Source organism: Perissodus microlepis, chromosome 13 (assembly GCF_051167445.1).
Source record: "Perissodus microlepis isolate ML-2025 ecotype Zambia chromosome 13, ASM5116744v1, whole genome shotgun sequence".
Classification (NCBI taxonomy): domain Eukaryota; kingdom Metazoa; phylum Chordata; class Actinopteri; order Cichliformes; family Cichlidae; genus Perissodus; species Perissodus microlepis.
Genome location: NC_140473.1, coordinates 30238719 through 30382897, shown reverse-complemented (window position 1 = coordinate 30382897; position 144179 = coordinate 30238719). Strand labels below are relative to the sequence as shown.

The 144179-nt window shown below is 41.9% G+C and overlaps 2 protein-coding genes across 4 annotated transcripts; one reads left to right on the top strand and one right to left on the bottom strand.

The window, feature by feature from the left end:
• Positions 1–54156: 54156 nt before the first annotated feature.
• On the bottom strand, positions 54157–116215 carry LOC146375370 (kinesin-like protein KIF20B). Of its 3 annotated transcripts, none has more exons than XM_084948339.1 (35): positions 116088–116215; positions 115398–115503; positions 111425–111514; positions 111036–111158; positions 110719–110857; positions 109452–109636; positions 108134–108188; positions 107742–107942; positions 107508–107619; positions 105536–105607; positions 104966–105112; positions 104077–104239; positions 102578–102730; positions 102347–102463; positions 99789–99928; positions 99573–99690; positions 97001–97169; positions 96572–96726; positions 95891–96310; positions 94329–95434; positions 93118–93256; positions 92276–92398; positions 92036–92096; positions 91460–91585; positions 90976–91109; positions 89679–89834; positions 89184–89351; positions 85801–85926; positions 83650–83760; positions 80834–81043; positions 69162–69203; positions 58516–58590; positions 57605–57722; positions 55733–55878; positions 54157–55114 (listed from the first exon to the last, which is right to left on the bottom strand). In XM_084948339.1, exons 2-35 carry the CDS (start codon positions 115500–115502, stop codon positions 55034–55036), a joined length of 5586 nt encoding a protein of 1861 aa, XP_084804465.1. In that variant the 5' UTR covers position 115503; positions 116088–116215; the 3' UTR covers positions 54157–55033. The 3 variants fall into 3 exon arrangements, with proteins under 3 accessions (XP_084804465.1, XP_084804466.1, XP_084804468.1); XM_084948340.1 differs by having other exon boundaries at positions 83650–83757; XM_084948342.1 differs by lacking the exon at positions 69162–69203.
• Positions 116216–123328: 7113 nt separating this feature from the next.
• LOC146375369 (uncharacterized) lies at positions 123329–125601 on the top strand. Its single transcript, XM_084949332.1, has 4 exons — positions 123329–123406; positions 124238–124393; positions 124484–124677; positions 124800–125601. The coding sequence occupies exons 2-4, from the start codon at positions 124307–124309 to the stop codon at positions 125308–125310; spliced, it is 792 nt and encodes a 263-aa protein (XP_084805458.1). The 5' UTR covers positions 123329–123406; positions 124238–124306; the 3' UTR covers positions 125311–125601.
• Positions 125602–144179: the final 18578 nt, after the last annotated feature.

Sequence of the window (144179 nt, the reverse complement as noted above, 5' to 3'; positions counted from 1 at the left end):
CTACTGAGGCTAAATCTTCTTTACAAGGAATGCTAATGTGCCTGGTCGTCATCCATTAAGGTAAATTTAGATTTTATCTGTGAAAATCTAACTAGTGCTTCTGAGATACACCCAATATCACAAACACACAAAACTTCCATAGGTCATTGTTCCCTCCTTCTTTTTAAAAATACTTTAATATTTATTTCTTGACTCAGTCACAATTAACCGATTTTGCCATGTTACCATTTCTAAGTGGTTAGCCTTAACCGTTTCCATCTCGTGTCTGATGCATTGGCCCTCAACATCATTCAGGCTCTGTAGAAAAGTCTCTTCTCTCGCACTTAGGCATGCTCTATCTTCACTGTTGTAGTCTGCAGCTACCAGTGCTAGACCTTGTTTTATGAGCTCACAAGGGTTGCAAAGGATAACTAAGGACTATTAGTAGCAACTGCAGTCCACAACGGTGGAGCCTCCTTATGAATGTTCTTATAGTGGTCATTGTGACATCACACATTCATTTGTAGAGTCAGAACTTTACTGTCACTATTTTGTTTGTTTTGACCATACACTATCAGCTAAGTATAGCAAGGCTGGTTAGCAGAGTGTGGGAATGTAAAATGCTTTTTAGATGGTCTGTATGAATGGCAACATCACAGCTACATGATGTGTACGATATGCTGATGATGATGTTATTTTGCTAAACAACGAGTGCAGCGACACTCTGGGGCCACTTTTGGTCCCATATCTGTAAAAGTGTTCATCAAACAGTGATGCTTATAGTGACCAGTACACTCACTGATAACCTTGTCTTTTACAGTGATTACGTACAGTGAAACAGGAAAGGAACAATATGATAAATTAGCATGCCTGTGTTTTGGACAGGCATGGTAAATGAATGGAATGTAGTTAAACTCATCTCATTAAACAACATTGTATTCACAACAGAACATGGAAAACATCTCAAGTTTTTAAACTGAGCATTTGTAACATTTTAAGAAAAATTCTGAATTAGTTGGCGGCAGCAAAGTTGGGAGGGGACCAACAAAAGGCTGGAAAAGTAACAGTACTGAAAAGAAACAGCTGGAGGAACATTTTTGCAGGTAATTACATGTAGGTTAATTAGCAATAGGTCAGCAACATTATTAGCTATAAAAAAATTCAAAAACAATATTTTAAAAGGCAGTTTCTCAGAAGTAAAACCATACCGTGTGATGATGTTCCTCAACATAAAATTGCAAAGACTTTGAATATCTCATCATCTTTGGTACGTAATATCATCAAAAGAATCTGGGACAATTCAAAATATCAGTACTGAATGACCTTCGGGCACTCAAGCCCTGTCATGAAATCAATGCATGGCTTATAGCGGACTTCCAGAAATCCCTGCCTGCAAACACAGTTCTCTGTGCCGAACACAAATACAGGTTAAAGCTCTGTGACCTGTGTCTGCTTGACCCTCTGCCAACTTCTTTGAGTGTGCCGCTGTCGCCAAATTCCTGGCGTAATTTTATTTTTCTTAAAATTGTACATTTTCTGTTGCAACACGTTCATATTTTTTATGTTATGTTGTGAATAAGATATGAGTTTACAGAATGACTGAGTCTCAGTTTACAGTTTTATTTCATATAATGTTATCTCAAAATCAAATCAAATCACTTTTATTGTCACATCACATGTGCAGGTACACTGGTACAGTACATGCGAGTGAAATTCTTGTGTGCGAGCTTCACAAGCAACAGAGGTGTGCAAAAAATACAATAACATAAAACAAGCAAAATATAAGAATGGCTAAATCTGAGAGTAATAAATATATGTACAATATAAGAGTGTATGCATTACTGGATGTGTATACTAAATATGTTTTTGTGTGTGTGTGTGTGTGTGTGTGTGTGTGTGTGTGTGTGTGTACATATTTTACAAATTAAATAGAGTAAACAATAAAATAAAATATATAAAATATACAGAGGTTGGTAGCTGGATATTGTGCAAAACAAGTGGCATTTATATACAGTGTGGAGTGCATAATGTTGAAGTTCCAGTAGTGGAGGTGAGGTGTCTATGAAGTGTTCAGCAGTCTGATGGCCTGATGGAAAAAGCTGTCTCTCAGTCTGCTGGTTCGGGACCGGATGCTGCAGAACCTCCTGCCTGATGGAAGTAGTCTGAACAGTTTATGGCTGGGGTGACTGGAGTCCTTGATGATCCTCCCCGCTTTCCTCAGGCACCGCTTCCTGTAGATGTCTTGGAGGGAGGGAAGCTCACCTCCAATTATCCGTTCAGAACACCGCACTACTCTCTGGAGAGCTTTGCGGTTGTAAGCGGTGCTGTTGCCGTACCAGGTGGTGATGCATCCAGTGAGGATGCTCTCAATGGCACAGCGATAGAAGGTCCTGAGGATGCAGGGGCTCATGCCGAATCTTTCCAGTCTCCTGAGAAAGAAGAGGCGCTGCTGCGCCTTCTTCACTGTTCTGTTTATGTGTACTGACCACATAAGATCCTCCGCCAGATGTACACCAAGGAACCGGAAGCTGCTCACTCTCTCCACAGCAGCGCCGTTGATGGTGATGGGGGTGTGTACTTCTCTGCACCTCCGGAAGTCCACTATCAACTCCTTTGTCTTTGCGACGTTGAGGGTGAGATGGTTGTCTTGACACCAGTGGGTCAGGGCGCTGACACCATCTAATCTCTGTCCTATTTTTAGGCCTCCCTTGTTAAAGCACAATCTGTGCTCCTACTTGGGTTGATAATTACAACATAGCCCTGAAATAACTTCATTCTCGAGAAAGAAAATGGTCTGTATCTCACAGTAGTAGTTTTCCTTGCAGTGCACAACAAAGCCAAATGATTAATTAGTGGTAAGGTGATTAATTAGACGTTACATCAAGTAAACAGCAGGGAATGCAGTGTGAGTGCTTACCCACAGCTCCTTTAAATGTAGGACATTCTTCTTTCCATTATGTACAATGTAAGCACACCAGTCTTGTTCTTATCCACTGATGTGATGATGCATAATTCATGCTTTATGCTCTTGCGACTGTGCATGTAGCTGCATGTACACATATTTGGTTTGTATGAAGACATCTAACTGACTGTGTGTGAGTGAGTGACATATATCTGTGCGCTTCTTGTCCTTAGCGGGCAACCAGCGGCGGTGGTCTGCCGCGCAACCAGTACGCTGCTGTAGGTGCCGCAGGTTCTCTTGCTTGACCAACGATTATCTTCCACGCTTTTCGATCTAAGGCGATGGTTCTTGCCTGCTCGAGGTCAAGTCGAAGGGCCTTCAAATCATCCTGGATTTGTTTCATCCATGTCTTCTTTGGTGCATTTCGATGCACCCTCCAATCTGTGGGGCGGGTCAACCAGAGTAGGCCATGGGGGTAGCGGCTCGGTTCCATTCGACAAATGTGGCCAAACCAACGGAGTCGGCGGCGCTGGATTAGGTTGCCGATTGTCGGTTGGCTGCCGCAGCTGGTGAGGATGGTGTCATTCGAATGACGGTCGCGAAGGGAAACGCCGAGAATGCATCTAAGGCAACGCATTTGGAAAACTTCGAGCTTGCTCAGGTCGTGTTTGAGCATTGTCCACGTCTCTGCGCTGTAAAGTAGAATGGGCAGGATCAGGGTTCGGTAAAGGCGGATCTTTGTCGCCAATGAGATGTTGTTCTTCTTCCAGACGCACCAGCGCAGGGAGGCGAATGCTGCCGCCGCCTGCCCAATTCTGGAGCGTATCTCCGCTGATGATGCCACTTTCTTCTCCTCGACGAGGGACCCCAGATATTGAAATTGTTGGACTTGTTTGATCTGCACACCATCAAGGTGGACGATCATTGGTGAGCCGTCGGTGGTCAGGACTTTGGTCTTCTCGGCGTTAACCTTGAGGCCGTACAGTTTGGAGTGCCGGGCGATGTCATAGAGGATGTGAGTTGCCTCGGTGTCGTCTTCGGCAAAAATGGCGCTATCGTCAGCGAACATTAGATCGGTGATAAATCGATCGGTCGAGGCTTGGACTCCGCGGCGGCCCTCGAATGCTTTGCGCATTATCGCATCGATGACGATGTTGAACAACAGCAGTGACACCACATTGCCCTGCCGGACCCCTGTCATGATGGGGAATTCTTCGGACACTTCGTCATGAATACGTACCTGGCTGGTCGAGCCATCGTAGGCGGTTTGTAGTAGCTCGATGATCTTCACGGGTATGTGTTCGGCTGCCAAAGCCCTCCACAAGGCTGGCCGGTCGATGCAATCAAACGCAGACTTGAAATCAATGAAGATGATGACTGTTCGGCGTCCGCATCTGATCCGTTCCTCCATGAGTCGACGATATCTGTGCACTACTGATGAGCACTACTTAAGAGACTCTGTAGATACTAATTCAGCCGTTCCTTTTATATGTGTAGATTAATAAGTTGCTGGGTTAGTTAAGAGAGCTGAGGTTTACATACAGTATGATTGACTGATCACAGAGCACAAAAAGCTCTTCTGGGCCACAAAGCAACAAATTACACCCACTGACTCAGAGGCAGGACTACAAAGAGGTGGGGAAAAAGCAGTAATTACTCAGAGGGGTAAAATAGTGCTGATTTTTTGCCTTTAAGCCTCATCAAATTACTCATAAGGAAGTCTCTGTTCCCTGTGAAAGATTTTCTCAACATCAGCTCCTGATTTTTATCCTAATTCCTTATATGACATTAACCCATTCTGTTTCCAAATACATAATGATGGTGTTAGCACCAATTTGAATGTAGCGTGCTTCATACTTAATTCAATACTTTATTTGTTGCAGGAAGCACTGTGGGCATAGACTGTGGTCCAGTACAATAAACTGTTGGTGAAGTAAAACTTCTTCAACAACAACAAACATGTCAGAGACGGCTGCTCATCCTGACAGGAGGAACACAGGAAAAATTTAGACACTTAAAAAAGTGTCTTGGGGGTTTGGGGGATTACACAATGGAAAAAGCAACATTATTTAATTTTTTTTTTAAAGAAAATCATAATCCAACATGGCATTTACACAATCCTCTTTCCAAGACTTTAAAACAGTTTTGAGTTGTTTAAAGTCACTTGTTGTATTCTTTTCTGCAGCAAAGTTGTTGAAGAGAGAGCAGAAACACAGACACGTGAAGATCAAAGGCTGAATGAAAACCAGCCAAGAATACTGTGATGGACCGAGCAGTAAAGGAAAGTCCAGCACAGGTTAAACTCCAATTTTACATTTTTTAATTCAACCCAAAAAGCAAATTTGGTTAAATTATACAGAAAATCAAAATCTTGGGCTCATAAAAGGGGTCAAAGTAACAGAACTCAAAAGCTGGCAACAAACAAACTGACCTAAATGAAACACAGGGGAAACTTAAATAGTGGCTGATCCGCCCACAAAAGCACAAAAAGGGATAAAACACACAAAAACTTAACTGAAAGTAACATAATAAAATTCCCTCCGTGATCCAGAGCTGTGGTATGACCCAATTTGAGGTCTCCAAATAGACTTGCTCCGCCCCTTTTCCACCTCCAGTGTAAACTAAAATGTGCACACTTGTTTTATTATGTGATTGTATAAGTCAATAATTTGTAAACCAAAACCAATTCTGTATTACTCTGTAAATTAAATCCCGTATTTAAAGAAAGAAAAGTGTAAGTGTAGTGTTATGTGTAAGTCTATTGTAGCACTGTGATGTTTGGTAGATATTACCCAGTATGTGTGCCTGTAATTGCAGCCATCACGCATACAAAATAAGAGGCAAAAGGTGATGAAGGCGTACGCTAACCAAACCTAACTGGGAAAAACCACTAAGAACCTGGAACATGGAGGGAGATGAGCTGACGTTCCAGCAAGGGACAACGGGGAACTGACATGACACATATACACATGAGGTGATTAGGAAATGTGGAGATGCATGGGAACACAGGAGGGACAAATCAAGACAAGACAGGGGAAGCAAAACTGAACAGAATGCACATGAGACGAGAGACTGACAAAATAAAACAGGAAGTACACGACGAGACATGATTGGGGAAACGGGCAAATAAGCATGGAGACGAGACTTCACAGGGAGACCGAAATTAGACACAAGAGAACGGGCAACACAGGGAGGAATGATGAGAGAAACTTAAAGGCTACATAACAAACTTAGGCTATGTTCACACTGCAGGCGAAAGCGCATCAAATCCGACTTTTTTGACCCTATGCGACCCATATCCGATCATGGTGTGACAGTGTGAACGGCACAAATCCGATATTTTCAAATCCGATCTGGGTCACTTTCGTATGTGGTTCTGAATCCGAAACATATCTGATGTTTTAGAAAGCGACTGCTGTTTGATGGTCATGTCGCATTAAATCAGTCTTTTATGTTACTGACACAAGACAGACGCCAATTATCAGCGCCGGAGAAGACATCGCGAACGCTTCCTGGCCATCCAGTGAAACTGTTGGGACAACAACGTTGGAGAAACGTGAACATTTTATTTGTACTGTATAATCTGCAGATTCTGACAGAAATCTGCAGCTATCCTTTGAAGCACCGCTCCTCTAAAACAGCAATAAGGATCATTATTAGGCCAAATGTAAATAATAAAATAACTTTATAACTTAAAGTAAAATTGGGAAACGTAAAGTCTGAAACAAGTCTTTATATTAAGGCCATCAGTCAAACAATACTGTTTGGTCTGGGTCTAAACAGAGCGCGTTGTGCGTGACGTCTTCTTTTGAGCATGCGGCCGCTTTGAGGGTTCACAGAGCGCGTTTGCTGTCGCATTTTATTTGTAGTGTGAACAAGCAGACAAAAACATCGGATTTGATCAAAAAATCGGAATTGAGCATTAAGACCTGCAGAGTGAACGCAGCCTAAGACCTGAGGATGCAAACACCAGAGTGAGTACAAAGGATGAAACAATGAATAACTGGAACCTAAGTAACTTCATGACCCCTACTCAAAACTCGAAACACCGGCTCAAAACCCAGAACCATGACATAAACAGCCGGTAGAGGTTCAAAATCAGCCGTTATTTCCTTTCTCAATTCAGGACACCACATCAAATAAATCATTGTAGTCTGGCCTGCTCTAAAGCTCACTATGTGTTCTGGCAAGACTTGAGGATGAATGAAAAAGGAGCTCGAGCTAAGACTTGGTGGGGAAAACAAACAAACAAAGCCTGGGAGTAAATTCAAATTAAATGATATTACGTATAAAATATTTGATGTTAAAGAGCCAAACCTACTATTTTCCCCAAAGAGAAGATGATGATGTTCCCTTTTTCTCATCCTGTTGTTGTCACAAGGGCCAATTCTATGAACAATATTTACTTTAAAAGAATTCCTTCTGCACTGATGGATGTAATCCATCGCTGTAAGTGAGGAGACTGAGGAGACGGGCAATTCTTCCTTGTGTATGGTTAAATTTATAATCACTGCGGCTGCAGTAAAGTTGAAGCACTCTGTGTCAAGAAAGGTTCTTCATAGCAGAAAACAGCGCAGAGTAGTGGACTGATAATAAACAGTAAATATAAAACTATAAATATATAAAAGTTTTAAGAAATCAAGTTTGAAATCACAGCTGAGTGAAAATACACACCTTTCAATGTGTTAGACACACCGGTTAATGTTGCTAAGCTTCATTTTATTAAAGCTATTCAATAAACTGTAAAAATCCAAAAAAGTTACAAAGTACACATTTTGAACAAAATTATGACTTCCTGCTAAAAGCAGAAATGTAATTAGTAAATCAGTAAAAGTACGTGTACCCTTTCCCACTGATCGGTACCCAATCGAGAAAATGGTTTTAAGCTAGCCAAAAAAACTTTCACCAGACAGGCACCATCAAACTCCTGGGCCAAAGCTGCAAAGGCTGATGCCAGCGGCTGCAGTAGAGGTCAGAGCAAGACATGCACCAGTAAATTTTGTCTGCGACGTTTTAAAACGAATCGGTTCTCAAACCTGTCAAAATCTGGGCATGTGATCGAAAGGCACACGCAGCAGCTCCGCTGAAGTTTAACGTTTGGCCTCTTTGATATGAGAAACCACGACTAGTCAAGGTTACCTTTATTTTTTGATCACATGAAGTTACTGCACATGAAAGATTGCTGACAAAGCTGCACTCAAAGGAAATGCTTATATTGAACAAAAACAAACTTTGTGGCTTTTATTGGATAAATGCTGAGATTTTTTTTAAATATAATGAAAAAAATCAATGTAATTGTAATATTTGCATAAATAAGTCGTTTAGTTTCACACCTTGTTTCCTTTATGATTATAAAATTATTTACATCATTTATTTTCTGTTATTATGTTGTAGGTGTTTCACTCTAAGTGCACCCGAGTCGTTAAATACACCCGCCTTTGCCACCCTGCACATTTGTATTGAGGACGTTGCGCTCGTTCCTTGAACTCTGGGGCGAGAGGCCTAATTTCCAGTGATTTTAACCTTTAGGCCTCCCTGCATCCTTACAACTCGCACCAATCAGTGGATGTAACCTAATTTTCTCTCCTTTGATATATTATAACACTACACCAATTAAGTCAAAGTTGTTTATTAGAGGCCACTGAACTTACTCTTTGATGAAAAATGTACTTGGCATAAATAATTTCAGCTCTTGCTGAGTAGACACAATGGTTTCATTGACTTTGTACTTCCCTCGAAGCCTCATCCTCGTCCTGCTTCTGTTGGATCTTTTACAAACCCAGTTTTATTATTACAAGGTGTCAGAGAGAGTGGGGAAAGCAATTTCTTAACTTTTTTTTCTAAGGTGCCCTTTTGCTAAGTGTTTTTTAACTGTGATTTAGCTGAAGGGGTTCATAGGTTTGAAAAGTCATCTCAACATTTTTATGGCGGCAACGGCCTGAATTTACAGTCCAAAGTGGAATACAGCGAACATTAAGCTGGATATATGAGAAAGCTTTACACCTTTTCATTAGATTCAGTGTTCTGGCCAAAATAGACTTTATATATATTTAATCCAGGCAGGTTTAGAATTTATATACAAACACAGGCATGTACACGCAGCAAAGCAGCAGGAAGATGGCTCACTTTTTAAGATGTCGAGAACATGACTGTTTGTTTTGACTCATTGCTTTAATGGTTTACAAACCCCTAGTTTTTTAAAACAGTGAAGCAGCAGTGGTATTTGTCGCTTTGAGAAAAAGAGTCTGCAGGCAAGCAACGCAGCTACGAAGCATTCAGAGTATTTGCGATCCGACTTATCTGATTCAGTGATGTGTGGCAGCGCCTGTAAACCTCTAACGAATGTCTGTTTCATTAAGCTACACTAGTAAAAGCTACTGTTTCCATGTTAACACCCTTTAGTGCAACACACAGTTGCTTTGCAGTAGTGATTAACTGAATAAGCAGCTACAGCTGAGAGGCTGCACGTGCTCCATGAAACTACTGCATTTCGTTAGTGCTGCTGACGGTCAAAGCCAGAGACGGGGCAGCGGTATGTCACTGTCGGTCTGACGCAGGATATTTACTGTCTGTGTTTGTGTGTTGCACTTAAAAGACATAAATCTTACTTTGATTTTCCACATATGTCCCGTGCTTTAGCATCTCGGTTCCTTTAGTAATTTTGATCATTTGTGGTTATTGTCAGTTGACTGATCTTCCAGAGATAAAAGTTCCAGTTCAAGATCATTATTTTAAATAGCCAGAGCTAGTTGATAAAAAAAAAAGTTTTGTAAATGGTTCAGAAGTCATTCATTTCACTCATTTCATGCATTTATTTCATGTATCCATTTCCTCCTGAGCTACGTAGTTACAAGCATGAGGGAGATTTCAAGAAAGAGACACCAGTTATTTTTTCCCACTTTCAGAGCACTGACTCACAGCTGACCTCGCTTGCATTACGTACGGTAATGACTCATTTAGTCCACCTTAGCTGACTGATATTAGATGAACAGGTACAGTAAAATATGAAATCATAGAACTTTCCTCTATATTTATCCCTTTTTAAACTCCCTTTGTAGCTTTAAGCTGTCTTTGTAATCATGCATTAATTAAAACATCTGTTTCTTTTCTTCCACCTTTCCATTAGTATTAGCCTCATTTGGATTAACTAAGAAAGTGAGTATTTACTGGGACAAATCTGGGAAAAGTGAGTGAACCTCTGTGCTTGTCTGACTTCTTGTCTTGTGTTCCAGTTAAGATGAGATTGGAGACTCGGTCATAAAGAGACTTAACCCTACAGTCTTTACTGGGAAAGTCACGAGAAGGAAAGCTTAATGGGAACCATGCCTCAATCACAACAACATTTGAAACAAATATTTCTAATGTCCTGGATTTTTATGAGTCCACAAAAACCTTTCTAGGAATTTCAGCACTGTTGCTACTTTAAAATGGAGATCAAGCCAAACACTTAAAAAGCTTAGCAGAAGCTAGCTCACGCAATACTATAAAATGTATGCGTCTCGATGGCCCTGACCCAACCGCGATGCTGTGGCGTGACCTGAAGAGAGCTGTTGCCCTAGTTTTCTTTTGTCTGTTTGCTTGCAGTCAGTTGTCTGTCATGGTGCCAAATATGCTCAGAGCAGGAGACCAGAGCTCAGGCTTACAGAGTGATTATTTATCTGCAGTAAAACAGTGCGTTTAAGGTGGAAATGCTTTATTTCTGTCTCCTAACTAGAAGTGAAGTTACAAACCATATTTGTTCATAAAATGAAAGCAGGTCTTAGAACTTCTCCACCATGAAGGCACAAAAATTAGTCCTTTTTTGGGTCATATTTGGTCTTTATTCAGCAACGCCTCCTGCAGCCTCCTGTGCAGCAGTGACAAATACATGGTGGGCTGACATTTGGGATTTTTATTTGTTCAGCATTTATTTACACTTACACAGATGACTTTAAGGAGTCTTCATATGTCTGTGGATTTAATAAAGTGCTAAAATAACTGCCATGAAATTGTTTTAAGTGCAGTGGAGGAGAAAAATGTGCAGGACTGGATGCCATCGTGCAGCATGTGGTGATCAGGTGGGTTGTCCCTGCTGCTTTAGTAGGCATCGGTATGAGAGTGACTGTGACATCCCTGCTGCAGAGGCCACCTGCCCCACGAAAACACCCCGAGGCCCAGAGAGGACACGTTGTCACAAGTCTGGATGATGTGAGGGATGGCACGAGTCCTGCAGCTCTGCGATTCCCAGTGTTTCCCCCCCAACAAACAGTCTCATACTCTGAAACCCTGAAGAGTAATGGATGAGACATTCGGTGTCATTATGTTCCACTTTTCAAGCAGATGAACACAGAAGCAGCAGCGGCTGCCAACAGGAAAGCACTAAAAATAATTAGCTTTCACATTCTGTGCAATTCAGGATGAAATAAGCAGTTTCTTCCTCAGTAAATAAGATGGAAGGGGTGTAGCACTGCCTTCCTCTAATGAGTTTGCTGACTAATCAGATCTTAGTTGTTTTGTTTTGTTTCAATCACGGCCTGAAACTGACAGTTGCATCACAATAACCTTCATTAAATATGTAACTTTTCATGGTTTTTAAAAATGAAATCCTCTGTCATGATAGCATTCATCTGAAGAGGAAGGTAAAAAACTCCAGTGATTATCACTGAGAAAAATCCTGCCCTACAAGTACTTTAGTGAAAGAGTTGCTATGGTGACAGGAATACTTTCTCCTTCAGTTTGGCCTCTGAGCTGATAAACTTCACAAGGACACTCAATGACATGGTGTCATTGACGTGAAGCAGCGCTTACACTGAACATGATGGAGGTTTGGAGAACTGCTTCGTTTTCTTTTTTTTGGATCGACAAACACTTTTTAATGAGGTCAAAGTTTTAACAGTTCATAGAAATTACCTACATTTGAGTTTCATTTAAACGTCCTAAAGGAACATTTTGCATGGCTCTGCCTTCAGTCTCGGTCCTGTCTAACTCATTATTCCAGCCCAAATTACAATTATTATTGAGATTATACACAATGGTTCAAATAATTATACAACATTATAAATCCACAATGAAACAGAAACTCTTCTACTGAGAATAGAACCTTATGCAACTCACTGACTCACTGTGAGTCACCAGCCAAACTTATTTTACCAGAGCAGAACTTCTCGTTAGGATTTAACTAAAGTTTGTTGGTGTATTATGTTGGTCTGTGATTAACGGTGGGCGAAACAACGTCACGGATTGTGCATTGTGGGTGCAACTGATAATTGACAACTAAGCACATATATTATACTTATCGAAGGCATAATTTATGGTAGGGATGATGGGAATACATCATTGCCTCTTCTCTGAATACCTAAGACTCTTTCATTCTTTCTGCCATCTCTCCTCCAGTGTCCAGTCTTATAAAGAAGCTTTAGTTTTTTTCTAGCTTTGGACATTTATGAATATTATTATTAGAAATGAATAATCTCCACAGGTTCTTGTACACATATCATAAGTGGAACCAATCTGCAGCTCAGCCTTGTCTCCTTATGCACCTCTGAACCCCTGCAGATGTTTAATATTGCTTCGTTAGTGTCTCATCTTAAAGTCCACTTGCACCTCTGCGATGAACCAAAAGCACGTCTAAATAGCAAATGTCAGCTTCTATATCCAACTGACCTGATTTTCACTCCAAAGGTGATCACTGGGACTATAAGCAGGAAACCAAATAGCAGTTTTCAGTAGGAAAGTCCAAAGTGTTGAAGCCAGTGGTGCATTGGGAGCGTGCAACGCTGGCAGACACAGTACAGGGGTTATAAGGCAATCTTTGTCTCTCTAATCCAGACTAAGGCTTAACCCCAAGGCACTCTTTTTAAATGGCAGCTAAAACTAAACATTAAGCTAGAGGCATCAAACTTGGCCTAGATGTGCCACACTCATTTTGGTGACTCGATGGGTTAGGGTCTTGGTGTTTCGTGTGATTACTTTGTGGTTATCGTGGTTAAGACTATACTGTCTTGCATGTATCGTGCGCAGGGATACAGCACAATCACCAAAATACACTTTGCTTATCATCTGTCGTAATCACCAGATGTAGCTTCTTACAGCCTTGTCCTCTCTCCTCAAATGAAAATGAAGTTTTTTTGGAGACAGGGGGCTCATGTCACAGATTCAGGAGTCATTGTGCTCACAACTAAAACTTCATCCAAAACTAAAAATGGTACAAACAACCAGAAGAGGACAAGTTTGTATAGTTTAAGGTATAAAGGGGTATAAATGTTTGTTTTTGATGTTGGACAGAGTACAAGCAGCCCAGACAAAGGTCAGTGCCCACAGGTGAATGTGAGGATTTGAACCATCTGAGTGAAAAGTCAAAGCCAAGAAAATTAATTTACATAATGTACAGGAAGTAGAATTACAGGAGATGAATAGTTGTGGATGACAATGATCCCTGTGCTGCCTGCCAAAGCTGTGTGCATACCACTCCAAATCACATTTCGTCTCTTTTAGTTTATCTTATTATATTTGGACACCTTTTCCAGTCCTTATTAAAAGGATCAGCATATTCTCTGCCTCACAAATAGTTCACTAATCGCCCCCGTGGAAAGTTCTGTACCACTCACCTTCTTCCTCTCACAATTTTAACCTTTTCCAAGACTACCAATGTTGTACTGTGGCTATAAATTTATGTGAAATCTGCCATTTGGTGGCAGCTTTGATCCTAAGTGTCTCCATCAAATAGCATGAATGCAGTTTTAATATTCGTGCCACTGTTTAAGTGGAACTTAGTAACCGCGAAAGTGTGCAAAACTCTGAATATGATCCTGCACTTTTCAATCATGTCAGATGAAATGAATTCTGTTGGATCAGGTATGAACAATCGAAAGAAAGTTGAAATTGGAAGCTTTAAATTACTTCCTCACTTCACATTCCATCCATTATTTGCAACTGACCTTAAAAGGGGGACACTTTGTAGAAAAGTAACAGAAAAGTGGGTTTTAACTCAAAATCTGAAGGTCTATCGTCAGCTGTACGACACGCTGCCGCTGTGCCCCTCCTGCGTTATGTTTCCCTTGAGTTTCGAGCTGTAAATCTTGCAGCCGGAGCAGACAGAACCTGACCTGAGATGTACTGTATTTTTTTTCTCAAGAACACTGTCGCTGCTTCATTTCATGCTGGATGATATCTTGCTCAAGGACACTCTGGCAATTACACAATCTGTCTGTGTTTAAGTCTGCGAAGGTCTTTCTAACCAACTAATCATTTTTAATCCACGTTTCCCTGAAATTAACTCGCTGGGGACACAATAAAAACCCCTTATAGATCATAAAAGTCTCCACGGTATTGGCCTTTTTAGAAATCATCTCGATAATGGATCTCGAGCACAGCCTTTTCAGATTAGGATGTGCACACAAACGCACACACTCCATCTGTAAACGGTTACCTCGGGGACTGACAAAGTGAAAACTGCATAAGAAGCTGGAGTGAACTCAGAGCAGTTTGTTAGGATTATGTAAGATAAAGCTACTGGAAAATATCAATAGACCAGATTAGTTGATTAGTTGTCATCCCTGAGGGGAAAGTGGGCTGCAGCAGCATCTGTAGGTGGTAAAAGGATAAATCAGAGGCACGGGAATAGGTGAAGGGCAAATGAGGTTTTTGTAACATCAAAAGAAATTTTGCACTGAAATGTTAAGTAGATGTATGTAAATAAGCACGCGTGGTCAAACAGTCATATCAATCAAATCAAATCAGCAGAGCAGAACACAGAGGAAATGAGAGGTATCAGCATTATGAAACGAGGCTCTACGGGGGAGGAAGCTCGGGCACTAAAGAGGTTTCGAGCTGGGCAGATTGAGTTAGAAAACTGTAGCACTGATCTTTTCATAGCACGCAGCTGATTCATCCCACAAAGCAACAGGATGCAAACTTTTAATTTATTAAAACAACTCTTAAATGAATCTGTGCTTTCTGACAGCTCCCATTTTCAAGATTTAAATCTTTCAAGTAGGCAATGCTACATTCAGATTGTTCAGATTATGCTAGAACCCCTCTTTTATACAACTCATTAATCACTCTGCCCAAGTCTGATTGTTTCCAAGTAAAACCTATCAAGCTACAGAAGAGCGCTGGAGTTGCACACATGTTAAAGATGCAGCACCACAATCTTCTAATTTTCATTTTTTCTATGATGACGCAGCATTTTTTGTTCTAATATTTAACACACATTTTTTATTAACTGCAGATGTTTATTGGTTCTAAATATAAACTAAAGGTCTACTTGCTTTCCCCTGTTCTCAAACTCCAAAGCACCAGGAGATTTAAATAACATATACTGGCTGTTAACAAATCCAATCACAGTGACAAATATTCTGCATTTAACTCTGTTTCTCACGTCAGCCATGGTGAACGTCAGGTGGATGAGGTCGGACATCATTTCTCGTGAAGCACACAGCAGGAGGACGTTTGTCTCAGCTCTGTTCTCTCTGGTGTCACGACACCTCTGCACTGGCAATAACCGTGATACTAAACAAAATGAAAGATGATGACTTCCAGTTGTAGTTACAGACTGTCTTTGCAGTTTATTGTGGCTTTCTTCTGTCTCAGTTACAGCTTCACTGCGGCCACAGCTTATCTGCACATTTTATGGATCACTAAAGCAAGATGTCAGCCGCTAACAGTGTTCGTTGTTCTGTCCCTGCACCAACTGGAAGACTTGACGTTCCCACAACAAACCTGTTAAGTTAGACAGAGAAACTCATTCCTCAGTTAGCTGCCTTCTCTCTTGATCTCTTGCTGCTGCTCCTCTGCTGTCCGATCATTTGAACAATAGCTCTTGCTCCTTCGGGAGACAGCACAGCGTTCCGATAAAATAAGCAGAATAAAGATTTTTAACTGACAGCATTTTTTAAAAAAAATCTTTTATAGATATTCTGATATAAATTTTTATCATGAATACGTTTGGCCTGGAATATGGTGTGGTGATGGAAGCCCCTGGAAATAATAAAGACTGTTCGCAGGTGCGCCTTCTTCAGGTGCTCGTGAAGTTTAGTGTTGCAGTGTCTTTGTGAAACGTCCCCTCTCTCTGCTCGGCGCTGTGGCTGGATGAAAAGTCTTTGCCACGTCTGTCTCTAATTAAATCTATTCCTGCTGATCGGTCGAAATAAAAACTTAACAAGTGAATCATGTAATAAGCGTGCTTCCAGTTTATTGAATCTATAATTTTCTCTTTTGGAATTTTGCTTATTTTGGACGTGGGGAATTTTAGAGACTAAATGACTGATCAGCTAAAACATTACTGTGATTTGTAACACTGAAACAACAGGTTTCACAAGTAAATAAGGAAAAACAACAACAGATGCTGAGAGGTCAAAGGTCTTAAAAAAACTAGCATCATTAAATATTCATATCAGAACAGGCTGCTAATGCTCTCATTGACTTCTTCCTGCTAAAGATTTCAGATGCATTTTGAGACTTGGTAACTTGGTGCACTCAGATTCATGGGTCAGCAATTATTTTTTAATATATGCATATTAATGGTGTCCTTTCAAATGCTGCTGGTTGTTACGTGGTCCTCCATATGAATGGATGATAACAGACCAACCTTATGACCGACTGGGAGGTCTAGATGGTCCCTCCTGGCTCATGTCCATGGAGCTGATTACTGCTAAGCGGGTGGCACATGTATGCGTAGACAGGAGCATCCACTGAGAGTGATCCTCGAATATTCTGGGCTTCGACCTTCGGGGTGAACAGAGGAAGAATTGGCAGACTGGTAGTTTTATGATATTCCAGCTTCCTTTTCAGTAATTTTGAAGTTATTCCAGATGTTTCCTCATTTGAGCCTTCACAGCTCACTCCAGTTGTTTACTGGTGGATCTTTCTTTCTTCCAGGTTGGATTCAGGAGACAGACACTATCTCTACTTTTTAAGATTAGGCTTCAAACTTTCCTTTTTGGTAAAGCATATACAGTGGCTTGCAAAAGTATTCGGCCCCCTTGAACTTTTCCACATTTTGTCACATTACAGCCACAAACATGAATCAATTTTATTGGAATTCCACGTGAAAGACCAACACAAAGTGGTGCACACGTGAGAAGTGGAATGAAAATCATACATGATTCCAAACATTTTTTACAAATAAATAACTGAAAAGTGGGGTGTGTGTAATTATTCAGCCCCCTGAGTCAATACTTTGTAGAACCACCTTTTGCTGCAATTCCAGCTGCCAGTCTTTTAGGGTCTGTCTCTACCAGCTTTGCACATCTACAGACTGAAATCTTTGCCCATTCTTCTTTGCAAAACAGCTCCAGCTCAGTCAGATTAGATGAACAGCGTTTGTGAACAGCAGTTTTCAGATCTTGCCACAGATTCTGGATTGGATTTAGATCTGGACTTTGACTGGGCCATTCTAACACATGGATATGTTTTGTTTTTAAACCATTCCATTGTTGGCCTGGCTTTATGTTTAGGGTCGTTGTCCTGCTGGAAGGTGAACCTCCACCCCAGTCTCAAGTCTTTTGCAGACTCCAAGAGGTTTTCTTCCAAGACTGCCCTGTATTTGGCTCCATCCATCTTCCCATCAACTCTGACCAGCTTCCCTGTCCCTGCTGAAGAGAAGCACCCCCAGAGCATGATGCTGCCACCACCATATCTGACAGTGGGGATGGTGTGTTCAGAGTGATGTTCAGTGTTAGTTTTCCGCCACACATAGCGTTTTGCATTTTGGCCAAAAAGTTCCATGTTGGTCTCATCTGACCAGAGCAGCTTCTTCCACATGTTTGCTGTGTCCCCACATGGCTTGTGGCAAACTGCAAACGGGACTTCTTATGGTTTTCTGTTAACAATGGCTTTCTTCTTGCCACTCTGCCATAAAGTTTGTGCAGTGCACGACTAATAGTTGTCCTATGGACAGATTCCCCCACCTGAGCTGTAGATCTCTGCAGCTCGTCCAGAGTCACCATGGGCCTCTTGGCTGCATTTCTGATCAGCGCTCTCCTTGTTCGGCCTGTGAGTTTAGGTGGACGGCCTTGTCTTGGTAGGTTTACAGTTGTGCCATACTCCTTCCATTTCTGAATGATTGCTTGAACAGTGCTCCGTGGGATGTTCAAGGCTTGGGAAATCTTTTTGTAGCCTAAGCCTGCTTTAAATGTCTCAATAACTTTATCCCTGACCTGTCTGGTGTGTTCTTTGGACTTCATGGTGTTGTTGCTCCCAATATTCTCTTAGACAACCTCTGAGGCCGTCACAGAGCAGCTGTATTTGTACTGACATTAGATTACACACAGGTGCACTCTGTTTAGTCATTAGCACTCATCAGGCAACGTCTATGGGCAACTGACTGCACTCAGACCAAAGGGGGCTGAATAATTACGCACACCCCACTTTGCAGTTATTTATTTGTAAAAAATGTTTGGAATCATGTATGATTTTCGTTCCACTTCTCACGTGTGCACCACTTTGTGTTGGTGTTTCACGTGGAATTCCAATAAAATTTATTCTTGTTTGTGTCTGTAATGTGACAAAATGTGGGAAAGTTCAAGGGGGCCGAATACTTTTGCAAGCCACTGTAGTTAGGGCTGGATCAGGTGACCCTGAATCCTCCCTTAGTTATGCTGCAATACACGTAGGCTGCCGGGGGATTCCCATGATGCATTAAGTTTTGCCTTTTCAATCACCTTTCTCACTCAACATGTGTTAACAGACCTCTCTGCATTGAATCATATCTGTTATTAATCCCTGTCTCTCTTCCACAGCATGTCTTTATCCTGTTTTTCATCTCTCTTTTTCTCTCTTTTTCCTTCCCACTGTAGCCACAGTACTTGCTCATAGGGGGTCATATGATTGTTGGGGTTTTTTTCTGTTGTATTGAGGAGACAGTATTTGTGATTTGGTGCTATATAAATAAAATTGAATTGAATTGTTTTGTATTGAGTGAGTGAAATGTGGCCCGAATGAGATGAGATCAAATTGCCTGGGCAGAATATTTCACTGCTCTGCTTTCAAAACGTCTTGAGTCGCTTTCATATAATCCAGCCAACTTTGTTGCGTTTGACTGAATCTGAGTCTCCCAACTGTAGAATCAATTTAAGTTTTAAAGATAATGAGAGACCCACACTAAGCCATAAGTCTGTTTCATTTTAAATAACAAAAAAAAGAATAGACTGAAAGTCTATTGGTTGTAGACTTAATTTTGTTTTCCAAATTAAAATGGGGCTCTGCACCAATATTGAACCCTTTGCAGCAAATCCACCTCAGTTATCAGCTTCTTTCATTTTATAGATTAGCTCAAAAACTGATTTACAAAAATTGCAAACTATATTTCAACCTTTTATTTCTCCTTGACTTGTTAATTGTCATTCTCTCCTGGTAGGACTTGCTTAGTCAGCTTTATCTTGTCGGCAGCTTGATCAAAGTGTAGGAGTGAAGCTCAGTACAAAAAAGAGGCACCATATCTGTCCTGTCCTGGCTTATCTTCCTGGATTACCCAAGACACGTAGCTAAAACCTAAATGTTTTTGTTTTGCATCAGCACCAGGTTATATTTGTGAACTGCTCATTTGATAGCCCAAATAGAGACCTCTCAGATCTGCTGAGCAGTGACTGCTTCACTGTGCCCAGTTTAAATGCCACCAGACAGTTGCAGCCTGCAGCCCTGCTGTGCGTGTTTATCTGAGCATGTTGACCTATTTCCATCTCATGATTATGGTTTGTATCTGTGTGTCCTGCTGCCTCAGCTGCATGCTTCTAAATGTAATATGTGCTCTTCATCATTGAACAGATTGCTGTCCTGGTCTTTATGTAAGTAATAATATAGATTGGTTCCATGCATAGCTTGGACTGTCACAGTCTAATGCTATTGAACCTGCATTTAACACCTATTAATTCCCACCAGCCGCCTGGAGTGTTCAAAGTCAGTAAAAGGAAAGAAAGAACAGGTCAGGCCCAGAGATCAAATGAAAATTGCTGTGATTGAGTGCACTGAATTACATTAACATTTATTTTTTTCAGCTAAGGACTTTTGTTGAGCGTGTTCAGAACCTCACATTACTCAGAAGGACCTACTTGGAGTTCAGATGACAAAAAGAAGCAGTATTTTTTAGCTTTGTGGTTGGATGGAAACAGTCAACTTTCCTGGGGGAAAACAAGCTGGAGGCAGACGGGGATAAAGCTTGACCTAGTGTAAAGGGAAATCACGCATAAAGATGTTAGTTGCCTCATTAGATCATCAAGTGGAAAAGGGTGAAACTGTTCACACAGTAGGTCAACACATGTTCTCAACTCACTGAATTTGCTGATGAAATAAAATCTGAGCAGTTTCGTGGGACCCTGCAGTCACAGAGGGGCTCAGGGAGATGGACACTTTGAAATCTTGGTTTCGTTCTTTTCCAAATCGCACCACAAAATATAACTACACTGAAAGAGAAGTATTAGTGCCATGGTTGAAACAAAACTGTGTTGACTGTTGGTAGAACAGCATTCCTGGAGCAGCCATGCTCTCCTGGACGTCATTTCTAGCTGATATTATTTATTCATTTAAAATAAAATCAGCATTTCTAAAAATTCAGGTGTCAGTCTTCACTTTGAAAAGTAGTCATTACATAAATTAGAAACGTGCAGAATAGGTCCAAATTTAAATACTAAGGATTAAGATTTAGAACATGAAGAGCCTCTAAAATAATAACAGGGGCTCTTTGAGGTAATTTCCAAAAATAGCCATTAAGTGGCTGAGCTGAAATAAACTCTGATGCAAGAGCAAATTCTGTTTGGTGCCTTTTTTTTAAGATCAACCCAAACCTCAACGTGATTGAGGACCAAATGTTTCTTACCTTTATGTATCAGAAGTTGGAGCCTGGGAGAAACTGAAGGTGGAGAGACCATGTCCACCAGTATGACCATCCTGTCCACAATAATTATTGGTGCTGCCAAAAAGACTTGTTTTGTGGGAAGAACATTGTTGTTTCCATCCACGATGATTTATTTGGCAGTACAGCTTTGTTGTGCGGACAGGCACTGATGTCAGCTTTAATATCAGTTCAATGCAGTTTTTCTATACAACACCAAATCACAACAGCAGTTGCCTCAAGGTGCTTTATATTGTAAGGTAAAGACTACAGACTGAGCGGCTGCAGCTAGTCTTTTGTTGAGGTAACATAAACTTTGCATGCAAAGATTTGAACATTTCAGAGACCTGCATAGAGGATATCCTTCATGGCCTTGAAAGTTGCACAACACGTTTATTCCATCATTTAGGGCAACCTTTCAAGTGAACGTGGGGATTCACATTTGGAAATGATTTGATTGTGCGCTTGTCTTTCTGAAGTATACTGCAATTTGTGCAACAGCTGGCATCCGTCTGGCTCGGGTAAACAACCAGAGCTGTACGTTTTACCAAAAGCTAAACTTAGCTTGACCAGAGGCCTGAGGATGGCCTTTAGTTCCAAATGACGGCCATGTTGATATGTTTCCAAAAATATGTTTCGTGTTCTGACCACTGACATTTCATTTAAAGTTAAAGTTTAGAGTTTCAGTAATGGCTGCAAACTTGTATGAGTTTGTGACATGTGCAGACAGTTTTGTGTTGGTGTTTCTGTGTCCTTTAACATTTCCCCTGGTCATTGACCTTTCGCTTCACCATTATACTTTTGTTCTGCTTCCTGGAGTATTATGAAAACTTTTTATGGGTGAAAGCAGATGGGGAACAGAGGTCGTATGAAATGAAACAACAGTGACTGCCCTTAAGTATTGTGGTCATGATTACGCAAAGGTAGCTGAGGGCTTGCAGCCAGAAATGCGCAGGTAGCATTTTGGATGTAGATGATGGAAGTCATTTAAATCTGACGCAAATGTGACCTCGTCTTCAGAATATCTGCTAACGTTTCATAGTGATTTTTACACTGAGAAGAGCCCTGAGCAACTCTGACAACTTTTTCAGGTTTTTCACCTCCCTACAAGTCTGAGGACTAATTCATAAATCCTTGAAGAACACTCACTGTGTGGCATCGGCGGAGCGGGGAAGGGTGGTGGGGGTGTCTTACTGGGCTTAAGCCCGGGTTGTTGTTTCAGAAGCCCGGGGTCTTTTGTAGTGTAATTTGTTTCTGTCAATGGAAAATTGTATTTAGTAGTCAGTATAATCTTTTAATGATATAAGTTTGCATATGGTAGAATACTGCATGTAATCATTTGTGTTTAGAAGTATATAGTTGGTGGCATATTGAAAGAATGTCTCATCCTAGGAGGTCTGTAACAACGTTGTGTACATTCCAGGGTGTTCTGGCACTCACCCCCACATCCTAGGAGCATGGGAAAGGTCGTACCTTGTCTTATTGTTTTATGGTAGGATTAACATAGCTGTGTCAGTTTTAGTCTAAGTGCCTTTTTTACATATAGATGAACTGTTGGATTTTCCAGACCAGCAGGTTAAGGGAAGTCGTTTATGGGGTCACACTCTGACACACACAAACACACACACACACACACACACATACACACACACACACACACACACACACACACACACACACACACATACATATACACCTCCACATTCCAATGTAAGGAACAAACGCTCACTGAAGTATAAATAAAGACCAGGGCAGTCTCTCATTGCTAGTCTTTGAGGCTCACTCTTGTGTGTGAGCTCTGGTGACTGCCCTTGTATACAAGTAAAACTGTGTTTCTCCTCTCTGATTCTCAGCTGAAGAAGTGTCTTAGAATATATCTCTTAACAGTTTCATACTTAGATGCCTGACTGACAATTGTATAAAACAAAAACTACACACAATATTCAATGCACATATCGCACAATCGTAAATTCCCCCTAATGTTGGTATGATCCGAGCACTGGGCGACTGAGCACAGCACTTACACATGTGAGCGAGGGGGGAGAAGTTGCTGCCTGCGAGTTTGCTGCAGACAGAGGAGAGCTTAAGTTTGACCAGGTACCAAAGCAAATCATTCGTACTGTACAAATAATGTAAATATGACGGTGCATCACAAAAGATTGATATCAAACTGATCACTTGACCCATATTACGTTACTTGCTCTTCGAGTGAATCAACAAATGGTGAAATGAAAAGCCGAACAACAACAATGCTGTTTCTTTAGAGAGTCTTAGCTTACATGTGTGTTTATTTCATATTTTCAGTTGTTTCCCTCCATGGCTAAACAAAGCCCTCTAAACCGGTTTCAGTTATGTACTGATGAACACAACAATGGACATAAGGAGCTTCTTTCAAAGAAAAAACTCAGGTAGATGTTATTTTATATATTATGCTTTGTATGTTGTTCAATATATTTCTATGCAAAACAAGAGGGATTTCTACACAGCAGTATATTCACAGTTGAAACCAGATATTTACATACACTTTAGAATTGTGGAGCTCCATAAGTGTGGCTCAATTCTGAATACAATTCAGGTGCCATGTGCAATTAAGAAATACATACAATATAAAAGCAAACTAACCAAACTCCTGCTTTTAGAGAGGCGGTCACATTTGTTGATAATCAATTAATTGAGTGTATTTGAGGTGTAGCAGTAAGGGATGTGTTATTGTGCTATTTTTCATGGCTGTGTTGAGCAGTATCTTAGTGCTGTCTGGAGAAATATGTGAAGAGTTTCAGAATGAGTACTACTGTAAACCTGCGCAGCTTAATGTGTTTAACTTTTAATGGATTTGTTCTTTGTTGTTTTTGCTGCTCTTGTGATGACTCCTTCGGGGTCAAGCATCCTGGTGAAATATTGACATCTTTCAAACAGAATCTCTTGTTAGGTTGAAAACTTTGCTCTCTCACATCTGTCATTTCTCCAGTTACAAAGTTGCTGATCATTGTTTCAAGTTTAATTATTATTATGAGTAATATGTGTGTAGTAAATTTACAGCAGAGAGATGCTTTCAGACCGCTTCACTTGTATGCCATTAGTTGCCTCTACTTTGCATTTTTTTTCTAATTTCCTCTTTTCCGTCTCTAGTGAATTAAAAACTGCACCCACACTGAAAGCAGAGCGCTCGACTGTCAGTGTAATATATTTACATACATGAGTAGACGTATCCATATCTAAATTACAATCTTGCGATCAAACTGTTGAGGATGGAGAGAGACTTGGAAACATTCCTGATAGCAGTGAATAAGAATAAGTCTGATATACTTGGAGATCCTCATATTCAATACCAAAGATGTCGAGATAACACAAAAAGAGCCTGGAATCGAATTTCAAATGTGTTTCCTCTGCGAGCTTTGCAGGAAAGATTTATTTTCCATCAGAATGGCACAAACGCATGAACGAATCTTAATTTACTTCATTTACTTTCAATGTGAATTCAGATGGACTTTTAAGGCAATGTGAGCATTTTGGAGTATTTGACATGTGTAACTCGTTCTACCTCAGGTCTGTTCACTTTTTTTACCTGAACTTTTCTCATTATCATTTTCACTGCATTAATACGTTTTAATATTTTCTGTCTATTTGATTAATTTGACTGGAAAGTAGAAAAACTGAAATTATGCTCAGTTCGTTTTCCCTCTCATGTACGGTTGTACATTCACATAGTCCATTTCCAGACACAACATTTTCACAGCTCCACCGGATATTAACATCAGTGTTCAGCCTGACAGAGGGTCCTCACTGACCCGGAGGACCTCCGATCCCCGGAGATGTGAAAATATTTACTGACCTCGAGTCGCTGCGTTTAATGCAGGTACATGAGTAAAAGCCACAGTCTCACACTTTCCACCGAGCACTGGAGCACTTCTGATGAATGCTGAATGTAGTTACTGAGGAACCTTTTTGGAGAAGAGATCTGACTGAGGGGAGGAGGGAGGGAGAGTCGGATGAAGCCAGGGGGAAAATAGAAAGTGACAGGGACTCTCTCTCTCTCTTTATCTTCTGTCCTAAAGTGCTAAGGTAGATTAACCAGTCCAGATGGACTATCTACAGTTCAGATCAGGTTCAGACTGACAGAGCTTCATGTGGAGTCCACACTCTCCAGTGTTTCCTGATTAGCACTGATAGAAGTTTGGAGCAGTCAAAGAAAGAAAGTAATCTGAGGTGCCAACTACAGATTCTCAGTACCAGCAGGGTTTTGTTGGAATGAGAACAATTATTTAAGAAGGGGAATAGCTATTTACAGTGGCTTGCAAAAGTATTCGGCCCCCACATTTTCCACATTTTGTCCCATTACAGCCACAAACATGAATCAATTTTATTGGAATTCCACGTGAAAGACCAACACAAAGTGGTGTACACGTGAGAAGTGGAACGAAAATCATACATGATTCCAAACATTTTTTACAAATTAATAACTGCAAAGTGGGGTGTGCGTAATTATTCAGCCCCCTGAGTCAATACTTTGTAGAACCACCTTTTGCTGCAATTCCAGCTGCCAGTCTTTTAGGGTCTGTCTCTACCAGCTTTGCACATCTACAGACTGAAATCTTTGCCCATTCTTCTTTGCAAAACAGCTCCAGCTCAGTCAGATTAGATGGACAGCGTTTGTGAACAGCAGTTTTCAGATCTTGCCACAGATTTTCGATTGGATTCTAACACATGGATATGTTTTGTTTTAAACCATTCCAGTGTTGCCCTGGCTTTATGTTTAGGGTCGTTGTCCTGCTGGAGGGTGAAGCTCCGCCCCAGTCTCAAGTCTTTTGCAGACTCCAAGAGGTTGTTGTTGGGTCTGTTTTTCCACAAGCCCCGCTAGTTTAGAGACTTATTCTCGTTAACGACAAAGACGAACATCTTTTACTTGCTAGCAAGGGAGGCCCCGGCCAGTGTCTCAGAAAGCACTCTGAATCTGCAAAATGACCCCAACGATGGACTTTTATTGGGAAAACAGTTCACACAATACACATCACAGCAAAAGCACCTCCCACCGTAAAACCCCCAAATGGTTCTAAGACAAGGCACTATGTGTGTGTGTGTGTGTGTGTGTGTGTGTGTGTGTGTGTGTGTGTGTCTCTGTGTGCATGTGTCTCTGTATGCATGACTTCCTGCTCACCAAAAGGATCATAAAAGCAGGAAGCAACATCACAAGAAACAGATCTTCCAGATAGAATGTATCTGCAATAAAAGCCTCTCCAGCCAGTGGTCAGACACAAAGGAATGTCTTGATCCTATAAATTGAACTCAGACCTTACAAATTTAAGAAGCACAATGACAATATTCAACAATTAGACTTAACAGTTTTCTTCCAAGAGTGCCCTGTATTTGGCTCCATCCATCTTCCCATCAACTCTGACCAGCTTCCCTGTCCCTGCTGAAGAGAAGCACCCCCAGAGCATGATGCTGCCACCACCATATCTGACAGTGGGGATGGTGTGTTCAGAGTGATGTTCAGTGTTAGTTTTCCGCCACACATAGCGTTTTGCATTGTGGCCAAAAAGTTCCATTTTGGTCTCACCTGACCAGAGCAGCTTCTTCCACATGTTTGCTGTGTCCCCCACATGGCTTGTGGCAAACTGCAAACGGGACTTCTTATGGTTTTCTGTTAACAATGGCTTTCTTCTTGCCGCTCTTCCATAAAGGCCAACTTTGTGCAGTGCACAACTAATAGTTGTCCTATGGACAGATTCCCCCACCTGAGCTGTAGATCTCTGCAGCTCGTCCAGAGTCACCATGGGCCTCTTGGCTGCATTTCTGATCAGCGCTCTCCTTGTTCGGCCTGTGAGTTTAGGTGGACGGCCTTGTCTTGGTAGGTTTACAGTTGTGCCATACTCCTTCCATTTCTGAATGATGGCTTGAACAGTGCTCGGTGGGATGTTCAAGGCTCGGGAAATCTTTTTGTAGCCTAAGCCTGCTTTAAATTTCTCAATAACTTTATCCCTGACCTGTCTGGTGTCTAAATCCAATCAAGAATCTGTGGCAAGATCTGAAAACTGCTGTTCACAAATGCTGCCCATCTAATCTGACTGAGCTGGAGCTGTTTTGCAAAGAAGAATGGGCAAAGATTTCAGTCTGTAGATGTGCAAAGCTGGTAGGGACATACCCTAAAAGACTGGCAGCTGTAGGGGGGGGCTGAATAATTACGCACACCCCACTTTTCAGTTGTTTATTTGTAAAAAATGTTTGGAATCATGTATGATTTTCGTTCCACGTCTCACATGTACACCACTTTGTGTTGGTCTTTCACCTGGAATTCCAATAAAATTGATTCATGTTTGTGGCTGTAATGGGACAAATTTCCCGTCCCCACAAGTTTGAAGGAATTTTTGAGGCTCTGTGGTTTTAGTGTCAGGGTTACAGTTAGCTCATGGTCGAGGTTTTGGTGGAGGGTTAGGGTAAGCGGCTAGGGAAAGCATTATGTCAATTAGATGTCTTCATTCAGATCTGAAAACGTGTGTGTGTGTGCGTGTGTGTGTGTGTGTGTGTGTGTGTGTGTGTGTGTGTGTGTGTGTGTGTGTGTGTGTGTGTGTGTGTGAGAGAGAGAAAGAGAGAGAGAGAGAGAATAAAACAGGATGTATGAGGGTCTTGCTGCTACATGGGGAACATCTTCAGTTTTCTATGTATGCACAAGGAAGTAAGTCATCTTGTGACTGTAATGGTACTTAATGAAGTGCACTTGTTGGACAAAAAGAATGTGTAAAGCACAGTATTGGTTTGACGACAAAAGTCTGAGCTACTTTTTGATCTGTAAAGCTTTGCAATCTAAATTTAGATCAAAACAATTTTAAAGTTATATTAGCGTTTAGAGCTGCAGATCAGATTCTTGCAGTTCCACCTAAGAAGTGTTAACCTTGAGGAGCTCTTCCTTTATGATGATAGGGGCTCTTTGGGTTTAAACCTTAATCTTTAGTTCTTAAAGTTGGACCTGTTGAGCTGATTCCCAGCTCCATGTTTCTGTAGTCAGATTCTACCAGAGTGACTTTGCATGATCTACATTTCAAAATAACACTTATTCTTCTTACCTCAGATATATACTATTAATATCTGACTTTATGTGATGGCCAACAGCTCGACAGCTGCTACATAATGAGGAGAGTGAGCCCAAAGTTTTTAGAAAACCTGGTTTTATTTTTGCTTAATAATCTCAGCAAAAAATGACAGACAAGAGCTCATGACGACGTCGGGCAAGAAGTATGCATCTTCCTTACAAACTGACTTCAGGCATAACTTTATCCACACCTCTTCAGGTGGACAATCAGCAGTTAACAGACTCTGAACTTTACTGTAGAATCAGTGTTTCAATATTTGTTGTGTTCTAATCGGTCACGTTGATCAATAAATGTCTGTCACAGTTAGATTATGTGAATATAAGAATGACGATGAGGCTGAAACAACTTTCCATGCTCTTCTGTTCATCCTGTTTAGGATCGCAGGGGGGCTGAAGCCTGTCCCAGCTGTCAGGTTAAATGATCTAAGGCTGAATAATTACATTTAAAAATCAAATGTACAATTATTGCACATTCAACTAACAGACAATATAAAAACTTTATATATATATAAAACTTTTATTCTGTCTGTGATGATAACAGAGTGGACCAACCTGAATAACGTGATTCTTCTTAGCTCCTTTTTTTGTTTTAGATGAACAACCTGCTTCCACACTGACTGCGGTTTGTTGTTCCTCGGTCCACTGGATTAAAATGTAGACTCTGCTCAAACATGCTTAACCCAGAGTGTTTGGCCTGCTCATTATTTATAACTGTCCATGTTCAATATAACCATCCACAGCTAACAGAAGACAAGGGAAAGTATAACAGGTCCACTTTCACCAATAACAAGACCAGACCATCTGATATTATAGTCCAGTGTGAAGGAGAGTTCAGGCTGGAATACCAACAGGGCGACTGCACCTTGGACTAACACCCCCAGGGGCCCCGAGTAGTCTCCTGTTTTCCAAATTTCCATGTAGAAGGTTACAGAGTTTAGATGTGGTTTCAAGGCCGTGATTATTTCATTTTATCTCGTGCTTCCACGGCGCATTTTACTAAATGAAATTTCACTTAATCCAATGAACACAAAGTAATTGCTAATTACTACCATATATGCAGCGCTTGGAGAGAGAAATGGGGGAATCAGTAGGGACCAGCAGCTTATTTTATTTACCCCCGGGCCTCCTCGAAGGTTAATCCAGTCGTGTGTGACAACACAGTAATGAGTTTTTTCTGTTTTGTTTTGTTTCCATAAGAAATCCTTTGTTTTACAGAACACTTCCTTCACGTGCCAGCACTGTAAAAAGGGAGGCTGATGTGAAAATGAATGAGATGGTCTGGGATGTAAATTCTTGAGGATCGACAGTCTGGTTAAAATTGGTTAAAAGTTGCAATCTATGATATCAGGGTCAAAGTGTGCGTAGGATTACAGCTTTGGTTCAAAAACCCAAATCAAACAGCTGCTGAGAGGAGTTAAAGTTCCATGTTTGGGTTTCATTACATGGGCTTCAGGCTGGATTTAGACTTCTCCAGTGTCAGAATATTACTACCTTATATGACCTCTCATTGTGCATGTAGAAGATTCGGTTGCTGATTGTGATGTTTGAACTCTTTTAACAACAACAGTGTGGCGAGCGCACAGCTAAGATGGATGATTTATCAGAATGAGATTCTGCTGCGTCACGTGTGAACAGATGACTGCGGCTCATTCAGTTAGTTACTGCTGAACACATTAATGAGGTCTGTGTGAGAAAGAATACACAAGGTGCTCTGTTAGAGGAAAATAACTGGTGAGGAAGGGACTGCAAGATGCAGATTGCACTGTTGATTTCTCTGCTGAGTCTGTTCGGTGCGTCCCACTGAATTAGATTCTAATTGTGGCAGCAGGCAGTGATAATCCCTGTCCCCCTCCTAACCACTGCCACAGGTTCTCGTTGTAGCCCCTCCAACTCTTAGAGTAGAGCAAGGACTATATTCATCGACGCTGCAGTCCAAGACAATGGAACTGGACTTGCTGAGGAGAGACGGGTGGTCATTATCGAGGAACTGCTAGTGCCCAGTAAGCTTGTATAGAAATGCAAGATGGGATTCATTGGGGTCCTCAACAAAACATCAACATATTACTCATCATTCGCTACTTTGCTTAAAAGTAATATAGCACATTTACCTAATTACTTGCCAGAGAGAGTGACTTATAGTGTTACACTACTCATTACATTATCATTTATTTGTAAAATGACCAAGTGCATTACCTCATAATTACAGTTAACCATGTAAACCTGAGGCTATAGTGCCCCACACTAGAGGAAGATTGTCTATTTGCATGAATGTAACATCTTTGATGTGGAGATATCATCTGAATTTCAGGAGCGGGACCACTCCTCCTTCACGCCCCCTCCGGCCTCAGGCTATAAAAATCCCCCTTCTCCAATACCTGCTGTTCTCATTTTCATGCCCCCCCCCCTCCCCTTTTTCTTTCCTCTCTTCTCCTGTCCTCTCCTCTCTTCCTTTCCTCCCTTTATTTCTCGTTAGTACATGGGGTTCTGCCCGGCCCGAGAGCCGTCCCCAGTCCCCTTCAAGCCTTCCCCAAACCGCAGCACTATTCGCACTCCTCATCCCTTTACCAAGGATGTGGTCCCTGCTTGAAATGCTGCTCAGTGATTGTTGTGATGGGGAAAGTGGAGCCAGCAAGAACCCAGTGAGAATTGATAAGTGATATTGATAATGGAACAGGAATTGCTAAATTCTTGTCAATTCCCTTTCCCTGTGATGATATGAACATTACTTTTATTTTTATTGCACAAACGAACAAGAGCACAATGCTAACACAACTTCTGTCCTTTGCAAGAACGTGCACAGACAGCATGCTAACGCTAAGCTTACCAAGAACCCAGAGTGATGACATGCTGCCGCCCTGAACTTCAACAGATAACAAGACCTTTATCATTATTCTGGGTTCTTGGCTAGCGTAGCATTAGCATGCTTTCTGTGCAGGTTCTTGCAAAGAGCAGAAGTTGTGTTAGCAACTGTTGGAGTGAAATATTATGTTACTATTCATAATCATTATTATTACTGTTGCATCATTTATGATTTATCATTATTGTCATTTCATTGACACATTTATTGAAACAGTTGATGTTATATTAAAGTCTGTATTTCAGGTGTTAGCATAAGCACATAATAATCTTTCACATATTGCCTGTGTGCATTCAGCAGCCTGCTGCATTGGAGTTTGCCTGGTAACAGATGACTCAAACGGAGTCAGGAAGTATACTTCTAAAATGTCTTTGTCTGCACCCAAAACAGAAACAACTGCAACATATTGCAGTTGTTTGTGTTTTGGGTGCAGTTTCAAATTTACCATCACGCCCTCATCCTTTTGTACAATAAAGACAGGAGTAATGCCCACATCGCCATTCCTACAGCTGATTGTAGCAAGGCAGGAAGAAAAAAGCATGTTTTCTTGATTCCACCCAGCATGCAGATATCTGCAGAACGTCTGTAACACTAGTAAGAAGATAATTGCAACTGTAATGTGATTACTGAATGTTGTACACTATTAAATTAACGAGTTACTGAAAAAATGTAGTGTGATTACAGTTTAGATTTCTTTGTAATGTGTTACACCCAACACTGGTGGTGGGCAGCCCTTGTGTAGCAAAGGTGTGCGTTTTCTTGAATAACCCTTACTTTCCAGACATTTTGTGTCATTTTGTTGTTGTTTTATTCTCCTTCAGTCCATCTCTGTCTCGTCTCTGTGTCCTGTCATCAGTCATGTCCCCGAGTCTGTCTGGTGTCTCTGTGTTCTGTCTCCGTGAATACGTTTGTGGTCGCGACACGTGTCTCCCCTCCTGTTCCCATGTTTATCTCTTTAGTTCAGCTGTGTTCCCATGTGTCTCCATCTCCCTTAATCACTCTCCTGTGTATAAACTGTCTGTGTCTTCCTCTGTTCGTTGTCGCGCTCTCCCTTGTGGTGTGTGTAGTCTCTGCCTGCCCAGCTTAGGTCAGATGTGTATGTAAAAAGACTGCTGTCAGTGTCAGGCAGCTCGGTGTTCAGTATTTCTCTCACATCAATGAGTTCAAGAGAATTACTTGTTGTTGTTGTTTTTTCTTTATTTGGTGCCTCGTGTGAAGCTTTATATTTGCTAACATGACATAAAGCATCAGCATCGTTGATATAATTACCTCCCACACAGTCTGCACTTTTTCTCCAATTCAATTTATTGACAGTGTGTGTCCATCTTTACATAGCCACTTTGACTGTTAGTGATTTTCCCCATGCTGGACTCAAATTGTCTTGTTAATGTTGTAATCCAAGCAGAAACCTCTGAGGCTGATAAAAGCGCCTCAAACAGTTTCTCTGATGGTCGTTTGAGAGTTTCTCTAAAAGAGACCAAATCTCCACAGACTCATGTTAAAATTTACAGCAGAAAAGTACAGATTCACACTTTTAGTGTGTGTAGTTAGTCGTTTAGATGCAGATGGACAGCCGAGTCTTGTCCCGTGGAGGTGGCTCTTCTATGTTGTGCCATGCGTTGGTCTGTTTGGCTCTCTCCAATGTAGAGGTCTGGGCATTCCTCACTGCACTGTGCAGCATACACTGCATTGTTAAGTTTGTGTTTAGGAGTTTTTTCTTTGGGATGAACCAGTTTTTGTCTGAGTGTGTTTCTGACCAATAATAAAACTCATTGCACTAAAAGCCATTCCAGGAAGCTTGTGCTTGAGATTATTTTTATATTATTTTCCTCTGATTAGCTTACCATAAATGTATTCAGTTTATGGATGCAGCTTTGATACAGGGCTAACAAGCCTTAGTTGTAAATTTAGCACTTAGAAATGATCCGGTTAGGAAGCTGCGGCGAGCTGAAAGTCAAAAGAATATTCAGTGTCATAAAGCGGCTCTCTTTTGGGTCCAAAGTCAACAATCAAATGACCCCCTATGAGCAAGCACTTTGGCGACAGTGGGAAGGAAAAACTCCCTTTTAACAGGAAGAGACTTCTGGCAGAACCAGACTCGGGGAAGGACAGACATTTGCCACGACCAGTTCAGGTGAGAGAAGGAAGATGGGAAAAAATAATACACCCCTCAGGTAGGGTCGCTCCTCGCTCCAAAACCAATGCTGGCTACATCCATCTGTTTACACTTTAATTCGTTAATAAAAATGTGTCAACGTAAATGAAATGCAGTCGAGGACGATCAAAATAATGTCAAGCCATGAACTGGTAACTTTGTAATTTCATGTTTCAAATATACCAGTTTGCTGTTACCATAGTAACCACAGTCAGCTTAGAAAATGTCCCAGGAGGGAAAATAAATAAATAAGTAACCTGTAAACTGACAAATAAAAATGGCTAACCTGTGTAAGGTCAACACCTATTGAGGAGGGCAGACAATTTTTAATGGATTTGAAAGAGGAGTTCTCACACACTCTGAAACATTTTCCGCGGCTGACTGCTCCTGCAGATTTAGAGGACTGATAGTTTATCAATAAACCAATTTAGTGTGGCCTGGTTGTGTGTCAGCTCTCCGGGATTATAAATATGTTAATAATAGTTCTCCATCGCATGTTCAGATGTACTGATTCAAATCAAAAGACTCGGGCAGACAACAACACATATTTTATCAATAAACCATTTTACTCCGGACAGCTTGTCAGTACCCAAAGACTGCAGAGGTGGAATAATGATGCTAATGCACTCACTCCCCATCGGCCGCAGCCAAAACCCAGATCTGCATGCTGGAAGGGATACACTGTGTGGGCCTTCATTCAGGGTTGACTTATACTCAGCTCCTGCCTCCAGTCAGAGTGTGTAAATAATGCACGGCTGTAAATGTTGGAGTTGAAGCGATCGCTCCCTCTGTACAAAAATAACAGATACACAGCAGAGAGGTCTCTCATGAAAACTGCATGCAGGCATGCAAGGAAGTGTCTTCAGGTAGAATGTCTCCTATATTATTGTGACAAAGGTAGCAGTGACACATCGCTGCGTGTGATTGATAGCCAATTTGTATTGTGTTTCTGAGGGGGTGGGCTATCAAAGGTGTATGACCACTTGAGTGACAGCTGATAACAGTCCACTGAGAGGAAACAAACCAGCAACATTGTTTTTGAAAAATGTCAAAAATAATTGGATCCTTATTGTGATTTTCAAGCACCTCTCCTGTCATCTCATCAGACATGCAGCAAATTAGAGAACATGAGAGAGAGAGAGCGCGGTGCGTTCAGTGATAGCAGATTTTCCCATGACTCATTTCTGAGGGTCAGAGAGAGAACGGAGCGATTTGGAGGACACGTCTCCAGTTTTGTTTCTCTCTGTCCAAACTTCAAAAACATGTATTTTGGCATTAAAGCCAGTTTAGCTGTTAAAGCTTCTGTTAAAGGGGGTGGGGGTGGGGGGTTGTATGAGGTCAAGTCAAGGTCAAGTTTACTTATATAGCACATTACCAACAGTGCTGCATAAAGTCCTTAGCAATGTAAACTAAAATAAATAAAATGCACAACAGTGATGCAGTAAAATATAGAAAAATAAATAAAATAAGTCAATAAAAACCACTAAAATAACAAATAAGGCTGTTGAAACCAAAACATTTAGGTCAATGTGTGTTAAAAGCCAGACCATAAAAATGTGTCTTTCGTAACAATTTAAAATGTTCCAGCATTGGTGCAGATCTAAGAGTCTAGGACAGGGGTGGGCAATCTCAGTCCACAAGGGCCGGTGTCCCTGCAGGTTTTAGATCTCACCTCGGGTCAACACACCTGAATCACATGATTAGTTCGTTACCAGGCCTCTGGTTCTTCAGGACATGTTGAGGAGCTAATTTAGCCATTTAAATCAGCTGTGTTGGTTCGAGGACACATCTAAAACCTGCAGGGACACCGGCCCTCGTGGACTGAGATTGCTCACCCCTGGTCTAGGACCTGCCACAGAGAAGGCTCTGTGGTCACGAGATTTAAGTTTAGACCGTGGAATAGTTAAGGTTAGTTTTGTGCTGGACCTCAGCTGGAAGGTGTGGCTTTACCTTGGCTAGCTGTCTCAGGACTACTGCGCTCACCGGCTTACACAGCTTAAAGGAACGCACCAAGTTTTTTTTCCATTTGGCTTACAATCGGAAGATAAGGGCCCAGAGCACTGTCAGTGTGTTTATTAAAGAAGTTGCCAAAACAGTGAAATGAAAGTACCAAAAAGTTGATTCTGTTCTTCTGGACGTACAGTTTTCAGTGGGAGAAACGTTTTGTCACTCATCCAAATGATTGCTTCAGTCTCAGCTGACCTTGTAAACAGTACATTTGCATAATGACTGAAACTTTTGACCAAAGACCATGTACACATCCTGGACAGGGAGGAATGCTGGTTTGAGCGCGGAGTCAAGGAGGCCATTTATGTGAAAAGGGAAAGACCATCTCTGAATTGAGGGGGCCTAAGGATACATCTGTCACCATCTTACAATGCTGTGATTGCAACCATTCCCCAACTCTCTGTAAGAGAGAGCAGTGGGCTTTGATCAGTGGGCTTTGATCAGTGGTCATGACAATTTGCATATTAATGATCAAGGAACTGACCTCCCAGCCCATTGTTCCTTCAGTGGGCTGGTTTCAGTCATTGTGCAAATGTACTGTTTATAAGTCAGCTGAGACTGAAGAAGTCACCTGGATGAGTGACGAAACATTAGGATCTACTTACCTGAATGATTGAGCATGCATCAGGACAGTGAAAGGAAAATTTGTACTGTGAGAAAATAGAATATAGTATGAATGTGGGGCATCAGTATTGTGAGGAGAGATCATGCTCAAAGTGATTAAGCTGTAAGGGCCAGGGACATACTGCAAGTAGGACAGACTAATGTGTCTGACAAAATGAAATGTTAGCCGTTGCCATGTTTGATCCCCTAAATGGAGAATCTGTGTTTCTCAGGCTGTATCGGGGCCTTACCTTGAAGGTTAAATGTTGTGTAACTACGTGCTCATCCTGAGCTGTTCTGTATGAAAGCTTTGTCTGGGACACCGTCTGATCCAAGCAGTTAGTGTAAGAAATAACATAGTTTTCACGAGCGCCCTGCACCCAGCTCCTTCAGACAACGGTCACCTCAAGCTGCTATATTGCAGATCATTGAGCACAGAGCACTTTTGACTCCCAGGGATTCCCCGCGCAAGCAACGAACTCGTTACCGGAAACTTTGCACACTGAGTGCATGTTTTTTTCTCCAGTCCTGACTTGACATTGTCATTAAACAAATGAGAAAATTTACAGCCAAAGTTCATTATAACCCACATGATTCACCAAGAACTTCCATGATATAAGAAATTTATAAGAATTTCACATCACCCCCAGTGTTCATCTGCAGCTCTCCCAAACCTCTGCTATGATGTTTCCCTCAGGTTTTACATTTTCTTTTCATTAATCAAATGTATTGATAATGGGGGAAAAGTGCAATATTAGAAATATACATTTATAAAAACGTATTTATAAAGTAAACATCCACCATCATAAGTATTAAAATACAGAAATGAGGAAAAGAATAACAGCTGGTCCCCTTTAAAACTAAAGGGCTGTTTGTAAGTGTCTGCTTGTATTGGCTAAACATAACCCAGAGGGAATGGACACATCATTTACTGCTTGTTGCTTAGAAGAAAATAGCTCCTACCAAGACGATGTAGTGCAGTCAGAGCTTATTAGACCACTGACATGATTTCTCTTGCGGCGTTTCTTCACTCCAGTACATTTCAAATGAAACAGTGACTCTTTTATAAAGTTGTGACGCTCTGCGTTTACTGGGAACAACAGCCTCTGTCGACTTTCTTCTGTGGACAGAACGTAATTGGGAAATATTGCTTTTTTAAGCAGTATGATGGGGACTTAAACACCTGAAGCATTCCTCAAGCTGCACTCATGTTGTTATGCAGTCATTTCTTCTGACTCTGTCCTGCTTCTGCATCACTGGGGGTTAATGTCTCTGTCTGAAGATGAGAGCTATTTGCAAGAGTTGAAATTTGGGGGTAATCTGGTCCAGATGGAAGATTTGCCTGCTTGTCTCCAGCCTTTAATACATCCATTGTGTGTATGGTGTGTTTGTAAAACCTGCTCATGATTTGCTTTAAACGGGTTTGTTGCCAGGTGGACCAAGTTTAGGCAGCCTGGGTTTAAAATTGTGCAAATATTTCTGTCCCTAGCTCATAAACTTCATTAACTGAGGCTTTATCTGTTATAAAAAGGCTAAATACCCAAGTTTTAAATAGAAATCAATGTGAGAGTAATTTAATTTAACTTGTTAATTGTGTTTGCAGAAATCTTCCTACATCTGCAAATTAATTTTGCTTAAAGAAATTAATCTCTGTCTCTCTTCCACAGCATGTCTTCTATCTTGTCCTCCTTCTCTCACCCCAACTGGTCGCAGCAAATGGCCCCGCCCCTCCCTGCGTCTGGTGCTGCCAGGCTGAGAATCAGTTAACCAGTTTTCCTGTTAAAAGGGAGTATTTCCTTCCCACTGTCACCAAAGTGCTGCTCATAGGGGGTCATATGATTGGTGGGTTTTTCTCTGTATGTATTATTGTAGGCTCTACCTTACAGTGTAAAGCACCTTGAGGCGATTGTTGCTGTGATTTGGTGCTGTGGGAATAGGGACGATTATCCTAAAAATGAAAAGGGAACAACTCCAAGCTGAGATCCTTTTGTAACTTCGGTGTTTCATGTATCAGTAAGGAAACAAAGGAGTTGGAGACTGATGGGTGATTGGTTCAGAGTCTGCAGTGATTCTTTCCCATCCCTCACTGAGGCCATTTGTGCATCTCTATAGGATGCTTCATTTTGGACGTCTAGGTGAGGTACTTTTCTAACAGGGGAACTCGAGGTAGACGCAGGAGTTTGTGTTTCTCGGCAGAAGCGGTAATGTATCGAGCTGAAGAAAGCAAACATTTCAGCGTAATCTTGATGTCTTGGCTGAACAACAGTTCCAACATGGAAGCTGTAACGGCATCAAAGATACAAGTCCACAACTGCTGGAAGTGACTTTTCAGTGTGTCCTGAACATCCTGTTGGGCTTTGGAAGACTTTGTGTTCAAGAATCGTTTTATATTTAAATAAAATTTTATTTGAATAGTTTGAGACCCTTTTGTTATGATCACAAACAGAAAAATGCCTGGCATGAAGGCTTATCGAACTCCTGATTTCTTATTATTCTTATCCACTCCTTATCCTACTGAGCTTACACACAGGTGACAATGATGATGACAGTAAACAGGCTCCTGTGATACTGGTCTGTGTATGTCAAGAGTATTTTAATTAACCAACTTTGTGGTCAGTCAAATATTCTTGCTCATGTTGTCAACTTATATTCTGCAAAAGTGCGAAGCAGCAAAAGTTCAGTGTTCATGATATCAAAGCAAATATTGTTTATTGAACAGTTTCTGATGCATAAAATAAATTCATATGAATAGACCTGGGCCTGTTTGCATGCTGCATCACAAATGTGAAAAATATTCCTTTCTTTCTTTTCTTTCTGTATGTATTATAAAAACACTCTGCTGCAGTTTTTGCTGTCATAAGTCATCCAGTTTTGTCCAGGTCTTGTACTACTAAGCAAGCTGAACAGACCCAGGGTGTCTTAGTGGGTAAGTGGTCACCCGGAGCTAGGTCCGATCTGTCGGCTGTTCCAGTCATGAGCATGTTCACACGAAAGGTGTGACGTTGGCAACATCTGACCAATAATATTGTGTTGTAAGGATCATACAGTGATGTGCACGTTTATTGTACCAGCCGCTGATTGGGAACGATAGTTGGAAAAATATGAAGGGGTTCTAAACATAATAAACAATTCAAGTAACACAGCAGCTGCAGATGAATCATCGATGTGAGAGGAAAGGACTGTACAGTTTAGTGTTAAAGGTGCTGTATGAATGTGTGCTCGCTTTAAATGTTTTGGTCAGTAAGACTGGAAAAGAGCTCCTATATTCATTTTAGTTTAATCGAGTTTTAATCAAGTATTTCATTAAATGGATGTTCAGATAGTTTTAGATTTTATTTTTATGCTGCTGCCCTGATAGAGTTTAATGGTCTGAGAGTAAGCAAATAATAAATACAAATGTAGTCTACGTGCGACTAATATAAAGTGCACAAGTGCAAAAAGCTGTTTATAGAACAAACAAACTGTTTCCAGCCAAGATTCCAGGAACCGAGTTGCCTCAAACAATCTGTATTTTTACTGACGCTCATTTGGGAAACAAAAAACGTTCCCACCGTCCGGCTATGGATGCACAAAGGATGGATCTTCGAGGAATGGTGGCTTTATTTTTCTGCAGACTTGGTCGGTCAGTAGGTCAATCAATGATTTCACACATGCCGATCTCTAATCTGGATCACGCCTGCTCCGGAGCAGGTTGGGGTCACAGCAAAAGTTACCAAGGAGAAGTGATCCACCCTCGTACTACAGAAAACCCAGGTTTGACCCCAAAGTTACCCGGATGAGATGATGCTTGGTAGCACAGATGACGCTGCTGTGTTAACCATGTTCGCTGGGTCTGCTTAGACTGCTCCCCTCATTAAACAGGAGCAGAAAAAGATTCATGGGCCAAAGGATCAGGCAGTAATATGGATGTTTAGGTGGTTTCCAACTGAATATATCTGTGGATGAAGGTATGAGGTGCGGCTGGTTAGGATGATTGATTCGTCTTTTTTTTCTACTCCTGTTATTCCTTTTCTGTGTGCTGGGCCAGAAATAAAGCATCCTCCTTCTCAATGTTGCCTGAGAACATAGCCAGGCTGTGCTTTGCTCCTTCTGCTTTGTTAGAGAGCTAACAGTATATCCCCTCATGCACCTGCTGGCAAGAAAGAGTTTCCTGAAATTCTTCTTGTAAAGACGTAGGGCTTTTCTTCCAGTTATTTAGTGAGTTTATTTTGTGAGCGATCGAGGTGAGCTGGATACTCTCCAGGAGCAAAGTCACTCACTGAAAATCCAATAAATAAAGTGATCTTTCTGCTTCTGCTGTTTGAAAATGTGGGTTACATTTGAAGAGGACCACGTCAGAGCCAGTGCCTTTTATTATTTTATGTCTTTGGTCTCTGTAGAAACAACTTGAGGGGAAAAAATATTCTTCGACACAGGCTTTTAGTGTATCAAATCTACCTTTAAAAACCTTGGGTGACACTCTCTTTAAGCCTTTGACAACATGCCTCTGTATATAAAAAAAAATGCCTCCTACTTCCACTTCCTCTGCACATGTTGTAAATCCCATATCATGTTTCAAACATGCAGAAAATAAATTCTTGACAGGGCAAGACGAGAGGAGCAGAGGACACGGTGGGGTATAAAGATACGAATGAGTCACCATGTTTGGTTTATTTAAAGGTTTTACAATATAACATCCGGCACTGTGCAAATAATTACCCCGCAGGCTCATATTTGGTGCTAGCAGCTGTGGTTGAGGTGAGACGTGACATCTTTTTCTTTCATTTATTATCCCTTTCCGAAGCACCGGTCATCATGAGAACAATTGTTTGTTAACAGGAAAAAAATAGCTGTAAGTTGCCTGAAGCAGAAAACAATGATACACAAAGCCGCAGCCAATTTTTAATTATAACTTTATGGATTTAAGGCTCAAAACCAGAACTAATTTTATATATTTTAATGTTGTAGAATAAAAATTACAATAGCCTGTGTGGGCTGCTTATATTATACCTCCCAGAGTTTATGAATCACACAAAATCTGGCATCAACCACAACGAGGGCAAAAAAGCTGAAATCTGTCTCTGCGTGTCTGATTACAGCTGATGCAGCAGGTGCAGTTTGGTAAATACTAATGCTCTGTGTAAAAAAGGCAAAGCAGCTGTTCTTGTTGTCAAAGTTGTTTCTGTGTTTTATTGTTAAAAACAGAAGTGATTGCAGTGTTTTTTCTATGATTTGTCAATTTGGGGGGTTTTGGTCTCAAAAATGGAAACAAACTCATGTCGCCCCAAGAGATCTCTTTATGGTACGTGGGACATCTCAAGGACGTTGTTTTGGACCCTCAGCATCTGTTAGACGTTGACTATTAACCTCTGTCTCTCTTCCACAGCATGTCTTTATCCTGTCTTCCTTCTCTCACCCCAACCAGTCACAGGAGATGGCCCCGCCCCTCCCTGAGCCTGGTTCTGCTGGAGGTTTCTTCCTGTTAAAAGGAAGTTTTTCCTTCCCACTGTCACCAAAGTGCTTGGTCATAGGGGGTCATATGATTGTTGGGTTTTTCTCTGTATGTATTATTGAAGGGTCTACCTTACAGTATAAAGCTCCTTTAGTCAACTGTTCTGATTTGGCGTTGTATAAATAAAATTGAATTGAATTGACTTCCAAGTGCTCAGAGAATGCAAAGCTTTGATTTTCTCAAAGTTACCAGTATACTCGTGTTTTTTTCCCTCAGTGGCTCTTAGAGTCCTTTTCCGTCATGCTGTATATGTGTTTGTGTTGGACTGCTGCCTGCAAAGCCGATTGCTCCGTAAGGACATTACATTTTCACTCTGTTCTGTAAACTACAAACTATAATCCTGCAGTGGGAGAATTTTCCTTGATATGGAAAGTAGTCCCTGTGAAATACTCAAAGCAATCTCCATGTTTTTTCCACCTCACAAACCAAAGTGAGCTACGGTGTCGTGTTAGTGTTAAAAGATGACAGGAAGAAGTGGTCTTCACTGACCTCGTGGTTCCCGGTAATTTATGGATTCACATCAGGTCTCAGATCTGAGATGGCCTGTCTGAAATCACAGGAATCTCCTCTGTCAGCAGCTGGAAAATCACTTTCCGTTGGTCCTTTGGACTGAAGCTTCAAGCTGATGTCAATTTTTGTGTTCATTTTGAATCGAGCCCATTTTTATAACAAAAACAGAAAAGCCAAACCATTATTTTTTAGCTTGTATACTTAGTGACTGCAGTGCTTTGAGATAAATGCAAATCTGCTGACATGCTGGCACTGAACAGGCATCAGCATCAAGCTTAAACCTTGAACTGATGACGCCTTCAGACCTGATTTTGGTTCCTTGCTTTCGTTATGTTGAGCTTTAGTTGAGAGTTGTATGCTGCTGTGTGCACTGGAGACCTGCCATTGTAAATGGATTGATGTTGCATACTGTGGATCAAAGCATCTGTGTGGAAGTCTTCATCCACATGTCTAACAACATTTCAAAAGCTGTCTCAGAGCCACATATACAACATAGACTCAAGTGCCAAAGTCCATTAAACCTTTATTGTATTCTAGTGGCCAGCAGGGGGCGACTCTTCTGTTGTAAGTTATATCTGATACTACAGAAGTCTGTGAGATAGCTTATTTAGGGTTTTGGTCACTAATTCCAAGTCTCATTGAATACACCATGCGCGCTTTTATTTATTTAATAACTTATCTGATCCTCAGCTGTCAGCTTGCCATTTTTTGTTTTGTTTTGTTTTTTTTAAACAAATTTCTTGAGTGAGTGAGTGTGAATGCAGCGAAATGCCACATGCTGGACTGGTGCTGGCTGTTTGGGAGATTTTAACACATCATCCAAACCTGTAAAACACTGAACTCAATGACTGGTCATCCAAAAACTTCTCTTTGTTGTTTCCCATATTTGGCCCACAAAGGTGTCATCACCATCACGCTGATTATTCACCATCAGTCTGGTTGAGTGCAGTCAGTGATGTTTTTTGCTTATTGTGTCCTTCCTCATCAATCTCTGGAACAAACCAGCCACCCAGTGAGTTATCTATACCGGTACATGCCCATGCCATAGTATTGTTTGGTTTGTTTGTGCTGATATAATTACTCACACCGAGTCAAAACTGTGTGTTTATATACAGCAAACTGATCACATCAAATGCTCATTGTCTTAGAAAAAGAAGTGTGCACCCGCAAAAAGTGTATAAAGAAAAACAAGAATTTTTCAGTTCAGTTGAATTCAAATATATCCATCCACTTATCCTTTTCAGGGTCGCGGTGGGCGCTGGAGCCTATCCCAGCTGTCATAGGGCGAGAGGCGAGGTACACCCTGGACAGGTCGCCAGTCTAACACACAGGGACAGACAACCATTCACACCTATGGGCAATTTAGATTTTTCAATTTACCTATCCCGACAAAGTGCATGTCTTTGGACTGTGGGAGGAAGCCAGAGTACCCAGAGAGAACCCACGCAAACACGGGGAGAACATGCAAACTCTACTCAGAAAGACCCTGATGGCCAATTGAACTCAGGACCTTCTTGCTGTGAGGCAACAGTGCTGACCACCGTGCTGCCCGAGAATTCAAATATACCCATAGAATTTTATTTTTTTTTAAACTATGTTACATTTGTTACAGTTGGCCTATTTCAGTAACATGAACTTAACAAAAAACAGGTATATATGCATGCTGGAAAAAATTAGATTTTTTTTTTTGTAGACTGGCTTGTAATTCCATTGATGCAGTTATTTATCAGAGGGTCGTTGTGTGTTCTTTTCTCTCTAAAGTTTCTACAACAAAGGTTAGACCTATAAAATGCCATCATGACAAATGGGCTTAAAATATAAGACAGTAGTCTGAGTTCTTGTCACTGAATTCCTGTCACTCTGATATAAAATTAAAGTCCATCTAAATCCTGAATTGATGTTTTAATCCCCCAGTTGTCTGAGGATAATTTACCACTGAAAATGACTTAAGCGAATCCCCGTGCCTTTGGACATTTGATCAATAAGTATGGCTCTGAATAATGATCCGGCTTGTTCTAAAGTTATGAAAGACACACACACATCCATGTTGTTGTGTATCTGCGGAGCGGGAACAGGAAGGCAGAGCTGTACAGACAGCACAAAAGGGCCCAGCTGTGTGGGAAGTGAGTGCTAAAATTGCATCATGGCGCCCTCTCCATCATTCACAGAACACATGACTTCTTCCCCTTTCTCTCAGTTCACTCAAAGACTTCTCAGGCGGGAAAAAAACAAGTTAGAGATGGAAGTCCTTATTTGAATTCTCACCTTCACTCATCTTCTTGTCTCATTTTTTCTTTGTTCTGTAAGTTCTCTGTTACCCTGCTCTGCCTGGTTCTTTTTTCCTCTCCATTTACCCTGTGCAGCTATCATTTTCTCTCTGTCTTTCTATTGTACTGTCATTATGATTCTTCCTCCTAATGATGTCTTTGGATTGAAGTCTTTCTGATGTACACAAAGCAAAGCACTCTGCTGGGTTTCTGCCACCACTAATGTGACACTGAAGCATAGAAATGCATACTGCATCCATGGTTAAACCTTAATATGTTCAGTTCATTTGGCAGATCACAAACAAGAAGATCCTCTTTTAACTCAGTAACAGAAGCGCCACAATTGAGACGCATCGGTGAGCAAAGAAAAGACAAGTTTATCTGTGTTTTGCAAGTGAAAATTATTTGTGCAACTGCGTGCCGGCACTATTTTGTGTGTGAACTTATTCCTAATAGAGATGGGACAATAAAACAATTCAATTCAGTTTTATTTATACAGCACCAAATCAGAACAGTTGACAAAAGGAGCTTTATATTGTAAGGTAGGCCCTACAATAATACATACAGAGAAAAACCCACCAATCATATGACCCCCTATGAGCAAGCACTTTGGCGACAGTGGGAAGAAAAAACTCCCTTTTAACAGGAAGAAACCTCCAGGAGAACCAGGCTCAAGGAGGGGCGGGGCCATTTACCACAATTGGTTGGGGATGATTTTAGTGAGCATATTAGTAGGGTTGGGAACTGAATGATTCCAATTCCATTATCGATTCTCAAACCATCGCTAGGCAGCATATCAAAGACAGCCCATTTATGCAGATTAATTGGATCCTGTTTGGTCAGATGTCTGTGCATGTATTTCCTGTCTTTGTTGTGATCTCTGTTGGTGGCACTACTCAAAATAAGTAACGTGTTATACACATTACACAGAACACTTCTTAAAACTAATGCAGTACATGACTGAATTACTTACAGGAGAAAGGAGTTTATTATACTACTCATTGTATTATTTTTGCATTTCTCTGTAAAATGACTGTAAATTCCATCCATCTGTTTTCTCCTGCTTATGCGGGGCCAGGTCATGGGGGCAGCAGTCTAAGCAGAGAAGCCCAGACCTCCCTTCCCAGGCCACTTCCTCCAGCTTGTCCGAGGGAACACCAAAGCGTTCTCAGGCCAGCCAAACGATATAATTTCTCCAGCGTGTCCTGGGGCTGCCCTATAGGGCCTCCCCCCAGTACGACATGCATAAAACAGCTCACCCAGGAGGCATCCTTATCAGTTGCATGAACCACCTCAACTGGCTCCTTTTGATGTGGAGCAGGTAGTGGCTCTACTCTGAGCCACTCCTGGATGGCCAAGCCCCTCACCCTATGTCTAAGGAAGAGGCCCGCCATCCTTCAAGGAAAGTTTGGCTAGCTTATTGCTAACATGCATTAGCATGCTTGCAAAGCACTGAAGTTGTGGAGGATGTTAGCAGAATAAGGCAGTTGTTTATGTTCTGGACACAGTTTGCACTGTACCGTTGCACTCTTGTGCTCTTATAAAAATGACAGTAATGTTCATATCGCCGCTGTAGACTGCATCGCTATTTTCCTCCACCAGCACATGAACTGAATTGATATTTGGTTGGATATAAAGATGATTAATAGGAAGCTGAGCTGGATGATTTAGGAAGAAACCACTGCATGGATTAGGGTAATATTATAGCTATTAAATAAAAAAAACATTAAAATCAACAAGTTTAAAACAAGAGAATGCATTTGGTTCACTTTTATACAAATCATATCATATTAAAACTCCAGGTTAAATGGGTTGTTGATGTCATTTTTATAAAGATTTCAAATTAAACTTGTAAACATTTGAAAACATTTTTCCTCAACATTATCTTGATTAAAGTTTGTCTCTCCACTTTTCCACTGCCCACTTCATTAATCACACCATGTTAGCAATGGTCTGGACAACCTTTTACCCCCTTTAGCTGTCTTAATTCTTGCATGAGCACACACTCCTCTGAGATTTAGGCCCATGCTGACCTGATGACATCAAACAGTTGCTGCAGATTTGTTGGTCACATCCATGATGTGAATCTCCCATTCCACCACCTCCCAAACATCCTCTGTTGAACTGAGATCTGATGACTGACAACTGCATTAGAGTACAGTGAACCCACTGTCATGTTTAAGAAACCAGTTTGAGATGATTTGAGTTTTGTGGCATGGCTCATTAGTCTGCTGGGAGCAGCCATCAGATGATGGGTACACTGTGTACACAGTGTTTAAACTATGCTCAGTTGGTGCTAACAGGCCCAGTGTGCCAGAAAGATATCACCCACACTATTAAACCACCACTCACAGCGTGAATCTTTGATCCTAGGCAGGATAGATTCGTGCTTTCACGTCATACCAAATTGTGACCCTACCATCTGAATGTTGAAATCGAGACTCATCAGGCCACGCAGTGTTTTTCCAGTCGCCTCTCGTCAAGATTTGGTGAGTCCATGCAAAGTGTAGCCTCAGTTTCCTGTTTCTAGCTGTTGAGTTACTGTTGCCTTCCAGCTGGAATTAGTATGGCCATTCTCCTCTGACCTCTGGCATCAACGAGGCACTTTGCCCAGAGAACTGCTGCTCGCTGGATGATTTCTCTTCTTCAGACCATCCTCTGTAAATCCTAGAGATGGGAAAATCCCAGCCTAAAATACTCAGGCCAGCCCATCCAGTCACGTAAATCACCTCACTTCCATTTTCTCATGCAGTTTGAACTTTAGCAGGCAGTCTTGACCATGTCTACATGCTTATATACACTGAGTTGCTAATGTGTGTGGCTGATTAGATATGTGCATTAACAAACAGTTGAGCAGGTGTACCTAACAAACAGTGGGTTTCTATCTCACAACAATTGTATTTTATGCCATTCTTAATCTGTGGAAACTGACTGCTTTTTGAAATGACCTTAAATCCCATCCCAACAATGGACTCTTCTCACTGTTGAGGTCTGGGAAGCACTTCCGCTCCCTTAAGGCCAAAACAGAGAGAATGAGGAGGAGCTTCTTCCCCCAGGCTATTCGGGCCCTGAACCAGGTGTAGGACTGGACTCTCCCACACACATCACATCACCACACACACTCTGGTTTTTCTTCATGCACACTTCCTATAATTTATAATCTCTTTCTGCTATTTGCACATTTTTACTGTAAATTTCTAAGTTAAATCTGTAAATTTTGTAATAACCTGTAAATTGTAAATACTGTAAAACCACTGTCATTTAATGGTCGGGCATTGCATTGCACAGCTACAAGCATTTCACCTCATGTCATACTGTGTATGGTTGTGTGTGTGACAAATAAAATCTGAATTTGAATTTGAATTAAATGTTCTTTCTTTCTCGTGTCCAGCAGGGGGCGACTCCTCTGTCTGCATAGCAAAACTGATTAAAGTAACCACAGTGACCATTTCCACAATTCTGCTTGTTAGCAGTTGTTAGCCTGACCTTGTGCAGCAATTTAATGTGCTCTTACTGACGGAAACGCCACTTTTCATGCAGTGAAAGACTTGATGATTATTTTAATATGTGTTTGTGCAGAATCTCCCACTGCAGCTGTGATTATTGGGCTAAATTAATCTGCCATCCACTGACAATGAAACCACAAGTGGTAACAAAATATCTGCTAGCATAATACTTTGTTTTGTTTTAAATATGTGTTTCTGTCAGAAACAGATTCAATCTCAATCTTGTGAATTATTTTGACTAATCAGTTGAATATTATGGCTATAAATCAGCTGCACACTGTTTCATTTATTGTTGCTATTTTTTTTTATCATATTACAACATTTTGGTGGATTCAACCTTCATCAGGTCCTTGAGATGTCTCTGTTTATGCACATAGAAAATACCTCAATCATCCCAACATTCAAGCAAAGGACTTTCTGACAGATGAACACCTGACGTATTTACATATTTAAGTATACTAGCAGTCAGCCAGTATCAAAGGCTCAGCAGTGTGGCAGAATAACAATGCAAAACACAAATTTCATAAACTGTATAACAAAAAAAAAGAAAGAAACTGAATTGAACTCAACCTTTCAGCACTGATGGAGTCTTTCCAGATGTGCACGCTGACACTCTCCTACCATTACAGATGCAGGCTTTTGAACTTAGTGCCAGAGCCTCTCCTCCTAAGCGAATTTCAAATTTCCATTCATGTGATCACAGAGCAGTTTTCCACTTTGCCTCAGCCCATTTTAAACGAGCTTCGGTCTGGAGAAGTGTTTCTGGATCGTGTTCATATACGGCTGCTTCTTTACAATATGGTGAGCTTTGTTCAAAGAGTGATTTCTGGACGTGTTCCCATGCACTGATCTCCATCACAGAATCACGTCTGCATTTAATGCAGTGTCACTTGAGGGCATGCACATGCTTGTGCACAGAGATTTCTCCAGACCTCCAAATCAATTTGGGACTTTTGTGTAATGTGTTTTTATTTTTCTGGACCCTTGGTTGATATTCTGCGGCTCCGTTAAAATTAAACTACCATAAAAACTTTTGACTGTTTCTTTCTTTGTTTCTTAAATTTGAAGTTTTTATTCTGGAACTGTTTGTTTTGGAAAGCTTTTATGCTTTTTGCTCTTATTATTTGTCTCCCTGGATACAAACCAAGTAGAAACAATTAGCCGGCTAATAAAATTACTTGAGAGAAAATCTTTTATTTTCCCAAAATGTTTCATTCTTTCTGCCAAACACTGAATCACTCTTCTTTAGCTTCATTCACTCTAAACTTCTGGTCCTGTGGGAGATTTTCACGTCATGTCTGCATTGACTTTATACTGTGAACTCTCTGAACAGGATAGAAACATGAACTCTGATATGATGCCCTTACTGTCTTAAGTGAGATGTTCTTTTCCAAACTTTCTCAGTCAGATATTAAAAAAAAAAAAATTCTGATTAAATGTGTGCATGATTTAGATTTTTAACCTTAATTTTTTCCCTTTCAGCTGTAGTCAGAGCACAAACTCCAAAAACAGGTTGGTCAAATCATCCTCACATCCATGTTTCTGGTGCATGTTCACAGACTGTCACTGGATAATATCCAACATGGCATCGAGTGAATTTCACATTTAAATTCAGCTGCAGTTTAGATTGCAAATCCATCTGTTCTTACAGTAACTTTTCTTTCTTATTGATTTCTGTGTTGGAGGTGGAGGTGCTCCAGCCTCTGTATGTTGGAGGCAAAGATGGAGGCCGCTCAGGTTTGACAGAAATGAAGCTCAAGAGGCTGACGCTCCTCCAAACTGCCGTCCCCGGCAGCTCGCACAACCGAGGAAGAAAGAAGACGGAATCGCGCTCGGTTTTGGAGTCTAACTTGTCCGTCGCTGCCTGCTGCTTGAACCTCTCGTGTTGTTGGAAAGCTCTCTGAGTGAAAGCTTGTGGGTGCAAAGCCATTACAAACACACAATAACACACCCACAGATAATCTGCCCCCTACCACCTCACCGCTGTGAGCTAGTAACACTGTCAGTGTTTGGACGAATGGCCCGAACATCTCTGACGTCAGCAGGAGCAGATCTGGAAAACACACACTTACAGCGTGCGTGTGTGAGCAACACCTCTCTTTGCTTCCAAATTCATTTCACAGCTCCCCCCCTCCCTCACCCCCTCAATATTTAACACTGTATAAATAAGCATGTCGGCGCTCCAAAGCTAAACCTATAAAATCTTAAATCATCACCTCAGTGAGGAGTGTTTGTGCAACGGTTCAGCTTGTGTTCCTGGAACGTGAAGCTGCCAGTGCTTGAACTTGAACCCTTTTACAGTGACGCTGTAATACTTACAGTAAGCTCAGTGATATACAGAAGTGAGAGTATGACTTAAAAATTCAAATTCAGGTAAAATAGTCAAAGACTTGTGCGTGATGTGGACGCTGGCTCCCTCAGTTTCACAGTCGGATCCACTCGTGATGTCTGGTGTTAAAAAGCTAAGGCAGTGTCTATGGCAAAACTCTGCTTGAAGCTACATAAGAGGACTTTATTATTGTGGAGATGTCAATTTCTTTTTTTCATCACATGAGCAGATCCAAACAAAATTACAACCCCTCTGCTCATTCTGCACAGCCATGTTTAAAAAGCTCAATCAAAGCTCTCAGGGAGGGAGTCCTCATTTCACCACAGTCACTTTTTGATTACCTGCACGTGACGCGCTTAAGGGAAATCAATACGCTGTCGCTGCTCAAAAATAACCTGGGCTATTCTCTCTCCGGGCAGGCTTAGTGTGGAAGAGAGAGGAAAGAAGCCACTTCTGAAACTACTTTCTCTCTCTTTCCTTTTGTGTGTCTGTTGTTTACATCACAATTATTTTTGGTTTTGCCCTGTATGTATCCTGGAGGAGGTCCTTGAGCAGAGAGGCACTGATGATTGTCCAGCCTCTGGAAAAACATCATGTCCCCTGAAGATGTCCACTTACTGAGAGTTACCCTGCAAAGCTTTCTCCACTTCAATCACCAGGCAAACATTTCAAAGTGAACCTGAACCTTAAAGTGACATTCTGGGTGAGTGTACTGTAGAAATCTCTGCAGCAGTCTGCCCGCAGGCTTTCAAATGTCCTGGCTGACAATTTCCCCCCCATTTGAAGCCCTGTTTACTTTTACAGACACCTCTGGGTCAGAATGTTAATGTTGCACACTGGACATGAGACAAATAGCTCCTGATCGGACTATAGCATGACATGTTCGGAGAGCGCCGAGCACAGATTTGAGTGAACTTCAACATTTAAAAGAAAACGGTTTGGTGGAGAGCGTCAAATCCCAAATCGAGTGAATGTATTCTGAAAGAGAGATCACAGACTGCTTATCCCACAAGGATAAAATAGTCACATTTTGCTTGTTTATTGGCTCACATCACAAAGGAAAAAGGTTTTGTTTGATGCTGTAATGAAGGCGTGTGGTCAGAGCTGTGTGTTGGACCCTTTTACTGCTTTAAAAGCCTCTCCCTCCTGTGGGGATGAGCCTGACCAAAAGTAACGCATTAGAACTTTTCTTAGAGATGACCTGTTACTTAATATGCATCAAATTCACCCCACAAGAGAAGCACTCAAAGCACACATAAGTTCTTGATGAATGAATCTAAGTTTAAAATCTTTTTAAAATCTATGCTGACATTTGTCTGACCAAATTATGTATTAACAAAAAATTATGGAATCAAAAAACATCAAAAGTGCTGGAATTCTACTTCCTCCAAACCATCAACGTGTCTTTTAGACCCCATTCCTGCAAAACTGCTCAAAGAAGTCCTGCCATTAATTAATGCTTCGATCTTAAATATGATCAACCTATCTCTAATAATCAGCTATGTACCACAGGCCTTCAAGCTGGCTGTAGTTAAACCTTTACTCAAAAAGCATCTCTAGACCCAGCAGTCTTAGCTAATTATAGGCCAATCGCCAACCTTCCTTTCATATCAAACATCCTTGAAAGAGTAGTTGTCAAACAGCTAACAGATCATCTGCAGAGGAATGGTTTATTTGAAGAGTTTCAGTCAGGTTTCAGAGCTCATCACAGCACAGAAACAGCTTTAGTGAAGGTTACAAATGATCTTCTTATGGCCTCTGACAGTGGACTCATCTCTGTGCTTGTCCTGCTAGACCTCAGTGCAGCGTTCGATACTGTCGACCATAATATCCTATTAGAGCGATTAGAACATGCTGTAGGTATTACAGGTACTGCACTGCAGTGGTTTGTATCATATCTATCTAATAGACTCCAATTTGTGCATGTAAATGGAGAGTCCTCTTCACACACTGAGGTTAATTATGGAGTTCCACAGGGTTCAGTGCTAGGACCAATTCTGTTTACATTATACATGCTTCCCTTAGGCAGCATCATTAGAAGACATAGCATACATTTTCACTGCTATGCAGATGACACCCAGCTCTATCTGTCCATGAAGCCAGATAACACACACCAATTAGTTAAACTGCAGGAATGTCTTAAAGACATAAAGACCTGGATGGCCGCTAACTTTCTGCTTCTTAATTCAGATAAAACTGAGGTTATTGTACTCGGCCCTGAAAATCTTAGAAATATGGTATCTAAGCAGATTCTTCCTCTGGATGGCATTACCTTGGCCTCCAGTAACACTGTGAGGAACCTTGGAGTCATTTTTGACCAGGACATGTCCTTCAACGCACATATTAAACAAATATGTAAGACTGCTTTCTTCCATTTGTGCAACATCTCTAAAGTTAGAAATATCCTGTCTCAGAGTGACGCTGAAAAACTAGTTCATGCATTTATTACTTCCAGGCTGGACGACTGTAATTCATTATTATCAGGATGTCCAAAAAACTCACTGAAAAGCCTTCAGCTAATCCAAAATGCTGCAGCAAGAGTACTGACAGGGACTAGAAGGAGAGAGCAGATTTCTCCTGTTTTGGCTTCCCTTCATTGGCTTCCTGTTAAATCCAGAATTCAAAATCCTGCTCCTCACATACAAGGTCTTAAATAATCAGGCCCCATCTTATCTTAATGACCTTGTAGTACCATATCACCCTATTAGAGCACTTCGCTCTCACACTGCAGGCCTACTTGTTGTTCCTAGAGTATTTAAAAGTAGAATGGGAGGCAGAGCCTTCAGTTTTCAGGTGGTGCACAAAAAACAAAAACATGTGAACACCATCTATTCTCCCTCACCCCAGATGCTTAAGTGCTAAAGTTCCCCTCCTGTCATGCATTAAGATATTTTAACCTCTGGCTACTTTTCAGTGCGTCAGGCTGTGTTTACTCGACATTTCTGTTAACATCTTTGCAACAAATGTGGTTCAAATATAGTCAGATTTTGTAGATTCTCCCTCTCCCCTTTAGTCTTCAGAGAGAGAGCGAGAGCGCTCCACACTTACTCATCCTCTCTTCATTTTTCCTGATTGCCAAGACTTTATTTCTCAAAAGTCACAAAAATCTCAGAAACTTATTTTCCCAAAAGTTAAATTGCACAAGAATAATAAGTAATTTTCTTTTGTCTCTGTAGTCTTCTAACATGCTGCATCAGCACTGAATATATTCTGATGGTTCACATTTATACAGCTGAAACAATCTGAGTGACAAATTGCATCGTGTGGAAAAGCTGAACTAAATAAAAATCTATTTTTAAATACTTAAAAATGTTTACAGCAGCAAACAAGAAGCAGTATTACTGTTATATTCAGTGTAAGTTGTAAACATGGAGATGATGGCCACTGAAACTGACGTTTATATTTGATCCCAAGTCTTCAAACGAGTGTCAAAGTGAACAGAAGAGAAATTATTATTTGCAGTATTTTCTTCTTAGCTTAGTCGCCCACACACAAACAACTGTGGAGCTCGTTCTCCCACCTCTGCACCCCAAGTGACATTAATGACAAAAATCAGAACTGCTTCTTGTTGCTCGAGTGCCTCGGTGCGGTTCTGTAATGTCTGTAATTATGTGGGTGATTGATCTGTTGCTTAATTTTTTGTGCACTGAGTGAGTGATTACTGTCGACATGTTGCAGAGTGATGGAGTCCTGTGGAGGCACGACTGTGGGTTTTGGACTACGGCGCCGCTTTAAAAGGTCACTTCGAACAAGTTTACAAAAGATTACAAACAAAATGGAACTAATAAATGTAGAACAGACTGAAAACAGACTGCTGTTGAATCAGGTGTCTCAGTTAAGGAGATGAGACTGGAAGTGCGCCCTGACTTTGCTTTTTGTCCTCCAAAAATGTGGGGTGAAACCTACAGGCTGAGAGGTGCTGTTGAGATGTAGTTAGGATTCTCTGCCTGCCTTCTTTTCTGGCTCCAATCGGTACCAAAAAATAAAGATGAAAATACCAAATAAGACCATAAATTCACAAAGACGTCTTTAATGAAGACATTGAAAACGGAGCTGAAGGATTTTGGCAGGACAGCAGTCTGTGAGCTGAAAAGTGTCTGGAAGAGAAAAATGCTGTTTAGAGGAAAAAACCACTGCACACCAAAACGAAGTCATCAACCGTGAAACCACAGAGAGAGAAGCAAAGAAAAAGTGTATTTGGACTGTAGGAGCTTCTTGTTGGTGTAGAGGTGGTGCGATTTCAAAAACATGAATGCCTCTAATAGACAAACCTTCACTGTCCATCCATTTGATTCAGTGAAGTCCAGGCTTTGGTTCCTCCGTCACATCTGCTCAAACTTTATTCTCTATGATCACCGGCAGTTGGACCGAAAATGGCTTCTTGATGCATGTTCAATCATCCAGGTAAGGAAAGCTTACCTGGATGATTGAGAAGCTGCTGTTTGGAAAATTTTAACTTTAAACCTAATCCGACCACAAACATGCAAAGATCACAAACATGCTATAACTGACCAGAGTCTTCCCATAATCCCAACAGTATCATTATTCTGTCTGTTTATTTGTACTATTTTAGATGCTTTACACTTCAAGTTAAAGACCCCACAATATTTTCAACATATCAAAACAGGTGATGTTATAAAAAAGAAAACTCAGAATATTATGATTGAAACAAACTTTTAATGTAGTGTAGAAAAGAAGAAAAGTCGGGTGTTCAGTGTAGTGATCTAAAGAGAACTAAAGGTAGGCACAAGTCCCGAAAACTTATCCTGGGGAAAACACTCAGTCATGACTTTAACTGCAGGAAGGTGTTTGGCTACCACAGCAGCACCAGACAGACTTTTTCTCACACTTGGTCACAATTTGCTCCTCGTCTCAGATAAAGTGCAGAAGCTTTCAAACGTGCACATGAAGTCAATACAAAACCACTTGTAACATTTAAATATGTCTCAACTATGTCAACTTTAACTGTCCTAGAAAAAGAAGTAAAAGAAAGTAAAAATCAATGGACCTGGACCTCCAGCACATCAGTATCAAAAGATTGCACGTAAAGGTTTTAAAAAAAGTCAGAGTGCTCACAGTCATTAGAAAAGAATCATTTGATAGTAAATGTCAACATTTAGACAACAAACAGCTGAGAGAATAAATTGGAATGTCAGTCTTGAGTGCGTCACACAGATTTATTTACATTTGATGATTTGTGAGTTTGTTTTCAGATGCTGCCCCCTCACCTGCAGCTGAGCCTCCCTGCTAACTGCTAACTGGCTAGCCTGTATTTTTCTCCCCATCTCTGATTCTTAAGAATCACAAAAGAAATCTAACAAGTGAAGTATTTACTGAGAAAAACTCAAACTTAAGTGCTGCTCCTCCAGCACTGCGCGTACCCCTCGCCCACAACGAAACGTGGGAAACGCTGAAATACTTGAATCGTCGGGAAAATACTGAAATCACCACCGTGTCTGGGTTAAGTAGCAGCAGGCTGTTAGCTTAGCCTGGAAACGGTCGTGGGCGTGGGCCACGTCTCCAAATGGACTAAATTATTTGGCCTTCCTGGATCGAAGGCGCCTCTTGATGATCTGATGGTCGCTCTCTTTCTCCTCCGGCTCTCTGCTGATGATCTGAAACGAGACCAAACATTAGAGCCCTCAGATGAAAGGGTGAAGCCTAATCTGCCCCTCCTCCTCCTCCTGAGTGGAACCAATGGTTTTATACTAAAGACATATTTCTGTGATCACTCTATAAATGTCTCCTGTGGTCTTTCAGGCATTTAGTTGTTGCTGAGCTGGTTTATTTTTTCAGGATGATGTCGGTCCGTCTCTTTAGACCTCGTATTGAGAGTTCCAGTGAACAGCTGGAAAATGCCAGTATGACACAGGCCTCACATGACTGTAACCAACTGGACTCCATTGTCCAGTTGGTTACCTGTGACCTGTGACAATGACGGGCTGTGTATAAAAATGAACAATGACTAGACAGTTAATGTAGCACCCTCTGAATTAAAGCTGAGGGTCTGCATTTCCATCACATCTGTGCTCGTATTTCAAAGAGTGCAAAATAACTTTTGGAGTCAAAAGTATTCGGAACATTCAAACGAATATAAAGCTCATTCTGAGCCAGGAAAAAGGCCGGGATCAGCACCTTGTTAAGGAAAATAAACGTTCCTCAGAGCTTTGTGTGAATAAAAAGCAAGTCTGTGCTGATACGGACATGTTTGCACTAAACGCTGTGAGACTCACTGGGTGCGCGGGCATGTCGATGGGGGAGGAGATTTCGGGCATGTAGAGTTTCCTTTTGTTCTTCTTTGCTCTCAGACTGAGGGAGGAAGAGGAGGCTGCTGCATCTGTGCCGGCCCGTCCGCTCACCAGGCTCATCATCTTCTTGGCTGCAGACACAGTTTTAGAGGAAAGCAGAAGCATGCTGAGCAGCATCCTTAACTACATCCCGTTAATCACAATGCTTCGTGTATAAATCATTTTAATCGCAGATTTAAAGCCTAAAAACTTTAAACAGGAATTATCAGTGAAGACGACTCGGGAGACAAATTAATCCAAAGCTGACGGCGTGTTTATCCAGCTGAAACAAACAAGCTAAATACCGTCAGGTCCATTATGAAAACTTGTTTGCCTCAGTAAACCAACGCTGGCTCTTAGAGTTACTCTCCAGGTTAAATAGGAAGCTCTTCCTGCAGGAAGAGGGATTCACGATTCGAGGATGAGCGGGGTGAAATAGGAGACTGAAAGCTAGAGCGAAGTAGCGGAGGAATTAAAATAAGGAAGATAAAAGACGAGTGAAGGTGAGAAGAGAGATGAGGGGTGGGTCAGATGGCTGCAGATGACAGCAACCTTGGCTTGGAGCCCTGAGGCCACAATTAATTGACCGAGTGAAACTGTGGGTCCCTGAGGATAAAACAGAGAAGACTCTGGTTGATTCCAATATGTTGGCTGTCTTAACTCTCTCCTTTAAGCCATCATTAGTGTCCCAAACTCACTGCCCTTGCCCTTTTACTCTGTCAAACCTGCGCAATGCTTTTCCAAATAGCTCCGGCAGGAGCTCTGAGGTTTGTCCTTGTGTGCCCTGCGTTTCTCCCCCCCCAACACTCACAGTTAAATTTGAAGATTCCTAAAACCCATCTGGACCGATAAGATTGCCTCCTGGACTCTCAGTAAAAATAACTGCAGATGAATGAATAAAATACAGCAGAGGGGATCTACTGTATCTGTGGGAAAGTTCTGGTGTGTGTGTGTGTGTGTGTGTGTGTGTGTGTGTGTGTGTGTGTGTGTGAGAGAGAGGGAGGGGTGAGATCCAGCAAGGTCTGAAATTAAAAGTGTTCTTTTTTCTCCATCATATTTTACATTCAGACCATCACTTGTATATTTCTGAAACATTGCATCAGTGAAGGACAGCTCCTGATGGACTGATGCAGGCTTGGCCACTGCGGTCCTCACGTTCATGTTTTTGCATCCTGATGAATTACAAATTAAAATGCAGCATCGCACTTCATAAAAGCACCGGCGACCGCCAGAAACTTCAGGTTGGGCTGTTCTGTAAGTGAACCAGGCTCCTTTAAAAATGCCTCCTCAATTCCACACGCTGACCTTTTCAGTTGTTCCACAGACAAGAGCCGCCACATCTGGGTTCTTACACGCAGGCAATTAAAAACAGCCAGAAGGCTGCATCAGGAGCAAGTCAGCGTGCCTGGGGCCTGTCTGACTGCTGGAGTGACTGCAGTGCACCACAGAACAGAGTGAAGGAGACAAACTAGCAAAATCTATCCCAGACTGTAAAGGGAGGAAGTGGGATCATGTGAATACCAACCCTCTTTAATGCAGTCACTTTGCTTTGTAGTTTTCTATACAGACTTACTTTGCTGTGATCTTAACTTTCCTCTTTGCAAAGAACGCCCTGAACATTTCAGAGTTCTGCACTTTCTGTAAATGTGACTTTTGTGCAGCACAGAAAACTCATTAAGTGCACTTTTCGTCAATCGCAGCATCGGTTTCTGCTGCTCCGTCTTATGTTCGAAATAAAGAACATTTCAGTCCCACGATCGTCTTCAACAAAGATAGTTCGAGTTTAACGTCACCAACAATAACGAGTCGCGTGCTGACCTTTAGTGCCGAGCAGCGTGGGGGAGCTCTGCAGGAAGTCTCCGATCTTCTGCAACGTTCCTTCCTTCCTGCTGCGGACGCTGATCTGGGAGTCGTGAAGACCCGCTGGGGAAGAGCTCTGATCAAAGAACAGCGAAGCACAGTTAGCACGTACGAAACAGCTTCTCGTTAGGGCTGCGTCAGAGTTCTGGGTGAGTGCAGATAATGACGTTTAAACGGGAAAACTGTCTGACAGGTGAGGTGTTTTCCACAGAGTAAGACTGATGTCACGGTGTGTGGGTACATCTGCGCTCTGCTTTTTAATTTCATTATTTAACAATTCTGTTTAACAGTCGCTCCTCTTCAAATACCGTCATGTACTCTGCGGCAGAAAAACAACTGAGCAGCACAATCAGCTGTCTCTGACTAAGCAGCACATGAAGCAGCTCTTCACGTGTTACAGGCTCTACAGCTGCAGCTGACGGTGGCGTGGATCACACAACTGTGGCCTGACCACTGGACGGGAGAAGGGAAGGGGCGCCGCTAACTGGCCGTCAGTCAGAGACCATTAGTAAATTGATCCTGGATGGAAGTATTCTCTCATGTAAGAGAATTACATTAAAGATGCAAGCACAGCGATGACGGGGCTTTTTGCATGTGGAGGTGAGCTGTGTCCTGCTGTCATGTGGATGTTTTTTGTCAGCATCGCTGAGTCTCCATTAAAACTAAACATGAGGTGGATCTGACGACAAACAGGTAAATTCAATCCCCTGTATTTCTGCGATTAACCATAAAATATCATCATGTGAACTTCGGCTAGCAGCAGAAACACTGCACTGTACAAGGCTTTGTTCAAGTGAAATGATGAATTAGTGATGTTCAGTGTGTGTCTGCACATCACGCCGGTGTGTTTGTCTCTCTGTGGTTCTCACCTCTTCCCGGTGTGGGGTCAGCTTTGGCGTCAGTTTGGTTCTCGTGTTCCGCCTGTTCTCTGCCTCCACTTCCTCCTAAACACAAACACACACACAAGCAACATGAAGGCACGTACAAAGTGTTAAAATACTGAGTGTGCACTGAGTCATCTGTACCAGAGGAGAAAAGGCGCTAAAAATAACCACCAAACGTTTCATAATGACAGGACGCTATGGACGAGATGGGTTTGGTCATTAATACGATGCAGACGAGAGCGAGATGTTCACACGCTTTGTCCAGTGGCCTCGGTAGGAGGTAAATGACACTTTTACCAACCTGAATATTTCTCGAGAAGCGAAAACACGCTCCAATTTAGCCGTATTTACTTTGCAGAGGGACTCAAAGAGCTGACAAGCTCAACTACTACCAGTCAAAATATAATGTCTGGGTGTCTCCCAAACACCCAATTAAGCTTCAATGTTCGCTTTCAAACAAGATTCTGATGTCAGCAATGAGTTTCTGTCAACAGTGTGTGGAAAAGCTTTCATTACGGCAAACAAAGAAAAATGAGCGCCTGGACGTTTGCTTCAGTTCTGGATCGATACGCTTTTTGAGGGAAGCCTCTGCTAATGTGGGAATAACAGCTGGGTTTGTTTTCCTCCGTCGTTCCCAACTTTACCAGGGATCAGTCTATGAATCAACTATCCTGCAAGAATGTTTCATTAAAGGAAGCATCTCAGATTTCAGCGTATTAATGAGAGGAGGATGAGTGGAATGACATGATTGCATGGAGCTGTGAGTAAATGGTGAATGGATGTATTCAATTTGCAACTTCTAAATCTGGTAAGTTGCAGTTTGAAATTCAAAATTCACAAATGTTTCGTCTGAACCACTTTTGCTAAAGTTTCTTTCCACCTGTAAAAGAAACTCTGTACCTTTTGAAAAGCTGGAAACGCTTTCAGGTCCAAATAGCCGTAATACCAGCTTACAGCCTCTGCAAAGTGTACACGAGTAACATACAGAATGTAAACTGATGCAAATCCCCACTGGGTCAATCAAATAAAGGTGAGTATGAGAACAGAGTCTGTGTTTCATTGATACAGCCACCAATTAGAGGCAAGAAGAAAAAACAACAATGACAAAGAAGTCTTGAGAACACGTTCATTAAAAATGAGTAAAGATAAAAAAAACCCAAACTTTCCTGACTTCAAATTAAGTGATTACTTTTATCCTTTCAGGCACGTCCAAGTGATTCGACTAATGGCCCAATCTGCACTCTGCCCACTTCTCTGAAATAAAAATCAAACTAAGTGACGATCGTTTCGATGCTGAAGGAGATCCAACGAGTGGACGCCATCAGCTTCTGACTTAAGCTAGCAGAACAGCTGAAAACGTCCACAGGTGCACAAGAATACGAATGTGAGATCAGCCAAATGTCCGTGGCTCCAAAGGCTTTTGGAAACAGACACCGCAAACAAAATGTGAGCAAACTTTAAACTTTAAGCTGAACTTGGACAAACCAGATAAATCTTTAGAATCCAAGGACATCACCAAACACCGTTTTCCTCCCTTGAGATGCTCGGCCAGACCTTTACTGTACCTGTGTGTTTGTGGCTCTTTGTGCCTTCAGTTTTGTATTCAGTAAATGAAAAGCGTGCTATAAAAGCTGACATCAGGTGACTGACTTGGCCATTGAAGAATTTCTCATTTCCGTGGCTTTAGAATCTCGCGGGTTCGTAGTGAACACAAGGAAAACAGCCCCGACCTCCGTAAACACTTTCCTGGTGATCAAACTTATGAGTTCAGTTTTTTGAATCATGCTGAACAGAACATTAAATCCATTTTGTAAACTTTGGTTCTTAGTAGTTCTTAACAAAACTTCCCCCATTCAACGATTCACACCAGCACTTTTCGCTGTGCTTTTTTTATGTAAGTGCTTTTGATCTAACAGACATTTAAGTTGGGGTTAGTATGTTCCCCGAGGATATTTGGCATGCAGACTGGAGCAGCCAGGGATTAAACCACCAACCTTCCAGTTAGCAGATGGCCTGCTCCACCTCTGAGCTACATCACCCCATGTAGGTCATGCTCATTAGCGAATGATTGGTGATTGCCAAGTTGTTAGCCAACGAGTCATCTCAGGTTTTCTAATCAAACTTCACAAACCAAAGTGTGATTTTACACGAGCTGTGTCCACCGACTCAAAACTGAAATTTCCTGTTTTTTCAGGGCATTTTTGTGAGGCAGCCTCGACTCAGCCTGAAATTAATTGTGTTTTATTTTCTCTCTACTCCATGTCAACACAAGCCGTACAAACTGAATGTTGTAGAGTTTAATGAAAAATGTCCGTTTGATTCTCTTCACAGACCAAAATGCAGACAGTTAGACGTTTATGTAACAAACTTTATGCGCCAACCTTAAACCGGTGTTATACTAATTGTCATCTTTATAAATTGCAAATACTTGGCCATATTTTACAATTAATAATCAATCAAGGCTTTATTCGCCACGTGCAGGTTGCGCCCCCTCGGCCTTACACACACAACACAGACATCACATGGGGATACAGGTCGGAGATCGGTAGCGGTACAGAAAACAAACACTGAAATATACACTACAATGGGAAAGTACAAGAGGAAAAAAGAGACCTCTGCTCATGGTGGGCTCCTGGGAGGACAGCATGAGAACAGGAAACAAAAAAACTCCTCTGCACAAAAAAAGCACATAAATGTCCACAGCACAACATTATGGAGCACGTGACAAGCCACAGGGTTGGGTGGGGGGTGAGGAGTAATCCGAGGCAAACACAGCAGCCATCCTGCCCAGCGCTACCATTCCAGCGTGGGCTCAGACCCGCCGTGTTCCCAGGAGGGAACAAGCGTCGAAGGCGTTTGGAAAGGGAGGGGGATGAGTGTGTGCATATCAGTGTATATGCATGTGTGTGTGTGTCCAGAGTTCAGCTGAGACAGTGTCCTTCGCCCTGCTAGGCTAAGTAAACAGTCTTCCAGCCAACCCAGGTGGCCTTAACTTAATAATCAGCATATTTTGTATCTTATCACAAACAACTCCAGCCTTACCGAATGAGACCAACTGACTGATGTGTACTGCAGCACAAACCTCAGTTCTGGCAGAGTGAAGGAAGGAACATCTGTACTGGCTGCTTTATTTCAAAGGGCCTTTGGTGCTATAAGCAAAACCAACTACACCCATTACGAGGCTGGGAAGTCAAGGATCATGTCCGTGTAGTATTCATGGTCGGGGTGGCTATAACGGGTTCCACGCTGTGCTTCATTGGAGCCCACAAAGGAACAGAAAACAGACAAATGTGTGCTGTGTGTTTCTAAAACCAGCGTTCTCAGATATGATGCGCCTGCATTAGCTTCAGCACAACAAATCCCTGAACATATACTTTTTTTAGTGAATCAATTCTGACTCACTCTCGTTTGGAATGAGGCTGACCTGAGAGGAGGAGTGGGCGTGGCGGATGAGATGAAAATGCTCCATTTTGAAAGCAGAAAGAAGGTCACAACATGTGGAGTCACCAGTGACTCACTGGACTTTTTTTTTTTTAATAAATTGAAGGAAGGAAGGAGGAAGGGAACGCAGACCGCCAAGTACGAAAGCAGAGATACAATATGTGAAGAACGCAGACGATGAAGCTGGAGCGAGTGTAAGAGAGAGCGAGGAGGAAAGCGTGAAAGAAGAGGAGACGAGCAGAGGAGCCGCGATAAGCGATAGAACGAACGTGTAATTGGAATGTGTGGAGAAAGTCAGCAAGATGAAATGTGCGCAAGAGAAGTAGAGACTGCAGAGATGAGACGATAGAGGGAACGTGTGGAGAACAAAAGTGTACCAGAGACAATGAATCAAGCGCCAAGAGAAGCAGATCAGATGGCGAGACGCAGAGATGTGGTCATTTCTACATGTCGTACACATGAATGTACACCAAAGCGCCACGTTCAGACCGTGTACTCACTCACTATAAAAACAGGACACTAAGCGGTTAATACACCTCAGAAACCTCTTTGATGTCATAACTGTTATAACATTTACCTCAACAGCACAATGTCTGCTCTGCATGTGACACACAGGAAACCGGAGCCTTTAATTGATCTTAAAATGTACTTGTGCTGGCCTGTATCCACCTACAGAACAGGAACTAATCTTCCATATATTCACTGTGAATTAACATGATTCATTCTAAACGTATATTAGTAGCTGGGAAATTTCACAGGCAACCTACGCAACAAAGTTAAGCTGAAATTTCCAGTTTATTTCCATTTCTGGACTCAAATATGCTTTATTACTACAGCTGCTTCTTTATGGAGAAGCACAGCAAAGGCGTCAGACACAGCCTGGTCTGAACAGGAGACGCTCAAACGTCAAAGTTTGTTTCTTTTACCGGAAGAATTAATTGAAGAGAAACTGTAGCTCATCAGATTCAGTCATTTTACACAATGCAAGTTCATCTTGTTGAGAGGCTTAACACTTAATGGACGTGTCTTTTTAAAGTAAAACTGGCACAGCGAAAAATAGTTTGTTAAATTAAAAAAAAGGGAAAAAAATCAATACATTTGGCTAGTTGTGGTTTTGGAGCGTCAACATGTGACGGGCAGTTTAATAGGAACAAAACGGCCAGAAAAAAAAGAATCTCTCTCTTCTGAAGTCTGTCAGTGTTTGTGGTCCGAGTGATGAAGTGGGAAACTGCCAACGAAACGAGACATTTTGCTCACATTTTGTTGGATAATTACAAACTTTCCTGAAGCAGAAGAGGAAGAAGTGGGAGGTCCTGGTGGAGAACTGAAAGAGGACAGTACATCAGACTCTTGTTTGATAAACAGGCCTTCAACTGGCAGCTTCAATAAATGGGACCCACAAAACACAGGGAATATTTACAGGAAGCTGGCCTTTAGCCAGAAGTGCAGAGAAACACCAATATCTCCAACCATGTTATAAACAGGAAAAGACAAATCTGCAGACGTCAGAAAGCGTAAGAGTGAAAAAGCAAAATGTCGTGAACAGGATGAGAAATATTTGTGAGACGTAGAATAAAAGCCGTGGGAGCAGTTAACGACAACCGTCACACGCGGTGGAGGAAATGAGATGTTTTGGGAGCTTTGGTATCAAAGTGGGAGGTTTGTGCAGGACATGAGAGATTTAGATTAGCACCGTGCCATATCCAGTAGACGCTGCTCCACTGGTGCCAGTTTACTCCTACCACAGAACAGCGAGCCAAATCAGAGCTCCAAGCTCCGCACGCAGAGAGGAAGCCGTTAGCTGGTTCTCTCTCTCACAGGATCTCAAGCCTGTCGATCTGTTTGATAATATTTGAAATAATAAAGACATTAATATTCCAATTACTTGTGTTTTCATGGAGTCAGATGAAGGTTTCTGTAACTTTTGAGCCGTAGTTAAAATAGGACAGTGCATCAGTGCGTGGATCAGAGTGACTCCTCACGCCAACATTATACAACCAAAAAACTCAGGTAAAGACTTTCTGGGCTAGCACTGATGTTTCCACTACAGAAAGCACCATCATCAATAAATCATTGCTGAACAGAGACATGGCTGGCTGGGAGAGATGAGATGGAGAGGGGGGGATGGGTATGTGGAGAGGGGTCAGAGGTTAACAGAACAAAAAGTTAAAAAAATGAAAGGAGAAAAATCGGGGAAGGCAGAAGGAAAAAGGGTTGCGTGCTAAGAGTAAAAGGAGAAGCGGTTTATTTGCTCGTGCGTGATCATGGCGTGCCAGCATACATGCATCAGCTGCCAATGCTCCATTATCTCAAAGAAAAATTGAACTGGTGCAGAAGTCTGGAAGGCTGATGAAATCGGGAGCCGAATCTCTGCTGGGTCACTGCCTGCAGATGTCAAACCCATCAGAGAAGAAGCCACTTCACCATGCAACTGCCTGCCTGGTGTCAGGGATGAAATATGAGCACTCCATTTAAGAAGTAGCAATTTAATGTAAATGATTCCATCAATTTCTGCAGCATAATTGCTCTGAAGAACAAGATGAATGGCAGGAACACAATAACCCCATTTCCAAAAATGGAGTGATTGCAATTTACCTTTTATACCACACAAAGAACGGAATACATCTGATTTTAAATGCACGCTCAGTTCATCTCCCAGGAGGAACACTACAAAGAAACGTTTGGTTTCCTCGGGCAGATTACTGATGAAACACAAAAAATGTAAAATCAAAATGCAAACATATTAAAACAATTTGTTTCAGCATTTAACTGTGTTTACTGTTTCCAGACAAATATATCCCAACATTTTACACAGCATGGAAACTTTTCTGAAAATAGCGTTTCACTTTGCCGTTAACGCTGAGATCTGATTCTAAAACAAGACAAGAGCGCAATCATCACCATAATGATAATTTAATCTGTTTTTATAATAAAAACAACACTTAGCCATGAAACACAGGATGCAGATATAAATGCAGCCCGCGTTTCGCCCAAGAAATCATCGAAGCTGTCACAGTGCATCAGGAAGAAATAAAGTTTTGATAAAACGAAGCCTCAACTTTAGAAAACTTTATGAGAGTCTCACCTCCATTTAATGAGAATAGATAAAAGAAAATACCAGAATGTGGCGATGAAGGATTCCACCTATAACTAATCACTGAGCATTTCAAACATAACGGCTTTCTTGGAAAATCGATTCATGGCTGTCACCACGTCACGAGAGCCGTCTTTCTCCCCATTCAAACAAAGATATTAATATTAGTGTCACTGCTTCAACAAAGTTTGGGATTTGGGATTCTTCTCACAGTAGTTGTGTTTTGTCTTCCACTGCACACTCTGATGCTGGCAGACCCCCCCTCGCAGGGATGTAGAATCGCTCAGAAATCTGCTCCTATGGAATGCACTCTTCCTCCATCTTTAAATCTACAGGCCTGACCGGTGCACAAGAGGTGGTTGTCATGGTAACGGGAGTTTTACCTGCAAAAGGGTCGTCTCCAAATAAGAGACGCCCCGAGATGAGACCCGAGGCCACGCTAAACTGTTTCAATCACGTCAATATTACTTTTCTGTGACGTGCATTAAAAGCGTTTAGTGTCTGGGTGTGGAAGCCTTTTGTCTCTGAGCCAGAGAGAGGAGGTCCACGGCAGTAGGGCTGTGCGATACGACCAAAATCTCATATCCCAATATAAGACGTTTATCGTCCAGACAACGACATACGTCACAAAAACTTTACATTTTCTGTAAATTCTGTGAATCTCCGGCAACTCGACTTGCTTGAAGCGTCTTCAGCTGGGCATCGTGTACCTGGAGTCGAGTGTTACATAAGTAGAAACGGCCGCAATTTCCTTTGTATTTATTACACGGCGTGTTCTAAGGTTTATCCGTCCGTAGTCTGGTTATATTAAACATAAGAGAAAGAGAGACCTTTAAGAACTTCTACAGCGACCATCAAAACGATGAAAACAAATATTGCCATAAACAGTTTATTTTGCGACACCACGAAACAAACGATAGCGTAAAATGAAACGACAAGACGTTTTCATATCATCATCTAATATATATCGTTATATCGAACAGCCCAACATGGCAGCATGTAAAACTAATTGGAAATTCTACTAGTTTAATAATAAATTGTCAAAACTCATAACTGGAGCATATTTGTCTTCTCTCTCATAAAAAAACCCTTCGAAGCACAACACTGACATATCACCATTAGATTACATATATTTTATAAGGAAACTGCTTATTTACTGATCCAGCAGCATTATTATTTATTACTTTATGGGGCTACTTGAAGAATATCCAGTGTTCCACCTCCATGAGCGTAGCTGAAGTTTCTCAGCAGATACTAAGCTGAGTGGATCGTGCCGACTTATATTTTGAAAGTTCAGCAGTACAAGAAGAAGTCAGGGGTCAGTTTAAGCCTGTGGTCGTACATGCGACCCGGTGATAATAATTTTACACTTTGACCCTGACTTATTTGCTCAAGTGTCGTTGAACTGAACTGAGCCCCGGCAGGTTCCAGGAGCACCGCTCTGTAGCTCCACATCGACGCTGACCTCCCTGCAGGACGGAGGACAACAGCACAGCTCCACAAACACACGTGCAGTGTTTGTGGAAACCAAAAACAGAGCAACGCTGTACTTACTGTGATGTTCTTGCACTGAAACACTAAAAACATTCACAGAGAAAATTTATGTTGAAAAACAAACTTTACTTTTTTAAACACCCAGAAAAAAAAAAAGAATGATTTTATTTGAACTCCATCTATCCTGCAGCTAAAATGAGAATCAGCAAGCTGTGGAAAGACCTGTCACGACTCTGGCTCAAGCTACATCTACTAGTTAGGCCAAACGAGCTTGAAGCTGGAGTTGCAAAAGTGGCCTAAGGGGGTGAAAGTATCATAATGTAGAAGAGTGCTCATTTATAAACACAGAGACCTCCGGTTCACTTAAATAATGATCAACACAATCTACCAAGAACAGTGTAAATTAACGGGTTGAAAACAAATTTAGGCCATTTTTTTGGCAGTTAAGACCAAGGAGAGGCAGATTTAATACGTCCTGATATGAGGGTGAAGTCTTCAGAAGGAGTGTGACCTCTGCTTAATACAACTCTAATTACATATTTACAACCAATAGATTTGTTTTGCTCTGGTTTCCAGTGTTATATTTTTCTTTGCTTATCACTTATTGTTGGTTTACTGACCGGTTTCCATTTACCGTCATGTGTTTCATCTAAACGCCCCCATATCCCCTCAATAAAGACAATTACAAAGCATTTTTATGATAAGTAGTTCCTGCTAATGTCTTAATGTCGTAAACATTTATTTGAATTTAATTTCAGCATCTACTGCTGCCGCACATCTTTATGTAGCAAAAAACACGGGGGAGACAATAATCGGACACGTATTCAGATTACAAAGGGAAAAAAAGAAGAAATCCTTTAAGCAGACAGATGAACTCTGTTGCAGTAAATTATTAATGAGCAGGTGTGCTACTGTCTACTGCTGTTTAAATGAGGGTAGGTAGGCTAACAGAGACAACTTCCTGGATATGATGCAATACAGTTCAACAGCTCATCCTGCAGCCATGAAGTTGCGTCAGTAACTGAACATTATTGTAACTCTAACAGAGCAGTGAATAGGCCCCACCTTTGTGAGTCTAGAAACATGTACACCAGCGGTGCCTAATAAGCCACATTTTTACATATGAAACATAAAAACTTAATCTGCTTTTCTCCTGACCGCACAAATCACATCAAGTATGAGCAAAACCTCATCAGAGCCAAGCAGCTCTGTGCCCGTTTGTATCATGGAACAAATGTGTTTCAGAGGTCAAATAGAGGAGGGAATCTGTGACACTACAGCATCATGCTGAAGGTGGCGTCTCCGATCATTAGTCACACTTTACTCTGTAGGATGGAAACCAGTAAATCAATGAAACACCTCAAAAGGCAGCCCATGTAAACACCTCATTTGGTGTGATGCTTTACTCCGCTTATTGGGAACGATCACATTATGTGCATGCGGATACAGCCTCGGTGGGTTACACCATCCATAACGCATTTTACTGATGCATGGCATGTTGGATGAAAGTGTGGTTTCCTGCACTGCATTTTAACGGTTTACAGTCCAACATCTGTCGGCCTGGAGCCAAAGAAGAAACTAAAACTCGTTCACAGTAAAAAAGGTTTCCTGATTTACGGCTCCTACACGAGGCGTTTTTATCAGGTTCTGTGTCACCAAAAAACATGCACAGTTTAAACATGCCCCAGTCTCCCCTTCAACATATCCTTGGACAGTACTACATCACCTTCAGCAAAGCTGCTACTTCCAGACCGCTGCCCTGAAGTCCCGGCTTGAGTGTCTGGGACGTGATTGGACCTGTTACAGTGTCAAAACAGCAATCCTTCATTTTCAATCCTAAATTAGCAGAGAAGACAAGGTGATCCAGATCTGGTGAGCGACCCAGAAACATGTGGAGTGCTCATCCATCACCCATGTTTCACAGTTTTGCACTTTCAATTCACATCTGGAGTGAAGCCTTTAAGCTGATCAGGTTCTATATTCTGTCACGTATTCAGCCTTACATAAATAAATAAATACACCAAGCAGTATTTGAATCTGGTGTCATCATCATCTTGAGTGGGAGAGCCACTCAGACCCTGTGAGGGTCACAAACATGTGCCCCCCTGTGGGCTTTGATATGGCAGGGTATTCCAGCGAAACTCCTCTAAAGACGCCATAGCTCAGAAATCATCAACAAACCAACATGACGTGACGTTTGGGTTCATTTCACAGATGCTGATGTTTGCTCTCTCCATAGTGAAAGAGCAGATGTGCGCACACAGCAGTGGCCTGAACAGAAACTCGGGCAGCGCTGGAACATTCCTGAGCTGCACGACCTTGTTAATGAAATCAAAGACGGTCTTTGCAGAGACGGCCGTGTGGCAGACGTTTCTGATCACACCTCGCATTTATGCAGCCTTCAGGTCACTCAACACACTTAATGCTTAAATGTGATTCTGCAAAGTGGATTTACTAAATGATGTAACGTGTTCATAATGGGAAAATGGTGAGTTAGAACTGTATTAGATCCAGGAGTGAAATATACACTAATGAGGCGAATGATGATGAAAAACATGAGAGTGGATGTTTCTGGGCTTATGATATAGAAATAATAAGGTACCTCAGTTTTTGTTCGCCGTTTACTCCTCCTGAAAACACAAGACTTTGAAAAACAGGGGAAAAGGTGTTAAAATGCTACAATGTAACATGTCGAGTATTCTACAGAGTATTCAACGTTTAGAATATAATTTGGATAAAACACTGAGTACATTTCCTTTAACTGTGTTCTTGTAGTAAAAACATCAGTATTGCACCCTTTACTGTTTATTCAGCTGAGTAATAAAAGCTCATTTAGAATTATTACTGAATTCTTTTTGTGTTCTGCGGCAGCTTCTTGTGCATGTTTGAGAACATTTTTTAAAATTCTGTAAACTGAAAATTACTCTGAAAATTGAAAAAATGATATTTAGGTGCAAATGCAATTTAAATAATAAACAAGAAAATAAATAACGAGAGAAATGCTGGAAACATTAAACTGCGATTCTGATGGCGAGGTCTTATAACACTGGTGTTTCAGAAAAGGCTCCAATTTCTAAAGCGGATAAACAGCACAAACGTGTCTGACTGGAAACAAGGGTACAAACTTCACACCTCCTCCAGCTCCTCCACAGCGACACTGAGGCGTTCCCAAGCCAAGATACCCAGCCTGTCCTGGGTCTGACCCGGGATCTCCTCCAGCTGGACCTGCCGAAAACATCTCCTCTAATAGGCTTCCAGGAGGCGTCCCAGTCAGCTGCCAGAAACACCTCACCTCCCTTCTTTTGATGTGGAAAAGCTCTTTACTCCACAATCTCATTCTTTTGATTAGCACCCACAGCTCATGGCTACAGGTGAGGGTAGGAACGTAGATCAGCTGGTAAACTGACAGCTTTGTTTTCATGCTCAGCTCTCTCAGCTACAGCAGCGAGGTGAAGTGTCTGCATCACCTGCTACGCTCTCACCTCACTCGTGAACAGACTCAGAGATGCTTGAACTCTTCCACAGGCACCGACTCATTTTCCATCTGGAGTGGGCCATCCACCCTTTTCCACCTGAGGATCGTGGCTTCAGACTTTCATTTGGCTTATTTTCTTCAGCGGCACTTCTCACTCGGCTGCAAAACCTTCCCAGCACAATCAGAGGTTTGCTGCTGTAGAAGGACCACAACTAATCCCTTTATATTCCTGGACTTCCGGGACTTATTGTTTGTTAACTGACTAAACTAACGGTGTGTTAACCAATACTAATGAGTGTGGCTCCTGCCTTTAGCCTCATATTTACTGAAAGGATGGCAGTGGTACAGAAAACAAAGACTGTGCAGAAAATGTCAGCTGTGGCGTTTTTGGTAAACGTGTCCGAGTCCACAGGTTATCCACCTGTCACGTCTGTCTTCTTAAAATTCACCTGCTAATTTGAGGTTCTTTGCACAGCGAGGAGAGGACACACGAAATATAAACACTTAACTTTTATCTTTGTGGGCAGGTTATCAGAGGAGGATGCACTGACACGGTTTAATGCTTCCTGGCATTTTAAAAAGAAACAAACATTTTTTACACTTCAGTTACTGGTGGCCTATGACGCTATGCAGAGTCTCTTCAAGACCCAGCACCCCAAAGGGTCCCCATCTCCCCGCTGCATTCATGTTTTATGCTCAAAACAAATAGTTTCTCTCATGTGTGCCTGGAGATGCACACTCTCACTATTATAAACATTACTCACACAGGCCTGAGGATGTTAATATTAACACTGTGTGCAGTATGTGCATGCCGTTGCACCTCAATGTTCAGCACATTCTGTTGGAAAGCCTCGACCATTGAATTTAGCCAAGGAGAAAACAACCTGGATGCAGCAGAAACACGGTTAAAGATTTAAAGGCTTGTGTGGCTCAGGGAGCAATAAGGTCGGTGTCTTCTGCAGCCAAGAGACTTTTTTTTTCCGTTCTGCTCCATTAGAGCTGAAAGGCGTGTCTGTACTGAAAAGTTATTGCAGTTAGGATCAGGAAGTCATATCAGGAAGTCTTCTATTTGGAATTATTGATATAGTTTGTTAGAGAAAAAAAATATTGCATTAATATTTTTTTGCTCAGTTTATTGCAGTGTGGTGGGGGAGGTTTGGTGACATTTAGATAAAATAGCAATATACCAATATACACAGAAAAAGATATTTAAGACACTAATATAAAAACCAGTAAGAACAGAAAGAGAGACAGCTGATGGCAGGGTGTGTATGTGCTGCGTGAATATGGGTGAAATCTTAGAAGCCGATCTTGGAACTGAAGTAAATGTATGTAAATGAGACGTGACGTAAAAGAGTCAATCAGAAATTATACTTGAGGATAAATAATGTTTATTAAAAACGCTTCTTTTACTGTATTTACGTGATTATTGTTCATTGTGATTGATGCTGCTATCTGTATGAACAGAATGAGCTTGTTTTATGTTGATGTGTTATGGGTTTTGGGGTGTGTAGGACCACACAAAGAAAAGCTGAGCCTGAGGTTGATGATAACGGGGATGCTGATCACGCACACACACACAACCCCGTTCAGCTATCTTAGTGAGGACCTTCATTGACATAATGGTTTCCCTAGCCCCTTACCCTAACCATTAAAAATGATTGCCTAACCATAACTTAATTGTAACCCTGACACTAGAACCACATTTTGAGGCTCAAAAATGCCTTTAAATGCCTTCAAATTTGTGAGGACCGGGTTGTGTGTCCTCACAAGTGACTGTTGGTTCTCACAAGTATAGTAGAATGCAGATTTCGGTCCTCACAAAGATAGCTAGACAGGAACACACACACACACACAGAGACAGTATGTACAGGTTAGCTTATTGTTAAAATGTTTGACAAAAGCGAAGTGAATGTAATCTGTTTATTTATGCCCTGGACACAGGACACAGGGGCGTGGCTGCTTAGACCGGCGGGCGTCTCGACACAGGCTGCTGTCTGCTAGGACTCACCGCCGCTCATTAGCGTCAGTGAACTACATATCTCGTGCTGTCAGTGACATTTAAGTTTGCCCACGGGTAACATCACAGTGGCCGCGTCCATCTTTACACCATCTATGCTAAAACCCCACCTAACAACATGGTTTTATACTGTGAGCTTTGAAATGACACATTCATTGTTAACAACAGTGATTGTAACATGTTTGTTTGTAAAGATGCATACTGTGTATTCATACTGCTGCCACTTTTCTCCACATCACCCAGCTCCGACACTGTACGGCATCATTTGCAGGCAGTTGCAAAACTGAACTTCACGATGATCTTTTTAAACAGGCTATAATTAAAATTCTATTGTGCTCAAATATTTCCTAGAGCCTACCACCGCTAATATTTAATTTATTATTTACTAACCAGTTTAAAGCTGAAAAGAGCTCCTCTACGAATGACCCTTGCTAGGTTTCATTTTTACTCTCGCCACGCTCACGTCGGCTTTCAGATCAAGAGGGAAGAGAAATAATTGCTAATCTATTAATAATGTGGCAGATAAGCACTAAATCAAACCTCAAATTCCACCTCTGATTAATCTACTACATTTGTGTTGAACATGAAGGTTTTCCTTCAGGAAACTGAGCTTAATAAAAGAAATAAAATAAAATCTGCACTGTGAGGACTTCATATGTCTGTTTGTTCCCGACTCTCAGTCTCTCCGTGACCTCTGTGAGGCTCTATTAAGAGTGATCCCATTAATCAGTGACGAACCTGCTCTCTGCCTGTGCTCTCAGCTGGATCAAAGATAGGCCAAGATCCTGCCGGCACACAGACCCGCAGAGAGACAGATTGAAGGGCCGATACACGACTAGTCAATTACAGAGCCTCTACAAGATCCAGCGAATATCCGCTACTTATTCCCTACCCTAGGAGAACATTGGCTGTGAGTCACTTTAAGCAATACAAAAACATACACACCCTATTGTGGTTAAAAGAACAAGCACTGCCTTGTTTCAATGCATGTAGTTATATGTTAAATGGTGGGAGAAAGGATTTTGCTACCACGAACATGAGTTGTTTTTGACACAGAGCGTCACAAAAAAATAAAAATAAGAAAGCCAATGCAGCCACAGCACACTGTAATCCACTCCACACTGGATGCATAGGAAGTGTAAATGTCAGTAACTGAAGGCAGGTTGTAATAATTAAAATGATGGAGGAAACAAACCTACATGTGGGAGCACAAAGGCCTCACACGGCCTTCATCTCAGAAAATGACTCATCTTTACCTCCAAAAGTTGATTCTGGGAGAAACGTTTTGTCACTCATCCGTGACTTCTTCAGTCTCAGCTGACTGCAGGTTTCCCCAAATCTTAGAAACAGGACATTTGCATAATGACTGAAACCAGCCCACTGAAGGAACAATGGGCTGGGAGGTCAGTTCCTTAATCTTAATTATGCAAATTCTCATGACCACTGATCAACAACCACTGACCAAAGACCACGAGTACCATTCACAGAGAGTTGGGGAATGGCTGCAATCACAGCAGCCAATGCATCGAGACGACTCGTCTTTACTCACTCTGCAAAGTTTTAGACATGATGTTACGGTGACGACAGAAACTGAACAAATTGTTCTGCGCTAGTATCTAAATGTACACACTTTGCTCTGGCTTGTAGCGCTGTTTGTCCACACTGCATTGGTGTGAGCTGCCCAGTTTGGGACACATCAGAGAGATTCCTTCTCCTTTGATATAATCAAACTAATAAAACTGCTGGCACTCAAAATACCACAAAGATATAAAATTCTGAAGCAATGTCACTTTCCAGAAATCATCAAAACAAATACATAAAACATGAATCTGCAAACCTCACTGTTTCAAATTAAAACCGTTATCTTTCTACCAATCTAAACCCACCAACCACATCACTGCTTCACATAAAGGAAGTGTGCATCCACCTATGATGTGGGGAGAGACAGGAGGACGTAAACATCCCTCCCGTGGTATTTGCAGCCTTTCCTAGCCAGAGGAAAAAAGACAATAAAAATGCATATCTGACTATGGGGTGAAACATCACAGCTTTAATGGAAAAAGGCTCAAAGAGAAACACCTGAAGGTGTTACGATCTGCACATTTCAGATGCCACAATGTGTTTTTGGTCTGCATTAGGTCAAATATAAGATAAGTCAAGAGTTTACTGGAGTGCAGTCTAAGGACAACTATGGAGCTGGAAATTAGCATAACAAATCCACTCTGAGCATATCCCTGTTAGTTAGTACGTCCTACATGTCAGAGGTAATGCAAGGCTTTATTGTGCAAAGACAATAAAACACAGCGGTGGATGAGCACGGTGCAGTAAGTGTACACACTTTAAAGGACGCACGATGAAGCTAATAAGAGTTGTTCTAATGGAAGCCAACATTACGAGCACAGTGAGGTTAGCAGTAACTGTCACCGCCGTGTCAGATGCTGCGCTTTTTACCTTCCCTCGTTGCTTCTTAGTCTGTGTTCCTATCCGACAGCCCTACCCACAATCCCTCCTCTTTCATCTTGCCATCCAAACTCCCTCCACCCCTCGTCTCTGCTCGCGTGCTACTTTTATCCTCCTCTTCTCCTCTTTCCTCCCTGCCTCCCCTCGTTTCCTCCTACCATCCTCTCGACTGTGCTGTTGTGTTCCTTCTGCTGTCTCTTTTCTGTGATTCCCGTCTGCCTCGTTTCTTTTCTTCCTTCCTGGCTGACATTCTCCTTCCTCACCCTCAACCAATCTCTCAATTTTCTGCGCTGCCTCTGCACTTTTCCTCAAATTTATACTGGCCCAGTTCACTGTGACTTTAAAACTTTCCTCCCCATCATTTGTTTCCTGTATACCTTCTTCTTCCACAACCTCCCGCCTCATTTTTCTGTATGCACAGATGAGGATGCCTCCGTTGATGTTTTCTACTCCATGAAACATTTGGGCTTTAACTGAGGATTTTTATTAGACTGTCTCATTGTTTAGAACAAACAAACAAACAAATAAATCTAGTGCAGAATTTGTCTCAGCGTCTCTGTGAGGGGTTTTTTTAGACTGCCTTTTAAAACCGGTGTTCATGTTCATAAATGTTGACTGAAGCGCCCCAGATACCGAGAATAAAATCTGATGTAACGTCACATCGGTTCAGCCCCTTCCCAACACAAAGCCATTCATCTTTTTTTTCATTACTTCCCTGCCTTCTGTTTTTGTTCCAGTTTTCTCTCTTGAACTGAGCCCAGTCAGCAGAACAACAGTCATTAGTGGAATTACTTTGGGGTTCCATCGCACGGCTCTTACCCCGGTATAAATACTCCTGCTGCTGTTTATACATCCACGTAAATGACTCATCATTTATATATCATTACTCTTCTTTAGTATGTCATGTATGAACACAGATACATTTATCCTGCTGTTACTGTTACAGCATGTACAGCTATCACTGCTGAACATGCTGTAAATATGTAAGGAGTAATCGTGATCATAGTCATAATAATACATGTATAATTACAAAAGGCACACTAAGAAGTAGTAATGCTATATAAATGATGAATGAAACACTTGCTAATACCTTCCCAGGGGTATGAACCCTTACCAACCTTAATAATGCTTAATATTGTAACATTATAACAAAGTGCTGAACAAATTCAAACACATTATAGTAACCACTAATTCTATTGTAATCCATTTCATAATAATGTCCGTGTTCTTTGTTTGTGGTCTGCGTTCCCTCACCAACCCAAACATCTGGTTCTACTGGAGCGCTCTTCCTCTTTAAAAGGGCATTTTTCCACGTGAGTACAGCTGTTGAAGGTCTCGGTTTCCATATAATTTGCTTGAGATGGCCGATGTTATAAAATCAGATTTAACTAATTGGCCCACTGTGAGGAGATGAGAGAGGAGTATGGGGCCAAAACAGCAGCATCGGTGTCACAGCAGTCACCTCAAAATAAGTTCTGTTGTCTGTTTTTCATTGAACGCCATTAATAGTATTGTCCAACTGACGTGGTCGGACAACACAACCGGAGATCTAGTTCACACAGACCATTACGCGGTCTCAGTGCCGAACACTCGAGTACCTCCTTGGCACTACTATTGCAAATAATCCTCTGCCCTACTCGTCTGCCCTTTTTTAACCCCAATTTTTAAAAGTTTGAATGAAGAACACATGAGTGAGGAACATCTTAAGTTGCTTCATCACAACATTGAATCATTTAGTTTCTAAATAGCTTTCCTCCTGGTACCAACTCAATATGATCTTCATCTTTTATTCAACAAGGTGCGCTTTTTGTGGAGTGAAGAGGGCTCGAGTGCCATGACGGATCAGGCAAATGGAGTCTGAAGAGCATTTACATAAAACGTATTAATTCATTTTTTTGTTAGATTCAGTTACAAAACTACGACAACAACCTGAGGTGACTGCTGTCATTAAAATGCACATCTTTGTACACTTTATTTTTGAGAAATGCACTTCTCCCACAAATGAAAGCTTGTGTGCCTTCTACAATCACCATGTTCCCTTACTATAGAGGTAATGAGTTTTCATCTGTGAAAGCTCATCGTCCTATTGTTGTTTCAATGTTTGAGAAATCTCCGTAAACCAAATTTCCTTTAACATTTGGTTTTACTTTTCTCTGTAGGGCTGCCACAAACGATTATTTTGATAGTCGACTAGTCACCGATTATTTTTGCGATTAGTCGACTAATCAGATCATGCATCCATTTGATGTAAAACGTACAGCTTATTGCACCAGCAGCATCTGCTCTTATATAACTATCATTAGCTTACAGCTTGAAGTGTTTAAGGTATGTGCTAACTAAAAATAAAGACAAGATGATAGTTTATTAAATTTTAATGAAATCTACAGGTTGTTTCAGTGAAGTTTAATAAACTCAGCCGTCTGCTCCTTGCTATCTAAAATATAACAGGACACCGGAGTAAATTCTTGAGCATCTCACACTTCTGATAATCAGTTGTCTGCTTGACGTTTATTCAGCTGTGTAAAAACTATAACTTTAATCTCAGCCAAACCGATTTACTCAGAAATGTTATTGTTTGGCTTTTTTTTAGTATTTTATTTGTTCCCAAGTTATCTAAGTGACTCATATTACATGTTTAACCTGAGTAGCGAAAGACGGCGGTGGGTTTGAAAACGATTTGCCGGGAGTCCGGTGTTCTCACGGGCTCTAGCGAGCCTTGAATCCTGGCTAACTATCGAGCTAGTGGGTAACAGACGTCTCCGAAAACGTCGGAGCGCTTTTGAAAATATGTGGTGTCTTGATGAACTGAGCAGATATTTGAGGTTTACACAGCTACATTCTCGCCTGAAAATATGTTAAACTTTATTTTGTGACCCAAAAAGAATAATAAGAGTAATATTAAAACTAACTAGCTGCCGCCATCGTTGGAAACTGAGCTGGGCTGCGCTATGAATTCTGGGACACAGCTTCTTCTTCTTCTTTGGGGTGTAACGGCAGCTGGCATCCTTGTACATGCAGTGCTGCCATCTTCTGTTTCAGTCCGTTATTACACTCTTAAATCCTACTACTTATTCCTGCGTCTTTTGGGATCTTACAAAGCTTCAAACGACGCGTCGACTATTAAATTAGTCGTCGACGATTTTAATAGTCGACGTAATCGTGACTAGTCGACTAATCGTGGCAGCCCTATTTCTCTGTATGGCCAAAGCCCAAATTTGATCCTGCTTGTTTACATCATCCTTCATGCCCTTGCTCTTGGTCACAAACAGTTCCTATTGTTGCCTGAACCTGTGAAATCTGCTGTCAAACAGTGCCAACGAGTCCATGAGCAAGGATGTCAAACTGAAAGATATGATGAACACAAAAGTGAGTTGTTTTCACAGCAGGAGAGGAACGTGTAACAGCAGTGTAGTCATGTAGGATAGTCAGCTTTTATACGAGCTGTATGCTGCTGTTGTCACTGTGACAAAACCTGAATGTGTGGACGTGCCAGGATAAGGTCGAGATGTTAAATATAGTCCACAGTTCTACATCACAGAAACCCCCAAACTAGTTTTTGTTGTAGACTGATCAGAGTCGTGCATTTTAACAGAAAAGTGCAAAACACACCAGAATTCTTACAATGAATCGCCTCCACAAACAGCTCCTCGTTGCTGCAAAGCGTCAGTGTGATTTGCTGGACTGAACTAAAAACCAAATCCTACTAAAGGGTTTGAGTGATGCTGCTGCTTTAAAAGGTTCTCATGCATTTTCAGGACTTCCTGTATAGAGAAGTCTCTTCCTGCAGTAAAGAGAGATCTGAGTGTAAAGGCAAAGATGTCGACCTACACTCATTCTACATTCTTACCACCACCTACAACCACGAGCTCTGGGTAATGACTAAAGAAGACGACATTTCTTAACCCAGACACGGCTTAGACCTAACCTGACCCGACCCCAAAGTTTGGCATGCTCTAAATGGGAAACTTTACTGTTGGGTCTTAACAAAGCTGCTTTTAAACTAACTTTGTCAGTAGTAAACTTAAAAACACTGAGCACGTGTGAGTATGAATTACTGCCATAAGGTACTTTCATGCCTCAGCACTCTGGATTTATCAGCGCCTCCCAAACACATTGCCTCTTGTGATTATATGGAAATAAGGACAACGTGGCGTTTATAGGAGCAACACGGTCACAGGTCTGGAAAATTGCGTCTAATGTTATTGAGAAAACCAGAACACTTCAGTGTGGCTATATTTGGAAGCACATATAAAAATCATTTAGGATACCACCGATCCTGACAGAGAAAGGAAACGCTGACGTTGGGCTGAGTCGCCATCAATTAAAAACAAAACAAAGAACTATTGGCAGTGTGTTATTTTTCACTTTACATCAACATATTTCTAAAAAATTATTTTCCAGAACACAGCCATGTTAAGTTTTCAAAATAATCTGTCAGCGTGACAGAAGGAAAGCAGTGAATGATCTGTAACACACAGGTCTGCAACAAGCATTAATCTTTTGGGCCAAAGACAGGAAGAGCGATACGTCGAATGAAGCGAATAAACTGCACTCGACCTCGTCTGCTTGTGAGTGTGGGGTCGTTTAACGTGTTCTCAGGGGGGAAGTATGAGTGTTTCTCCTGGTATTTATGATGAATGAGTGTCATATGTGGCTGCTACATGTGTTGGTGTTTATCATCTGCACTGAATGTGTTACATCTGAAGGAATCACTTGGATAATGTTATTGGTGCTAAAAATGAACCTTACTCGATTTTTCACAACATGTTTAAAATATTCTATTTCCATACTTCGCTCTGAATGATTGTTATGTTTTCTTTAGATGTACACACATTGGTTTTGCTTCCTCTCTGCAACAAACTGAAGTTGTACAATTTAATGCACCACCAGAGGTGTGTGCACGTATTCATGTTCTCTTTAATATTTACATGTGCTTCCTTAGGATTGGTCAAAGCCAACAGAGCGACCTAAGCGCAGGTCCACAGTTCTGCTCAGCTTCCAGTGCAGTTTCACTTTTCTATACATGCCTCCGTCTGAGAGCCGTTTCTACGAAGCCCCTTCAGCCCACTCTGGGACTGGTTTCCAAGAGCATCACAGAGCATCGGCAGCGCTGACCATTTCACAGGATGAAAACTTATGTGATCCGTTTCCAGATGGCACAGATGGGAATGGATCGACTTTGTTACTTGTGTGAGTCACACATTGCCTACACAGTATGCAGACTACACGTTGAGCTCCTGGCAGTTACATGGAGCTCTTTGTGAGACTGTTGTGGGAAATATGTTAAATAAAAATTACTGTTTTTTTGGTCCTTGAAAAATGTTTTCTACTAGACACATTTTATGTGCATCTGTGTTGTGTGTGATCATTTGCGGCGGTGCTCTGTTGCAGATGTTTCAGGAAACATTTACGTCAGAGTGATTCTGAAAAACATCAGCAAAACTTCTTCGTCACCAACCAACCACTCAAAGATCCAGCAGAGCATTAAAAACACCAGGAAGCTTTTAAATTGGCAACCAGTCAAACTCGACCGAAGCGCAGACTTTTAGCTTTAATTTAAGGGCTTCTGTGCATCTGTGTAGAAACTACAGACATTCCTACTGCCTTCCACAAAGCTGTGAACTGAAGTCTTGCCTGACAAACACCCTGCATGACAGTAACACAACAAAAACTGAAACAAGCAAATCTGGAAATGAACTGAAGTGAAATTAAATGCAAAACAAAAACTTGAAATGAAATAAAACTACAAACCAACTAGAAAAAACAAAACTTGAATAACTGTGCTGCTGCCTGCTTTACTGTTAGGCTATGAAGTGCAGAAATTCCTATAAGCATAAATTGACTTTCATGTCACAGCTGTTAGTTTTCTCTTTGCTGGAGAGAAAGCAACAAATCTAACACTGTTTACAGCTGCTGCTGCTGCAAAAGGTGCGTGTTTGGACAACCATGCTCAGCCAGCACCGGCTGGATTAATGGAGCTGAGAGAAGATTTTCTGAACACAACATGGTGGAGAAATAAACAACCCTCACCCCTGATTGTAACTGGAAACTGTAACTGGATCACGGCTCAGGCTTCTGTGTGCAGTTGGGTTTTTCCCCCATTTGATTCATTTCTGGGAAACCTAGAGGGACGCACTGTTACGAGTGTGGGTTCTTTTAAAGTGTGATGTTTGCGTGCGCACTATTTTGCACCTGTTTGGAAATGTGGGAAATATTAAATGCAAAGTTCAGCCAATAACAAAAACAAACCTCCTAATTTATGATTTTTACTTCCTCGATAATCCTGATGACGAGCAGCTTTCATTTTACTGGTTCTTACCTTCTCCATCTCGCCGCTCTTCCTCTTGCGTGCTGAGCGGGTGATTTTGACGGTGACGGCGCCCTCCTCTCCCTGCCGGCGCAGAGCCATGCGGTTGGGCTGCAGCGGGCTGAAGGAGATCTCCAGCTCAGGCCGAGGGAAGCGACTCATTCTGCCCTCTTCTGTGGAAATCTCAGAGGACTCCAGGACTGACGGACAGCCGCTCGAAACCTGCGGGACCACATGTGGGCTTAAGGTCAAGGGTCACTTCATCATCACTCGAGAGAGAAATGTCACAAGGTCTGGCGATCGAGGCTTCTCCGCCTGTTACAATAAAGGTGTCGAGGCCAGTTGGCACAACTGCTGAGTGTTATCAAATCAAAACGTCGAGCCGTCAGCTGTAAATCACCTCACATGAAAGGTGACCATGAACAGGCCAATCAGAAGTGATGTGGGTTAAAATAAGGAGCGACATCACAAAAGGCACAGAGCCACGGCAGCAGTGAGAGCAAAAGCATGTCACAGCTGTATCGTATTAAAAATCTCTGCAGTAAGTGAGACGACTATCACAGCACCATCATTTAAACATGTGACATGTAGTTAAGTTTCCATGTTGTTTAGATGTCATTCAGCTGTAGCCCCGCAGCGTTAAACAGTCTGAGAGCGAGTGAGGAACAATTAAAACAGCAGAAGTCAAGTTCAACCTGGTACCAAGGCTTTGTACAATATGTAATAGTGTGCAGGTTAATTGTTTTAAAATGACTCATAGCTAAGTGGAAAAACAAGGAATAAGACAGCTACATAAGCTCATTTCTCAGTGATGCTCATGAAGGAAAGACCCGTTTCTAAAAACTGAACACCTTCTTACTGTTGTCGTCCCACAGAGTCGAGGTTTGATGGATCGTCCAGGAAAGGTGACACTAACAGATTAGTCGCTATATGATGCTTTTTATGTGTGTTGATTTTGGCTTTTAATGATAATCTGCTCAGGTGAACATTTGGTGTGTGGCTTAAGTTACCATGGCGATGCACCCCAGCAGGAAGTCAAACAACTTTGTGACCCTGAAAACTCAGGGTTAACCCTGAAGTCACCTCGCTGAGCCCCAAATCCTGCTTTGTAGCACACGACCCACACTGAAGCAGACAGCGACTCAAAACAGTTCCACTTATGAAAAGCACATCACGACAACTTCTGAAGTGCTCATCTGTACGCCGCGAAAAGACTCGCTGACGAGGAAAAAAACAAAGGCCGTGCAAAAATTGACACTGAGCATAAAAGTCGAAAGAAATGAAAGAAACTTGTTTTTTCTGAGAGTGAAAGATACGGGAAAAGTTGCTGCATGCAGTCCTGCAACTTATTGACCTCTAAAGGCAGTTTATCACATATCTGCATTCCAGGAGGTTCATACATGCTGTGAATGGCCTCAGTCAGCTGGAACCTCGAGCACGAACGCTTTAAAACTGACTTCACACGTGAATCTTAGATTATTATTTTATATGTGCTGTTAGTGTTTACGTAAAATACTTTGGATTTTTTGGTTTATTCATTTTGGATGTAGTAAAATCTCAGGTGTTGTAAAGGCTGCAGACAGGAATTAGTGTTTGGCCAAACACAGCAGATTAAAAACTCATCAAGCTGTCTTCTCTTTGAAATTGAATTTGGACAAAGTCCAGAACTGGCAGAAACCAATTGGCTTCTAGTGCAACCATCTACAGTCTAAAGTCTGAGAGCTGGTGCTCTGAGTGCCCTGATAATGAGGACTCCAACAGAAGCCTCTTTTGTTTTTCTTCTGTTTACTGGAGGCTGGAGAGAGGGGAAACAGTGACGCCTGCTGGAGATCCGTCGCAGGTTCGAGGGAGCATATCCGCAAACTACGTTGAGAGTATGTATTGGACAACACCGTCAGGGGTCTGTTAGATCCAAAACTCGTGCACCAAAGCAACCAGAGCCATAAAGAACATTATGAACTCACACAAAGAGCAAGGATGCCACAGAGGGTACGGCCACCACAGGAAGAACTGTGGCAAGTTCACCAAGACGAGACATGAACACAAAAAACTGTGATTTGAGATAACTTCAAAGTTTAAACTTAATCGATACAGAAATTCTGTCAGCCAAAAGCACGGTTCAACGAAAAGGCAAAGGGGGGGGGGGAGTCTGAGCTGCAGGCAGAACTCACTGCTGGCTCGTCTTTGAATCAAGCCAACATTGTGTTTGGATTATTAGTGAGCTGCTGGACCGCACTGGAAGAACACTCTGATGACTCCAGTCACATGACCTCAGCTGCAGACTGCATCTGACCTTTTCCTGTTCCCTCTGTTTGATCTGTATCATTAATTTAATATACAGTATTGTTATTATCTCTCAGTCTGGTTTTTGCATTATGTTTTAATTCAAATTGCCAAATCTGCCTTAGTTTTATGTTATCTGTAATATGTTATTTATGGCTATAACGTTAACTCTGTGGCTACTATTGTGTGTCACTATTACTCTGGAGAAAAAGAGAAGGTGAAGTAGAGGGAATAAAGTCGGCTGACTAATGCAGCTGTAACTGAGCACACGGAAACTCACCACTGTGGTCACAGCCACTCAAAAGAGCCGTGGCTCAAGCACACGTGCCAACTCGAGCGTACGTTATCGGTTCATAAAGTACAATCTCCTCTCGCCACTCCCCAGCTCTAGCACCACAAAGGCTCTGTCACGTATCCCACACACTGGTTTGTGACTCTAATAAGGACTGTGTGTGAGGGGATATCTACAGACCACAGGAGGAGGAAGAGGAGGAGGTTCAGTACACAGCTGTTGTTTCTGCACTCGTGTCATCTCAGCAGCTTACCTGGCTGCTGACGGACGCTCTGGTATCCTTCCTTCCAGACTTCCTGACAATGGTTTCACTCCTGGGTTTCTCCATGAGAGCAGCAGAGCTCTCTTTGTTTTCAGCCTGCTGCTGCCAGAACGAGAAAACATCTCATGTTATTATTAACGTCTTTTGATTGTTTTGGTCCCAAAGCTACAAATTGCAGAAAAAAAAGACATAAAAGTGATAAAAGTCACAAACAAGTTGGACACTGCATATTTTTGTTCAGGTACAGCTTTGCTATCTTACTTCTATATGCTCACATTCCAACACACACACGCACTCACATCATTGAAATGATTTTATTCATATATAGGGTCAGGGTTTAGATCTTAGTTTGTTTCCTTCTCACAGCTGGTGTTTAACACTAAAAGGAAACATTCACTCATCCTGGAACATCAGGGGATTTTCACCCACACGTCCCAGGAATGGGTGGACCAAAGAGAAGTACACAGTTTCATTCGTTTTATTTGTTTTACTTAACGATTTGTCACCAGTTTTAGTGGGGTTTTTTCATTCGCTGCTCCGATGATACAATTTTTTTTACTTCCATGAGATGCTGTGTATGAGGGGAAATAAAATAAGAGTACAGTGGTCCCTCGCTATAATGCGGTTCACTTTTTTACGTCTCATTGTGTTCTGCGTCCTGATTGGCTGTAGATTATTCAATCTCGTGCCGTGTCTCCTGTACAGTACAGAATGCGTTCAGCTTGTCAAATTTATTAAATTCACATAAATCTTCGATCTCTAGCACTGAAGCGCTGGTACTGTGTGTTTGTAGGTTTTCTCCCCAACAAACAACAATGTCGACGAGACGTTTTGCAGGCAGCCGCGGGTGTCTTTGGTTTCATTCTATAATACTGGACTTATTTTTCTATGAGGGTTTGAACTTTGAGTGTTTAAGCAAGAGAGAAAAGTGTGAAAATGTTCATGCCTGTCTGAGAAAAGTGTATGAAGTGTGTAGCGAGGGGTTTACAGCCTTAAAACATTTATAATTATTGTAAAAGATAAAGCTGGCAGATTTCACCTATCGCGGGTTATTTTTAGCACATAACTGACCACTGCACTTCAATTTGGTATGTATTGTTGTACTTTCTTGATGGAATTGTTTTATATTATATCAGGTAAACTATACCAGACGTGAGCACAGTAGTGTTTGAGGGTTAAAGATGAGAATGATTTTCCTTGCTACAAACAGCCCAGTTTGTCTGTGTTCTCTGCTCATCTTCTGGCTCTGTTTATAGATGGAGATCAGATGTGTCTAATCCGGGCGTCCTCTGCCTTTTTCATTATATTTACACTTCTTACATTTAAGCTGGAGCGCTAAGCAAACCAACGAAAGCAAATCTGCACGCCTGAAGCTCTTTTCTCGTCCCGTTATCCTCTGACCTGCTCGCTGAGAAATGAAAACGAACATCTGTTTGAACATAAGAGAAAAAAATGTTCCTGCTGCCCGCCATCTTCACCTTCAAACATAAAACAACTACAGAGCTATGCACTCATTTACATCTGCTCTCTTTTTCCATGTAAAACTAAAAATACGGCCCTTTGTTTAAAGACTCCTCAGTTTTGACAGATGCTACATAAAAACATTGAGCTTTAAGCTAAAGGCGCTCCTAACATACTTTTAAACTATAGGAGTAATCTGAGGGCGGAAAGATGTCGAAGCATCCTTGAACATTTTTAAGCGTCTCGGTTCCTTCTCAGACACAGGGTGCGTTCTGCTCCCTGCCTGATAAAGTCAGATTTGGATCGTCTCAGGCTTTGCAGAGGTCACGTCCAAGGGCTGTTTCCTGATAGACTTCTACAGGACCTGCAGTGCTTTGGAAACCACAGGAGTTTCCCCCTGGTGGTCATTAAGGGCATAAAAGGTTTTACCAGAACAACTTTTAAGTAAAAGTTAACAGAACGTTCATCCAGACATGAAGACGACAGGTTCAGATGTTGTCGGCTTACGATGAAAAGAGTGCACGTCTGAACGGGGCTATAAATCAAAGATAAGCACCACTGCCGTCCTGTGTGGAGGATTAAAACCACAAATCTTTAAAGCTACCTTTCAAATGCGACCATGGGTGGATATCTGATTTTGAAAAGTTCTTGTTTGACTCGAGTAAGGCTTAAAACACTGACCTGTGTCGCTGTGTCCTCCTGTTTCACTGTGGAGGCCTTGAGCTGCTCCGTCAGCCTCAGGATCTCTGCCTCCTTTTCAGACAGAGCAGCCTGCAGCGTCGCCACGCTGGGACCACCGTCGCTGCCCTGAAACAGGAAGTTCATGGACACTGAGCACGTCTTCTGCATCTCACCTTCAATTTCATGCTTTTGAGAGACCCTTGAAACATGCCAGAGATGGCTGACAATATAGACTTTCAACACATATCAATTCATTTTCCTTTGTATTGATACACCGATACGGTTCGCTCTCACACCTCCCGGCACATTCCTGATTCATCAGCTTGCTGCCGACCCATTCACCCTCCGTCAGAATTGGTTTCTGGCTTGAACGTCTTCGCCTGAATTACCCCAACGCTACAACTACTAGCTCAGCCTAGACTAGTTTATGCTATCTGAGCAGAAGTCGAAGGTGAGCAGGTATGTTTGAGCTGCAGGCCGGTGGGTGGAAATAGAAACTGGGACTAATTTGCATATTCATAGATGGAGGAGACCGAAGGAAGCAAAAGGTGTCGAGTTGGATCTGAGCCACTAAGGCGTGAAGGGATTACTTTATGGAAAACAGCATGTAACGTTGACGAACAGAGATGAGCTTTTCATTTTTTAAATCAATGCCAGAAGAAGAACTTCGAAAGGTCAAAGTAGAAAGTTTAATACTTTCTAAGGAAGTCGCACTGAACACAATAGCTTGCACTACATAAAGCTTAGGAGTGGTACACCTCCTATACACAGGGAGTGACGGGGGGGGGGGGAGAGATCGGCCCTGTTTGCCTGCAGATGTAGAATCCATTCCCCTCACCACAAACTAAAAGGAACACTCTGAGAAGGTTGAACTCTTAAGAAACCAACAAAATTGCTTCCAATACATCAGAACTGAGGTCTCTGACTTTGAATCATCCTGGAACATATACAGTGGCTTCAATTTAAAGTTCTGTATGACTAGAAAGATAAACGGCACAAAAAAAAATAAAAACTATAATTTAAACTCATTTTCTGTGCATCGCTCAGATATAAAGCCTTCGTGTTTTTCTTGCTACGAATGGCTGTGAAGTGTTTTCGCTTTGGCTTCATTTTATTTGTTATTGTTGTGGAAAATAATCAGATCAGCGGGCACAGTTTAGTATTTCCTGGCGAGTTTGCAACCATTCAAACAGAAACAAGCTGATAAAGAAGAATAACTGTTTTCTGGAGACTAAAATAAATGGATATAAAACACACTTTTTATATTTATGGCTCCATTAAAACCTGGAAGCGTTTACGCCGCTTTGACTTCCATCAAAGTGGGAAAATGAAGAACTACGTTTGGACAAACTGCAGAGGAACCGGCAACATAACTGAGCTAACAATCAAAAGCAGGCCGGTGCAGCGGATCCCCGTCGTTCATCATCACTGCTGTGCGGGGACGTTTTTAAACGACCGAGGCAACAAGCAGGAACTCTTTTCATTCTATCACCAAATTGATGCCAACATTTCAGTATTAGGTTATTGAGGTTTCTGCACTTGATCAAAACATGGACACAGCGAAGGAAACTCTTATGTTATTTATTAAAGACATATTTGATGCAGACGATACCAAATGATAAAATTGAGTTCTGTGTAAAAATATGACTAACATTTCATTACAATCCCCTTTAAAATCTCCAACAAGTTGTCTGTGACTCAGACATCCATCTCAGTACTCCATGTTGAAGCGTGCACAGGAGGTAAGCTGCAAACCTCCTGAAGCATTTTTACCTTCACTGCACAAAAGTCCTGGCAAACGGCAGGAGCATGAAAACAACACTGGAAGAACAACTTTTTAACAAACATGATCAAACTTTCTGTCCTGTCACACCTGAGGTCAAAAAACAGCAGTGGCTGTTCAACAACTTAAGGCAGAACAACTCGTGCTGCAGTTCTATCAAACATCATATCTGAAGAGATCCAGACACAAGGGTGTCACATTTTACTCGCTTCGACTCATCTCTCCTTTCTTCCTCCCCTCCTGCACTGACGTAGCTGGTGGGAGGGGCTAAAGGGCAGCCACGCAGGAAGTGACCAGCAGCGATATCATAGAAAGCCAATGACATTCAGCGATTTCAGTAGAATTCAAACTGAATTAAACTATAAATAAGACCAAAAGATACTGCTGACTGACATATGACGGGGGGAGGAGGGTTATGTATTAGACGGTTACCTAGACAACGCTAGTGTGGACTATCCATTAGTGACTAACCATCAGCTGGTAGCAGCTCCTTCTGCATTGGATGAGTTTCTCTTTTTGTTTTGATCCATTTTCTTGAGATAAATTTGAAAACCGGCGGCAGAAATATGCCGGATACTTTTTTTTTTTCCTTTTTCTTTTTTTGGAAAAAACAAATAAATATAAATGACAGATACATAAATATCTGCAGAAATGCACAGCAGGTCCCGGCGTACGTTACAGCGTAGGGTTTCAACCCATAAAGTCATCCTTAGAGAGGCATGGAGAGGACCAGAGGATGTGCTATCTGAGGGCTCGACGCTATTTTATTTGAAACTGTATCCACTCATAATACAAGTCCAGTGATTCCCTGTAGTGACTTCATATATCTGTGTGCAATCAGCACTGCAGTGTCAATATTTCAATGCTGTAGCTGTTTTTCCCACATTCACACTTATTGACTTTCCTTTACGTCACTTAGTGGCTTTTCCGATACAGAGACGCCTGCAGCAAACTGGCTGCAGACCTCCACCAATTTTTTTAAAATCAATACGGTTTGTGCAAAATTATAACACCCCTCCCCCAACTGACTCTTTTATGCTTTAGGTGGACTGCCCGGTCACATTGAGTGATGATACTATGATAAAAAGCCTAAAAGCTAAAACAGATACAGTTCCACATTCACAAAGGTGTATGTGAGGTTTAAAAAAAAAACAAAAAAGGGATGCAGAAAACGTGGAACAGATAACCTGTTTGCTCTACGAGGCATTATTCAGTCCTCTTCAATAAATCCTGTTTAAAGATTTAAATAAAGAAATAAAACATGGCAGGAAGCTGTGCAAGTTCAAACGTCCACCTCTGACTAAACCGTGATCCATCACATCACAGCAGGTTTTAAACTGATGGGCTGTAAATAGACTGAGGTGAAACACAGCAGGGCTGTAGTCTTATTTTATTATATACTAAATATACTTCATACTGAAGGACATTACCTGACGGTGTTTGAGACACACATTGCAAATATCACCCCGCATCTTGCACATGAAACAGACGATCATGCCTTAAACCACCATGCTTAACCTTTCCCATCTTTCTTTTATAACAGGAGCCCGATTTAAGACTCTGCCCCCGGGGCCTGTGATCCTCGTTATGTTATACTGACCTCTTGTGGCGGCTGTGTGTTATTTTGCTGCAGCTGCTGGATGAGCTTGTCTTTCTCTGCTTGGCTGGAAAGAAGCCTTTTTAGCTGGACCTCCAAAGCTGCGACCAGAGTGTCTCTCTCCTGCCTCCAATTCTCCATGGTTATCTCCTTTTCAGCCAGCTGGGACTCCTGACGGAAAAGGAGAAACAGCATCATATATGCTCGACCAACTTTCTCGCCAATTTAAGCTGCGCTCCAAAAAGTAACTCCATCAGTAAAAATCATCCTCTGCTGTAAGCATCACAAGCAACTTTGTGAAGCACATATCTGAAAGCAAAAGCCACATTTTAACTAATCAGGTTTGTTATTAATACGTATGTCTGTGTTGAATTTATTGTAAGGTGGGTCCTTTGATAATAAGAAAGTGGTTGAATGGCCATCACAATCTAACTCGGTTCAAACCCTCATTGGTCGATGGTGGGTGTCAGACAGTTTTTAGCATCGTCCTCCTCTTACCAGCTCGCTCTGCAGCCGAGTGCAGCGCTCTCTGTCTTCGGCAAACTTCCTCATTTCTTGGTTCCTCTTGTCCTCGGCCTCTTTAGCTTGGCTGATCAGGGAGACTTTTTCCTCCAGCCATTTCCTGCGGTCCGCCTGGTGCTTCTCTGCAGAAATCTGCGGGACAAAAATAGTAAGTAATAAAACTAAAAATAGTAAAAGGTAAAATTGCAAACATGTATTCAAATTAAGCAAAAAAAAAAAAAAAAAAAAGTGCTGAACTATGTTATTGCAAACCTGACTCAAAGTCAAAGGCCTGCTAACAGGAATTCCTCCAAACTCAACCATGAACCCTTGTGCGTAGTTGGCAGACTGAATTACACCTTCTGTCTAAAGAAAAAACATATTTAATAAGATTTGTCTATTTTCTTCCACTTATCCAATCAGGGTCGCGTGGGAATGAAACATCTCACACAGCTGACATGGGGCGAGAGGCGGGGTACACCCTGGGCTGCCCCAGTGCTAACACGGAGAGACACACACAACCAGTCACATCTATGGGCCATTTAGAATCACCCGAACTAACCTCACCCCACTGACTGCATGTGTGGATGCACCTGACGCTCTCACGGGTCTCCTACAGCAGTTCCCTCAGTCCTAAAGAGAACCAATGTGACCCCGGCTATTATTAAGGTTTATTCTTCTTCGAGCGAGTCACTTCATCCACGCGGCAGGTTGGAGTTTTATATGTCACACTTTTTTTTTTTCTTTTAACAAAAATGTACTTGGTTAGAGTCAGAACACAAAGTATTAGGTTGAAGTTGGGTGTTAAACTTAGACAAAGATCAATGTTTAGGTTGAAAACAACAGTTGCTGTTTCTTCTTCTTCTTTTTTTTTTTAAAAAAGCTTGATTTATTTGGTTGCCAAGGTGACGCGATATTGTGCTGACTGCCACAAAATCGGAACTAACGTCCATGAAGACAAGCTGATTGTTTAGACTATTTCTCGGTTTGTTGAGCTCAGGCTCGACAATCGCAGATGAAGATCTGGTGCAGTCAGACCTCAGCATAACAAAATGATCCCCATCCTCCTGACGATGATGCACACAGCTGTTTAACACGCATATCGGACCAGCCAAAGACACGTGAACTGTAATCAGGACTGAAAAGACTGAACACATGATCGTACAGAATATAATATACATGTAATCCTTTCAATTAAGTCCTGGGCTCAAAGTCCACTTGCAGACACACCGTTTGGTAACATTTCTGTTCTGTGACATCAACACAAATGCTAATAATGAATCTGCTTCCGTACCTTCACGCTGTCCTGAGCTTCAGCTGCTTCCTGTTTGGCCCTTTTTAAGTCATCTGATTGGCTGTTGCTGAGCTGCTGGTGTGTGTTGTTTCCACTTCCCTGCTGCTGCAGCATCTCTTTCAATTTTTCCACCTCTGAAAAGGTTTACAGCACAGAACGAAGACTGACGACACAGCATATGTAACTATAAAGTTAAATGCAACTTTGAGTATAGCTTTACAATAACTAGTAAGACATGAGAGTAGAAATGCAAGAAGTACAGTAAAAAAAAAAAAAAAAAAAGAGAAAGAAAACGGGCAGAGAACATCTCTGTTTACTGTATAATTAAAACTATGAAAACTAGAAGTAGAGCATGTCAAAGGTCAAAGTCGATCAACTGTTGCTTTGAACTATAAAAGACTGAACCTGAGCCAGTGTCCGTACGAGAGCCTTCGACTTCCTCTAACTACTAAAACCTGCCTTCTTTTCACCTCCTGTTTCTTACCACTGGAGAGCTCCTGGATGAGGTTAAGTTTCTCCTCCAGGACCTGCTCCATCTGCTCCTGAGTATCCTCCTGCTCCGACAGAGCCAAACGCATGCCCTCCATCACCCGCTCCTTGGCCTCCAGCTCTACGAACGACCAAAAACACACGCAGCAAAAGTTCAGGTTCACATCCACCACGATGAACAAGTTAATAACCTCTGCTGGTTACTAACATAAAAACCAGTTAAACACTACTGGGAAAGCTTGAGTGAACATTTTTCCCGTTCAACAGTTTGGCGATATTTGAAGAGTTCATATTGTGTGAAGTTAAGAGCAGGACACGTGTACATGGGAAGAGCACCAACGTCTTTAATGAAGGACCTTTCACAGGTAAAGACAGTTGGTGAGGACAGATTTTTACTCTTCGTTCTTCACTCAGTAAGAAAGCGAGTAGGTGGCTGAGAAAGGGGAGCTTAGAGCTGCCTTTGCAATAAAGGTAAGTGGGAGAAAATGGACGGACAGCTTAAACGTTAAGGTAAATGTGTTTGGGGAAAAAACAACATGTATAAGTGAATAAAGCACAGAGAAACTCTGACCTTTACAGGCCTGCTGGTAGAGCTGCAGCGTCTGGTCAGACTTTGCATGAGATGACTGCTCCTACAGAGGCAGGCAGAAGGCATCAACAACATGAGACGCTCCCCACAAAGAGAACGTCTGTCTCACATTTACTAGTTATCATCATCACATGTACATTACACAATATATTATTATCAGCAGCATGATGAGCTTGCTCCCACACAGTGAGTAGTGTCTGGTGAGGGAACGGACGACCTCACCACTTTGAGCTGCTGGATGGTTCGGTCTCTGCCGGCGAGGTCAGACTGAAGCTGCTTCTTTGCTTTCTCAGCGTCGGACTGTTTCTGCTTCAGAACCTTCTCCTCGTCTCTCATGGCTGAAATCTGGACAAAAAGGACAAAAAGTAAGGATCTGAAGCTGACTTTACTCAGTCACAGCAATCTATCTTACGGGACCACAGAGCAGTCATTACTATTTTTACAAACAAATCAGCATTAAAGGTTTCTGAAAGTAAAAAGTTCGACTTTTTCCCAGCATGCAGCTCTGCAGGTTAACTGTGATTCAGAGCTCTGCTGCTCAGGGCTGTACCAGCCTAACTGGAGCATGAACGGGGGTCCAGCTCACTCCTGAAATAGCACCGTGAGGGTAAATGTGTACAGGCACAAATGTGTTGCATGTCTGAAATGTTTGTGAGGACACGGCTAAAAACATTTAAGACACATCGAAACATAATTTAAACCCATTTAAGCCAAGTTTGTTCTTTTAAGGACCTGCTGTCACTGATGTAGATCAGTGGATCTACTTTATCTAAGAATTAGCAGCAATCCTGACCTCTCACTGGCACTAAAGCCATCTTTGCACTGGAGTTCTAATATTCACGCAAAACTAAACTGACACTAAACATTTTAAAGTAAATAAAACTGAACTGAAACAGTCAAACTCACACTGGAAACCAACCAAAACTAAACTCAATTTAAAAATCACAATAAAATAAACCAAATTAGGAAACATAAAACTGTATCAGCAGCTGATGTGCTGCAGTAAACTGCATCAGCAGTGAGGAGTGTGAGCAACAGACTGAAACATCCAATAATGCGTGCACCTCCTTCTGGACCTGCTGCATCTGCTTCTTGTAGTCAGCCAGCTTCTCTCTGAGGTCTGAAGAGTCCTCCTCCTTCCTCTGAAGGTCCACGCTGAGGCTCTTCACCTTCTCTGAGTCCTGCTTGGCGTTTTCCTTCAGCCTGAGAGGGAAAGACATGATGTTCAGACTCTTTCATGGCTGGATTTTTACAGCGTCCACCAGACTCAAAGGTACAAACAAACCAAAGCAGCCTAATAAGTGCTAAAAAAAAAATGATGAACAACACAGCCAGTGCTTCCCACTCTTTGTTACTTTTCTCCTTGAGAGGATATAAACAGCAGTTTGGGTGAGCGACACACCTACAGACAGAATTCAATCTGTTATACAGCGATACATTTCTCATTAGTTAGTATTCCCTTTAACACCGTTTATATAAGAACAACATTTTACTGTCATTTTTCATTGTTAATTAGCAACTCAACCAGTTTTATGTTCCAGGGAACCATCTCTAGATCCCAGATTATTAGAGAGGGGCAGAAATCTATGAACGAACACCTTTATCAATACATATCAATACAGGCGGTCTATAACAATTAATTTCATCCTGATCGAGTCAAGGTTTTAATTAGAGATAAATATTCTTCGATGTTCGCCCGATACAGTCATGAAATCATCACAGATGTAGGTAAATAAAAACATTTAATAGTTTTGTTCAGGTGAAGAGGAACAATGTTTGTGACCTGCAGCATGAACCCGGCTTCATCTTTCCTGATTTTTTGTTGTTACTTTAGAAGTTATAATTAGACTCAAACAGAAAGAATTCTCATTTACCATCAGTAACACTGTGAGCTCTGCGCTGGCTCTGAGAGCAGCTGCGCACTAATGCAGTCATTACAAAGGCAGCTCAGCTCTGGGCTGATGAGTTTCTCATAATAGCAACTCTTGTAGATAAAACTCATCAGAATGATTGAAAGCATGTGTTTCACAGTGATTTGGAAGAGCAGATAAGTGAGGGAGGCAGAGGCGGGATTTTAGAGAGCCGGGCTGAGAGCGGAGATATTTTACACTCCGGCTGTAGCGGGAACCGACGCGTCTGTAATCCTGAGCTAAATATAACATGAAAAGGCTTTGATCAGTTTCACTGGACTTAACAAGTGTCGGAACATGATGATGTAGCAGCTACAGGCCCAACTTTCCAACTTGCCTCAGATCTAAACACAATGACGAGTTACCTGCTGATGTCCTCGTCTCTCTTCTTCAGCTCGGCTTCCTTCTGAGCGATGGCCTCGTGCGCCACCGCCAGCAGCTCCCGTCTCCTTTCGACCTCCTTGCGCCGGGCCTCCTGAACAGCTTGGCACTCGTCCTCCTCACGCCGCTCCTGAGCCTCCTGCAAACTCTTCTTCAGGGATGTCACCTGTGCATCCTTTTCCAGCAGCTCTTTCTGCAGCTCTGCTAGCTTCTCCTCCATCTGACTGTCCTTTTCCTCCAGCATCCTCTCGGTCTCTGAGGACGACGGCTGAGCTTCGGTTTTGCAGGACTCCTTTTGTTTCTCCATGTTGGAAACTTTTTTCCCTGAGTTCATCCTCTTGAGATCTTTAGCCTCTGAGTGAATCCGGGCGTCTTCCAGCTCTGTCTTGAGGCGCTCTGCAGCTCGCTCCTGCTCTCTGAGCTTCTGTCTGAGGTCATCTACGAGCTTGCTGGAATCAGATTTTTGTTCACTCAGTCTGCGTTTCAACTCTTCCAGCTGCTGCAGCGATGATGCTTCTTGTTCTCGCAGCCTCTCTTTGAGCTGCTCGACCTGCCTTTCTGAGGCTGCCGTCTGCTGCTCGAGTTTTTCTCTCAGCTCCTCCGCTTCCTCTCTGGAATCCCGTTTTTGGCACTCGAGCTGAGTTTGGAGATCATCCAGTGGTGCCTGTGACATCTCTCCTTGCTGCTTAAGTTTATTTTGCAGTTCTTCAACTTCCTGTTTTGAAGATGCCTCCTTCTGACTCGACAGCTCCAGCTGCTGGTCCAGGACCAGCTGTTTGTGTGCCAGCTGTTGTTTGACCTCAGCCAGCTCGTGCTCCAGATCCAGCACTTCTCTGTGCTTGGCCTCAGTTTTCTGTCTTTCCTCAGCCAGGCTCTTCTGAAACTGAGACACTTCCTCTTGCAGTTTCTCATTCGCACCTTGTGACACTGCAGAGGTGTGCACTTCCTGCTTTAGCCTGTCAGCTTCCTGTGTCAGAGTTTGGATCTGGGAACACTTCTCCTGAATCGCCTTGGCTTGTTCATCCACTTGTGCTTGAGCAGCTTGTAGTTGGACAAAGGCTTTTTCAGCTCTCTCTGCGTTGCTGGTCACCTGTGGCAGTTTCATGGTAAGCACAGGGAGTTTTAATCAAACACAAGAGACAAAATTCCACATGATATAAACGACATGTAGCTGAAAACACACACACACACACACACACACACACACACACACACACACACACACACACACACACACACACACACACAGAGGATTTGGGCAGTTTCTGGCCTCCAGAGTTTAAACAAACAAAAGCATCAAACTTTTGGCTGCCCTCTTATTCCCACCACAGCTGGAAGCTTCCACAACTTTAACTCTACAGATATTTGAGTTGGATCTTCTTCCTGACGCCACACTTTTATACACAAGTTTGATACATAGAAAAAAATTAAAATCACTACATCTCGACTGATGTGTGAGAGCGCTGTAAACTGTTTCCAGGGCCGTCACCGTCTTCGGGGTGATCGATTTAACATTTTTGGTCACATTTCTGGGTAAAAATCATACCTGGTGTTCTGCCGTTTCCAGTTTCACAGTCAGCTCTCCCAGTTCTTGTCGGAGTGTGTCCGCCTCCTCGTGCCTCCTCTGCTCTGCCAGCCTGCTTATCTCCTTCCTCTCCTCCTCCTCCCTGCTACTCTTCTCTTCATGAAGAGCAGCGAGCGCTGCCATGGCCTCCTCCTTGGCTCTCCTCTCAGTTTCCAGGGCTGCCATTGCTTTCTCTTTGCTTTTTCTCTCTTCTTCAAGGGACTCCAGCATCTTCTCGTTACTTTGCTTTAGATCTCCAACTGCTGCAGCGGCCTCATCCCTTTTTTTCCTCTCCGCCTTTAAAGATGCTAGTGCCTCCTCTTTTCCCAAAGTCTGGCCCTCCAACACAGCAAGGGCCTCTTCTCTGGCTCGGAGCTCCTTCTGGAGAGCTGTCAAAGCCCCCTGAGTGATTGAAATGATGGAATTACTCCCAGTTTAACATATAAACAGGCGCGAAATGAAATGTGAAAAGAGATATTCATGTAATGCAGACAAAAGTAAACAGGTGTAATTTATAGTGTCTGTACTGCCACCAAGACAAACCAGGCTGGGTAATAAATACTGATGAGCAGCTACTTTTAACTGTACATGGACGGTTACAGCTGTGAAGACAAGAAACAGATGAGACCACACAGCACCTCCTCCTGTTCATGTGCTCCTCACCTGCAGCTGCTCTTTCTCACGTGAGCTCTTCTCTTGGGCCAGCTCTGCCGTCCTCTGCAGGTCTCCCACTTGTTTCTCCAGCCGGGAAACCTTTGATGACATTTCTTGGAGCTCGAAGAGGAGTGTCCTCTTCTCCTCATTCTCATCTCCTCTGGCTACACCGTTTAAGTAAGAGAGAAAAGGAACAAAAGTACGGCACCAGTAATACCTCTTCATTTTGGCCACTCAAAACTAATTTCAAATATGCAAACACAAATTTATCACAGAACATTTTTATGCTACGGCTGAACAGACCTACAAATGCATTCTTCATCCAACAGAAAATATTTCTGCAGGCCATGTGCTCACGCTGTTGGGTGTTTATCTGCAAACCATCTGCTTAATTAGACGAATAAACTAATAGATTTGTGTTCGCTGTCTTGTTTTTACCATTGCACTCGTGAGCCAGCGTTTCCAGGGCTTCCTGCTGCCCTTCATTCGGTTCCAGCTCAGCACCTGCCCGAGGCCCTGCTCGGCCTGGATCTACACTTCTCTGAGCGGCATCAGTGGATTTCTTTCCTCCCACCAGTTCAGAGGAGCAGGAGTTCAGAAATTTGTCCTGCAGGAAGAAAGAAACAGTTTAGTGGGCGCATCCTGGAAATCCTATTTAATGTAGAGGTAATAACCCCACTCTGTCCTATACATGCACATGTATACATATACCTCTAACAACATATAGCATCCCTTATGCATTTTATGCCTGCAGTAACAGAGTGAGGTCCACAGGTTTTTGGAGAATTCTCCCTGTTGGAGTTTAAATCAAACACTTCAGGCGACTGCACAGAAATTTGTGACGATTTAGAGCATTTAAAGAAACTCGAGGTCGGACCTCTGAGCACAACATCTATCAAAACATGAAAGAAAGCAGCCCCCTGCAGCTGGAAACCACAAACTCGTTTTCAACACTCGAGGAAAAAACAAACAAACAAAAACTATCGAGTTGTGTTAGATTTTCACTCATTTACAACTAGGGATGGGTACCGGTATCCGGTGCCATGATGGCACCGGTTCTGACATAAACGGTAGTAACCAGACCGAAAAGCAGCGCACATTTCGGTGCTTTATTTCGGTGCTTTTTTTTCCCCTGAGCTGTGATACACTTTAGATTCTAGCCAATCATTTTACGTTTCGAGGATAGTAGGCGGGTCCAGGTACGTACGTTCTTTTAGAGCAGAGCTACAGATTAAAAATGCCCAAGGCCAAGCGGTCAAAAGTCTGGCTGTACTTCACAGCAAAAGATGCAAACTCAGCAGCCTGCAACAAGTGCTTTAAGCTGATACTGTGATACTGTCAAAGGAGGTAACACCTCAAATCCGATGAAACACCTGGCGACGCATAGCGTTTTTTTTTTAAAAGTCGAGAAATGCGCCGTATTTGATAGCTTGCTGCCAGACCTCACACCGAGCACATCTACTGCGGGTGTGGTGCCTGTTATCGGACCCGGAGTTAGCAACATCCCCCAAAAACCCGAAGAGGAGAGTCCTGGCCCCTAGCCCTGCCAGTGTAGCAGAAATGATGACGGATGATGATGCAGCAGCAGCCGTTCTTCTCTGCGTGAGTAGCTTAATGTTGTTCGTGTGTAATTTACGTTGAGTAGGCTAACCACGTTATTACATTAATGCATGTAAGGTGAACTAACAAACACCGTCGTAGTTACATGCGGCTGTCTTCTTGTTTGATGGCAGATGCTCCCTTCACCCTGGCCAAAAAGACTAAAATGACCAAAGAAAAAGTGGGAAACAGCTAAACATGAGAGGTTTTTGGACAAAGTTTGTGTTTTTTCCATTGTTTAAGCACTGCTTCCAGCCAAGAGTGATACCATATATGCCCTATAGCTGCAGAAAAGGCTAACATTGTTATCTTTTTACAAAAAAACAGCTGAACATGAGAGGTTTTTGGACCAATTTTGTGTTCTCCATTCTTTAAGCACCGGTTTGAGCACCGTTTAAGCACCGGCACCGTTTCAAAAGTACCGGTTTGGCACCGGTATCGGATAAAACCTAAACGATACCCATCCCTATTTACAACAGACCACCACTGAGGCTACTTCAGTGCTTATATTTGCCTTATGCTCATAAATGTTGCTGTTCATCATCTTTTATTCTAAATATGATCATCACAGATGTGCTTGAAACATGATGAATTTGGGCTTTGAGCGACCCCATCAGGGCGTGCATGTTTTTCATTAAAATACTGAGCTGCACACGTGGTGATGAAAACAGACTGAACAAACAGAGCTGCAGGCAGGAAGCAAACAAAGAGCCGGGCACATGGCACCGTGTAGCATTATTTGAGGTATTTAGCTGACAGATTTCGCAGGTCTTTCCTCCCCACTGCTGTCAGACTCCACAACAAAGACTTTTGCAGCTGATCAAACCCTCACACGTGCAATAAGACTGCTGTATGTGCAATTCTTGTACAATTCTTCTTCTGACGAAGTTGTACTTTTGTATTTTCTTACTCAGTTGTATATAGCATTTGTATTTCTATTTTATTCTATTATATATTTTATTCTATTCTATTTTATTCTATTGTATATAGTATTTTATTTTATTTTATTGCATTTAAGTATTTTCTAATTTCTGCTACATAACTTTGTACTTTTGCTGTAACAAAACAAATTTCCCACCTGTGGGACTAATAAAGGTCATCTTATCTTATCCACCTACTGTACCATCACTAATCATAGTCGAGTGACTCATGTACTGTCGTGTAAGTCCGACAGGCTCCTGTTTGGCCCACGCTGCTTGCATTAAGGGGGATGGAGTGCAGCGATGTATCTGTTATTGTTGTTTCACATGAGGACGATGTGACGTCGGAGAGGATTACCCACCTGTAGTCTGCGATTTCTTTTTATCTCATTTATGTTTAAATCAAAAGTGAATCAGCAGGCACAGAACAAACTGGTAAAGACAACAATAACTGAAGGACTTTGAAGAACGTAAATGAAGGTTTGTGTTACCACGGCTTCTGCATCTCGACTGGGTCCAGCAGCCATTTTGTTGATGAGATTCTTGAAAATCTCCAGCCTCCTTTCAGCTCGCTCCTCCAGGATTTCTCTCTCCCTGGCCAGACGCTCACTGAGCCGAACACAAACACGTTCGCGTGACTTTGAGTTCAAATGTCAAAATAAAATCCCCCCTGGATCACTGTTAGGACAGCTCTAAAAGGGTCTCACTTGTAATCGTTCTGCATCTCGGAGAAAAGCTCCGAGAACTCTCTGCCGATGTCCTCTCGGACTCGGGACTCCATGAGCAGACTTTCAGCTCTGGCTTTCTTCAGCTGCACCTGCAGGTGGTTTAACAGCACCGCCTGCCTCTGAGGGACAAAACAGCAAAACATAACATGAGCTTTTGTACTTTTTTACTTCTTTAGACAAAACCTTTTCACACAGTTTGATAATCCTCTGTGGAGACACGCTCATGACTTCTTATTGCATTTGACTGAAGAGCATAATTATATTCAGTCGTCCACTGCAGACATGCACATGAGGTGTAATAGGATTAAACAGTCACTGTTCAAAAACCCTTATTTCTCTCATATTGGGCTTCCGTTCATTCACCCTTTGGTGTGATTGGCTGCCCCTCTCAGACAGAAGAAGGCTGCAGCTGAGATCAGAGCTTTCTGCCTTTAGACCTCTGCAACAAACCATTTAAAGGAGTCTGATGAGGTTTAGGTACAGACTGTCCAAGTTTCACAGTTAAATTAAAAATGAGAACTTTGTCAAATTATGAAGCAACATTTTTGCAGAGCGTTCATATCAAAAATGTTTCGTGTCCTTCTGCACGTGATACACAAATTAATTTGAGGCTGCAGAGTCACGTTTGAGAGCAAGTACAGGCAAAGCTACTGAAGTCAGCACGTTTCTCATACAGCATGTACCCCAAACTGCCATGAAACAGTCGCACACATGCACTCACACTGACTCACACTTCCACATCTTTCAACACACATAAAGCATCCTATGAATGTTCAAACATTCTGTTACCCACATGTTTCTCACAATTTCACACAGCAAAACAAACACACCTGTGTCACCACAGACTCTGCTCAGTCATACGCACACTGCAGACCACATGAGGAACAGAACTGGCCGATAAATCTGCACTGCACAGTAACTCTGTTTAAACAGAGCGCTCCACTGCTGTTCTTTTCTCTGATGGTAAAAATCAAGTTTTATGTCTCAGTTATCCATACTGACAGAAACAAATTGGTATCTTCTACCAGGTAATTCCAGGACCTTTTCTTATCGGTTATGTCTACAAAGCTATGGGTGTAAAATCTTCATACAACTGTTCAGTACCCGTTCACATGTTTCCTCCAAATCACTGTGGCCCTGAGAAAAAAAAAGGCTGGTGTCCATCCCTGCTGTGGACTCAGGTAGGGGGCGTGAACATAAACTGTATCAAATGCATTCACACACATATGGGACACATCCCATTCTTAATCCACACCGTTTAATGTGATGTCGGCCCACTCTCTGCCACTATGAGAGTTCCAGCTCTTCTGGGAAGCTTTTCCACAAGGTTTAGGAGTTTTTATGGGAAGTTTTGAGCATTCTTCCAGGAGCACATTTGTGAGCTCAGACACTGATGTTGGACGAGAAGGCCTGGCTCGCAGTCTCCGTTCTAACTCATCCCAAAGGTGTTCTGTTGGGTTGGGGTCAGGACTCTGCTCAGGTCAGTCAAGTTCTTCCACAGCAAAAATTACTCATCCATGTCTTTATGGATCTGGCTTTGAGCACCGGTGCACAGTCATTTTGGAAGAGGAAGGAGCCATCCCCAAACTGTTCCCACAAAGTTGGAGCATGAAAATGTCCAGAATGTCTGTGTATGCTGAAGCATTAAGAGTTCTTTCCACCCCCACACTGTAATCCCCTCTCCACCAAACTTTCCACTTGGCACGATGTAGTCAAACAAGTACTGTTCTGCTGGCAACCACCAACACAGACTCGTCCTTTGGACTGTTAGATGGAGAGTGGTGATTTGTCCAGTGGCGGCGTGCTTCACAGCACTGCATTGCACCCTGGTGATGCAAGGCTTGGATGCAGCTGCTCAGATATGGAAACATTTCCTCTCTACGCACAGTTGCTGAGCTAATCTGAAGGCCACGTAAAGTTTGGAGGGCTGTAGTCACTGACTGCAGAAAAGGTGGCAACATCTGAGCACTAGATGAGCACTTCCACAGCATGCCTTTATCCTGTCTTCCTTCTTTCACCCCAACCAATCACAGCAGATGGCCCCGCCCCTCCCTGAGCCTGGTTCTGCTGGAGGTTTCTTCCTGTTAAAAGGGAGTTTTTCCTTCCCACTGTCGCCAAAGTGCTTGCTCATAGGGGGTCATATGATTGGTGGGTTTTTCTCTGCGTGTGTTATTGTAGGGTCTACCTTACAGTACAAAGCACCTTGAGGTGACTGTTGCTGTGATTTGGCGCTGTGTAAATAAAATGGAATTGAATTAAATCATGTAGCTCAGCAACTGCTGACTCTGCTCTGTGTCGCTTCCACTTTGCTATAACACCACTAACATCTGACTTTACCGTCTCACAGTGATTCGAACTATGCAGAGCCCAGTGGTCTACTTTAGCCCCAGGGCTCGACGTTTGACCCCCCGGGTTTTTCCACAGTGAGGGAAGGTGATACTCTCTGCCACCAGTTTGGCTCCACCCACACAGCACAGCTACACCTCTTGAGGGCAGCGAATGCTTCCAGATCATTGATGAAATAAAAATGTGCTAACCTGATGCGTCTTCTTACAGACGAGAATTTTATCTTCACCGTCTTCTTCGGCTTCGGTCTGATCTGTGGTGTCCATCATCATGCTCTCCTCTTCCTCACACTCATCATCCTCATCCTCCTGGATAAAAACATTTAATGGAGATTTATGTGACAATAAGTCAAGCCAATTAAAGATGTAAACGACATGAAATACTTTGTAAACCGCGGTGAGGAAGTGATCTCTTCGTCCTACCTGTACGTCCTCCAGACTGCTTTCAAAGCCCATCAGGGAGCTCGTCCTGCCGCTACGGAGAGCTTTACTCTTTGTGCTGTTCATGATGAAGGACACCTCACCGACAGACCTCTGTGGCATGAAGGGAACGGGTTTGGAGGACAGAACTACAACCTGAAAACACACAAGAAGAAAAAGGCAAACTAAATATATGATGTTTAATACATGTGAGAACATTTGGGAATTTTACCAAGTGCCATAATCTGACATGGTAGGTTTAGGGCTGCCACAAACGGTTATTTTGATAGTCGACTAGTCACCGATTATTTTTGCGATTAGTCGACTAATCAGATCATGCATCCATTGGACGTACAGCTTATTGCAGCAGCATCTGCTCTTATAAAGCTATCATTAGCTTACAGCTTTAATTGTTTAAGGTTTGTGCTAACTAAAAATAAAGACAAGATGATAGTTTATTAAATTTTAATGAGATTTGCAGATTGTTTCGGTGAAGTTTAATAAACTCCTTGCTATCTAAAATATAACAGGACACCGGAGTAAATTCTTGAGCATCTCACACTTCTGATAATCAGCTGTCTGCTTGACGTTTATTCAGCTGTGTAAAAACTATAACTTTAATCTCAGCCAAACCGATTTACTCAGGAACAAATAAAATACTACAAAAAGCCAAACAATAACATTTGTAAGTTATCTAAGTGACTCATATATCATGTTTAACCTGAGTAGCGAAAGACGGCGGTGGGTTTGAAAACGATTTGCCGGGAGTCCGGTGTTCTCACGGCTCTAGTGAGCCTTGAATCCTGGCTAGCTATCGAGCTAGTGGGTAACAGACGTCTCCGAAAACGTCGGAGCGCTTTTGAAAATATGTGGTGTCCTGATAAACTGAGCAGATATTTGAGGTTTACACAGCTACATTCTCGCCTGAAAATATGTTAAACGTTTATTTTGTGACCCAGAAAGAATAATAAGAGTAACATTAAAACTAACTAGCTGCCGCCATTGTTGGAAACTGAGCTGGGCTGCGCTATGAATTCTGGGACAGAGCTACTTCTTCTTCTTCGGGGTTTAACGGCAGCTGGCATCCTTGTACATGCAGTGCTGCCATCTTCTGTTTCAGTCCGTTATTACACTCTTAAGTCCCACTACTTATTCCTGCGTCTTTTGTGATTTTACAAAGCTTCAAACGACGCGTCGACTATTAAATCAGTCGTCGACGATTCTGATAGTCGACGTAATTGTGACTAGTCGACTAATCGTGGCAGCCCTAGGTAGGTTAGATATGAATGTAATATGAACAGGTTACAGTGACACACAGAGGAATACAACGACTGCATGGTTCTCTTGCTGCACAGATTGTCCACGTGGAAGATTTTTAGCCTGTGGACTGTACTTCTCCACCTCTGGGTGGGTGGGGGTGTGTGTGTTGGCACAATTCCCAAACAGAGGGATGACTTGCAGACTTAATGCACACGAACAAACACAATGAAACATGTATGAACCTTCTGCGCCACAGCAGAGAACTTGAGGACGTTGAGCGTCTCGTCGTACATGGAGGCGCACTGGTTGATGTTGATGATCATGCAGGCTTTACCCCGACCACAGAAGAAGCTCTGCAGGTAGTGGGTCAGCTTGCTTTCTCTGAAGGGAACGTGCTGCAGCAGCCTGAAGGAGGGAACGGGCAAACAGTACAGAACAGCTTCACTGTGAAACAGTAATCCATTTTGATAACACATTCATCAGCATTTGCACTTGTGTTTGTGTCCACTACCAATGCATTGTTCACACTCCTTTAAGTAGTGGCCTCCAGCATTCTCCAGAGAAGCTATAGTAAGCATTAAACCAGACTGCAAGAAGATTTAAAATCAGGCTAAAACAAGATGAGTTGCGGATGTCTGCAGTAATTCTGTCATTTTTAACCGTACAGCAGACTGGATCATTAATCCTGCAACATTTGAAAAAGATCTTTAAAGGCATTTGATGCTTTTGTTTGTCACACTTTGAAAAAAATGCAGGTCCAAAGCAGCCAGTATCCTGGCTTCACTTTTCTGAGATAAAAACGAAAGTCCACCTTTTACGTACAGCGTTCATGCACCATCTGCATTTAAACATTAGTTTACTCTACTCTCTGCTCCTCCCTTCACCCTCAGCAGCTGCTGCTCCTCTCTGAGCAAAGTTCTGATCGAGCTTTCTTCCTGTTCAGAGGGAGCGTTTCTTTCCCACTCTTACAAAGCGCTCCCTCACATGATTGTCGGGGTTTCCCCTCTAATATTGTAGGGATATTTAGCCCGTGATATAAAGCGTGGTGATAGGTGTTGTGATTTATGATATAAATAAAACTCAATATCAACCAAAGACAGAGAGGGAACGAAGGATGGATAAAACTCTCACTTGGCCTGCTGATTGTGTCTCAGAGCATTGATGCATTTTCCCAGAATGAGCAGCGACGTGTTGATGTTTCCTGCTTCTTTCAGACGCTCTCCTTTGTTGTGAGTCTTCGCACAACGCTCAGAGCCAGCCAGGTCACACAGACACAACCTGAAGACACAAACAACACAGAGCATACTTTGTGCTGAATCTAGATAAAGCCAATAAGGTAGTCTATGCTAGCAGCCACAGCAGCATTTACACGTGTGCACAGTGGGCTTGTGTTGCTTTGGAATTTCTGCTGGGTTTCTGTCTTCCAGTTGATTCTTTCTATGCCAGCCTTTTGCAAAAAACAGTGACATATGTAGTAACCACAAATGCATTGGAGGAAATGACAGTACTGACACGCAGTTACATTTTTAGGAAAGTGCATATCAGCTTACGGCTTACCCTTCCCAGAAGGATTTGCTGTTACAACATACATATGATATAGATTTGACGAAGAAGCTTAAATCCCACCTCACACAGTTATTTTAAACTATCTGAGAACACATCAAACACTCGTTTATGTGCTCAAACACTGGTTTTACTCACTCGCTGACAGTTTGGACCCTCGGTGTCCCGACGTCCTCAATCTTCAAAATTCGAATGGAGAAAACGCTGTGGCTGCACGAAGAAGAATCACAGCACACATTTCAATGAAAAAAGAAAACAGCAGAACAATTTCTCGGTAACAGATCCGCCCTCTCGTGCAGTTCATGGGGTGACGGCCCAGAGCAGGCGTTGCCTCATATTAAATACATAATTGTAGTGAGGTCTGTAAAATCTCTTCTCTTTCTCACTAGTATATATTGCCTGATACTGACCACTATGACTGACTTTGTCATGTTTAATGATGTCAGAACCTGATTAATCTCGTGCTGTTTAAACGTCTGAAGTAAAACAAACGTGGAGTTCAGTGTGCAGAGTCTTAAACTGTGGAAATTCACTGCTGCAAACACGTATGACACCGAGAAACGTTCATTGCATGTTGCATGCTGGAAAACACTACAAATACAAGCTCACTGGACAAAACTGATGATTCCTCATTTTAACTTTGCATTCAGTTCTGTCACTTTTGAAAAACCTTGTTGGTCAAAGGGCTGAAATGATGTCAGACAGACAGAGAGACTAAAGTATTAGTGATGCCTCCTTAACTGACTCAACTATTCACCACTGATGAAACCTTTAGGCTACATCCACACGTGCACGGGTATTTTTGAAAACAAGATTTTTCCTTTAAAAACAAAAAAAAAACAAAAAAACAAAACAAAAAAAAAACAAAACTGTCCACACATGCAGTTTTGAAAAAAAAAAAAATCTCCGTCCACATGTAAACGCTAAAAACGAAATGCTGGCCAATCAGAAGCCTAGAAGCCTGGGAGGGAAACAGTAAACAGGGTTTTGTACCCTCACAAAACCTTTTTCTGAAAAGGCAGATAACTGTGTTACTTTTCAAGTGCCTTCATCATTTCAAATGTTAATAACTAAAGACAGTATTTTGGTTGGTGTAGACTCACATCTTAGAAATGAATAAAATGCTTGCAGCACACATAAATTTAATTTAAAAAAAATTAATTTATTCAAAACCAATGTTGGGATTTGGGTCGTGAGTGTGTCTGTGTTGAACGTAGAATCTGACACCTCTGCTTTTCTAAATGGAGGGACAGTAACTGTGTGTGTATATGTAAGCGTGTAAAACTGCAGATGGTCAGATCAACAGCATCAGTATTTTGTCTCTATCTGCCACTGTAGAAATTTATGTCATTTAAACAATAATGTGGCGTAAAGCGTGGCATCAAAAACGACGCACACCTTTGACGTTTCCCCGTCCACACCTAAACCCAAAGTCTGAGCACTGGGCTGCCAGGACGTTCTCCATAACACATTCATTCACATTCTTAGAGCACCTACTCCAAAGAGTCTCAGTGCGGTTGGTCCACACCTGAGTGGGATCACTGCGTTCACACAAACGAGCCAGAGTTCATTTCACACGTCCACGGCTGTTTTTGAAAACGCAGCTTTTTCCATGCGTTTGGGCCTTTCGTCCACATATAAACGCCGTTTAAAATCACTGAAAACTGAGATTTTTTAAAACGTAGTTTTTGCGTTTACGTGTGGAAAACAGATTTATTCACCCGACGTCAAAGCTGTGCGCCATGTTATTGTTTACATGAGATGAATTTCTACAATGATAGAGACAAAGTACTGCTGCTGCTGTTTTCACACAGTCACTGTGCCTGTATTTAGACAGACTGCTTCTATGCGCCATCTTTGTTTACGCGTTCCCTCCCAGGCTTCTACACTTCTGATTGGCCAACATTTCTACACGGTCAGGATTATTTGGTCACCTGTTGCTTTGGCGTGTTCTTGACAGTCTTTGACTTCGTTTACAAGCAGATGGAGATATATTTCCAAAACTGCACATGTGACCGGATTTGTTGACATCCACTGTTTATAAAAACCCCCGTGTACGTGTGGACGCAGCCTCAGCCTGGGTCTAAATGCTGCAGGCTGTCGTCCTCACCTCCTGCTGGACAGGTGATTGAGTCGAGTGGAGGAGAAGCTCTGGTTCTTCTTTCCCAACTTCATCACCATGTACGCCTCTTCGGCACTGTTGACCTGAACCCAGCGCAGATCTAGATGGAAATACACAAACACAGCGTACGAGTCACTGAGAAGGCTCTCCTACATTCTTATAAGAAAACTTACGATAAAGCTGACATTTAGTTCTGCTTTTACTTATAATTTTAGATTTGACCTTTGACGAACGCGTTTCCCTTGACATCCTGCGAGAGGCGCAGTGCGGTTCTCCTCAGGGCCCCACCAGGCGCCACTTCCAGGAGGTCGTGAATGTTCTCGTTGTAAATTTCACAGAAAGAAACCCAAACAGAGAACTTGGTGTTAGCTTCCACCTCCAGTGAGATTTCATCCTCTGCATTGGTCCACAGCATGGAGGTGCCTGCAGCAGACACACACATTTACACACACACTGTACCATCCCTACTGCTTTGGAAAATCTGCACTGTGCTTTTGTAAAATACATTCGTGTCTTGGAGCTTGATCTGTAATGTTTGTCATAACTTCAACATTAATATTAACAGCACAGACATGTTCAGTGTTGCATGCGCTACATTAAAATGTAAAACTTGCCTTCAATGAAAGTCCTGTTGGTCGAGTTCAACAGACTGATGTTGCTCTTTGCACTCTAAAGCAAAAAAAAAAAAAAAAGAGAGAAATATTATAAATACATAAAAAAAACATGTGGCTGATAAGCAAGAGCAGACAAAAACCTTTAGAGAAGAGTTCACCACATGATTGAGATTCACCAAAGACTCATCACAAGCTTTAAAATGGTTTACAGGATGCAACAGTAAAATAAAACCACTCCTGCATTTCTGAAAACCAGTTTGTGGGTTCAGAGCAAATATTTAATCTTGCAGTGCTGTGCAATGCTTTCTTTGAGCCGTATATTAACACCCTGTTAGAGCCCTGCTGATATTTGAGTCTAATTGCAATCCTGCGTTCTTGTGCACCCGTTTGTTTTCTCCCTCTCTGCTCACGAGGATCTTTGAGTGTCCGTCTGCAGGGCTCATGGTGTGCATGATGAATGGTTCTGCTAGCACCTGGCTCTTCCTCACATCCTACTGTTTAAAAGGTTCCTCCGGCAACTGACAGAAACAGCATCTCAGGCGTGTCCTCAGCCTCCCAAATGTTTAAAATTGGAGCTGTTCTGTTTCGTATGCAAAGATGTGACTTTTGTTAGGTCTAGTTTGGTTTGTACTGCACGTTTCCTTGTCATCAGAGGGGTGGAGGAGATTAGGTTTAGCGCATGTCCCTTGTTTGTTTGTTATTCTGGCCTCACTTCCCCCTAATGTGATGAAACTGTGCAGCAGACACTGCGCTATAGAAGGTTTTTCATGGTCCTCTGATGATCATGTGCTGTGTGAGGCGTAGCTGATACATTTCTATATTTGACTGCAAATATGTGTATGAAAATATTGCCAACAAGCTCCCAAAAAAAACAAAAACAAACAAACAAACAAAGGTAAAACACAGCTTCAATTCTTTAAAACACAACAGAACAACGTTCAAAACCTTCCAGAACAGACGATCACTGATTGGCCCCACAGGGTGGGTGTCGGGTGTTCCCACAGCAGAGTCTTTCTCCATGCATCGTGTCTCCCTCTAATCAGTGTCACCCCCCCAAAAATGGCCTTGCAACATTCTTACTTCTTCACTGTCAGGAAATACTTCCTACAACACGTTTATGACTGCAGTCACACACACACACACACACGCACGCGAAGGACTCAAAAAGTGGTTTTGGTGTCAGGGTCACAGTTAGGTTGTGGTTAGGTTTAGGCATTCATTTTTGATGGTTAAGGTTAGGGAAAGTATTATGTTACTTAGGTGTCCCCACAAAGATATGAAAACGCAGTGTGTGTGTCTGCTTACACACACACATTACCTCTTTTAGCTGTCTGAGGAGGCTTCGTTTGAACAATGCTTCCTCCGTCTGCTGCTCCACAGTGAGCCTTGTGAACTCTCGGCAGCGATGCGGCTTGATGCTCATTCCAGGGAAAACCTTTTCATTGATGCTGCTGAAGATGACATCGAGAGACCTGGGCAGGATGCCAGCGTCAGAATCCGGACCTTGAGTGACACAAGCATGATGATGAACTGTGACACATCGACAGGCAGTCGTGTTTTATTAACTTTCAAAGTCAGTCAGTTATTAACATAAAATAAAAGTCATAAAAGTATGAAGTGTTAAATCGTGAAGTGAGAATCACATCAAGGGATGGGAATCAAGAACTGGTTCCCAGTAGGTCAATTCCTTGGAACTGGCGATCTGCTTGCACTATGATTGGCTGATTTCGTGGAGTAGTATAATGAATGACTTTCGCCTGGGAGTAATTAAGTAACTTGCTGCATCACTTTAGCAAAAAGTATCCTGTGCAATACTTTAAGTAACAACTCCAACACTGATCACAACAAAGAGCACAAACAGGTGACCACACAGCATCAATGTCTTTGAAATCCTGCTGAGAGACGGTGGCGACTTTTAACACGGTGAAAACAAAAATCGATAATGAATCAGAAATCAGCTAAATTCTTATCGATTCTCATCTCTAATCAAGGGAATGAATGTACAATTAATTTCTTACTGTAAAATCCATCATCATCAACCAGCCAGCCCACACACGTTTGTTAGCCTTTACAATAAAAACTCAAAACACTGATTCTGATCTCACTTCTACAGGCTGCTCCACAAGCCTGGGTATGAAAGCCATACAGGCTGTTTAATGAGATCAAATACCTCCAAAGGAAAAGCAAAGAAATTATTTTTTAAAAGGAAAACTCAGTGACTCTGTCGAATAGTCCTGGTAGTCGTATATAAAAGTGAAGCTTGAATTGCGACTTGCTAAGTAAAGCTAGGAAGCTTTAACTCTTGCACATCACTTTTAGATGAGTTAAACAGCTCAACTATTATTTCTTTTTTCTTTAAATGTCTTTCCATGTTAGAGTACAGAGTTCATCAAAACAGGTTCAAGACAGCAGCTGGACAAGATCCAGTGTTGAAGACAGTGGACTCACAATCATGTGTGTTTGTTGCTGTTACACTGATCCACCACAAGATGGCATCAGTCAGATGGTTTTCATACAAAACTGCAAAGCAACTTTCCTTGACATAAAAAGTGATGCACTTCAGGACATGAGGGACTGCCACATACCGAGGAATGTAAAGGTCTTCCCAGCATTTGTGACTCCATAAGTGAAAACCAGAGAGTTTCTGCCTTCGAGAACATCTTTCACCAAATCCTTCACCGTGCCTGCGAACAGCTCCCTCTGTGTTGTCTCAGGGCCATACACCTGTCCAAGGAGGGAAAAAGGCACATCTGTACTGAGGGTAAACTTATCGTCTCATATTTAAATATGAGGAATTCTCCAACATTCTGGCCTGAGACTGAGCAAAAAAGACAGGGAATGGATCATTTATTTCTGTGGACGTCGATGATAAAAACACTTTGTGACACCAGGAAACACCAACCTGAGAGAACTGGAAGTGCTGTCCAGTCTGTGGAAAACCTTTGTCGGTGCTCAGTCTTGCTGAGAGGGACGAACTGGGAGGCTTGAGCAGAACTGTGTCAGGGAGCTCGATGCTAACACAGTCCTGTTAGTGAATGAATAAGTAACAGGAGGAACACAGACGGGGGTTATTCTGGTTCAGTTTACATTCACTTAACATGATCTGCAGAAGCATCAGCAGAACCTCATCATTCTGACACTGTGGAAGAAGTTCTCCACCACAAAACAAAGCCTGTTCTGTTTATTCGATGGCCTTTGAATTCGGTGTCTGCACTTTGAACACAAATTCAGTTCCAATCAATATCCAGCATATTAATTACTCTCACGTCCATGACTTCATTCTTTTTTTACCTGAGACTCTCCACTGTTTGTCTCTGCTGAGGTGAAAGGTCGGACTCGGAGGTAGACCTGAAGGTGTTCTTTCTCCTCGGTGCAGGAATCCTGCAGGAAACATCGGATTTCAGTGAAAAATCACAAAGTGAACGATGAGATTTTTGGTGTTACGTTCAGTTTGCACAACAGGCCATGGATGGATATGTAGGTGTTTATACATAAGGTTCCATTAACACTTCATTATTGGTTCATAATCAGTTTCCTCTGTGGGAAATTGGGGGCCTGCACATGTTTTTAACATCAGCAAAACTGTTTCATTACCTCCGAGTCTGAACCTGAGGCCTGCCACCAACACCAAGTACCAACACCAAGGCTGAAAGGTTAACATGTTCATTTGTGCTGTAAACTTTTCAACATGGGAGCCTACAGGGACTGGACCACTTCTGGAGCCTCTAGTGGCTCTTAGAGGAACTGCAGTTTTTGGCTTAATTCTTCACATCGGGAGTTTGCTGCTTGCCAAATCCCAAAATGTATAACCAAGTACCTAAATATCTTAATAGTCAAATATATGCATCTTACCCAACTCAACACACTGAAGAAACAGAGTAACTGAACGCTTGAATTTGACTTGGGTGCAAAAAAGCTCCATTGTTTCCAGTTTAATGTTTTAATGTTACCTAAAATGTAAAAACATTACAAAAATGTGGCAGCCTGGCAGGTTGAAGGTTCTAGGGGTCCCTGCCAGACTAAAACACATTCATAGTGCTGGTGTGCAGAGTAAAGGGTCATAGACACTAATCCCATTTCCACACATGCACTGCAGTCCCAAACCTTCCCAGACACTGGTCAGAGGCACCAACACAAATGTCGCAGCAGAGCTGGACTGCACATTAAAATGTTGTTGTTGTTTTTTTGTTTTGTTTTTTAAACGCACCAGCTCTCTTGTACAAAGCTACATGCATCAGCTCCACAATACATTATATTACAAACGTCATGCATTTATATTCCTTGGTGCAATGAGACAAGCCCGGATGTCTGAGAGCCACGCGTCAGCCTCGGATGATGATTTTGTACCTAAAAAGGAGCTACTTCAAACACGCTGAAGAAGCTGGTGACGTGAGACCCAGATGTAAACAAATCACACTAGTTACACTTCATACGACAGGAAAAGTAAACAAGTGGGGTTACATATTGGAGAAGCAGAGCTTTGAGCGCGACCGAGCTACAACATCCCAGGTAGAAAACACTTTTCACATTTATTCTGTGAATATTGTGCAGCTCCAGACAAGTCACAAGGTTACCATGGTTACTTATTTTTGCTGCATCACTGGATGTGATGCTGTCTCACTACTGCTCCTGCAGCTGGGACCTTGCTTTCAATAAACTGACACGTCAAATTTGGGAGTGTGTAAGGATAGAGCGTTTACATCATTTACGTTTCCTACTGTCTGCAAACGTCAACAAATCACTGTTCAGTAAACTTTCTTGAAACATCCTGACATAATTTTGTTGCATATTAACTCCACATTCTGCCTCCAGGTCTCCCAGCCTCCCCACCAACAGTCGTCTGTGGAACAGTGGACTATGTTATTTATAAAGTTTCAATTCCATTCAATTTAATGTCTTAATCTTAATATAATTTACTGTTACCATGTTATTCATTTAGTATTACAATTTCCACTTTTTTGTATCCTTAATTGAATATTTTTTTGTCTTTTGTTGGCTCCATCTGCCACTGAGTGGTTTTTTCCTCCCTTTCACACTAAAAGTATGAAGCCATAAGAACCTGAACTCTTGGATCTGATTTAGAATCCATCCGATTATTTAACGATATTCAGCATTATTTCTTCCTCTTTCTGCACTTGCTGCTCTGTGGCCTACAGAAAAACACGTCACTTCTATTTCTATTATTTGTTTCATTTAAGAAGGGCCAGTGAACAATGTTTAACATGTACATGTGAGTGCATCATATAAAAGTGGCATGTTTTTTGCCCTTATTGTTCCTGGAAGGTACAGCCTTTGTATAAAAATAAATAAACAGAAACAGGAAAAATAGACTTAAAACAACATAAAAGAACAAGAAAGCACACAAAAGGGCATTTGCATGGCCACTAGGTAAATGCTGCAGTGTTATGATAAGCGCTGGCTTATATGGGGTCATGTGATTGTTGGGGTTTCTCCCTTTGCTCTTTACCTTAACCACATTAAGCATTTTGAGGCGACTTGCTGTGAATTTATGCGACATATATAAGAATGAACTGAAATTAGGAAGCAGCAGAAAGGCAGAGCTGTGACAGTGCAAACAAGATTATTTACACATAAATAATAATAACCAGGCTGAAACGTGTTATTAGTGTTTGTGTCCAGTTATATCAGTCTGTTCACATGTAATGCAAGTTGTTTGGCTGTCAGATAAAAGCCATTTATCTCAAATACGCTGCCAATCAAATGATGCATGTAATGTCATTAAATGCAACACTGGGACAACATTTCTTGCTTTCTAAGAAACAGTGACAGCAGCGCTGCCATTTTTACCAATATTTTAGACACTTTTCTAGTATCTGTACAAATACCTCTGAAAGAGGAGAGAGTGGATGTCTCCCATCAGTCTGCAGCAAAGTTAAAAAGGAATTCAGCCAAATTTAAAGATGGCTCAACTAAACTAAACTAGTTCGTCTGCATTCTGACAGCTTTGGTTTTAACGTTGTCTCTCTTCGGGCACATGTGGAACCAAGAGCCGGGGGATGGGACCAGTGAAAAGATGCTTGTTGATCAGGTGGTTTGATAAAAGACTCTTGGTGGCTTTTTAATTGCAATCACAGTAAAAAGCGCTGCTCTTGTCCACTTTAGAAAACTTTATTCTCTAACTCCACCCGGCTTCAGCTACTCAACATCTCCGTCACTCCCTGCGGGTCTCTAAGAACCAAGACTGTGGCTTCAACATAATCTACAGCAGTAACTTTCACTGCTGTTGTGAAATCAAAAATGGAGACAGCTGGGACTAAATCTGCGAATACTTTTTTTAAAGTGCTAGAGTCATCTATTTATAGCTGAAAAACTAATTGATGTATTTGCCCTGTTGAGTCCTTCACCACCAGCATTGTCCTCCTGCTGAACTTTCCACACCTCTGAGCAGACTTTCCTTCAGTTACCTCACACGCTTCGGTTACTGTGAAAACAATCCACCACTTTGCTTCACAGGCAAACTTTAGCTGGCCATTCAAATCCCCTGACATACTTACTTTTTTTGGTTATTAGTCCCGTTTAACACTGCTTCTGAATAACAGTGTTCCCTGTGTTAACAAATAACACACTGAATGACTGATGAACTGTTTTAGTCTAAATTTGGACACCAACATTAAATTATTATTTATTTGACAGCAAATATATATCAGCTCCTTTATTACTACTAATAACAAGTCAGTATCAGTCCAGGAAAAGTTACATCAATGAAATCCAAGTTTTATTTGTAACATATTTAATAAATTATCTATTTTCAGTCAGTTATATTCAGTCACTTTAATTTTAAAACTGTGTATATGATGTATATTCTGTGTATTTATTATCTCACTCTTATTGCCTGTTTATGCCCCGTCTTTATCTTCAACATCATGCTGCTCTGTTGTATCTTAATTGCCCCTTGGGGATAAATAGTCTTTCTGACTGTGATTGTGATTTATATTTTTTTATGTACAAGGTTTTGACTGCATGGAGACATTTGGGGTGCAGTTACTGAAGAATTGTGGATAGAAATGTTTAGAAAATGTCCCAAAATAGGCTGAATCTGTACACATTTCTGTTTAATAGAGTGTGTTCTTGGACCGATTCTTGAAACCCCCAGGTGTACAGCCAAGTGTGCGCATGCTGCTGTAAACACTTCATAATGTTTTAAACATAGTAGGTACCCCGTATCACGTTATTTCTGTCACACAGTCACCCGTATGGTCAACACAAGCGTTTATGTCAGCACTGTATAAAAGACCTGGTTTACCTGTGAGTCTGGTAAGGCGCCAACTTCTGATAAGTGCGCCCCTTTCAAAACGTCAGCTGCTACCTGTTCCTGCTTGTCAGCCTTGTCAGGGCATGATTCCATCATCCTGCAACAACAACAACAAAATGAGAAACCAACTGTAGATTTAAAAATTAACTGTCAAAAGAGCCCACAGGGCTAAATGATCACACATACACAAACTCGCTGTCAAAAACATGACATTTATCAATTTAGTATGGTCAACAAGTTGGTGCAAATCCCGCACTTCAAAAAGCAGGCGTTTCGGAGGGTCGCTGTGAATTCGGCAAACAACTAAATAAACAAAAGAAATCAGTCAGCTTCGTTAGCCAACGACTGATTAGCTCATTGCTACGATTTAACTGCTAAGTTAGCCAGCTAACAACAATGGTTAGCACTGCAGGGGAAAACACCGTAACAATAGATTTGTGAGCGTTTTTGCCAAGTTACAGCCAAACGTCATCACTGTATCATCGATGTCTATTCCAGACACTCGTGCACTTTTCATTGATGTATCACAAATTTCTGATTAGTGCCACTCTTCACTTGACAAGGAGCCGCACCTGTCAGTTAACAATCACAACACTTTTTAACAAATGTCCGGTATTTTTTCCGAAACAGGAGTCGGACAGTAACCGTTACATTGGGATACTACTCGACAAACATACTCACGTTGCTGTTATATCTGGAACATCGGGCGCTAAAACAGAAGAATATTCTTTTCTATGCTAACCAACGTAGAGCTAAACAAAATAACAGGACGGCGCTCTGAGTTTGAAACGGACCAATCGGCTTCGACAAGAAACTGCACATGCGTGCTTTGTGTTGCGTTCACATGTAAGGCGTACAGGCGGATATTAGAACTCGTAAATAAACCAGCGGGGATCTCTACAAAGCGTCTGTTATCAGGCTGTTATCAACCAGTTATCACATGAGTGGTTATAATACAAAGTAAACAATTAAATTGTTAAATTAGCTTATCTAAACAAAACATTTAATTTAGTTTAGAGTCATTAAAACCAAAATACATCAAAATCTCGCTAGTTCAGGATTAAATGACATGATGACGAGTTAATTTTTGGTAGATGGTAAAATGAGAGGACAAAAAAGTGAATTTAACCATCTGTTGTGCTTGGGCTTAGTGAAATACGGGATTCACGATGTTCATAATCTGTAAACAAAAACTCTATGTCACAAAAGGGACCTAGTTTTAAGAGACCTGTTAGTGGTCATAATGTTAGGCCTGATCAGTCTAAGTTTCACATGATTGTGTACCCCAACATGAAATGAACCTCTTTGTAATGCTGAAAATCCAGAGTTGCTGGAAGTTTACTACTAATCCTCAATTCTTGAGTCACTGTAAAAGGCCTACAGCTAAATTTAATGTGGGCTACTTGAGCAACTTAGCCAAAACAAAATGCGTAGAAGAGCTCTCATCACACGATGTACACTACAGTTCTAAACGTATTCACTCACACATTCAAATCATTGCATTCAGGTGTTCCAATTACCTCCATGGCGGCAGGTATGCAAAATCAAACACCTCTGCCTGCAGACCGCTTCTACAAACATCTGTGAAAGAATAGGTTGCTCTGAGGTGCTCAATGAATTCCAGCATGGTACCATGATAGGATGCCACCTGTGCAACAAGTCCAGCCACGAAACTTCTTCACGACTAAATGCTTGGTGGCATGCGGGCTCAGGTTTTCAGATCGGCTCAGCTTACTTCATATCACAGAGCGAGTACTAAAAAAGTACCTGGTACCTAGTAGTACTAGCTAATGGAAACCAAAAAACCGAGTCGAGCTGAGTAGGCACTAGTGGAAAAGGACTATTAGTGGTGTTATAACAAAGTGGAAGCGATTGGGAACGACAACAGCTTAGTCATGAAGTGGTACGCCAAATAAAATCATAGACTGAGGTGCATATATGCAGCTTTCTGCTATATTTCTATATTCATCACTGTAACAATTGGAAGAATTTCACCTGATTATGCCATTTATTTTCCTTTCCATCAACTCTACTTGAGTTTGTTTCTGTTTGGTCCTTTCATGAATTTGATTTTTCTTTTTCTCATGTGGAAAGGCTCCATTCACAAGCTGCTGTCATCTCTGTGCTGCTACAGTATGGAGAACACTGCAGCAGAAAGAGTTGCAGATAAAATGCTGGTTGTTGATGTGATGACTTATGTAACACAGACAAAAGGGGGAAAACAAATTACATGCGAAACACAGAGAAATCCAGCAAATCAACCCTCACAAATATTAACTGTATTTAAAAAAATGTGCTTCTGGAAGAATGGCCATAAATTTCCATAAACACTCCTAAACCTTGTAGAAAGTCTTCCAAGAAGAGTTGAAGCTCCTATAGTAGCAGGGACGGTGGGATCATATTAAACACTACGTATTAAGAATGAGGTGTCACTTAAGTTTATATATATGTTTTGCAGCTGTTGTCAATTATCTTTTTGAAACAGCTGCAATGTTTTTACTATTTTGTTTCTTGACTGTATATTTTAAATGGTCTCCTCTGTTCACCAAAGTAAACGTGGCTCTTTCCCAACTTTTGCTTTTCAATGTCAATTCTAGAATTACAATCAGACAGCTAAGATTATCCACATCTGGAAGTGAAATATCAGGCAGAACTTTAAGCATACAGACATTTTACAGTAAGTGCTAAATGAATGCAGACTTTTAAAGTCAACTTTAAAACATTGTATATAAGACTAGCAAATAAAAAAATGAGGTGCCTTATTTTAGGATTCCTTCACTATAATACGTTATATAAGACAAAACATTTTAATGTTTCTTACACCTAATGAGACAGAATGTAGGAATAAAATGACTCCATGGATGTTCATCAGGGAAAGACAAAGACTTTAGATGGTCTTTAAACACTATGTGCACTGTGTGCTTAATGTTCCATATGATCTTCCAGGACAATAACGTGACATGCTCCAGAGGCGCCTACTTAAGGACTGACAAACCTCAATGAAAATACATTAATGAAAAAGAGCCCTCATATGTGATCTTATACTGAAAATTGGATATGCTTTTTAAAAACAAAATATGTATGTAGGATATTTTCATCACATACACTGCAAATGCAGAACAAGTCATTCTCTTAGAATTACGATGCTTTACAACACTGGGGGCACACAGTTACACCTTTTGCTTTGCAGAAAGACACAAACACTTTCAGACAGGAGGACAATGTGTACTTTCACATGTATGGCATCATCATCATCAAACATGTCTGCACAATACTTACATTTAAATCTAATCCGAGTTTCAACTGTGTGTCCATGCTGGACAAACACAAACTTTTATTAACAAGATGAACACTGTTACAGTGATGTGTGGTTACTTTTGCTCCTACAGGAGATAGTTTTTCAATTCCTCATCGCCTCCACTTTGTATTTATATAATCATGTTTATGTTTTGTTCAGAGGGAGAATGTAATCTGTTCTGTCTGTTTATTAGCTGTCCATAGTTATGAGGATATAGTTTCAAAGTCTTGTGTCATAGTAGATATTAATAACAGGTCAAGTTAAAAAAAAAAAAAAGAAGCTCAAGCTTGGCTCAAGTTCACACCAAATATGACGCCACCCCCAAACTTAATATTACCAACAACTTTTCATGGATCGTAACAACTGATTGGCCTTGGAGTACATGAGTGGTTCGCACTAAGCATTTGACTTTGACGTTAGTTAATGTCATGTGAGGCTGTGGTAGGCAGCAGGTGGACCCAAATGCAGGACTCAAACACAAAAAAGTGAACTCAAAATACAAGCACAAAAACTGAACCAAAATCCTTTAATTGAAAACTAGCAAAAGATTACTGAGAAACTAAAACTAAAAACTCAAGGAAACCAGGGACAGGGAACATGGAGAGCCTTTCACACACGATGTGACACAGAGCAAGGAAAACACAGGGCTAAAATACACGGAGGGATAAGGAGAGAATGGGACACAGGAGGAGAGTACACCTGGGAGTAATCAAGCGCAGCAAGACCTGGGGAAGCAAAAGACACGCTGACATGAGACACAGACTTACAAAGTAAAACAGGAAACATAACACATAGTCGCGGACTTGACAAGGGAATACGGCTGACAGGGGAGACAGAGCAACCATGGAACACAGAGACAGAAACCAGAATACTACGAACGCTAACATTGAAACCAAAAGACTAGCAATGATAAATACTGACAAAAATAATGCAAAACTCAAAACACTAGGTCACTGACCCAGGACCCTGACAGTTAAAATGTATGTATTAACCAGTAATATGTACTCACCACAGTTATCATATGTGTACAGATATACACATATGATAACTGTGTCAGTTGTCAGGTATGTTGACTTTCTTTCCAGTCCTTGGATTCAAATGTAAAATGGTAAATGGCCTGTACTTAGTATAGTAGTGATGGGATTTCCGGCTCTTTTTAGAGAACCGGCTCTTTTGGCTCGGCTCACTAAAAAGAGCCGGCTCTTTCGGCTCCGAACCGGCTCTTCAGGTTGTTTTGTTGCTTTAATTAATTTATTATAAACAATAATATAAAATTATGCACAAAAGGAATTACTAATGTAAAAAAAAAAAGTGGTTTTATTTATATATGTTTATATATAAATATATGTGGCCCCTAGAGACAAAACACGTACAAACTCCAAAACACATTTCTAGCGTTAACTGAACTTCCAAAACAGAGCTACCTAGATCACTTAAATTACACAATTGAAAGCATATGTGTATTGTTTGTGTATTTATACACAAGCACTCATATATATTCAAATAATTAAAAAAAATCTTCGTTTACCTGTTACTACCACACACCAAATCCGGTCGTTGGTACTTGCTGGCTTGTGTAGCCTCTATGAACAAAAGCTCAACACTGCGCCTAGCATTCTGGAGCACTTCTGTTGTGTTTTGTACGTGTTTTGGAGTTTTTACGTGCTTCTGAGTTTTTACGTGTTTTGGAGTTTTTACGTGTTTTGGAGTTTGTACGTGCTTCAGAGTTCGTAGGTGTTTTGAAGTTTGGGCGTGCTTTGTCTGTAGGGGCCACCGTAAATACACTTTTATATATTCACTCCACATAAAATGTAATAAATAAATCATATAATACAAAAACCAACTAGTCACAGTTCAACTTTTAACTATTTAAATTTTCAGCTTTTTCCTTTTAAACAAATTTAAAATGAAACAACACAAAACACTGCAAACCACAACACAATTAAATATAAATTAAAATATGAAAACGAAAAGAACATGTACATTCTCTGTCATATGGACCTGCATGAATAAACTTTCTGAATCCTTTATCATCTGCAACTGAAAATAGTTGTGAATGAGTACTATACCTTTCTAATGTGACGTTGTTGTCCCTGGCTCTCTTTCTCTCTCTTTCCCTCTTGCTCTGTTCCTGTGCTCCTGCGAGTGTAACTACCGCCCCTCCCCCCTCTGCCCAGGGCAAAGCACAAGGCTCGCATGCGGAGTGAAGCGAAAAAAAAGTGCGAGAGAGAGGGTGAGAGAAAGGAAAAAAAAAAAACACGGCTCGTGTCGTTCACGTCAAAGAGCCGGCTCTAAGAGCCATTTCGTTCGCGACCTACACATCACTATTGTATAGCGCTTTACTAGTCCCTAAGGACCCCAAAGCAGTTTACATATCCAGTCATCCACACATTCACACACTGGTGATGGCAAGCTACACTGTAGCCACAGCCACCCTGGGGCACACTGACAGAGGCGAGGCTGCCGGACACTGGCGCCACCGGGCCCTCTGACCACCACCAGTAGGAAGTAGGTGAAGTGTCTTGCCCAAGGACACAATGACCGAGACTGTCCAAGCCGGGGCTCGAACTGGCAACCTTCCGATTACAAGGCGAACTCCCAACTCTTGAGCCACAATCGCCCCAATCGTAAATAATGATGTTTGATTTTTTTGTCAAAATTGACATTGAGCAAAATCAGTAGAGATATTACGGAATAAGCACAACATTTTGAAAGCAGCTGACATCCAAAAGCCCCTACAAACACATCCATAAAAGCCTGTCAGGCCCTTTGTGATAACAAATGTTGCCAAATTAATAAATACCAAAACTAAAGATATTTCCTCTTTATTGTGTTTCATTTAATCTTCCAATTACAGTTTCAGGTCCCCCTCCCCCCCAGGTCTTATTCGCACGCTACACCAACTTCCTGCCCCTCACCTCCCCACATTGAAGCAGCATCCGCTGCAGAGACGTTCTGCAAAAAGCAAAGGAAGTGAAAGTAGGTTTCTGTATGATCCAAATCACGGTAAACTGTTAAATAAACTATAATTTCAAATATCTGTAATTATTTTTGGGGTTTCTGGAAGGTGTTTCAGTGATTTTACAAATTTAATAGTCAGGCAGTGTTTTGCACCATCAGAGTTAATCATCATAGTCAAATCACTGTTTTGTGTTGTGCTGGAAGACAAACGTCTGCTCAGCCTGCAGGACCACCTGAAGTTAAAGTTGAATTTATCAGAGATTTGGCATCTTCAATGCCAACTATTAAACCCGATTCTTTGATCCCCATGATAGAACAGAGAAAACCCGACTCAGGAGTGGTCAAAACATTTATAATTCCAGGGCTCTAGACTAACTTTTTGCCATGGGCGCACAAAAGTTAGGCGCACTCAAATTTTTCAACCGCATCGCTTAACACCGCAGTTTTACATGTGCACTTTTTGGGGGGGAGAAGTTGCAGTCCATACAGACAATATTCATTTTTAAATTATTAACTAACAATCTTGTGCTTAAAGTGCTTTGTCAATATTTTAGAAAATGTTAAACTTAATCATCATCTCGGCTCCTCTGACGACCTGTTTGCTGTTGCATGCTGCTGAAAGGCAAGGGGGAGAGGGGACACTTGGGCAGTGCATTTATTGCAGCATATAATGTGTTTTCTGGATACACTGTGCTTTTTCAGCATTCAAAGATTGATGGCACCGTGTCAGAGCACTGACTATGAATTTCAGACGGATCAGGCCTTAACTTAACAAAAAAAGTTATTAATAGTTAATTAATAGTTTTTTTCATCTTTTCTTATTATCTCATCTACACCAGACTCTTCAACCTCTCACTGGATCAGGCCGCCATCCCATCCTGTCTAAAATCAGCCACAATCTTCCCAGTGCAGAAGAAATCTCCCGTCACCAGCCTGAACGATTACCGCCCCGTGGCCCTCACGCCGTTAATCATGAAATGTTTTACCATCCCAGTCTACTGTGTATGTGCTGATCAAGAGTGAACATTTCACATTTTGATTAGACACTGATTTAAACATTGAACCTATAATTTATTCTGGCTTTTACATCTAATGTTCAACAGCATAAATTATATAAATATGTGAGGTTTTTATTCAAACACTAAACCAACTTCCTGTCTGTCATTTACATCCTCACACTGAAACATGGATAAGTTCAAAGAGCAAATGAAATGAATCTAGGTCTGTGTATAATCATGAATTCATGCTGAACTATTGAATAAACGATGTTTTTAAATGTATACATTCATGTCCACCTGTTGGCAGCTATAAATCATTTAATTATTTAAAAAAACTTCATGGTAAGTTAGTTGTTTGAGTAAGTCCTCATATTCATGTCTTGTTTCCCATTTTGCTGGGAGAAAGGGAGCCTGCTCAGGGGTGGGTGCAAGTGTTGTTTATTTAACATTATTATTATATTTAACATTATTATTATATTTAAAATTAGAATTAAGTAGAACTTCAAACTAGGCACTGGGTAACAGATTAACTGACTGTGACTGTACTCTTCATAGAGTGTGTGTGTGTGTGTGCGTGCGTGCGTGTGCGTGCGTGCGTGTGTAGGAGTGTCAATGGGGTGGAGCATATAATACACCCCAGGCAGTTTCCTTGTTCAGATTCACTCTGAAAATTAAGTCCGTGAATCGAATCTTGATAGCCTTCATTTTACCAACTAGCTGAGCTGAAGGTGGCCTTGAAGCAAGTAAGTAGATGCAAACCTTATATTCTGTTTTTATAATGTTATCACAAAGCGCTTTTTATATAGTGGTAACTCCAATATATTTGTCTATATTCAGTTACCAGTCGACTAGATAAGATAAGATAAGATAAGATAAGATAAACTTTATTAGTCCCACACGTGGGAAAGGAAAGGAAGTGGACAGTGCAAAAGTTATATAGCAAACTTAGAATACAATAAGAACAAAATACTATATAAAGTAGAATAAATAGAATAAAATATACAATAGGATAAAAATAGAATGCAAATGCTTTATACAACTGAGTAAAAATACAACTTTGTCAGAAAAAAAGTATTGCACTTAGTGTTATTGCACATGCGTGGATGTGTGTGTGAATAGGTTTACCTAGCTAGTAGATATAATCCTGCCTCCAATAACTTCAGAACATAACTGAGACACTTCAAGTTTATACTTTTTAGCACCTAATGGATAAAATATTCATGTTACATTATTAAGTATTACAGTTACATTACAGAAAAAAATACTTGGATAATATGTTTTGTTTGTGAATGTACTACTGAAGTATTTTTGGACAGTGAATTTAAATAGGTGTAAAATTGAGTTTTGACGTCGCGTGAGCCAGTAAATTTCTTCTTTAAGGCCTGCCTTTCCATTCAATTTAATTTGAGTAAACAAGTTTTGAAGGACCATTACATTTTTATCACTTATTTTTGTTTTTATCAGTCAAGCATATAGACTTTTTATCTTTTCCAATGTTTCTGTCCAGAATTTAATGGCTACAAAAGAACATTTTTAACCTTCCAACTTTTCAAGCATGCTATTCCATTCAACAGGTTATTTTCTGAAGAAAAGGACGGATATTTCTTTTACAGCAACTCCACCACACACAAAGTTAGATAAAGATGGAGAGTTTCGATGTGGTGATGTGGATGGACATTACTGTCTGCCTTCTTTTGACTATATTGCTCATCCTTTGGCTTTGTTTTGTGGTATGTAAGAAATTATTGGGATTTCTTTCTTTCTGTGCCTCACTCTATGTTTCATTGCGTTAATGTGACTATAATTCATTTTTTCTACAGGTACGAAGGGAGCAGGTTCTGGTCACCTACTACACAAATCTCTTATTCTCCAATCTAATCCAGTTCAGTGTAATGATCTTTTGGAAGTCAAAAAAAGGCCATGAATATTACACCACTGAAATTATTTTTATTGGTATTAACCTCTTTGGTGTGATGGCTAATCTTGAGTTCAAGATGTGCATTGCTGCTGAAAGGTATCTGTCTGTCTCTTTGTGCATTTACATGTCTCTGAGCATTACATTATACTCTAAAGAGTCCTTAAACAGAGAAATGTTCCCTGTGATATGAATGCATGTTTGTCTGTTTTGTGTTTCAGGTGTTTCTTCATCACCTGCCCACAGCTGAACTGCATCAGACAAACTAAAGGTTCTTTGCTGGTCTCTGTTCTGGTCTGGATCCTTTGCGTTATCACTGCACCTCTTTGCATAGTTTTGGACCAGGATTATCTCATCACTATTTTGGTCTTCAACCTCTCACCTATGTTTATCCTCAGTTTTGCTTGGACCCTTAGAGCTCTTCCTTCTGCCACCTCAGTGCCCACAGACGAAAAACGAAGAGTTTTAGGAACTTTAGTTGTGTTGCTGCTTAACCACTTTCTCATGATCTTTCCCATGGCTGTTTGTCAGACTTTAACATTTAAATATCACGTGGGCTTTCCTGATGGTGTATTCAGCTTATTTCTGCTCAGTCCTTTTATGGACTTGGTTCTGTTTGTTTTCATGCGTAAAGGGCCCATTGATAGATTGCTGGCACGTCTGTGTTGCTGCGGTATGGACAACATTGCAGGAGATCTCAGTGTGACACCAACAGTGACAACACCAGTGTGATAATCTGACTGACATAAAAGGAGAGAAACGTGCAGGAAACAGTGGGAGAGATTAGAAATGATGAAGAAACAAACAAAAACCATCCTTTAATAAACCATGAAATGAAATTCAGGTCTAGGTTTTAGTGGTGGTGCTCTCAGTGGAAGCTCTGCTCTTGTTAATAGTGTTTGATACGTCATATCCCCATTGTTTTTTATCTACAAATAATATAGTATTTTATATTCAATATGCATTATGTGATGTCCCTTTGTAAATTTGGCTCTTTTTTATTAAACAATTCCTTTCCTTGAAGGCCACATATTTATTTTCTGGACAGCTTCCATTTTCTTTTATGATATCTGTATGATTTGGTTGTGGATGCAAATATGCTTATATCACAAAAACTTTTAAAATTTTATGTTTTATATTCATTGTAAACTTAACCTGGAGGTTAAGAAAAGTCAGTTTTTCATTTAGCCTATTGTTTGCTGGGTTCTTTTAACCCTTGTGCTCCCCTTTGGGGCAGCTCCGGACCCCGGGGGTCCCAGAGTACCCCTGGGTCGCATTTCACAGGCCGCGCATCAGGGTTGGCTCCTGCGCCCCGTACACCAACGTTTCCCTCCCTGAATGCCACTCCCGTTTCAATTTTTCTCCTAGTTTCAGGCAGGCTCTATCATATTCGTCCATGGGAGGCCGCTGTTAACCCTTGTGCTCCCCTTCGGGGCAGCCCCAGACCCCGGGGGTCCCAAAGTACCCCACCCTCAGTAGAGACAGGTGAATGAAAATGAAAAAAACAGAACGATCATTTGGGGTCGAAGAGTGCCCCAGAGCGATTCTAATGGGTTCGTCAGGGGATCGGGAAAGAAAATGTAGCACTTGGGGGCCACGCACAGAAGCTGCTGCGGCAGCGTGGGGGTCATTGGTACCCCAGTACATAAAAATGAAGCATAATCACAATAATGATAATAATAATAATAATAATAATAATAATAATAATAATAATAAGAAGAAGAAGAAGAAGAAGAAGAAGAAGATGAAGAAGAAGAAAAAGAAGAATACAACACACCGACGCTTCTGAGTTTTATTTTATTTTATTTGAAATTACACTCACGATACAACTGAGGCAATCTGGAAGGCCATACTTTTTAGGGACATGCGCAATAGGGAGGGTGCGTTTTTAAAATGCCCCCCCTCCCCCCCGGGGCTGTATTTTTGATTACAATATCAACAAACTGTCCGTGTTTCAGGTGCTCGGTGCTGTACAGCGCCTTCGGTGGCTGTGAATACATGATCAGGAGACGTTGAATGGAAGGAATGAAACGCGGCGTGAGGAGTCTTTTCCTGATGCTGTAATAATGTTCAGCGTAAAAGTCATCCTCCAAGTGTCACAGCGGGATGGAACGGACACACGCGCAGGCTCTGAGTTGGGAAACACAAGAATCTTTATTACAGCACACCAGGTGATCTATTTACAGAGGTGAGGGGGAAGCCGGGCTCCGGGGGTCCACACACAAAGGGAAAAGACGCTGAAAGTCCACACGCACTCCGTCCACTCCTCACGCTCCTCTCCACACTCCACAGATAACACGATGACGTACTCCACTCCTCGCACACTCAATCACTCAGGAAACACAGGGGTTGGTCCAGGGAATGCGGGTCGGCAACGGTCCAGCGACGAGAAACACAGAGCTGCCGTCTTATAAAGGAGCTGGAACACTCTCGTAACGAGCCACAGGTGCGTGATGGCGACCAGGTGCGTGGACCAAGGGCAGAAGCCCACAGGTGAGCTCCACCCTGGCAGAGGGAGGAGGGAAAGAGAGGAAGGGAGAGAGAGCAGGAACAAAATGAAAAACATATGTAGCCATACTGAGCCGACCGGGTAGGCACAGGGACCCTGACACCAAGACTCGCAGACACTCGTGTTGTCTCTGGCTGGGGTAATTGGTCTTGCACCCGTTGCATGCTTCGGTGCGGTACTCGTTGATCACTAGGTCGAGTAGGTGATACACCTACGCAGTTTTCACGGTATCGACGAGTAAAGAAGACGCCCAACCGTCAAGCTCGGCGTCTTTAACTGAGAATATCCAAGGGCTCCACCGAGCCCCATGAGAACATAAGATGTAAAGTACGCTCCTGTGCCAAATAATCCCAGGGAAGCGAGGCGGAAGAATTTACACCGCTCCTTCAATTCGATCCTCTCCTCTTCTTCCCTTTTTCTTTGTTCTTCCTCCTTTCTCCCCTTCAGCCTTTCTCCTTCGAGTTTCTTCTGGGCGCCTTATACATCTCGTCGGTGTAGTGGTTTCCTCCACTGAAATCCACCATTTCATCTATTTCATCCAAAAGACAGCCCCGGAGTGTCGATCACAGCGATATTTCTTCCGTCTTCGCCCTCTGCCTCTTTTCTGAGACAGCCGTCGGTGACAGACTCGGGCGAAACGTCTTCTTTGAAAGCGTTCGCATCCCCCAGGATGGTGTTTCCGGACGCACTCTTTCCCGATCCTGATTTACCGACCAGAAGGAGTCTCAGTTCTTCACGGGTCGCAGAGTCTGCGGGGTTGGGGAAATGATGGTAACATTTGAATCATTCCAGAAAAACAAACCCATAAAACACTACGTTACACTAGGCTATTCTTTTGTTATCTTTGTATTGATGTTGACAGCAAGCAGTTTGTCCACATAAAGCGAGTACCACAAGCAGCACACAACCCTGAGATTGCACTTTACCTTTGTATCGATGTTGACAGAGAGCAGTTTGCCCACATAACGCCAGTAGCACAAGCAGCACACATCCCTGGATCCGGCCTTTGGTCGCCAACATTTTCAGTAAGCTAAGAAAAGAAGAAAGAAAAAAGAGGTGAAATTAAGGCAGGTTCAAGGAAAGTATTTCAGATCAGATTAGCAAGTTAAACCACACTGAAAATACACGTTGAATAAACCATGGCCCCAAACTGGTTGGTTGTCCCATGTGTTTCCCCCGTAGCTGCTCCGGGCGCACACACAATGAGCCCTGGTTTCGCGACGCAGGCGTAGCAACAACCTCCTTCTACTCCTCACTGCCTCCTGTGTGTGTGTGTTTAGGAGGTACTGGGTTCCTCACAGACGGTGGTGTTCGCGAAACCCGCCCTCCCCAAAGCTAAGGGCTCGCCAGTGAGGCGCGTGAGAGCGAGGAAAATGTTTTAAAAAAGGGAAAGGAGGATGAGGAGACACTGAGGGTCCGAGGTCTAAACGGAAGGCTGTGTTCAGGTAACCCGCCCTCCGCAGACCTAAGCGTACGCTAGCGAGGCTCTTGAGAACGATGTAGAGGGAGCAAGGATGAGGAGGAGGCAAGGAGAGCCCCAGGTCCAACTGGAGGGTGGTGTTCACATAATAGGCAGGCCAAGCAGCTGCTCTTTCACTAGCGAGGCGCTTGAGAACGATGTAGAGGGAGTAAGGAGTACGAGGAGCAATGGAGAGCCCGAGGTCCAACTAGAGGGCGGTGTTCGCGAAACCGGCCATCCGCAGACCTAAGCGTACGCTCGCGAAGAGCATAAACGGAGGGCCGTGTTCACATAATGGGCAGGCCAAACGGCTGCTATTTCACTAGCAAGGCACTTGAGAACGATGTAGAGGGAGCAAGGAGTACGAGGAGCAACGCAGAGCCCGAGGTCCAACTGGAGGGCGGTGTTCGTGTAATAGGAAGGCCAAACAGCTTCTCTTTCACTAGCGAGGCACTTGAGAACGATGTAGAGGGAGCAAGGAGGATGAGGAGCAACGGAGGGCCCGAGGTCCAACTGGAGGGTGGTGTTTGCGTAATAGGTAGGCCAAACAGCTTCTCTTTCACTAGTGAGAAGGAGCAAGGACGACGAGGAGCAACGGAGATCCCGAGGTCCTCACCGAAGGGGGTGTTCGCGAAACCGGCCCTCTGCAGACCTAAGCATACACTAGCGAGGAGCATAAACGGAGGGCGGTGTTCGCGTAATGGGCAGGCCAAACAGCTGCGCTTTCACTAGCGAGGCCCTTGAGAACGATGTAGAGGGAGCAAGGAGTACGAGGAGCAACGCAGAGCCCGAGGTCCAACTGGAGGGCGGTGTTCGCGTAATAGGAAGGCCAAACAGCTTCTCTTTCACTAGCGAGGCGCATGACAATGGTAGAGAAGGAGCAAGGAGGACAAGGAGCAATGGAGAGCCCGAGGTCCTCACCGAAGGGGGTGTTCGCGAAACCGGCCCTCCACAGACCTAAGCATACACTAGCGAGGAGCATAAACGGAGGGCGGTGTTCGCGTAATAGGCAGGCCAAACAGCTGCGCTTTCACTAGCGAGGCACTTGAGAATGATGGAGAGAGAGCAAGGAGGACACGGAGGCACGGAAAGCCCGAGGTCCTCACCGACGGGGGTGTTCGCGAAACCGGCCCTCCGGAGACCTAAGCGTACACTAGCGAGGAGCATGAGAACGATGTAGAGGGAGCAAGGATGAGGAGGAGGCAAGGAGTTTCTGAAGTCCAAACAGAGAGTGGTGTTCGTGTAATAGGCAGGCCAAGCAGCTGCTCTTTCACTAGCGAGGCGCAGGAGAACGATGGAGAAGGAGCAAGGAGGACGAGGAGCAGCGGAGAGCTCGATGTCCTCACCGACGGCGGTTTTCGCAAAACCCACCCTCTGCAAACCTAAGCGTACTCTAGCGAAGAGCGTGACAAGGATGTAGAGGGAGCAAGGAGGACGAGGAGTGTTAGTATGTTATGTTTACAATGTCCACTGCCATTTTTAAGCAAGCTACTGGAAAGCACACAAAGTATTCATGAATTGTATGTAAAATTATTTTGTGAAAAATAATTATTGTTTTTTCCATCTCCCTTCACTCTTTGGCTCACCTTGTTCTTCCTGATCTTGTACAATCTCTTTGTCCTCTCCCTCTGATTTGAATTGATTAGGTAAATTAATAGTGAATTTAGACAAAATTAAACATCTGCTACTCTAACAGCCATCTTTCTATACACACACATCCCTCTTTACAATTTAGTCACAACAAAAAGTTACTTTGACGAGGTTTAAGCATTAAAAGCTCGCTGGTCAGTCATCTCCATGTGTTCTGTCCTTGGTCTTTCTCCCATTGCTCATCTTCTTAGCTTGGCCTGGATTTACTGAAGGGCTCCTAAATGTGGATTCCATTTATGTAAAATCATACTAACTCTTCACCACAATTACATATTTTAACTGTAGGCAACACTAACTAACTGTCAGAGAGCCTGACAGATGCTTACGGCACATCAGTTGACCAATCTAGTATTTGCCAAAGCTTCACAATGACATGTTTTTGTTCTTTTTGGTTTGTTTGTATAAAAGTCAACCCGACACACTGTTATGTTGATCACTCTGGACGAGTGTTTGTTTAAGCACCACACATATGGCTTTCATGGTTTGCCAACCTGTTCACCAACTCTCCGGTTGGTCTTCTGCACATGCTCCTGCTCACTCTGGTCTCCGGCTTGACTATATAAAAAGGAAAACCTCGTTAGGAAGATCATCACCACCTGTCCCTGCAGCCTCCCTGGCACCGCCCCCTTGAGCTCACTGCATCACTCCTCCCCTGCGGCTGAGCCAGGGACCACACCTCCACCACAGTTTGGATTTCTAAATAATATTTATTGGGTGTTTATAATTCATGTAACCATTATCAGTTACAATTACCATCAATCTGCATTTTGTTATTATTCAATTCAGAACTGCCCAGACCAGACACAGTGACATTCCACCAGAATCCCTTTGATCTCTGATCTTCTTTATGACATCAGCACACTAAAACCCTTAAAGAGGGGAAAGGTTCTCATTCTTGTCAGTCTTTCAAAGATAGTGGAAGAATTCACTAGGCAGTTAAACTACTCGAAACTTCAGTTTCTGACACAGTTGACCGTATTTTTAAAAAAATCTTTTAGTTAGTACAGAGATTTAACATCAACTTCAATTTGAAATATGAGTCTGTCAAATCCTGTTGTGTGCAACCTGAGAGCCGAGAACGAAAAACTTAACCAGCAAATCAAAGAGCTGAAAAATGAGAATAAAACTCTCAAAGAACAAAACTCTACCATACGTGACCTTAAAGTCGAGAACGCCGACCTTAAGGAGCAAAAAAGAGAGCTCATAAATGAGAACAACATTCTCCAAAAAAACATTGAAGTTCTCTTCAAACGAAGTGGGTTCTCTAAAAACAAGAGGAAAAGAGACCTGCAACTAGAGAATGAAAAAATTCACTTCAAAATTCAAGACCTGGAATATTGGAACCAAATTCTAAAGGATTTAAACAGCTCCAAAAACAAAGAGATCCAGCAACAGAAAGAGGTGATGCAGGAAATGGAGGCAGAAATCAGAGAGTTGCAAAGCAGCAAGACAGGCTTGGTTATAAAAGTGGGAGACATGGAAAAGGACAACCAGTCTTTAAGAAAGGAAAATGATGTGACGATGAAACGCATGTGTGAGCTGAAAAGGGACTTTGAAAAGGAAAAAGATGACATGCAACAGGAAATACAGGCTGTTAAAGATAAACTCCATCAGGCAAACACAGCCTTTAAAGAGTTACAAGAGAGTGAAGAAAGAAAAAGGATCATGAATGAGGACAACAAAACAACGGACAGTGAACAGCTCAGACAGACCCTGGAACTCCAATGCGTTGCACGTGAAATTGACATATCGAGGCATAACGAACTTCTTGAACAGGACCTCCAGGAGCTTTCCAAAAGGAGTGGTGATTCTCAAAAAGAACTGAAACCACACGATGAGGGTGTGAAAGGAGAATCACGGATCTTCAAAGCCACTGAGAAAGACTCCGAACATGATTTTAACGTGACCAACAGAGAAAAGGAGTTGTTGTGCCATGAATTTGAGGCACTGAAAAGAGAGCTTGAAGAGGTCAAGAAAAATCTGTGTGATGTACAGGAAGCCTTGAAAACAGAAGACATGGCGTTGCAAACCCAAGCTCAGACTCCCAAAGTTTCACAGGAAGAACATAACAATCTGATAAACAACTACGATGTCCAAGTTGACATACTCAAACAAGAAAATAAGGCCTTAGAAAATAAGGTTAGTGACCTTACCAAAAAGATGTGGAATGGACGGGAAGCGATGAGACAAATGGAAAAGAACTTTCAAGAACAAAGGAAGCTACTCGAAAATCTCCGAGGAGAATTTGAGGAAATTTAGCACAACTACGACTTTGGCCCTCCCTATTAAACCTGGTTAACGCAGGTTCAATTCATTTGATTTAATTGGCCCAAAATGAGTGACTGCACCCAGACACTCAGTAGCAAAAAAATTACAGAGATTCAAGAGAGAAAACTGTTTCTGCATAGACTCCTATAGTACTGCAAGTCGTGTCATCACTTGGTGTCCTGCATAGAGTGCAGGTTTAAGGTATTTACCTATCTTTCAGAATTAGAAGCTATGCTGCGTCAGGGGTTATAACAGCTGTGCCCCCCCCAACCGGTCGAGGCAGATGGCCGCCCCTCACTGAGCCTGGTTCTGCCGAAAGTTTCTTCCTGTTAAAAGGGAGTTTTTCTTTCCCACCGTCACCAAGTCTAAGGAGCTTGGAGAAAAGCGCCTGGACTTCTTTAACTTAAAGAAGTCCAGGCGCTTTTCTTTCCAAGCTCCTTAGACTACTATGGCCTTGATGACTGATAACCTTCACAGACACTGTCATCAAGGGTTTGCTCACAGGGGATCATCTGATTGTTGGGGGGTTTTCTCTCTTATATTGTATGGTCTTTACCTTACAATATAAACAGCCGAGAAGCGGCTATTTTTGCGATCCGGTGCTTTAGAAATACATCTTAGCTGAACTGAACTCCATAACATCTGGACTGAAATGCCTACACACAACGGTAGGCATTTCAATCAAGAGCTCTGTCCAAAACGTTCAATGACAAGCATCAGCACCAGGATTGTTTTTTAGCTCACCAACAGTTCATGTTCCATACCCAGTTTTTATTGTAACTGCAACTTTGTAAGACTGGGTTGGGAGATGTTCTTGTGGTGAGCTTTTATTCACATAATTGGTTTCTTTAATAGTGAAATAAAATAAATTTGTATAACTGGAAACAGCGTTCTCATGTCTGATTATCACATTGTATTCTTTAAACCATGTAACAGAATATATAATATATATAATTTACTCATAGTAATATTAATATCTAATGTGATTGAGTTTCCTCATCTCTACTTATGTGCTGATGTGTTCACTGAGGCCATTGTATGGTCCATTTTGGCTGCATTTCCATGTTTTAAACATGAAATTTGCTTATTTAAAGGGTGTCTCATGAATCTCTTATGCAGAAATATGTGTTGCCTAGCTGGACAAATGTAGCACAGGTCTACTATTATTGGCCTAATGTATTTTAACAATCATTTCAGCATCCAGATAATCTCTTTCATCATCTCTTTAGATGAATTTAGCCAGGGACAACAACATCACAATAGAAAGGTATAGTAATCATCCACAACTATTTTCAGTTGCAGATGATAAAAGATTCAGAAAGTTTATTCATGCAGGCCCATATGACAGAGAATATGCATCTTTTTTTTGTTTTCATATTTTAATTTATATTTAATTGGGTTGTGGTTTGCAGTGTTTTGTGTTGTTTCACTCTAAATTTGTAAAAGGAAAAAGTTGAAAATTTAAATAGTTAAAAGTTCAAATGTGAATAGTTGGTTTTTGTATTATATGATTTATTTATTACATTTTATGTGGAGTGAATAAATAAAAGTATATTTACGGCGGCCCCTAGAGACAAAGCACGTCCAAACTTCAAAACACGTATTAACTCCGAAGCACGTACAAACTCCAAAACACTAAAAACTCAGAAGCACATAAAAACTCAAAACACGTACAAAACACAACAGAAGTGCTCCAGAATGCTAGGGACAGTGTTGAGCTTTTGTTACCTAGTGGCTACACAAGCCAGCAAGTACCAACAACCGGATTTGGTGTGTGGTAGTAACAAGTAAATGAACGTTTTTTTTTTAATTATTTGAATATATATGAGCGCTTGTGTATAAATACACAAACAATACACATATGCTTTCAATTGTGTCATTTAAGTGATCTAGGTAGCTCTGTTTTGGAAGTTCAGTTCATGCTAGAAATGTGTTTTGGAGTTTGTACGCGTTTTGTCTCTAGGGGCCACCGCATATATTTATATATAAACATATAGAAATAAAACCACTTTTTTTACATTAGTAATTCCTTTTGTGCATAATTTTATATTGTTGTTAATAATAAATTAATTAAAGCAACAAAACAACCTGAAGAGCCTGTTGGGAGCCGAAAGAGCCAGTTCTCTAAAAAGAGCTGGAAATCCCATCACTACTCCATACTTTGCTCGGACATAAGCGCTCTTTCATACTCATTGAGTCTACCTGCGAGAACAAAAAGAGAACAAAAATCACTCAAGAAATCTCATCCTCGTCACCAAGATTGTTGTGGAAAAATACACTGAGCATCGACCCAAACTGACTTTCTCAGGTTTATCGAAAGAAGCTTCAAACCTTTGCAAAGGGATCAACACAGCACCAACGGGGTTCATACTAGAGATGGCACGATACCACTTTTTTATGTCCGATACCGATATCATAAATTTGGATATCTGCCGATACCGATATGAATCCGATATAGTGTGTTTTTTAATCAATAAAACAGTTTTTTTAATATCTTGCTGCTTTTTGTATCAGTTCATACTCAAGTTAAAAAAAACAAACACTAAAGCTATTCTGTTATACCTGTATGCAAAAAATACACTGCACCCAAAATATTTCATAGTTCAGCAAAACTGATCAATCTAATAAACTTAAACCTACTCCATCCTCCCTATTCTGGTATTTTAAAGAGTACTTAGCAGAAATATTAAGCAACCTAACTAATAGGGTTCTAAAACTCCCAGCAAAAAAATAAATAAATAAATAAAATAGGGAACCACCTCCCACCCTCCACCTCATGATGCTTAATTGACGTAATCAACTATAATTTGATGCAGTGTGAAAAAAAAAATACACAGAAATCAGTTATTTTTCAAGAATAATCAAATAGATTCAACACCTTTCTTCAACAAAATTGCAGACTGCACAGATGGTTCCTTCCCAAAGGAAAAAGTACTATAGCTTACTAGGGTATATTAGACTTAATAGTTACTATATACAGTAATGGACTTCTATACATTTTACATCAGATTAAAACTTTGGGTGTAAGATTCGGATAATTATTTATTAAAAGCTAGACATTTTAAATGAGAATAAGAAAGAAAAGTATGTCTTTGTGCCCCCTTCTCCCTGTTCATGCCCTATCGGCCCCCCTGGCTAAATTTTGCTAGATCCGCCCCTGCACAGTTACCAGCCGTCAGCTGCGTAGAAAAGGATCCTGGTGTAGAAAGTAATCTTAAATAAATTCTAACAACAGCTTATCAAGCTTAAACGTGCTGCTGTTGTTCAGCCACTGGTTTCCTCTTTCTGGCGTGAAGTGAGCAATAAAAGAAAAACAAGAGAGACGGACTCGCAACAGAAAAGCCGATCAGCTGATCATTAATCAGTTTCATGATTGAAGTAGCAGCAGGAGAGGGAGAGAGAGAGGCGGTCGCTCCATATATCTGTTGTTAAGCTTAACGCGGGAATGCTTTACAAACATTCAGAGATGAACTTACACACTTCCTTTACTTCTCTCTGGGATAACGTCCTCGGAGATGAAATGCCGGATTGCTAGCGAGGCTACAAATACACACAGCCGCTCTATCACGTGACCCGCACTGCTGCGATGTGCTACGGTTATGAGCCGAGTTACGCCATGTCGCAAGTTTTGTGAGGTGCTTTTTTGATATTTAATGGATCAGATTACATTTTTTTATTTTTCTCCGATATCCGATCCAGTAATTTACGTCAGTATCGGACCGATACCGATACGTAATATCGGATCGGCCCATCTCTAGTTCATACCAGCACTGACAAACAGGCAAAATAATAACAGCTCCTCTATAGCCATACAGATACAGATACAGTGAAAATGAAAGTGTTTTTGAATTTTATTTTCTGTAAATCATTTGATCTATTTAATACATTAAATATTATATTTTAGAGGCCGTTCTAATCTGATATTCCATTCTAGGCAAATTGACAGCAAATAAAACTAAGTACACTTTTAAAACTTTTTTTTAAATGAATTTTTATTTGAATTCAATTCAATTTTATTTATATAGCGCCTAATCACAACAACAGTTGCCTCAAGGCGCTTTCTATTGTAAGGTAGACCCTACAATAGTACAGAACCCAACAATCATATGACCCCCTATGAGCAAGCACTTTGGCGACAGTGGGAAGGAAAAACTCCCTTTTAACAGGAAGAAACCTCCAGCAGAACCAGGCTCAGGGAGGGGCGGCCATCTGCTGCGACCGGTTGGGGTGAGAGAAGGAAGACGGAATAAAGGACAGAAAATGTTATAATGTAATGTGGTGAAATTATTATCAACCAGGTGGTTCATGAGACAATTATTTTAAAGTAGTCTGGTTTTAACATTAACAATGAAGAATTATAATAAAAATGTAATGCATCTAGGCTACGTCCACATGTACCCAGGTATTTTTGAAAACGCAGCTTTTTAGATGCAGGTGTCAGGTAAACTTTAACGTGCTCGTGAGAAAAGCCTAGAGAAGAAATTAGGTCTCTTCAATGGGGCATTTCTTTTGAAACTTTTGACAATCACGTTGTCAATATTGTCTTGGCCATTAAACATTAACTCCAGCACAGTGTTTGGATTTTTCCACTTTTGCCGGAGTTCATTGTATACTTTCACACTGACTTCTTCAGTGTTCTCTAAGGACATTTTAAGCTTTTGGGACAAAATTTTAGCCCAAATCTTGTGGGTAAACCTGTTCATAATGGCTTTATCTGCCCCTAGAGGCAATTCCCTTGCCTCATTTGCGTTGCTTATAGCGTGCAGAACCAAATCCTTAGTGAAGCTTTCAACAACTTTTACGTACTCTTCTCGGTTTTTATATATAGTGAGTACTCTTTTTGGTAAGGCCAACAGGTGTTTTGTAAATGTTGGGACAGTAATATCGTCAAGCTGTTCCCTCAGACATAAAATCAAGTATTTCTCCTTGCAGTTATGTGCTTTGCAAAGATTGGTGAAAATGTCCCTGTTGATATTGGTCAGCCTTTTTGGAGATAGATCCAAATCTTTCTCGTCAATTTGAGGCCAGATTTTTTCAAGCAGGCGACCGCTGGTAGAGTCGGAGTTGTGGCACCGTGTGAAGTCCTTGTATTTAGACGAGGCTTTGCTTGTGGCCTCTGAAACTACCAACTGAATAACTTTGTAAACACACATCTTTTCTTCAGACAGATAATCAGATGCCAGAGTGATGTCATAAGAACCAAAATCTGAATCAGACTTACGGACTGACCTATGTAGTTTTTTCTTCACAGGCTTTTCCAGGGGGCAAGCTTCTATGTTGTCCAAGTCTTCTGTATCAGCTGAGTAGTTTTTCTTCGGTTCTACTGTGGCTGTGGTTTGGGTTTGGGGAGGAAACATCTGGGATGACACAGACGCTTCTTCCTCAGATGAATAACCAATAAAAACATTTAGATATATGTTGGGTGGTGTAGGTGCACGATGCAGTGATATTTCGCTATTTTCACTGTCATCTGTGGATGTTTTATCAAGACTGCTCTCCTCTGCAGTCAAATGCAGCTTGAGGTTTTTTGAGTCGGAAGAGTCCTCCAGTCCTGGAGTTTCTGTTTCTTCTTTATCGCCGTGGTCATCTACAGAACTTTCTTCCAGGATGCTGTCCTTTGCTCGGGTTTCTTCTGTTTTCTCAGGGGACTCTGTGTCCACTGAGTGAAGACAGGCCTCATCAGTCTGCGTGGACACTGGATCTCCCTTCTCCACAGTTGTGTCCATTGCGTCCATTAACATGGAACAAAGTTTCAACATGTCTATCAGCAAAGTGGAAGGCAGCTCAGTGTTGCAGCACTCTGGGTTGAACTGCAGAGATTGCCACTGTGGTACAATTGTACCAAAAAAGTGGTCACTTAAGGACTTCCATGTTTCCACTGAGGTGTAACTGTGTGGAGTTGTCATGTTTAAGTTTGTATTACTATTTCTCTGACTCTGAAATGTAGAAGTGGAAATAAATTGTTGGGTGGTTGGAGTTGTACTAGGCATGTGTACTAGGCATGTGTGCTCTTTGTAAACTAAATGCATGGGATTCCGGACTGCCCCTATATAAGGGTTTAAGCTCCGCCCACCTTCGGCTGCAGCCACTGTGATGTCATCCACTTTTCTTTGAAGTTGAACCTTCAAAGGTTTGGGGGCGGGGTTTAAGATAATCTCTGACACAGCTGCATGACATTTAAAGGGCATAAACTATTAATTAGTGTGGATGCTGATTGTTCTTTTACTTTTCATATTCCGTATGTTTTTCGGCATCTATCTCCGTTCAACTTAGAAAAACCATTCAACCACCGTTAGATTCCTCTTCTTTTGGACATGACTGCTTGTATTTTTCTCATTTTTAACTTTTATAGTTTTTAAATTATTCAACTTCCTTCAACAAATATTTATGATGTATTTCAATGGGGAAACCCTTCAAATCCTCATTCAAGTTACTCCCCTTTCAACTGTATCTACCTCCACATACGTTGACCTAGAGCCACCATTCAAACTTTAAAACAAAGCCAAGACATTGAACTATTCAACTGGTATTTATCTTTTCAATATTGTTTATACTTTTTCTTCAGCTCTACTTTAAGTTTCATGCCTTTTTTTCACCCGTTTCAGAGTTTATAATGGTTGTCTATGGGACGGAATGTTGGAGGTTAGAGTGAGACAGGTCAACTGCTAGAGTGGGAGCAGGGGGAAAATTTATCTTAAAATCTTCTCTTTAAACTGCTGCTATGTCCACAGCGTTTGCTCTACAGCCATCATTTTACCGTCAAAACGTAGCCATCGTTGTCCTCTTTCATCCAATGTTATTATTATTGTAATAGATGTTATGGTTCTTTCATAAATTTCACCAATGCACACCCTCCTCGCTGCAACTCTTCCAAAGAAACCAATGTTAAAATGGCTCCCAAAATTCATCTGAAAATCAGAAGAACAGGCTGTCTTTACACTGTCACTACATTCATAAAATATCATCCTCAGGCAAGAAAACTGAGGATTTTGTAAACTGAACATTGCAGGCGCTCACGGTGAAACGATTTTGTCAATACGACTTGTAGTTTTTTCTTGGGAAGCATTTGGTTTGGGGTCATTTTTCTGTTTATTTAAAGCATTAGCAGAGAGGCGTATGTCTGTGTGTGTGAGTGTGTGTGGTGCCACTGGGTGGAGTTGCTATAGCAACCAGGCTCACACCTGCCTGATTAATGAGCTCTTTCTGTCACTTTGCCAAGATTAATCTTAAAAACTTCTGTTTCAACTGCTGCTGTATACATAGTGTTTGCTCTCCAGCCATCATTTTACCCTCAAAACGTAGCCATCGTTGTTCTCTTTCCAATAGTGTGTCTTCTAAATCTCAGAGATTTAAACTTTTTGAACTGTGTAGATCCAAGTAGAGGGATAACCTTCTAACTGACCCATAGAAATACATTATATTTTCAGTCAGGAGTTTGACTCAACAGCAGGAATGACCCCACTTTTTAAATTGCTCCAGTGACCACATTTTTGATATCAGGAACATAAAGAACACACTGTTGTGCAGAACAATCCGATCGTTCAGTCTGACGTCACTAGCCGTGTCTGGGCCTAAACTCTGCTGCAGGTCCATATATCAAATGATCACTGTGGCATTACTGAGAGTTAAAACACTGTCTTAAGTCTTTCATCTTTAATAAAATTATCAGCGTTCTGCTCTACCAGGTGTAACAACTGAGTTTAACATCCAGGCATCCATGAAAACGGAATTTATGACATTTAACGGAGTTAGAAGTTAGCAGGAAGTTAGCTCGCTAGCTTCTATCTAAATACAATATAGCATGTCATGACTGCGGGGTTTTGGAAACAAATTAAAACGTACAGCTTTCTTATCACTTCCAACATAAATGAAGACAGAAAACTAAACAGCAGTGACGTTTGTAGGGTTACTGAAGTTTGGCTAGCTGGTATATAATGATGTGCTACGTGACCGCTAGCGACACAGCTATGTTAGCATAACATAAACAAGCTAACTGTTTTTCCACTCGATAAAAGTTAACGTGAGGGTTCTCAGTGGTCAGGAACAAATGTAATCGCATGGCAGGATGCTGTAAAAGGACCAAACTTCAGCCAGGAGAACAACTGAGATAATCCATCCACAATACGAGGTTAGTCATTCATATACTGCTGCATGGGCTGTGCTGTAGTTACATCGTAAGGTTTTAAAAACTGAGCTTAACCCTTGTGCTCCCCTTCGGGGCAGCCCCAGACCCCGGGGGTCCCAGAGTACCCCACCCTCAGTAGAGACAGGTGAATAAAAATGAAAAAAAAAAACAGAACGATCATTTGGGGTCGTCGAGTGCCCCAGAGCGATTCTAATGGGTTTCGTCAGGGGATCGGGAAAGAAAATGTAGCACTTGGGGGCCACGCACAGAAGCTGCTGCGGCAGCGTGGGGGTCATTGATACCCCAGTACATGAAAATGAAGCATAATCACAATAATGATAATAATGATAATAATAATAATAATAATAATAATAATGTCAGGGCTCTGTGTGCAGGGAGGTGGAGATGTGGATCCAAGTGCAGGACTCTGAGACGAAAATATAACTGAAAACCACAGCTTTATTGCTGGCACCAACAAAACAGAAGCCAAACATGAAAACACTAACTGGAACACACAGGCAGGATCTGAGGGTACGATGCGACACCGAGCATGGGAAAACACAGGGCTAAAATACACAGGGTAGTAATGAGGGAATGGGCAACAGAAGGGAGACACAGCTGGGGGAGATCAGGGCTAACAAGACGGGGGAGCTAAGCTGCACACACTAACATAAGACAAAGACTTTCACAATAAGACAGGAAACAAGAATTACTAAACAAGATGCAGACATGACACAGAGACAGACTAGACACTGAATAGAACTGCAATACACATGAGAACCCAAAACCTAAGAACTGATCCCTCACCAAGAATAACAGAAACAGATCTATAATGATAATAATAAACAAAGCACCAGAACATCAGAAAACAATCCATAATGCAAAAATAAACCAAAACATAATAAACTCAAAATACTGGGTCCAACGGACCCAGAACCGTGACAAATAAGAAGAAGAAGAATACAACACACAGACACTTCTGAGTTTTATTTTATTTTATTTGAAATTACACTCATGATACAACTGAGGCAATCTGGAAGGCAAAATAAAAGTCAACAACGGGGTTGAATCAGCCTTTCAAGACAAACGAATCTCAGTAGATGTGTCAAGAACAGGTGTACATGAAAAAAAAAAAGGTTTACATGAAAAAATATTAACAAACTGTCCGTGTTTCAGGCGCTCGGTGCTGTACAGCGCCTCCTGTGGACGAACGTCATAGAGCCTGCCCGAAACTAGGAGAAAAATTGAAACGGGAGTGGCAGCCACAGAGGGAAATGATGACCTATCCGCCATACCATTTAGGGACATGCGCAATAGGGGGGGTGCATTTTTAAAACGGCCCCCCTCCCCCCCGGGGCTGTATTTTTGATTACAATATCAACAAACTGTCCGTGTTTCAGGCGCTCGGTGCTGTACAGCGCCTCTGGTGGCTGTGAATACATGATAAAAATATCACCGTAGGATGCGTGCATTGAAAGAATCAGCCTTTCGTGACAAACGAATCTCAGCAATCTCCTTTGTAACACTCTGTGACCAGCTGCAGCTGGCCGATTTTCACCACATCCTCTCCCACCAGTTTGTCGTAGGCCTCGGTGATGGCGTCGAAGATTTTCCTCGCCGATTTCAGCTCATGCAACAGCGTCTCTGCCACAGTGCCGACCTTAACGTCGTCCGCTTCCATGTTGCGGGCAATCAGGAGACGTTGAATGGAAGGAATGAAACGAGGCGTGAGGAGTCTTTTCCTGATGCTGTAATAATGTTCAGAGTAAAAGTCATCGTCCAAGACTCGCAGACACTCGTGTTGTCTCTGGCTGGGGTGATTGGTCTTGCACCCGTTGCACACTTCGGTGCGGTACTCGTTGATCACTAGGTCGAGTAGGTGATACACCGCAGTTTTCACAGTATCGACGAGTAAAGAAGACGCCCAACCGTCAAGCTCGGCGTCTTGCCGCTCGCCCGCCGCCGCCGCATCACACTCCGCGTCGGACAGTATCTCCCCCTCTTCCGAGGAACTGTCAGTTGTGCCGTCCGAGGAACGGTCCTCCTTGTCGCGACTTAGGGGTGCAGAGTCCATCTTTTTCTATTTTTTTTGTTGTTTTATAGCGACTTCATAGAACAGCTACAGCATAGGCAAACATTCAGTGAGTAAGTAAGTAAGTAAGTACATAGACTGCATTGGAACTAGAAATCCTAGAAAACAAGTGAAATGAAACTCAGCCTTCATAGTTTAACAAGGAGAAACGGGGTGGTTTTAGCTAAGCGAACATTGACAGTGTACAATTTAACTGAGAATATCCAAGGGCTCCACCGAGCCCCATGAGAACATAAGATGTAAAGTACGTCCTGCGCCAAATAATCCCAAGGAAGGGAGGCCGAAGAATTTACACCGCTCCTTCAATTCGATCCTCTCCTCTTCTTCCCTTTTTCTTTGTTCTTCCTCCTTTCTCCCCTTCAGCCTTTCTCCTTCGAGTTTCTTCTGGGCGCCTTATACATCTCATCGGTGTAGTGGTTTCCTCCACTGAAATCCACCATTTCATCTATTTCATCCAGAAGACAGCCCCGGAGTGTCGATCACAGCGATATTTCTTCCATCTTCGCCCTCTGCCTCTTTTCTGAGACAGCCGTCGGTGACAGACTCGGGCGAAACGTCTTCTTTGAAAGCGTTCACATCCCCCAGGATGGTGTTTCCGGATGCACTCTTTCCCGATCCTGTTTTACCGACCAGAAGGAGTCTCAGTTCTTCACGGGTCGCAGAGCCTGCGGGGTTGGGGAAATGATGGTAACATTTGAATCATTCCAGAAAAAAAACCCCATAAAACACTACGTTACACTAGGCTATTCTTTTGTTATCTTTGTATCGATGTTGACAGAGAGCAGTTTGCCCACATAACGCCAGTAGTACAAGCAGCACACATCCCTGGATCCGGCCTTTGGTCGCCAACATTTTCAGTAAGCTAAGAAAAGAAGAAAGAAAAAGGAGGTGAAATTAAGGCACGTTCAAGGAAAGTATTTCAGATCAGATTAGCAAGTTAAACCACACTGAAAATACACGTTGAATAAACCATGGCCCCAAACTGGTTGGTTGTCCCATGTGTTTCCCCCGTAGCTGCTCCGGGCGCACACACAATGAGCCCTGGTTTCGCGACGCAGGCGTAGCAACAACCTCCTTCTACTCCTCACTGCCTCCTGTGTGTGTGTGTGTGTGTGGGAGGTACTGGGTTCCTCACAGACGGTGGTGTTCGCAAAACCCGCCCTCCCCAAAGCTAAGGGCTCGCCAGCGGGGCCCGTGAGAGTGAGGGTCCGAGGTCCAAATGGAGGGCTGTGTTCGCGTAACCCGCCCTCCGCAGACTCGCGAGGAGCATAAACGGAGGGCCGTGTTCACGTAATAGGCAGGCCAAACAGCTTCTCTTTCACTAGCGAGGAGCATGAGAGCGATGAAGAGGGAGCAAGGAGGACGAGGAGGCACGGAGAGCCTGAGGTCCAACTGGAGGGCGGTGTTCGCGTAATAGGCAGGCCAAGCAGCTGCTCTTTCACTAGCGAGGCGCAGGAGAACGATGGAGAAGGAGCAAGGAAGACGAGGAGCAACGGAG

Coding starts and splice junctions, on each gene's coding strand:
- LOC146375369 (XM_084949332.1), top strand. CDS start 124,307: ATGGAGAGTTTCGATGTGGTGATGTGGATGGACATTACTGTCTGCCTT. Junction 124,394..124,483: donor TCCTTTGGCTTTGTTTTGTG/GTATGTAAGAAA, acceptor TTTTTTCTACAG/GTACGAAGGGAGCAGGTTCT. Junction 124,678..124,799: donor ATGTGCATTGCTGCTGAAAG/GTATCTGTCTGT, acceptor TTTGTGTTTCAG/GTGTTTCTTCATCACCTGCC.
- LOC146375370 (XM_084948339.1), bottom strand. CDS start 115,502: ATGATGGAATCATGCCCTGACAAGGCTGACAAGCAGGAACAGGTAGCA. Junction 107,620..107,741: donor GGGAAACGCGTTCGTCAAAG/GTCAAATCTAAA, acceptor ATTTCCATCTAG/ATCTGCGCTGGGTTCAGGTC. Junction 105,608..107,507: donor AATCACCTGTCCAGCAGGAG/GTGAGGACGACA, acceptor TTCTTCGTGCAG/CCACAGCGTTTTCTCCATTC.